This window comes from Schistocerca nitens, chromosome 8 (assembly GCF_023898315.1).
Source record: "Schistocerca nitens isolate TAMUIC-IGC-003100 chromosome 8, iqSchNite1.1, whole genome shotgun sequence".
In the NCBI taxonomy this organism is placed as follows: domain Eukaryota; kingdom Metazoa; phylum Arthropoda; class Insecta; order Orthoptera; family Acrididae; genus Schistocerca; species Schistocerca nitens.
In genome coordinates, this window is record NC_064621.1 from 207,888,084 (window position 1) to 208,032,262 (window position 144,179).

Sequence of the window (144,179 nt, forward strand, 5' to 3'; positions counted from 1 at the left end):
TGGTGACCGTTATAGACATTGCATATCACTACAGTTGTAATTATTGACGCGCACGATGACGATACACTCAAAATTGCATTTACATCACACCACTCTTTCCAGGTACAAAAAAAGGCTCTGAGCACTATGGGACTTAACATCTGAGATCATCAGTCACCTAGAACCTAGAACTACTTAAACCTAACAAACCTAAGGACATCACACACATCCATGCCCGAGGCAGGATTCGAACCTGTGACCGTATCAGCAGGGCGATTCCCGACTGAAGCGCCTAGAGCCACTCGGCCACTTTCATGAAACTTCACTTTTTCGTCAGGGACCATATTCTCGCTGTCTCTGTTTTGATGGTCTTAGGGAAGAACAGCCGATCTTATTTCCTCTACAACGAAGCAATGAGAAAGTACATTACAGGCCCTTAAAATTGCTACACCACGAAGATGACGTGCTACGGACGCGAAATTTAACCGACAGGAAGAAGATGCTGTGATATGGAAATGATTAGCTTTTCAGAGCATTCACACAAGGTTGGTGCCGGTGGCGACACCTACAACCTGCTGACATGAGGAAACTTTCCAACCGATTACTCATACACAAACAGCAGTTGACCGGCGTTGCCTGGTGAAACGTTGTTGTGATGCATCGTGTAAGGAGGAGAAATGCGTACCATCACGTTTCCGACTTTGATGAAGGTCGGATTTGTAGCCTATCGCGATTGCGGTTTATCGGATAGTGACATTGCTTCCCGCGTTTGTCTACATCCAATGACTATTAGCAGAATATGGAATCGGTGGGTTCAGGAGGGTAATACGGAACGCCGAGCTGGATCCCAACGGCCTCGTATCATGAGCAGTCGAGATGATAGGCATCTTATCCACATGGCTGTAACGGATCGTGCAGCCACGTCTCGATCCCTGAGTCAACAGATGGGGACGTTTGCAAGACAACAACCAGCTGCACGGACAGGTCGACGACATTTGCAGCAGCATGGACTATCAGCTCGGAGACCATGGCTGCGGTTACCCTTGACGCTGCATCACAGACAGGAGCGCCTTCTATGGTGTACTCAACGACGAACCTGGGTGCACGAATGCAAAAACGTCATTTTTTCGGATGAATCCAGGTTCTGTTTACAGCATCATGATGGTAACATCCGTGTTTGGCGACATCGGGGTGAACGCACATTGGAAGCGTGTATTCGTCATCGCCATACTGGCGTATCACCCGGCGTGATGATACGGGGAGCCATTGGTTACACGTCTCGGTCACCTCTTGTTCGCACTGACGGCGCTTTGAACAGTGGACGTTACATTTCAGATGTGTTACGACCCGTGCTCTACCCTTCATTCGATCCCTGCGAAACCCTACTTTTCAGCAGGATAATGCACGGCTCCATGTTGCAGGTTCTGTACGGGCCTTTCTGGACACAGAAAATGATCGACTGCTGCCCTGACCAGCACATTCTCCAGATCTCTCACCAACTGAAAACGTCTGGTCAATGGTGGCCGAGCAACTGGCTCGTCACAATACGCCCGTCACTACTCCTGATGAACTGTGGTATCGTGTTGAAGCTGCATGGGCAGCTGTACCTGTACACGCCATGCATGCTCTGTTTGACTCAATGCCCAGGCGTATGAAGGCCGTTATTACGGCGAGAGTTGGTTGTTCTGGGTACTCATTTCTCAGGATCTATGCACCGAAATTGCGTGAAAATGTAATCACATGTCAGTTTTAGTATAATATATTTCTCCAATACCCGTTTATCATCAGCACTTAGTCTTGGTGTAGCAATTTTAATGGCCAGTAGTGTAGATACCTATGAATTCATTCTTGTCATTGATATGCAACATAAAAATATTCTTTGTCATTTACCGTTTAGCGATGATACTACACTCCATTCTAGTGCAAAATTGAGCGCCATAACGTAAAAATATGGGGGACACTACAGACGCACACAATAGCCAAGCATCTGAAGGTCTCTCCGTAGCTTCATGTGTTGTGCGCTATTTTCCGAGAAAAGATGTATGTCCCGTTATTTTTTGAGTTGAAGGTCGTTTCGGGAACGACGTCCCTGAATATGCTGCATATCTGACATTTTCCACAATTACGAGAGGATAACGAAAGTCTCATTTTTCAACGGAAATGATCACAAACGCATTAGTACCTTCCCGTAGGAGTATTTTTTAACAATGACCTGCCTCAATGATCGATTGCGATTGCACCACTGGCGTCCATTATAACCGGATCATTCGTTACGTGATTATTTTGAAGCAGTTTTGTGGTAATTCCGGGTACTGCAGTGTAGAGGTCTACATCTACATCTACTTTTATACTCCGCGAGCCACCCAACGGTGTGTGGCGGAGAGCACTTTACGTGCCACTGTAATTACCTCCCTTTCCTGTTCCACTCGCGTATTGTTCGCAGGAAGAACGACTGCCGGAAAGCCTCCGTGCGCGCTCTAATCTTTCTAATTTTACATTCGTGATCTCCTCGGGAGGTGTAAGTAGGGGGAAGCAATATATTCGATACCTCATCCGGAAACGCACCCTCTCGAAACCTGGACAGCAAGCTACACCGCGATGCAGAGCGCCTCTCTTGCAGAGTCTGCCACTTGACTCGCTAAACATCTCCGTAACGCTTTCATACTTACCAAATAACCCTGTGACGAAACGCGCCGCTCTTCTTTGGATCTTCTCTATCTCCTTCGCCAACCCGACCTGGTACGGATCCCACACTGATGAGCAATACTCAAGTATAGGTCTAACGAGAGATTTGTAAGCCACCTCCTTTGTTGATGGACTACATTTTCTAAGGACTCTCCCAATGAATCTCAACCTGACACCCGCCTTACCAACAATTAATTTCATATGGTCATTCCACTTCAAATCGTTACGCACGCATACTCCCAGATATTTTACAGAAGTAATTGCTACCAGTGTTTGTTCCGCTATCATATAATCATACAATAAAGGATCCTTCTTTCTATGTATTCGCAATACATTACATTTGTCTATGTTAAGGGACAGTTGCCACTCCCTGCACCAAGTGCCTATCCGCTGCAGATCTTCCTGCATTTCGCTGCAATTTTCTAATGCTGCAACTTCTCTGTATACTACAGCATCATCTGCGAAAAGCCGCATGGAACTTCCGACACTATCTATTAGGTGATTTATATATATTCTGAAAAGCAATGGTCCCATAACACTCCCCTGTGGCACGCCAGAGGTTACTTTAACGTCTGTAGACGTCTATCCATTGAGAACACCACGCTGTGTTTTGTTTGCTAAAAACTCTTCAATCCAGCCACACAGCTGCTCTGATATTCCGTAGGCTCTTACTTTATCAGGCGACAGTGCGGAGCTGTATTGAACGCCTTCCGGAAGTCAAGGAAAATGGCATCTACCTGGGAGCCTGTATCTAATATTTTTTGGGTCTCATGAACAAATAAAGCGAGTTGGGTCTCACACGATCGCTGTTTCCAGAATCCATGTTTATTCCTACAGAGTAGATTCTGGGTTTCCAAAAACGACATGATACGTGAGGAAAAAACATGTTCTAAAATCGATGTCAGAGATGTAGGCCTATAGTTTTGCGCATCTGCTCGACGACCCTTCTTGAAGACTGGGACTACCTGTACCCTTTTGCAATCATTTGGAACCTTTCGTTCCTCTAGAGACTTGCGGTACACGGCTGTTAGAAGAGGGGCAAGTTCTTTCACGTACTCTGTGTAGAATCGAATTGGTATCCCGTCAGGTCCAGTGGACTCTCCTCTGTTGAGTGATTTCCGTTGCTTTTCTATTCCTTGGACACATTTGTCTATGTTAAGCGTCAGTTTCCACTCCCTGCACCAAGTGCCTATCCGCTGCAGATCTTCCTGCATTTCGCTGTAATTTCCTAATGCTGCAACGTCTCTGTATACTACAGCATCATCCGCGGAAAGCGGCGTGGAACTTCTGACACTACTAGGCCATTTATATATATTGTGAGGAGCTACCCGTGCCGGGAAAACCGTACGTGAAGGCCGCCGCAGTCCTCTGGCGACGGTCAACGAACGACAGAGTGCGTTGTCTGGCATCGATCCCCGGGCGCCGGAGGACAACCGATACACTCAGCTGCCACAGCCGGGCCGCCGCCGCTGCCGAGCTCTAACACCAGCCACGTCCGCCGAGATAGCATCTCTGCCTGCCAGAGATGCCGCGTACATACCGGGCATTTTCTTTTCTTTCTCCTGATGCATGTAAAGCGATAAAGTAACTCAGCTGTCACAATATCATCCAAATATCTTTGTTTATAGAACTTATGAATGTGGTAAAGATATTGTGTTTCATTTAGCAGGATAGATCGGAATACAATACCGCTATAAAACGTTATGAGCAAGCTGTATCTCCATTTACAGTAACTGAAGTATAGGCGGATGAACTTCTCTTGGAAATGAGACACCTGAAGATTGTCTCTCAAATACAGGGGAAATACAGGATATGATTTGGGAATATTTGCATTTAAGGATATGTGAAATAACTGGTGTGACAGATTTATTAGATGAAAGAGTTCAGCAGAACTGTACTTGAAGAAATAATGTGAGAAAATATTGTGCCTCATTTGTCCAACACAGCAGATTTGAAACCGAATTTCTCAGCAGTTTCTGGATCGTTTTAATACACTACTGGCCATTAAAATTGCTACACCAAGAAGAAATGCAGATTATAAACGGGTATTCATAGGACAAATATATTGCACTAGAACTGACATGTGATTACATTTTCACGCAATTTGGGTGCATAGATCCTGAGAAATCAGTACACAGAACAACCAACTCTGGCCGTAATAACGGCTTTGATACGCCTGGGCATTGAGTCAAAAAGAGCTTGGATGACGTGTACAGGTACAGCTGCCCATGCAGCTTCAACACGATACCACAGTTCATCAAGAGTAGTGACTGGCGTATTGTTACGAGCAAGTTGCTCGGCCACCATTGACCAGACGTTATCAATTGGTGAGAGATACGGAGAATGTGCTGGCCAGGGCAGTAGTCGAACATTTTCTGTATCCAGAAAGGCCCGCACAGGACCTGCAACATGCGGTCGTGCATTATCCTGCTGAAATGTAGGATTTCGCAGCAATCGAATGAAGGGTAGAGACACGGGTCGTAACACATCTGAAATGTAACGTCCACTGGTCAAAGTGCCGTCAATGCGAACAAGAGGTGAGCGAGACGTGTAACCAATGGCAGCCCATACCATCACGCCGGGTGATACGCCAGTATGGCGATAACGAATACACGAGTCAGGGATCGAGACGTGGTTGCACGATCCGTTACAGCGTTACAGCCTTACAGCCATGCGGACAAGATGCCTGTCATCTCGACTGCTAGTGATACGAGGCCGTTGGGATCCAGCACGGCGTTCTGTATTACCCTCCTGAACCCACCGATTCCATATTCTGCTAACAGGCATTGTACCTCGACCAACGCGGGCAGCAATGTCGCGATACGATAAACCGCAATCGCGATACGCTACAATCCGACCTTTATCAAAGTCGGAAACGTGATGGTACGCATTTCTCCTCCTTACACGAGGCATCACAACAGCGTTTCACCAGGCAATGCCGGTCAACTGCTGTTTGTGTATGAGAAATCGGTTGGAAACTTTCCTCATGTCAGCACGTTGTAGGTGTCGCCACCGGCGCCAATTTTGTGTGAATGGTCTGAAAAGCTAATCATTTCCATATCACAGCATCTTCTTCCTGTCGGTTAAATTTCGCGTCTGTAGCACGTCATCTTCGTGGTGTAGCAATTTTAATGGGAAGTAGTGTAACAATCCATCTTCATTTGTGTGCTAGTTTGTTACAGTAGTTTGGACGCGAGGAACGTTAGACCAGCAATGAGTCGGTGCGTTCTTCACAAACCTGTCGTCCTATGAATACTTACGTGGCGTTTTCCGGAAAACGAGATAGGTTGTTGTGGTCTGTAAAACTGCAGGAATTTAGCGTTAACCACAGTTTGTAATCTGATTACTTTACGACTGTAAAACATTGAAGCATCTATGTATCGAGCTCTGAGGATGCTATAGCTCTTCCGTCCAGCTTATAAACCGGTATTTTGAGCCAGTCGCGCATGCCTGCAAGGATAAACGCTGTGGAACAAATGCCATAAGTGCGGCAGAGATATATGTTACCTTGACGTCCTCTGTGAAGAATGTTGTGAGTCAAAATCTGCTGTACAGAGGAGTAGCACCGTTGTCTATGAGGGTTAACTATTGCCAACGTCGTATCCACACGTTGTGGAGGTTTAATCATCACAACAATTAAGTAAAACACTCGCCAAAACAGTGATACGGATGTTAAAATCTAGATTTCCTCCTATTCTACAGCGTGGCCTGTCGGAATACAATTCTCAGCCACGGCAAATTTATCAGGCTGTAGCAGAAGGATATAGCGTCGATTCTGTACTCAAAGCGCTTGAACCGTACGTAAAGTACGTCCCACACATGATAAACTGAAATTTCAGGGAATGGTATACACGCCTGTCTTCCGTACAGGCATGTAATACCTTATAGAGCCAAGGAACTTGGCTGTCTTTGGTACTGGTGGAAAAATAACCTTGACATTCTGTTTAGCGAGAGTACAACCTATTTCAGAAGATATATTCCCTATGAACAGTAGGCCATGGATTTCAGGCATTTCTTTTCAGCTTTTTGAGGTGGGACGCCCACCTTCGGTTAGAACGGAAAAGCCTTGGATTCTATAGTGCACAGCCATTGTCTTCAAAAACTTTGAGAGGTATACGAGATATTCTTGTTGGTTACCGAGCGAGGGATTAAACAACAAATGACAAAAACTATCCAAATCTGCTGAAAAAACTAGGTTCAAAAGTCCATGAGAAGACTCTAGGCATAATAAAGTAGTAACACGTTTTACGCCGGTATAATGTACCTGACTACGAAGTTACATTGGTATGCTAAAAACAAGAGATCAGAAGTAGGAACTATTGGAAGATCTAAGACTTTTAGTACATTTTCTTCTGTTCCCACATCTAAATAAAACTGTATCCACGGGATACTTTAAGTCCAATGAAGTTATTATGGTGGCCGTATACGCGTAAACTGCAGAAATTGCACGTTGGCACATTAAGAGTTGAATCGCGCTCACTGGAAAACTGATCGACAAACTGCACCACAGAAGACCATGATATTTTACCAGAGTGCTGATAAACTTTCTCCTTACTCTGCGCTACCATCTGGGATTTTCAACTACTTTTATTGCCATCGAAAAACAAGGGAATTCCAGCAGCGGCGTTCACCTAGATTTGATTTAATCAACATGTGCCTTGACTATGTCCATTGGTGCCGGGACAGTATCTTAGAAGATGTAAAGTATTTCAAGTTTAAATATCGACACTTCATCATGTCTGAAAATTATCTGGTAAAGGTACACTTAATACTGTAGTACGATGTTATGGGATTGCAGGCGGCTGGTGCTGACGTCTTGCCACGATATTTCGGCTGACAACCAGGCAGCGACCTTCAGAGGTGTTTTTCAGCCACAATAGCATGGCTAGACATCGACGTCCACCAGCTGGAACGACGAAACCCTGTGGAATATACATTCCGCTGCGAAAACCACCATATTCACAAATACAGTAATACAATTCAGGGAAAACAAAAAAGAAAAAAGAGCGCCACGAAGGAATTTTCCGAATGGGACGAAAATCGGTACATGTGATGCACATTTGCAGACAAAAAATGATTACAGTTAAGGAAAGAAATTGAATGTTTTATTCAAGAGGTAGAGATTAACGAGTTGAGCTAGTGAATAACGCGTTGCTTATCTTCTGGCTGTGGTGCAAATAGTTATTTGGCTTGACATTGATTGATAGAGTTTCTGCATGTCCTTATCACGGATATCCTGCCGAATTCTGAGCAGTTCGCACGTCGTTAGACTGTCAAAACCCGAGAACGTTGGAGAACCCTCCGCTTAATGCCCCAAATGTTCTCAATTGGGGAGACTTCCGGCGATCTTGCCGGTCAAGGTAGGGTTTGGCAAGCCACGAAGGCAAACGGTAGAAAACTCTCTCCGGGTACTGGATGGGCATAGGGTGTTATCTTGCTGAAATGTACGCCCAGGATGGATTGCCATGAAGGGCAACAGCACGGCGTATAATATAGTCGACGTACGGCTGTGTTGTAAGGGTGCCGCGAATGACAACCAAAGGGGTCCTGTTACCAAAAGATATGGCACCTCAGACCACCATCCCTGTTTGTAGAACTGTATAACAGACGACAGTCTGGTTGGCATCCCAATGCTGTCCGGGTCGTTTCCAGACATGTCTTCGTCCTGGAAACTCATTGACTGGAGCTGAATTGTCTTTAGTGATGGATCCCCCTTCGAACTGAGCGCAGATGACCAACTCTATCCATCTGTGCCAAGCCTAATAACTGCCCGCATAAAGTCCCGAGGTGGACGAACGCTTTGACAACACATCTACATTACATCTACCGATTTGCGTCCCATGCGGATAACTCCCTCGTGGTGCGTTTTTCTTCCTTTTTTTTTTAACTGAATTTTTTTGAGTGTAGTTGTGCTTTCACATGGATAGCCCACAATTCGCAAAGCGCCAGGGCATGCTAGTACTCGCGCGATGCAAATTCTTAGTTTTGTAAACCCTCGTCGACAGTTTTGTAAAGGCCTCGTCGCTACTGCTGTGCTGGCTGAATTGCTACTAGTGTTACGGTAGGCCGAGTTTGTGAGTTCGTGAAACGGCGTCTACTGCAATACAATTTCTCCCTGCACAGCTACGCTCTAGGGTCAGATAACAGGATAGGAGAACGAACCAAGAATAAATCCGAAAGTATGATAGGAGCTGAAAAGTTTGTGGCACAAATGTGGCGTGGGACAACGGGGGCCATAATATGACGTTGGTCCTTTGTTGCTAGGTCGTCATATCAGAGATATGGAGGTCAACTTAGTTTTTTTTATATGAGATGCTATAGTTTGGTACTTATTTGCTGATAGCAGCTATCGAGACGAATCCAATGATGTGTAACAGCCAGCTCTTTGAAGGTAATCGAAGGTCAAAAAGGTGGCAAGAACTTCCATTTTCAGAAGGTGTTCGAAGAGATGACCACTGGTATCAATGCAGTGCTTCAATCTCATTATCATGGATTGAATGGTATTCCTTATCACTTCGAAGCACATGCTCTGACAATTATCTCTCGTATATCGTGCAAATAGTAAATATTCGCCGAATACGGCGTATCCATCTAATGTGCTATTGACATGTAAATTCCATTCGACGGTTTCGCAACACAACTCTAATAGGAACGGCAAGACTAGTATCGTCGAATCAAGCGAATGTGAATGATGTATTCCTTCGAAGAACAAGTCGATGTGCTTCTCATTTACGGAGAATGCTAACTAAATTCAGCGATAGCAAGATAGTTAAACGCTGAAAGATATCCTCAACATATTAAACCTACACGTCGTATATTTAAATATGTGTATGATAAACTGAGAACAACTGGATCTTTAACGCATCGGAAACATATCCGGCAAAGGAAAGCTACTAACGAGGAAACGGAAATCGGTACTCTTGTCACTGTGGTTCGAGATCCTTGTGTTAGTTCGTGTCAAATAACAAGGGAATCTGGCATGAGCAAAAGTAGCATTGTTCGTGTTCTGCATCGCCATAAATATCATCCTTACCATATCAGTCTCCACCAAGAATTAACTGGTACGGATTGTATGTGTCGCACTAAATTCTGACGATGGGCTCAACTTCAGATTCAGAGGGATGACACATTTATTAATTTGATTTTATTTACTGACGAGGCTACATTCACGTAACGTGGAAATGTTAATTTGCATGACATGCATTACTGGACAACTGAAAAATCCATGTTGACTGCGGCAAGTTGCACACCAAAAACCGTGGTCGGTGAATGTATGTTGAGGGGTTCTGGAGGACAGAATTATAGGCCCCTATTTCATCGAGGAAAATCTTAATGGTAGGAAGTACACCACATTCCTGCAAGAAACATTAGCTTTGTTGTTGGAAGAAATACATTTAGGAACAAGGAACATAATGTGGTATCAACACGATGGGTGTCCGTCACATTTTTCGCTAATGACTAGAAATGAGTTGCAGAGACAATTCCCAAATCGTTGGATTGGGCGCGGAGGAGATGTGTCATGGCCGGCTTGTTCGCCGGATTTGGCGACTCTGGATTTGTTCTTGTGGGGGATTCGTTAAAGACATTGTTTATAAAGACACTCCAACTACACCTGAAGATATGCGAGAGAGAATTATCAGAGCATGTGCTTCGATAAGTGTCAATGTGATAAGGAATACCACTCAGTCCATGATAAGAAGATTGCAGCACTCCATTGATAACAAAAGTCATCACTTCGAACACCTTCTGTAAATGGACGTACATGCCACCTTTGTGACCTTCGTTTGCCTTCAAAGACCTTACTGTTGCACACCATTGGATTCGTCTCGATAGCCGCTATCAGAAAATAAGTACCAAACTATAGCATCCCCTTTAAAAAAAAACAAAGTTGACCATATCTCTGAAGCGACCCCAACTGGCAAGAAAAAACCAATGTCATATTATGGTCCCCGTTGTCCCATGCAATATTTGTCCTACAAACTTTTCAGCGTCTTTCATACTTTCGGATTTATCCTTGGTGGCAAGAGTTAGTGACTCACCCTGTATAGCCAAGTCGGTGAGAGCTGCTCTTCTACCTTCCGAGTAGGCTTCTGTACGTTGTCGTCCGGTCACTGCTGGTGGATTGTACTCGGCTGGCAATTGGCCGAGGAGAAGTAGACATCTACAGCCTTAGCGCCGCCCGTGGCGCTGGTGGAACTCGCGCAAGTGGCGAGTGTCTGTAGCACTGGCATCAGTTCGCAGCTTAAATGCGCTTTTGGTGCTTTTGCCTTGGCTGTGTCTTGTTCGGACGACACAGCACTTACTCCATCCTTAAATCATTTATGCCTCGTTACCGAACGCTGTGTGTTTTAATTTCGATTTGCATAGTCAAAGCATCTATCGGACACAATACAGAGTATCCATTTCTTACATCAAAAGCTCGTGTATTATGTGGCAGTCCTACCTACGATAGTTCATTCGCGACTAAGGACGAATGTCCAGAACGTGACTGGAGTGTATACCACGTCTGAATAAGTTAACGTTAAAATTATCAGTACTCCTATCTCTAGTATTTTCTAAGTAATTGCAGCAGAGAATTTGACGTTTGAATGGTCATAATAATAGCTTTAAACGTACAGATGATAGAAACCATGAAATACGACTGAAAGCCTTGACATAAAATTCAGTTTCTGTTACTAATAGCCCGCATCTCGTGGTCGTGCGGTAGCGTTCTCGCTTCCCACGCCCGGGTTCCCGGGTTCGATTCCCGGCGGGGTCAGGGATTTTCTCTGCCTCGTGATGGCTGGGTTTGGTGTGCTGTCCTTAGGTTAGTTAGGTTTAAGTAGTTCTAAGTTCTAGGGGACTTATGACCACAGCAGTTGAGTCCCATAGTGCTCAGAGCCATTTTTTTGTTACTAATATAACCAATTTATTCTTCATATCAAAAAATTAAGCTCATAACAATTGGCCAAACTGTCTCAATGCAAGCATTTAATAAATTATTGCTGCAATAGCTCAAATGTCATTGCTATCTGTTGTAGAATGAGAGCTACGAACCTACTAATCACCACTTCCTTAGCTTCTGCTGGGGTTTCACGCATTAATATCATTATGTAATTCTTTAAGTAGAACTCATTAGGAATTATATCCGCAGCTGAGCTGGTCATGGGACAAACACTCGTGGCCAAATAGTACTGGTGAAAGTTGTCATCAGTTCGCCAGAAACCAGGAACACTGCATTCTGTCGCTGGTGGCGTGTAAAACTACCGTAGGCTGCCACAGGATACCGTAAGTAAGCGTAGACTAAGGTAGTTTTCCGAGTAGCTTTGGCTAGTTAAAGCCATACCTGCATTACCTGTGCGTTACTTCATAACCTCTTTGATTATGCGATCAGTATCTGATTACGTTCCCCTAAAATCTGGAAGCGGTAAACAGTCTACAAACTGAGTGAGGATATGTAAAGGGCCAGGTAAATTACAGGAGATTTTGGTTCAACATAGTTATCAACGTTTCTGTTGCATAAAAGGAAAGAATATTTACAGCAAAACGGAAATTATCAATGTTTAACCCAGATTTTATTCGCAAACTGTTAATTTATACGGTAAAATAGAGGGATGCTATAGTAAAAAATAAATAAAACTATACAGATTTATCATATAGCTTCAGAAAACTCAATTTCCTCAGCAAAAAGGTGAATGGTTTAAAAAAACTGTAAAACAAAAATATATGAAGTATCGCTTCGATACTGTGTTGAACTTATGTAAAACATGCGCGAGGGGCAAATGTATTTTTCAGTGGGTTACATGGAGCACTAGTGACATGCACATCCATAAGGAAGACTAGCTATGAAAGAAAACATAATGGATAAGTAATAATATTTTTGAACATGAGCTGTAGTTGGTATGGAGGATTTTTTTGTAAATGGAACGGACGGCAAAGTAGTGAGGTAAGAGTAACCTTCTTACTCAGGTTTAGTTACAGCCGTTGCGTGGACCATTGGCGTCCGGGCCGGCCAGTGTGGACGAGCGTTTCTAGGCGCTTCAGTCTGGAACCGCGCGACCGCTACGGTCGCAGGTTCGAATCCTGCCTCGGGCATGGATGTGTGTGATGTCCTTAGGTTAGCTAGGTTTAAGTAAGTCTAAGTTCTAGAGGACTTATGACCTTAGATGTTAAGTCCAATAGTGCTCAGAGCCATTTGAACCATTGGCGTCCGGGCAATAGGTGGCTGTATAGGGGTAGTATGTACTGTCATTATGTAATTGCGGCTTAGAGGCTGCTTCGTACAGCACTTCTAAAACTCCATATAGTAGATGTTTATAAATTGCCTCACACAGATCCAATCACATGTACAGATTCGGAATTTTATGCCTCACTGGGTAGTCAGAAGAAACCAAATAGGTCTATCTTCAAAATTGCCTTAATAGCGACATATATTCGAAACAAAAGTTTTCATCCCTCACTCCACACATAAGGGCGTGATACAGAGGATGAAAATTTGAAAAAAATTTTGCTATTAATGCAATTTTGAAGATAGACCTATTTGATTTCTCGGCCAAAAATAAAAAAATATGTGATTCACCATTTTTGGAAATTTAACCCCTATGGTAGTGAAATTGTGAGTAAAAGTTTTTTTAAATAAATTCTTATTAAAGAACTATTGATGTATTATTTATCTACAAATAATGGTGTTTGATGTTTTTGGTTGCAACTAAAAAATACTGTTTCATTGTTTTTGGAAATTTTTATCCCAAATGGGGTGAAATAGGGTCTCTAATGTTTGATGAAATATATAATTATGACAGCATTTTTGAAGCTAAATCGATGAAAATTTGTGTTTGTGTTCTCTGTTTAAACAAAAGAGTAAGTATTTCACTGTTTTTGGAAATTCAGCCTCTAAGGTGATCAAATAGCGAGTGAAATGTTTTATGAAATTGTTTCATTTTCAGAGCATTTTAAAAGCTAACTATATGACTTCTAGGTTAGAAGTAAAACAATATGTGCTTCAGTAATTTTGGAAGCTCCACTCCTAAGTGAGTGGAATAGAAAATGAAAATTTTTAAGAAAATAGTTCGTTATATTGCCAATTTTTTGAAGTCAAATCTATGAAAGATTAATATTTCACTTCTCAGTTAGATATAAAGAAATGTGAGTTTCAGAATGAAAGATTCTATGGAAATATCACTACAAGAAGGCGAAAGGAATGATTAACAAAAACTTAGGACTTCACCTACACAATATCACCGCAAGAACGCAAAAGGAACGATTAACAAAAACCTAGGAGTTCAGCTAAAAGAAACTCTCTTTGGTCAGAAGTACACTCAGAGAAGACTATGCTTCTAAAGCCTTCATTAGTGTAAAGAGTTTAGAAAGTGATGAAGTTCGTGAACTATATAAAAACTGGATCAATGTAAAACAAGAAACGTCTGTGTAGACTATACATTCTAGGTGATCAAAGCAGCGGGGACAAAAGTTCAAATGTGTGTGAAACCTTATGGGACTTAACTGCTAATGTCATCAGTCCCTAAGCTTACACACTACTTAACCTAAATTATCCTAAGGATAAACACAAACACCCACGCCCGAGGGAGGACTCGAACCTCCGCCGGGACCAGCCGCCAGCGGAGACACAAATGGTTCAAATGGCTCTGAGCACTATGGGACTCAACTGCTGTGGTCATAAGTCCCCTAGAACTTAGAACTACTTAAACCTAACTAACCTAAGGACAGCACACAACACCCAGCCATCACGAGGCAGAGAAAATCCCTGACCCCGCCGGGAATCGAACCCGGGAACCCGGGCGTGGGAAGCGAGAACGCTACCGCACGACCACGAGATGCGGGCCAGCGGAGACACATTACGCCTTACTAGACCGAAGCAAATTTACACCCTCCTTACGGTAACAATGCTAAAAAGTGGTGTTAATTTCATGGATATGATCAGTTGCCCTCTTTGCAACAATCCAGTACAAAATTTTGGGGTAACGGCGATCTTGTAACCTATATAAAATCAACGAAAAATCAGTCTTGATCGCGATGGTTATTTTATTAAAACGACCGGTTTCGGCCCAGGCTTACGCCATCTTCAGACAGCAGAAAGCAGTTTCAGCGACTGAGGTCAACAGACTATTTTATAGAATGAGATTTTCAGTCTGCAGCGGAGTGTGCGCTGATACGAAACTTCCTGGCAGATCAAAACTGAGGGCCGGACCGAGACTCGAACTCGCGACCTTTACCTTTCGCGGGCAAGTGCTCTACCATCTGAGCTACCCAAGCACGACTCACGCCCCGTCCTCACAGCTTTCCTTCTGCCAATACATCGTCTCCTACCTTCCAAACTCTCCTGCGAACAATGCAGAATTAGCACTCCTGAAAGAAAGGATATTGTGAAGACAAGGCTTAGCCCCGGCCTAAGGGATGTTCCCAGAATGAAATATTGACTCTGTAGCGGAGTGTGCTGATATGAAACTTCCTGGCAGATTAAAACTGTGTGCCGGACCGAGACTCGAACTCGGGACTTTTGCCTTTCGCGGGCTAGTGCTCTACCATCTGAGCCCAAGCACAACTCACGCCTCGTCCTCACAGCTTTACTTCTGCCAGTACCTCGTCTCCTACCTACCTCTCCTGGGAACCTTGCAGAAGTAGTACTCCTACAAGAAAGGATATTCCGAAGACATGGCTTTGCCACAGCCTGGGGGATGTTTCAAGAATGAGAGCTTCACTCTGCAGCGGATATGAAACATCAGCCTGTCTGTGGCTAATCCATGTCTCCGCAATATCCTTTCTATTAGGAGTGCTAGTTCTGCAAGGTTCGCAGAAGAGCTTCTGTGAAGTTTGGAAAGTAGGATACGTGGTACTGGCAGAAGTAAAGCTGTGAGGCCGGGCCTGAGTCGTGCTTGGGTAGCTCAGATGGTAGAGTACTTGCCCCCGAAAGGCATAGGTCCCGAGTTAGAATCTCGGTCCGGCACACAGTTTTAATCTGCCAGTAAGTTTCACACTATTTTATACATCGACAACTTTAGCTGATGGTGCTGTCTGAAGATGACCTAAGCCTAGGCCGAAACCGGTCATTTTAATAAAATAACCACTGCGTTCAAGACTGATTTTTCACTGATTTTAAATCCAGCGCAATGTGGTAGACGAAGAAGTGTAAAGTAACTTGTCGCTGGCTGACGATGCTTAACCTAGCTTCAACAGACAGCCGGCCGGGGTGGCCGATCGGTTCTTGGCGCTAAGGTCTGGAACCGCGCGACCGCTACGGTCGCAGGTTCGAATCCTGCCTCGGGCATGGATGTGTGTGATGTCCTTAGGTTAGTTAGGTTTAAGTAGTTCGAAGTTCTAGGCGACTGATGACCTCAGAAGTTAAGTCGCATAGTGCTCAGAGTCATTTGAACGATTTCAACACACGCACACACACACACGCACACACGCACGCACACACACACACACACACACACACTCTTCAGTAGTTACTCTTCTATTAGGATGTAACATTTTTCTTTCCTCAATGAACCTGACGATATTACAAGATGGAAACAGAATTGACCAGTAAGTAAAAGATGTGGCTGTTTGCTGCGGCCACACCGGTCTCTCAGAAGGGCGGGAAGACTGCCGACAGTTTTCCGGAAGCTTTGTGCAGTTACCAGAGGGGGAGAATGTTTTCTCTCCGACCGTCCGGAAAAGAAAGAAGCGACCGACGACGCGCCGGCCGCGATGTGTGTTTCCCTTTCGGGGCGCAATCCCGCGACCGGCCGTGTTATCACGGCGAATAAAATATGCACGCGCCGCGGCCGGTGCGCGGCGTGCGTTTGTTTATCCCGGCGGCTGTCTCCGCGGCATCGGCGATTTATGTGCGAGCATAAAACATGGGCAAGGGAGGAGCGGATTTATGCTGCCGTCGCCTGGCCGGCTACTCTCCGCGCTGGTGCTCTTCTGCCTCGGCCAGATTACTGCGGGCCGCCCGCCTTCCTTTCGCGGCGAGCCGCAATCTTAATGCGAGAATCTATAAATATTTCTGCCGCGCCGGAGTATTTTATGGCCCGCTCAAGCCGAGACCTGCTGGTCCTTTTAATATCGTCTGCGAACAGGAGTGGGAGGTGGAGGGTGAAGGGGACGAAGAGACAACTGCGGCCCAAGTATTCGGCGATAAGGGCGCACTGTTCGGCCGACCGTTGTGGCCGAGCGGTCCTAGGCGCTACAGTCTCGAACCACGCGACCGCTGCGGTCGCAGGTTCGAATCCTGCCTCGGGCATGGATGTGTGTGCCGTCCTTAGGTTAGTTAGGTTTAAGTCTTTCGAAGTTCTAGGGGACTGATGACTTTAGCAGATATGTGCCATAGTTCTCAGAGCCATTTGAACCATACTGTTCGACAACGAGGAAGTAGTGGATGGCGGTGGTATCACGTACACCAGATTTGTAAAACGACAGTGCACTTGCGTAGCTGTTATCTGTACTCAGATGGTTCGTGTGAAAAGGTGTCCGACGTGATTATGGCCGCACGACGAAAATTAACATACTTTGAACTCGGAATGGTAGAACCAGAAGCATGCAACATTCCATTTCAGAAATCGTTAAGGAATTCAGTATTCTGAGACCTACAGTGTCAAGACTGTCTGGAGAATGCCAGTTCGAGACTATACCTGTCATCGCGGACGATGGCTTGTATCCTTCACTTAACGATCGAGAGCAGCGGGGTTTGCGTAGAGTTGTCAGTACTAACAGACAAGCAGCTCTGAGAGAAATAACCGCAGAAATCTATGTGGGACCCACGACGAACGTGTGCGTTAGGACAGTGCGGCGAAATTTGGCGTTAATAAACAGAGGACCGACGCGAATGCCTTTGCAAACACCGTGACATCACCTGTCCTGGGCTCGTGACAATATCGGTTGCATCCAAGGCAACTGGAATACCGTGACCTGTTCAAATGAGTCTCGATTTCAACTGGTAAGTGCTGATGGTAAGGTTCGACTGCAGCGCCACCTCCACTAAGCCATAGACCTAAGTTAGAATTATATATTAATACCTTCAGCTGCTGACGGGCGTTGATATACCAGGTGATCAAAAAGTCAGTATAAATTTGAAAACTGAATAAATCACGGAATAATGTACACTCCTGGAAATTGAAATAAGAACACCGTGAATTCATTGTCCCAGGAAGGGGAAACTTTATTGACACATTCCTGGGGTCAGATACATCACATGATCACACTGACAGAACCACAGGCACATAGACACAGGCAACAGAGCATGCACAATGTCGGCACCAGTACAGTGTATATCCACCTTTCGCAGCAATGCAGGCTGCTATTCTCCCATGGAGACGATCGTAGAGATGCTGGATGTAGTCCTGTGGAACGGCTTGCCATGCCATTTCCACCTGGCGCCTCAGTTGGACCAGCGTTCGTGCTGGACGTGCAGACCGCGTGAGACGACGCTTCATCCAGTCCCAAACATGCTCAATGGGGGACAGATCCGGAGATCTTGCTGGCCAGGGTAGTTGACTTACACCTTCTAGAGCACGTTGGGTGGCACGGGATACATGCGGACGTGCATTGTCCTGTTGGAACAGCAAGTTCCCTTGCCGGTCTAGGAATGGTAGAACGATGGGTTCGATGACGGTTTGGATGTACCGTGCACTATTCAGTGTCCCCTCGACGATCACCAGTGGTGTACGGCCAGTGTAGGAGATCGCTCCCCACACCATGATGCCGGGTGTTGGCCCTGTGTGCCTCGGTCGTATGCAGTCCTGATTGTGGCGCTCACCTGCACGGTGCCAAACACGCATACGACCATCATTGGCAGCAAGGCAGAAGCGACTCTCATCGCTGAAGACGACACGTCTCCATTCGTCCCTCCATTCACGCCTGTCGCGACACCACTGGAGGCGGGCTGCACGATGTTGGGGCGTGAGCGGAAGACGGCCTAACGGTGTGCGGGACCGTAGCCCAGCTTCATGGAGACGGTTGCGAATGGTCCTCGCCTATACCCCAGGAGCAACAGTGTCCCTAATTTGCTGGGAAGTGGCGGTGCGGTCCCCTACGGCACTGCGTAGGATCCTACGGTCTTGGCGTGCATCCGTGCGTCCCAGGTCCCAGGTCCCAGGTCGACGGGCACGTGCACCTTCCGCCGACCACTGGCGACAACATCGATGTACTGTGGAGACCTCACGCCCCACGTGTTGAGCAATTCGGCGGTACGTCCACCCGGCCTCCCGCATGCCCACTATACGCCCTCGCTCAAAGTCCGTCAACTGCACATACGGTTCACATCCACGCTGTCGCGGCATGCTACCAGTATTAAAGACTGCGATGGAGCTCCGTATGCCACGGCAAACTGGCTGACACTGACGGCGGCGGTGCACAAATGCTGCGCAGCTAGCGCCATTCGACGGCCAACACCGCGGTTCCTGGTGTGTCCGCTGTGCTGTGCGTGTGATCATTGCTTGTACAGCCCTCTCGCAGTGTCCGGAGCAAGTATGGTGGGTCTGACACACCGGTGTCAATGTGTTCTTTTTTCCATTTCCAGGAGTGTAGATAGAGAGGTGCAAATTGACACACATGCTTGGAATGACATGGTGTTTTATTAGAACCAAAGAAATACAAACGTTCAAAAAAAGTACGACAGATGGCGCTTCATCTGATCAGAATAGCAATAATTATCATAACAAAGTAAGACAAAGCAAAGATGATGTTCTTTACAGGTAATGCTCAATATGTCCACCATCATTCCTAAACAATAGCTGTAGTCGAGGAATAAAGTTGTGAACAGCACTGTAATGCATGTCCGGAGTTATGGTGAGGCATTGGCGTCGGATGTTGTCTTTCAACATCCCTAGAGATGTCGGTCGATCACGATACACTTGCGACTTCAGGTAACCCCAAAGCCAATAATCGCACGGACTGAGGTCTGGGGACCTGGCAGGCCAAGCATTACGAAAGTGGCGGCTGAGCACACGATCGTCACAAAACGAAACGCGCAAGAGATCTTTCACGCGTCTAGCAATAATTTGGTTTTTTTTTCTAATAAAACCCCATGTCATTCCAAGCATGTGTGTCAATTTTTACCTCTCTATCTACATTATTCCGAGGTTTATTAAGGTTTCAAATTTATACTGACTTTTTGATCACCCGGTATATCTACGGGGACAGGTGAAAATGTGTGTCCCTAGCGGGTCTCGAACCCGGGATCTCCTGCTGACATGGCAGACGCTCTATCCATCTGAGCCACTGAGAGCACAGAGGATAGTGCGACTGCAGGGACTATCTCGCCTCCCGCGAGACCCACATTCTCACCTTATATGTCCCCACACTACATTCGTAGTGTCCCTACCCAACACACTCATTACTCGTGGAAGACATTCTTACCAAGTCTCGTAAGAGTTCGGGTAATATGTGTGCATCCGCACAGAAGAAGAATGTCATGGCCGGTATTGCCAGAACTATATACTTATATGGATGGCGGTAGTATCACGTACACAAGACGGACATGACTGAAAGAACAGACACCATATTCATATAAGTATATAGACCTAAATTGTCAACAAGGCACTGTGCAAGCTTTTGGTGGCTACACAATGTTCTGGACTGTGTTTGCATGGAACTGAACCAATCATTGACTGGAAATGGTTATGTTAGGATACCTGAAAACCATTAGCACCCATTCATGGACTTAATGTTCTTAAACAAAATTTTTGTGAATGACAGTGCGTCAGGTCACCGAGCCTCAACTGTTTGCGTATTGTTTGAAGAACATTCTGAATACTTCGAGCAAATGATTTGGCGACCGAGATCGCTCGGCGTGAATCCCATAGGACATTTAAGGGACGCAAATGAGATGTCATGTCATGTAAAACATCCTGCACCGGCAACACGTTCGCTACTATGGACGGCTATGGCTGAATATTTTTGCAGTGGATCTCAAGCGACGTGTTGAGTCCATGCCCCGTCGAGTTGCTGCATTACGCTGGGCAACAGGTCCAACACTATATTAGGTGATATACCCTGACTTTTGTCACCCCAGTGTAAGTCATGTGATTCTGACAAGGGAAACTCCTCACCACATCCCTTCAGATTTAAAGATAATATGGCCCAGTGGATAGCCCGTCAAAATTTGAACGCAGATCAAGCTTGAAAACAGGATGAAGGTGTTCTGAACTGTGAAAAAATATGCAAAATAGAAACACTGAACGATCCAAGCTCAAGATCAACTACATCGAGCGATTCGGAAGAAGCCACGGCGTCGGTGTTAAATGGTCACGCGTGTTGAGCCAAAAGATATTATTTGTTTGGACATTTTCATATTATACAGACAAAATGGTTCAAATGGCTCTGAGGACTATGGGACTTAAGTTCTGAGGTCATCAGTCCCCTAGAACTTGGAACTACTTAAACCTAACTAACCTAAGGACATCACACACATCCATGCCCGAGGCAGGATTCGATCCTGCGACCGTAGCGGTCGCGCGGTTCCAGACTGTAGCGCCTAGGACCGCTCGGCCACCCCGGCCGGAACAATCTATTTTTTTCCCACAAAATTATGAACTGTCCGTCAGATCATTGACGTGTCTGTTCTCTTTCTGTAATCTTGGCAGTACTGTAGAATAAGAGTCATGCGGTATGAATATATTACTGTCGCAAGTGAATATGATGAACATTTAGAGCAGGCGAGATGACGCAAAGACCTTTCACAGAAATGAAAACAATAAATGGACAGGTATGAACAATATTACAATAAAGGAATTCAAGAGTCAAAACTTCCGAAAAGAAACGCAGGAGTCATAACATTTAGTATTTGTGTAGAACAAATAGGAGGGACGTAATTCTGGAGGCTCATCGTCTTGTAATCACGGGATCCCACTGTCGAGACCGGTGAAAACACACAAGATCTCGGTAAACAATGAAATTCATTATAGATCCCTTCCTTAACCCTCGCTCTTGCAAACTGACGTTACACCACGACACAGACACAAATCTGAACAGAGCGAACAGACACATCTATGACCGGACGGACATTCCTAATTAAAAAAAAAAAAAATGGACCAGAAGGAGGTTGGAACACGGATCTCCCGCTTTGCAGCCCACCACCATGACCACATAACCATAACGCTGCGGCGCCTTCCGAATTGCTCGATGTAGTACATCTCGAAGTTGGACTGTTCGCTGTTTCTATTTTGACTCTTTTCTTTCAATATTCAGTACATCTTCTTCCTGTTTTCATGCTTAAACTGTGTTCAGCTAATGACAGGCTCTCCACTGGGCTATCTCATTACTAAATCCAAGGGTGGTGCGACGTGGAAATTACATAAGGAAATTAGACGCCAAAAGGAGCAGACGTGGTTTGCTATTTGGTTAGCAGAACAACTTATGCTGTCCGAAGAAATGAGGATTGAAAATGCTGAATCTCAATGGAAAAGACGAATATATTAACACATTGAAGACCAAGCCCGAACACAGCTCGGGCCGCGACCGTGTTACAAAGATCGCGCCCGAGTACAGGTCGGGCTGCGATTTTCTCGACGTACGAACCACCAGTCGCTCTGAAACTGTACTCATTTCACATAACAACAGTTTATGGACGTCTCGCAACCCGCCTCTTGACTGTGCCTTGTTTTGTCCATTTCTATAGTTATTTCGAGAGAAACAGTGAACGTAATAGCTACTGCTATTAATATCTGAGCCAATATGATCACTGGCGTAATTTTTTACGTGTACTCGATAGGTTCCCCAGTTCTCTGTAATTCTGCTACAAATACGTCACGTTTGTTGAGTGAGCAAGTAATTTGGAAGCTCAGTAACTCGCCTCGCATTTTCGTCTTGAGAAAATAATTATACTTTCTGTCATTGTGATCTATCGAAGATCTAGAGTAAATGTGAAAAATAAATCTTGAAGCTTGGCTCTTTGTAGTATGTATTATTCTTTAATGTATAAATCATAATGTGGATTTCCGAGAAAATCGCAAGAGAAGTTTCACGCTTATATTATGTAATTGATGTATCTGTGCGAAGGGTTTGGCAGTAATAAGTCATTGTGATCAAGTGGTTATCTTTCGTGCGTTGTAAGATGGTCAGGGCGAGGCCAAGGTTCGACTCCTGCAAGTAATTATTTTTTAATGTATATTTTTTCATCAATGATCACATTATTAACTTACATGAAATCTGAGATGTAATACAACGAAAAAAACACGCACATTTTCATGAAGTTGTAGAGAATTTCATATGTCATTTGACTATTTACTATTTTTAACGAGGCACACTCTTGGAAAGCCCAAGTCAGATCTCTATAAATAATGATGCGAATGACGTTATTCACTAATATAGTAAGTCGCAATGTGCAGGACCACAACAGTAACGTACAATTACTCATCGGGTGTACGTTCGACATCACACGTTGCAGGATGGTATTTGTCATACAGACATGGAAAAAATACATTGAAACGCATCTATTACATGGAATGAATACTGTTTTCCCTCATTTACAAGGAATGTTCAGAATTTATAAGAGAAAACACACCTCGTTGACTTTTTTTTAAAATTTCTCTCTCTTCCGATAGTATAGATTAAAAAGTTTGAGCGGGAGCCGACTCCCACAAGTTCGTTTCACGAAGCTCGAACGCTAACCTCTCGTCCACCATGCACTGTAACATCTGGCACCTACGCACATACAGATAAGCTACAAAATGACGCGTAAATCTTCTCTTGCGTATTTCTCGTGATTGCCAGAATAGTGCACATTATTACTTACATATTATGATGTTTTAATGGCTAATAACGGTGTACAAAGGTAGAAGTAAATCTGTGATCCCAACGTCGTGCCTCTCCTTGTTGCTAGATAGAGTTTCGATAAGGAAGCCATGTTCGGAAATGTGCTGTTGGGATGTAAAATAAACCTGAAGAGGGGAGAATTTTAAAACCCCACTCTTCAAGGTACTCACGCAACATAGGTCTTCCACAGATTATGATACGCTTTCGTACAGAGATTATTTATCTTAGCAATTTGGCTCATGAATTACTTATATTGATTTTACAATTGTTAAGATAAATAGCCTCTGTACAAAAGCATATCATAATCTGTGGAAGACCCAAAATGTTCTCTCTGTGGACTACCTGTAAGAAGATCTTTGTAATTGTTTTGTTTATATAAGATATTTTCGATGTGTAAAGTGTACAACAAGTTGCGTGTGATGTTAAGTGTGTGTGAGACTCTACACAAATGGACCATTAGAAAAATTCTTCTAAATTTTAGCCGCGAACCTCACAAAAAAAATTGATACCCAACTAAAAAATCGCGTGTTTCTTATGTATTACAGTAAAAGTCAACAAAATGAAGCAGACTGACACACACTGACAATATCAAAAAAAATGGCTTAATACACAAAAAAAAAAACGCACTTGAAAATGGGAATTATTTCTCGAAACGTCGTGCGAATAGTAAAATACAGCAAAATCGTGACTGGTAGCAGAAGATTTACTTATTTATAAACAAACCCATTGTTTCTACAGTCGCAGGCTTTCAAAAACCATTCATAATGGATCAAATCACATTATAAACTGTAATGTAATTGAAGAAAAGAATTATAAGCGGATGTAGAAATGCGCGTCGCGATAGGAGATCGGAAATGTGTGACCATGCAGCGAAACTTGTAGGAAAATCGATGTAAGTACAGGGGCTTTATTCATATGATCGTCTACCAGCCGGAAAGCATTAGGTTATGTATGCATTTATGCATGTATTTATGTATATATGTATGTATAATGAAGACATGCATTCATGCATGAAAGAATGGTTTGAAAGTGCTTCTAGCGTGTCTGCAATGTTGCAACTGCAACGGAATTGCGTGTTACTCCGGAAAAATGTATAGGAAGTACCAGGTTGCTGTCGCCCCGTCCGTCACTGTGATTTGCGAAGCATAAGCGCGGGCGCCACAGCACGATGAGGAATTTGAAAGTCTGTTTCTCGCTTGGACGCACGGCTGTTGGAAATGCCGAAAGGGGTGAGTGGGCACCCTATCGCAGCTGTGACGTAATGGGGCCGACGGCTGATGGGAAGAAAATGGGAGCGGTTCCGCTTTAACTCGGCTGAGGCAGGATTTGGGGTGGAAAGCTCTTACCGGCAGGAATGGGACGAGGTCTGGCGGTAGCGAATCCAGGGCGTAGAGGCGTGTGCGGGCGGTTTAATTCCCTCGAGCAAGTGGCGACAAGGGGTGGCATCCAGAGAGCACAAGAGTCTAAAAGTGCCATTTCTTTAGGTAACTGATTCGATGAATCTGAGATCATTTCCTAGTTCAAGAATGAAATATAATAAGAAATACCTCAAACGACTCATCGGTATACACTCAATCTCAGTATCACACACTCAAAAGAAGGAAACGTTTGTGGGTCCACATTGACACAAAATACTTTATTTATTTATTTCCGTTATCAAATAAGTTTCAGCGAAAATATCGCCATCATCAGTGGATTTTTCTTTATTCGAAAACATTAAAAATTAGCAACGTTATAAACATTACAAACCATTTTTCATGGGCAATGTTTGGTTCCAAATACCGTATTCTATCAATAGTTTTCTACACTACTGGACATTAAAACTGCTACAACACGAAGATGACGTGCTACAGACGCGAAATTTAACCGACAGGAAGAAGATGCTGTGATATGTAAATGATTAGCTTTTCAGAGCATTCACACAAGGTTGGCGTCGATGGCGACATCTACAACGTGCTGACATGAGGAGAGTTTCCAACCGATTTCTCATACACAAACAACAGTTGACCGGCGTTACCTGGTGAAACGTGTAAGGAGGAGAAATGCGTACCGTCACGTTTCCGTCTTTGATAAATGTCGGATTGTAGCCTATCGCGATTGCGGTTTATCGTATCCCGACATTGCTGCTCGCGTTGGTCGAGATCCAATGACTGTTAGCAGAATATGGAATCGGTGAGTTCAGGAGGGTAATACGGAACCCCGTCCTGGATCCCAACGGCCTCGTATCACTAGCAGTCGAGATGACAGGCGTCTTATCCGCATGGCTATAAAAGATCGTGCAGCCACGTCTTGATCCCTGACTCAAGATATGGGGACGTATGAAAGACAACAACCATCTGCACCAACAGTTCGACGACGTTTGCAGCAGCATGGACTATCAGCTCGGAGACCATGACTGCGGTTACCCTTGACACTGCATCAGAGACACGAGCGCCTTCGATGGTGTACTCAATGACGAACCTGAGTGCACGAATGGCAAAACGTCATTTTTTCGGATGAATGCAGGTTCTGTTTACAGCATCATGATGGTCGCATCCGTGTTTGGCGACATCGCGGGGAACGCTCATTGGAAGCGTGTATTCGTCATCGCCATAATGGTGTATCACCCGGCGTGATGGTATGGTGTGCCACTGGTTACACGTCTCGGCCACCTCTTGTTCGCATTGACGGCACTTTGAACAGTGGACGTTACATTTCAGATGTGTTACGACCCGTGGCTCTACCCTTCATTCGATCCTTGCGAAACCATACATTTCAGCAGGATAATGCACGACCGCATGTTGCAGGTCCTGTACGGGCCTTTCTGGATACAGAAAATGTTAAACTGCTGCCCTGGCCAGCACATTATCCAGATCTCTCACTACCTGAAAACGTCTGGTCGATGGTGACCTAGCAACTGGCTCGTCACAATACGCCAGTCACTACTTTTGATGAACTGTGGTATCGTGTTGAAGCTGCATGGGCAGCTGTACCTTCACACGCCATCCAAGCTCTGTTTGACTCAATGCCCAGTCGTATTAAGGACGTTACTACGGCCAGAGGTGGTTATTCTGGGTACTGATTTCTCAGGATCTATGCACCCAAATTGCGTGAAAATGTAATGACATGTCAGTTCTAGTATAATATATTTGTCCAATGAATACCCGTTTATCATCTGAATTTCTTCTTGGTGTAGCAATTTTAATGGCCAGTAGTGTAATTCCTTGTTTGCTTTAAGTCACAGCAAGGTTTCTACCTTCGTTGTCGTTATTTCCAGCATATTTTCTGTGTTTCTGTTGCCGTTACTTCTGCTTACAGCATGTCATCTGCAACTGAGTCCGCGTGCTTAGCTGGGTGGTAACGTGCTTGCCTCCCATGCAAGCGGGCCCAGGCTCGATTCCCGGCCGGGTTGGAGAATTTTCCCGCTCGGGGACTGGGTGTTGTGTTGTTCTCATCGTCATTTCATCCTCATCAACGGCGCGCAAGTCGCCCAATGTGGCGTCGACTGAAGTAAGACTTGCACTTGGCGGCCGAACTTCCCCGGATAGGGCCTCCCGGCCAGTGATGCCATACGCTCATTGCATTTCATTTGCAACTGAATGAGGGGCAGTTATCAACAAATCTGAAAAAGTGAACCTACATACTATTTGGAATTGTGGTAGTGCTGTAGATAGCTGGCCGATGTGACCGAGCGGTTCTAGGCGCTTCCGTCCGGAACCGCGCTGCTGCTAGGGTCGCAGGTTCGAATCCTGCCTCGGGCATGGATGTATGTGATGTCCTTAGGTTAGCTAGGTTTAAGTAGTTATAAGTACCCGTGGTCTAGGGGTAACGTGTCTGATTCATAATCAAAACGTCTTCGGTCCCGGGTTCGATCCCCGCCACTGCCTAAATTTTGATAAATAATCGGCATTGGCGGCCGAAGACTTCCGGCATAAGATGTCAGCCTCATTCTGCCAACGTCAAAGAGGGTGGAGGAGCGGATAGAAGTTCACGGCACTCTCTTGCCCTAGGGGTGGGAAATTGCCCCTAAAGGTGGAATAATCAGCAATGATCAACGACATGAGGATGCTGAACTCAATGGAAACCACTGCATTAAAGACACGTAACGTGTATCCACAGGACATGTGGCCTGTAATTGAAGAAGTGTCATGACGATCTCTCCATTGGCAAAAGATTCCGGAATAGTCCCCCATTCGGATCTCCGGGAGGGGACTGCCAAAGGGGAGGTTACCATGAGAAAAAGATTGAATAATCAACGAAAGGATAACGTTCTACGAGTCGGGGCGTGGAATATCAGAAGCTTGAACGTGGTAGGGAAACTAGAAAATCTGAAAAGGGAAATGCAAAGGCTCAATCTAGATATAGTAGGAGTCAGTGAAGTGAAGTGGAAGGAAGACAAGGATTTCTGGTCAGATGAGTATCGGGTAATATCAACAGCAGCAGAAAATGGTATAACTGGTGTAGGATTCGTTATGAATAGGAAGATAGGGCAGAGGGTGTGTTACTGTGAACAGTTCAGTGACCGAGTTGTTCTAATCAGAATCGACAGCAGACCAACACCGGCAACGATAGTTCAGGTATACATGCCGACGTCGCAAGCTGAATATGAACAGATAGAGAAAGTGTATGAGGATATTGAAAGGGTAATGCAGTATGTAAAGGGGGACGAAAATCTAATAATCATGGGCGACTGGAATGCAGTTGTAGGGGAAGGAGTAGAAGAAAAGGTTACAGGAGAATATGGGCTTGGGACGAGGAGTGAAAGAGGAGAAAGAGTAATTGAGTTCTGTAACAAGTTTCAGCTAGTAATAGCGAATACCCTGTTCAAGAATCACAAGAGGAGGAGGTGTACTTGGAAAAGGCCGGGAGATAGGGGAAGATTTCAATTAGATTACATCATGGTCAGACAGAGATTCCGAAATCAGAAACTGGATTGTAAGGCCTACCCAGGAGCAGATATACACTCAGATCACAGTATAGTAGTGATGAAGAGTAGGCTGAAGTTCAAGACATTAGTCAGAAAGAATCAATACGCAAAGAAGTGGGATACGGAAGTACTAAGGAATGACGAGATTCGTTTGAAGTTCTCTAACGCTATAGATACAGCAATAAGGAATAGCGCAGTAGGCAGTACAGCTGAAGAGGATTGGACATCTCTAAAAAGGGCCATCACAGAAGTTGGGAAGGAAAACATAGGTACAGCGAAGTTAGCTGCGAAGAAACCATGGGTAACAGAAGTAATACTTCAGTTGATTGATGAAAGGAGGAAGTACAAACATGTTCCGGGAAAATCAGGAATACAGAAATACAAGTCGCTGAGGAATGAAATAATTAGGAAGTGCAGGGAAGCTAAGACGAAATGGCTGCAGGAAAAATGTGAAGACATCGAAAAAGATATGATTGTCGGAAGGACAGACTCAGCATACAGGAAAGTCAAAACAACCTTTGGTGACATTAAAAGCAACGGTGGTAACATTAAGAGTGCAACGGGAATTCCACTGTTAAATGCAGAGGAGAGAGCAGATAGATGGCAGGAATACATTTAAAGCCCCTATGAGGGTGAAGATTTGTCTGATGTGATAGAAGAAGAAACAGGAGTCGATTTAGAAGAGATAGGGAATCCAGTATTAGAAACGGAATTTGAAAGAGCTTTTGGAGGACACGGTCAAATAAGGCAGAAGGGATAGATAACATTCCATCAGAATTTCTAAAATCATTGGGGAAAGTGGCAACAAAACGACTATTCACGTTGGTGTGTAGAATATATGAGTCTGGCGACATACCATCTGACTTTCGGAAAAGCATCATCCACACAATTCCGATGACGGCAAGAGCTGACAAGTGCGAGAATTATCGCACAATCAGCTTAACAGTTCATGCATCGAAGCTGCTTACAAGAATAATATACAGAAGAATGGAAAAGAAAATTGAGAATGCGCTAGGTGACGATTAGTTTGGCTTTAGGAAAAGTAAAGGGACGAGAGAGGCAATTCTGACGTTACGGCTAATAATGGAAGCAACGCTAAAGAAAAATCAAGACACTTTCATAGCATTTGTCGACCTGGAAAAAGCGTTCGACAATATAAAATGGTGCAAGCTGTTCGAGACTCTGAAAAAAGTATGGGTAAGCTATAGGGAGAGACGGGACATATACAATATGTACAACAACCAAGAGGGAATAATAAGAGTGGACGATCAAGAACGAAGTGCTCGTATTAAGAAGGGTGTAAGACAAGGCTGTAGCCTTTCGCCCCTACTCTTCAATCTGTACATCGAAGAAGCAATGATGGAAATAATAGAAAGGTTCAGGAGTGGAATTAAAATAGAAGGTGAAAGGATATCAATGATACGATTCGCTGATGACATTGCTATCCTGAGTGAAAGTGAAAAAGAATTAAATGATCTGCTGAACGGAATGAACAGTCTAATGAGTACACAGTATGGTTTGAGAGTAAATCGGAGAAAGACGAAGGTAATGAGAAGTAGTAGAAATGAGAACAGAGAGAAACTTAACATCAAGATTGATGGTCACGAAGTCAATGAAGTTAAGGAATTCTGCCACCTAGGCAGTAAAGTAACCAACGACGGACGGAGCAAGGAGGACATCAAAAGCAGACTCGCTATGGCAAAAAAGGCATTTCTGGCCAAGAGAAGTCTACTAATATCAAATACCGGCCTTAATTTGAGGAAGAAATTTCTGAGGATGTACGTCTGGAGTACGGCATTGTATGGTAGTGAAACATGGACTGTGGGAAAACCGGAACAGAAGAGAATCGAAGCATTTGAGATGTGGTGCTATAGACGAATGTTGAAAACTAGGTGGACTGATAAGGTAAGGAATGAGGAGGTTCTACGCAGAATCGGAGAGGAAAGGAATATGTGGAAAACACTGATAAGGAGAAGGGACAGGATGATAGGACATCTGCTAAGACATGAGGGAATGACTTCCATGGTACTAGAGGGAGCTGTAGAGGGCAAAAACTGTAGAGGAAGACAGAGATTGGAATACGTCAAGCAAATGATTGAGGAGGTAGGTTGCAAGTGCTTCTCTGAGATGAAGAGGTTAGCACAGGAAAGGAATTCGTGGCGGGCCGCATCAAACCAGTCAGTAGACCGTTGACCAAAAAAAAAAAAAAAGTTTAGGGGACTGATGAGCTCAGGTGCTCATAGTGCTTAGAGCCAATTGAACCATTTTTTTGTTAGGGATATAGTCTTGGAGTTCAATAGCTTGTTACATAATTTGCCATGTACTGACGTTCGTTGGTCGGCTTGGAGTTACTTTTAAACACAGAAAAACATACCTTTACCCCTTGGTCGTAATTAAAAATACGGCATCTTCTTGTTTGTGTGTGTTGCGAGTGGATTTTGAAAATTGTAGCAGGAGTTGTGGTGACTTCTGTTCCTTATTTTTGTTTCTGTGTGTAATAGGGGTGCCGGCCGAAGTGGCCGTGCGGTTCTAGGCGCTGCAGTTTGGAACCGCGAGACCGCTATGGTCGCAGGTTCGAATCCTGCCTCGGGCATGGATGTGTGTGGTGTCCTTAGGTTACTTAGGTTTAACTAGTTCTAAGTTCTAGGGGACTAATAACCTGAGAAGTTGAGTCCCATAGTGCTCAGAGCCATTTTTTTGTGATAGGGGAGTGATTGTGTGAGTGCGTTTATGTGTTGTTACCGTCCTGTGCCTTGTGTAGCCGCTCGGTACTAGCCGAGCGGTTTGGGCAGCTGCAGTCATGGACTGTGCGGCTGGTCCCGGCGGAGGTTCGAGTCCTCCCTCGGGCATGGGTGTATGTGTTTCTCCTTAGGATAATTTAGGTTAAGTAGTGTGTAAGCTTAGGGACTGATAACCTTAGCAGTTAAGTCCCACAGGATTTCACACACATTTGAACATTTTGCCTTGGGTGAGTTCTCTTAAAGCCGTAAAGAATGTGTTGTTTCAACGGTTTGTGTGTTCATTTATTACTTTTTTCTCTGCCATTGTAGCCATTTTTATGTAATAACTGTCTTCTGTTGTTAGTTTTTGCGGTTCAGGATGTATAGATCAGTTTTGATATTAATGTGGTGTTGGCGTTTTATTCATTAGCTGTTCTGCGGATGTTGAGCGTGTGCTGCACTGTTCAGAGCTCTCATCTTCTCTGTGTACCTTCTTCGGAAGTTCCTGCTTGTTTGTCCTATTTATTGAGCTTCACAGGAGTTGCGTGTGAGTTGCAGTGCTGAATTTGTCTCAGATTCTTTCACCTGTATCTCTAAGGCAGATTTCTTTGATACGTAAACAATAACGATATTTCAAAAAATGGGTCAAATGGTTCTGAGCACTATGGGACTTAAGATCTGTGGTCATCAGTCCCCTAGAACTTAGAACTACTTAAACCTAACTAACCTAAGGACATCACACACATCCATGCCCGAGGCAGGATTCGAACCTGCGACCGTAGCAGTCGCGCGGTTCCGGACTGCGCGCCTAGAACCGCTAGACCACCGCGGCCGGCTAACGATATTTCGTCAGTATATCCAAAGTTCGTAGTTTCATATTATTTGAATATTAATGACAACTTTTTGACTCAACGATATGGAATTACATTCTGCTTTCATCCGAAAAGAGCACGCGATTTCACGCCTCAATGCTCTATGGGCGGGTGTCAACGGAACGCAGGTTATTGGTCGTCGAGCAAATAGACGGTGCCCAGTTACCGCGCCTCAGCGAGCCTTGCAGTCTTGTTAAATGTGGCTACAATTGCATCTGCTGTTTGACGTGGTCACTTCTTGTCTGTTGCCCAATTTAGCGGTCATCTGCTGCTGTAGTCGGTCATGGCTGACCACCTCGTCTCCTTCGGGCAGCCTATGATTCGGATGGCTCTCCATGCACGTTAAACAATGTGAGCATAGCCAAACTTCTCCTCACAGTTTCCCGATGATTCTTCCACGTGCAGAGTTATTCTAATGTTGTCTCCAGGCCATGCGGTAATGAAGAGTGTGCCGTAACTGCTCACTGATTGACACACGCTGCCTTTTTTCGTTCCTTCAAGTGCCCAGTGTTGCAGGGCCACCCCCATTTGGAGGCACAGTCATGCTGACGTCATGTGAGGTAGAGTTTCCTAAGCAAGATTTTTTTTTAATTTCTTCATTTTGGCTTTGGTTTACAAGCATCATCAGCCAACAATGGTAATAAAGTGCCAAAAAAAACATAACTGTAGAAAAGCACAATACAACAGAACTAAGAAGTTGGCACTCAAACACACTCGTTAAGTACAGTAAAAGCGCAATTAGAAAAAAACCGAACAGCCGGCAGCTGTGATAACAATGACACTGGAGCAGAATTACAAACAGCACTATACGACAACATTTTGACAAATATCCATATGCTCTTAAGGCAAAAGACAAAACGTGAAAGGACATACACCGTACACCACACAGTAAATACAACAATATCTGAAGAACAAAATTGCAGACAACATCACACAACAATGTGAGAAAAGTAGCATACAGACAGACGTACTTAATGTAAAAGAAAAACCCAAAATGATACACATAATACAACCAAGGTACGTACATTAGAGCCAGTAGAACAGTGACACAAAATGCACAAGAGAGCAATAATAAAATTTAAATCACAAATAGAGGTCTGTACCCAAAGTAAGACACAAATTTACGCACCCGATTACGAACACGGCAGATGCCATGCGGAAAGGAAGACCTCGGCAACTCATAAATTAAATTTGGATGGCGGTGGGTTTCAGATAGTCTGTGAGCAAGTTATATTTATCAAAACGGTGGAGTAAAACAGAAACGCTGGTGGGGAGGGGGTAACCTCTCGCAACCAATTTCTTATATAAGACTGACTGTGCAGTCGCGTACATGGAACATGCCAATATGATGTCGTAAAGATTCGCCACTGCCGTTGAGTCCTTATCGCACTGTCCAGAAGTGATAATCTTCAACCTATATAGGTGCGCGGAGAAACATCCGTGTCGTAGACGCATGCGAATAATGGAATTCACATGACGTCTACGAATATGAGAAGAGACATTCGATTATGTGGCCTCCATGTGGCTGCCCTTAAGAGACAGGCTATTCAAAGCTCCAAGTGTGATAAGCAGCCTTCCGTATCGTCGATATGAGATCCGTATAAGGGGTCGGCGTTGGGCGTAACTGTCCTTCCGTAATAATTCTGTTTGTAAGGAGGTCAACAGTTTCTTTACGGAGAATGTCATTGTTGCCTTTGATCCAGATTAATTGGACGGCAATGCCCAACGTCTGAACGTCTCTTAAGGTCGCCAAGGTGCCCAGAACATTTATGGTGGTCTGTCTGTCAAATGCGGGTTGTTGTAATTTCTGCAGCACACTTTGACAGTCGGTAAGTATCAGGACGAAAATGAAAGTCTGGGCATCATTGTGAATGGCTTCCCGTATGACCATTAACTCCGTTGTGTAGATAGGAGTTTCAGGTGGATGCGCAAACAGTTGGTACCCGCCACTAGAAGGGCTAAAGAAAGCGCATCCCACAAGTGCCTCAGATTTAGAGCTGTCCGTATAGATGTGAGCGAACTGTGGTCATTGTATGATGAGAAAATGCTCCAGGTTGCGAGTGATGTTGGTCTCCGTACGGAAACCGGTCGGCAGATATGACACTGGGGCTGGGGTGAGGAATAGACTAAAAACGAAAACAGGGGTGTCCAGTAGAACGAGTGGAAAGATATGGCGCCATTTCTAGTAGCTGTGAAACAGTAAAGGAGTTCTGGTCATTCGTCGTCTCCAAAACTGAACCACCGTCTTAAGTGAGACACACTCAAATATCGAAGATCGACTGAAATGAAAAATATCAGAAACCATCTGCCATCTTATAGACGTCATTGATGATGCTTCCAGTAGCAGAACATTGGTGGGCATTGATTTCGTGGTACCGAGGACATGCTGTGCACGATTGGGAGAGTATCAACATGTTCCCACACTTTCATTCAGTTCCTCGCAGTTGTTAATGTGTTATGTCACTTTACATATCTCGTCCTCATATTTTGCGAAACCGTCTACGTTGCTGGTAAATATGTTCTGTGGTGTTAGATATATTCTGTATCCTTCGTGGTTTGTTTAGGTTCAGATCACGACTAAACTGGTTGAATACCAATGTTCCGTAACACAGGGGCTCTATCAAAGTGTGGGGTTAACTCTTACAAAACAAACGTGGTGCCACAGCGTCACTCTGGCCCAACAGAAGCGGGCGTACCCAGGGCGTCCCAAGCTCTTCTATGTATGGAGTTCTAAATTTTATGTAAGAGCAATGCTGTTTTCGTGCTCGCCACATAGCTCGTGCTCACATGGTGTGTGGAAGTGAGCTGTACTTAAACCACATTAGGTATTTGCATCCGGATTGCTGGACACTATGTCCAGCACGTCACGACTTAACGTTGTAGAGAAGGCTTTAACAACCCGCATAAGTACAAGTAAGGTTTTAACGTCTATTACTTTATTTGTAATACCAACATATGTCATTTGCCAGCAATGTTTGCACTTTGTGTGCTTGAAAATGACACAATGTCAAAATTCCATTCACAATAAATATTTTTGACAGCTACAAGAGGGATAGTTATATTCAGCTTCCCTAATTCATTTATAACAAATGAGGGGGTGTAGCCTCTGAAAAGAGTACAGCTAATTTCCTTTCCCAACCCTCTACATCGCAAACTTGTGCTCGGTCGCTGTTGGCCATGTCGGTGACAGAACGTTAAACGCTAACCTTTCATACTTCGGTGAGGATGTGGTTCATTTGTAAATAGCCGAACAGTCTTGCACCTTTACAGGGAGGAAAGCTTCTAGTGGAAGGCGATCATGCTCGTTTTGGTGGACTTACCTGTTTTACAGCAAACACTTTAGCCCAAGTTGTTGTCAGTTCGATTTTATACCTGATTTTCGGTGAAAACATTTCGTGCCTTCTTAGGAGAGGAGTTGCATCTTGCAGTTCCTTGCATGAGAGCTTTGTCACGCCGGTGGCAGATTTGTAAGGAGAATGCCATTCACTTTCGAAGCAGCTCAAGGTAGTCTCTGGTTGGTTTGTCGTTACCTGTACCACAACATACTGACAAGTACGTACATTTGAAGAATTTTCAGAATTCGAACTTAAATTCTGGACAGTTTTATTCAGGGCGCGTGATGTATCCTAGAGAGCGACAAAATTTCGTGTCAGTACACACAATTATTTGTGTTCTTTTTATCTTTATAATTCTTTTCCTTGATATATGCCAAAGAATGATTTTCTGACGGGAGCATGACAATTGCTGGTGATAAGAAAAATCAAGTAGATACATAATGCAATAAACGAGTCTATAATAACCGCTCTCCATGATATGACTCTTTGCTCTTTATGAGGAACTCTTTCAGAAAATATCGTTGTTGCGAGATTGAATTGTGTTCCCTTTCAGCGTTATCGCTGTCTCATTGGAGCTTTAGAACCCTGTGGATTGCAGAGTAAATCTCTGCAGCGTAATTTATATTAATGAAGTAGCAATCATTACACGAATTAATTTCTGTTTCTTCGTTGACGGCTACGCGACGCCATTGTAGAAACATACACTTCCACCAGGCCGTATGAGGAAATACTTCGTTTTAAGCACTACTAATTTCGAGTGCTGCTCATTCTTAACTGCGTACACAACAGATGTGCATAGGACATCCTCGTCAAACAGAAATTGCGTACCGTGCATGGTTGTGGACATTGACGATTGTGCTGTTATTTTCATTATTATTGTCAAGTGACTCATACAGGACCAGACGATGTACATGAAAAAGAATTTGAGAAATTCCTTTCAGCCCTTCATTATGCCTATATTACTTCCATTTACTAAAAATGGGTTGTTTCCTTATCCTCAAACGAAACAGTTTCTGGTTGGCAAACCGTCAAGGTGAATTTTCTGCCTAAAATGATATCCTTCTTGTATTTAATTTTGTGTTACCTCATCATCTTTCAAATATTTGTTTATAGTCTCAATTTCTGATTTAGAAGTTTCGTAGACTTCCACAACTTGGTTGTTTGTTCCGTTCCTTCAATATGCACACAGAATTGTAGACTGCAATCTATAATTTTCGAATAAATTAGGTATATTTTTGAATTTCATTATTTGCGCGTAGATAATGTTTCTTATTCGTTGTATTTCGACCTAATATTTGTGTGATTACCTTTGGGTTGCTTCAGTGATCCTTCTTCTAGGGGAAGACATAATGTCTGCACAACGATACAATAGCCGTTGGGAAATGATAACTAATTCTTTATTGTAGTCATAGTTGCCATTTACGATTAGGGGTTTTGGCTGTTATTTTCAGCTTGGTTAAAGTGAAAACGTCAGCTTTGTAGCCTAGTATGAATGCCTAGTGATGAAGAGTAGGCTGAAGTTTAAGACATTAGTCAGGAAGAATCAATACGCAAAGAAGTGGGATACGGAAGTACTAAGGAATGACGAGATACGTTTGAAGTTCTCTAACGCTATAGATACAGCAGTAAGGAATAGCGCAGTAGGCAGTACAGCTGAAGAGGAAAGGACATCTCTAAAAAGGGCCATCACAGAAGTTGGGAAGGAAAACATAGGTACAAAGAAGGTAGCTGCGAAGAAACCAGTTGATTGATGAAAGGAGGAAGTACAAACATGTTCCGGGAAAATCAGGAATACAGAAATACAAGTCGCTGGGGAATGAAATAAATAGGAAGTGCAGGGAAGCTAAGACGAAATGGCTGCAGGAAAATGTGAAGACATCGAAAAAGATATGATTGTCGGAAGGACAGGCTCAGCATACAGGAAAGTCAAAACAACCTTTGGTGACATTAAAAGCAACGGTGGTAACATTAAGAGTGCATCGCGAATTCCACTTTTAAATGCAGAGGATAGAGCAGATAGGTGGAAAGAATACATTGAAAGCCTCTATGAGGGTGAAGATTAGTCTGACGTAATAGAAGAAGAAACAGGAGTCGATTTAGAAGAGATAGGGGATCCAGTATTAGAATCGGAATTTAAAAGAGCTATGGAGGACTTACGGTCAAATAAGGCAGAAGGGATAGATAACATTCCATCAGAATTTCTAAAATCATTGGGGGAAGTGGCAACAAAACGACTATTCACGTTGGTGTGTAGAATATATGAGTCTGGCGACATACCATCTGACTTTCGGAAAAGCATCATCCACACAATTCCGATGACGGCAAGAGCTGACAAGTGCGAGAATTATCGCACAATCAGCTTAACAGTTCATGCATCGAAGCTGCTTACAAGAATAATATACAGAAGAATGGAAAAGGAAATTGAGAATGCGCTAGGTGACGATCAGTTTGGCTTTAGGAAAAGTAAAGGGACGAGAGAGGCAATTCTGATGTTACGGCTAATAATGGAAGCAAGGCTAAAGAAAAATCAAGACACTTTCATAGCATTAGTCGACCTGGAAAGAGCGTTCGACAATATAAAATGGTGCAAGCTGTTCGAGATTCTGAAAAAATTAGGGGTAAGCTGTAGGGAGAGACGGGTCATATACAATATGTACAACAACCAAGAGGGAATAATAAGAGTGGACGATCAAGAAGGAAGTGCTCGTATTAAGAAGGGTGTAAGACAAGGCTGTAGCGTTTCGCCCCTACTCTTCAATCTGTACATCGAAGAAGCAATGATGGAAATAAAAGAAAGATTCAGGAGTGGAATTAAAATACAAGGTGAAAGGATATCAATGATACGATTCACTGATGACATTGCTATCCTGAGTGAAAGTGAAGAAGAATTAAATGATCTGCTGAACGGAATGAACAGTCTAATGAGTACACAGTATGGTTTGAGAGTAAATCGGAGAAAGACGAAGGTAATGAGAAGCAGTAGGAATGAGAACAGCGAGAAACTTAACATCAGGATTGATGGTCACGAAGTCAATGAAGTTAAGGAATTCTGCTACCTAGGCAGTAAAATAACCAATGACGGACGGAGCAAGGAGGACATCAAAAGCAGACTCGCTATGGCAAAAAAGGCATTTCTGGCCAAGAGAAGTCTACTAATATCAAATACCGGCCTTAATTTGAAGAAGAAATTTCTGAGGATGTACGTCTGGAGTACAGCATTGTATGGTAGTGAAACATGGACTGTGGGAAACCCGGAACAGAAGAGAATCGAAGCATTTGAGATGTGGTGCTGTAGACGAATGTTGAAAATTAGGTGGACTGATAAGGTAAGGAATGAGGAGGTTCTGCGCAGAATCGGAGAGGAAAGGAATATGTGGCAAACACTGATAAGGAGAAGGGACAGGATGATAGGGCATCTGCTAAGACATGAGGGAATGACTTCGATGGTACTAGAGGGAGCTGTAGAGGGCAAAAACTGTAGAGGAAGACAGAGATTGGAATACGTCAAGCAAATAATTGAGGACGTAGGTTGCAAGTGCTACTCTGAGATGAAGAGGTTAGCACAGGAAAGGAATTCGTGGCGGGCCGCATCGAACCAGTCAGTAGACTGATGACACAAAAAAAAAAAAAAAAAAAAAAAAAAAATGAATGCCACAAAATTAAAGTAGTTTAGTTTGACGCTGAAGCTATACACAGTAATAGTTAAAAATGTCTGAATAGTCGAAAATTTTATGTACCCTTTTTCACCACATTTATTACTGTGAACTAGATTAAATGTACACACATACTCCGCAAGCTACGAATGGTGCCTGACGGAGGGCACCTGTCATCACTACTTCTCGTTTCCTTTCCTGTTCTACTCACAAATAGGGCGAGGGGAAAACGACTGTCTTTACGCCTCCGTAAGAGCCCTAATTTCTGTTACATTCGCGTCCTTAGCAGAAATGTGCATTGGTGGCAGTATAATAGTTCTCCAGTCAGCTACAAATGCCACTTCTACAAATTTTAACAAGAGTGTTCCGCGAAAAGAATGTCATCTTGTCTCCACTGATTCCCATCTGAGTTCACAAAGCATGTCGGTAAGACTTGCGTGCTGATCGAACCTGTTGGTAACAAATCTAGCTGCACTCCTCTGAATTACTTTGATGTTTTCGTTTAAGCTGACATTCTGGATATCCCAAAAACTCGTACTCAAGAATGGGTGACCTTAGTGGTCTAAACGCGGTCTTCTTTATCGATTAGCTACAGTTTCTTAAAATTCTCTCGATAAACCGAAGTCGACCAATTCGCCTTCCCTATTACTGCTCTTACGTGCTCATTTCATCTCACATCGGTATGCAACGCTACTCATAGTCATTTAATTGACTTTGCAGTATGAAATAGCACACGACTATACCTTTCGCTGCTTCCTACGTGCTCTCTCCATTGTTGAGGCTGTACTGCTAGCCAAATGCTGAGACCTGTGATGAGAAACAGTGTTCCGGCCGCTTTAAAATGCTTCTCATCCGATTTTAAGAAAATTATTCGCAGAAAAAAAACTGATTTTTGCGCATCTTACACACGATTTATTTTCGCTCGAGAGGACTGAATTTCTTTTCGTTGTACATCATAGCTTATTGCGCTGCATAAAATTAAGTGGAACGTTGCACGAGATTTTAAAGAGTTTGTAGAGGTAAAAATGCAATGCATGAACTTTGCGTGTGGTTGGTCCTAGCTTATACATTGCAGTAGATGAAATTTAGAAAAATGTATAGGAATTTTAATTACAAGCTGAGAGGAAATGATGTGTCATATGGTTGTCGAGTTATAGATTTATATAGCGGGCGCGCGAAACGTGCCCATTCCCTTCCTAGCGAATCCGGAATTATGTGGTCATATCAATCGGCATATTTCATAAACGGTTCAAGATATCTAAACGAGGTTCTTTTGCAAATGCTAGCACTCAAATAGTCACTTACGTTGTGCGATAAATACTCGAAACATACTAATGCGGTATCAAACATTGTGCGAATGTTTATCCTACTCATCTCCAGTAACTTACATTTTTCTACATGAAGGACAAGCTGCAATTCATCACTCCATCTAAAAATGTATTTTAAGTCCCTCAACAAAGACACCTTCCCGTGCAGCACTTCATCATCAGCAAACAGCCGTACATTGCTCTTAAGAGTTGTCTATTACACTTTCCTGGGGAACTCCCGACGATACCCTTCTCTATGATGAACTCTCGCCATTGAGGACAACATACTGGGTTATAACGCTTAATAAACCACTTACCTATTCTGTACCCTCGTAGCTTCGTTAACACTCAGCTGTGGGGCTCTGTGTGCTGAGATTTCTGGGAATCTAGGAATATGGAATCTGCGTGCTGCCCTTCATCCGTGGTTCGTGGATGTCATGTGAAAAGAGAGCAAGGTGAATTTTGCACAAGCAATGCTTTTCTGTGTCAAGGAAATCTATTCGAACTGAGAATATATTCCAGAATTCTGCAGCAAACCAATGTTACGGATATAGGTAATCCTGCGAGTCCGTCTTTTACGCATCTTATGTACAGGTGTCACCAGCGCTTTTCTCCTTTCGCTTGGGAATTCACGCTGTTACAAAAATGGTTCGAATGGCTCTGAGCACTATAGGACTTAACATCTGAGGTCATCAGTCCCCTAAACTCAGAACTACTTAAACCTAACTAACCTAAGGACATCACACGCATCCATGCCCAAGGCTGGATTCGAACCTGCGACTGTAGACGGAAGCGCCTGGAATCGCTCGGCCACAACGGTCGGCGTCACGCTGTTACAACATAAGTAAGAAGGCAATGCCTTGCAATACGCCTTGTGAAACTGAATTGGGATTCCATGATGACCTGTCGACTTACTAGTTTCAAAATTTTCAGTTACTTCTCTACGTCGGGGAAGCCTGGTCTCAACAGGGGGACCTGTGCTATGGTCAAACGACAGTACGTTTGTATGATACTCCTCTGTGAACAATTTCTTGAACGCAAAATTTAAAACAACAGCTTTTCTATTCATAGCCTTTATAGCTGTATTGAAGCCTTCGACGCACGTTGCAATTTTACGTAGATTTTTCTTGGATTTACGGCAAGGTCTTTCGCTATGTGAAGCGGGTGGTAGTCGTTGTATGCTTTGTGCATCCATCTTTCTCAGACACAAGAGCCTCTACTAATTTTTTTCTGGGATCATTTGCGTGTTTTCTTTTGAATCTAAAATACAAAAGTCTTGAACATTGCTGCTTGGTTCAGTGACCGTTTATAAATTAAAATTGAAACAAATGAGCCCTCGGTCACAATTTTTTATTCTTATTTACCAGATTTCAACATTTCTAACAGGGTCTTCATCAGAATTTAGACATTTAAAGTCGTCTATAACATAATTACAAATTTATGGGAAGAAAAAAAATTTTTTGTATATAAAAGTGTAAGCACTGACTAACAATATAAGACAGAGACAGTACCTACATGTCACGTACAAAATAAATAACACACCAGAAGGGCTTTAGTCACAAAATGTGTGAAGGCGAGCCTCTAAGGGCTGTTCATACCTGTACAGACACAGGTTGCAACGGATTGAGGCGCCCGCGTTAACAAGTGCGGCAGGTGAACATGACATTTTCCGAAATTTCTTTTCAAGCTACGGTGGATCTTTTCCATCCGCTTTCTCGGAACGTACTTCTCCAGAGCGCGATTTACAATCAGTTTTAACTTTGCTCATAATTCCTCTACGTCCATCACATTCGAACTAAATGATGTCGATTCATTGCCCAAATGGGATGCTAACAACTGCTTATCTGCACTTTCTAGCAGTACACTCTCGTACCATTCTCGATGAATTTATTAGTTTTAGTAACCATCGTCGCTATGACACAGACGGCTCTTTTTAAGATAATCCAGTCCCAAAAGACACTCTTGTTTAATTAAAGTGGTGAAGTATCTCAGTTTTGTGTATTTTGAGCCGGCATATTAGTTGAAATTTACAAACGAGGAAGCATAAGTCCTGGGCATACCCAGGAGGCGCAGGTGCCTGGACTCAGCGCACTATTTCTCCAGGCAACGAATTACGGTACAACGCATGTGTCGAAAATATCAAATACATGTCCTTTTTTACGATAAAGTCGCGAAAGCATTTTACAGTACTGTAGCCGGTTTTGACCAGTCGGTGATAGTCAACGGAAACAAAAGGAAAGACAAAGGATCATAATCTATGGAAGCTTGTCGGGTACCTATTTATGCAATAATAAAACAACAACAAAATTACACCTAAAAGGGCATGTTGTGAGTGTTCATGCAATGTTCGCATTCCTCTGGTACCATAACTAAAAAGAACACTAAGCAGAGGTCGAGGTTTGTGAGCAGAGTGAAATTTCTTTGTCTGTTCATAAACTCTGATGGGTGAAAACAATACGACCATAGCCCACCGCTAGATTTAATCTCGCATGGGCGTTTTGCAGGCACGTACATGATATTTTATAAACGCAACAGAGAGTAGTAGTTCAGGCAACAAAGAAAAAAATAGGCGGGGGGGGGGGGGGGGGGAATAATTGTGTAGTCGAGAATTTTTTCCACAATACTTGGAGAGGATATCATGAACGAAACAGTAAAAATTCCTGAAAGGGTGGTGTTAGCTTTGTGTGGGGGGAGGGCGAGGGGGGGGGGGGGGAAGGGGGATGGTTTTAAAGGTAACATTTTTATGTATTTCTCGGTTAACTCGAAAACTGTAGCTTCTATCCAAAATGTTTTGTCGGTACAAAATTAAAGTACATTAAATTTCCTACAAGAAAGGCCTTATTCATTTTTGTCTCGAGGACTGATAACTTCCGGGATCAGGAGATGGAAAAATCGCTGATTATTAAAATTATTGTTCTAACAGTATGAAACGAATGTTTATCTTAAAATGAATTGGGTTAAAAATATTACATTTGCGTACCACGTCAAGTGCGCCTTATTAGTGGTCAAATTGTGTTCCGTGAGTGTGTAACATGGTGGAGAGAGGAGAGGTGTGTGGGTAGAAGTGCGAGGAAAGGTAGGTCACCAGATTGTGCTCAGGCACTTCTCTCTTTCATAGGTCTGCAAACTGACGGTCTAGTGGGTGATTCTCCACTTTATCTACCCCAAAACATCACAATAAGTAACTACAGAGTGTTCCACGAAGTTACACGAGCACTACACAGCGGCTTACGAATCACTGGCGACGCAGTGTGTAGACACGCTCGCAGAGTATTTAATTTGCACAAAATGCGTTAACACTCTACTTAATGCAGATCTACTAATAACACTAACACAGGTAACGAATATGGACAGAATCTACGTAAATCTCTGTACACAGTTCTAGACGGCTAGAGGATAAACTGATTCTTAGTCGTCCTATACAGCAGCCGTAGTGGTCCTGCGGTAAAGGCAACTTCCCCACCATGTGCGCTGTTCACATTTCAGTTTACAGACAGACTAAACCTCCCCAGAATTTCCTGCCCAGTTCTCTTATGTGTGTAGACAACGTCATTTCACTGAGTTCGTATTTATAGAGCGGAGTTCTCTTCAGTTTATTGGGTACTTATTTGCAGTTCGTAAGGGAGCTATCATGTAAAATACGTTCTGACGTGTTTAATTTGTTGGTTTTATGTTGTCAGTAACATACATAGAAAGGATTGGTAAATGTTCTGACGTGTTTAATTTGTTGGTGTGATGTTGTCAGTAACATACGTAGATAGGTTTGGTAAATGTGGCACCTTGGTGCAGTCTGTCGTTTACAGCTTATTGTAAACCCGTGTAATAGTGTTACAGTCACTCCGTAGTGAATCAATGAATGGCCAAAAAGTTTCTACATTTGTCTCATCATCAAATGCTTTACTAGTAGATTGTATAAATCTTTTCCATTCTGGAACTGCTGGCACTTGAAGTGTGGGCTACAATGAGTGGAACCAGTTACCACACATCCACTGTATATCTTCCAGGATAAGGATGTCCAATGTGATGCCACCTGAACATGTTCCAATAGATTTTTGTTTATAATAATAGATTTTTGTTGATGAAGATAGATTTGATAGTAATTTGACTAATTTAGTTTAACTGATGTTGGCTCTGAGGTGCGTACACATCGCCCCTCAAGTCTAGAAAAGTAATCTGTTTGACTTATGTTGAAATATCTGCTTTTGTTCTGTAACACCTAGGTGACCTCTTCTATTTCAATGGGGAAAAGTTAAGCCTCTGTTCTTCTTCAGATTTTGGGAGAGCTGAGGCTGAGATGATGCATTTCATACCCCTCATGCTGTAAAAAGTATTCCAGACAGTGATAGAGAAGGCTACGAAATCGATATTGGCGAATGCTTATTGACAGCGTGTTACACTTGGAAAAGGCTCTTCACTGTGGTAGACAGTTGGAAGTTCCTGCTGTTGAGCTTCTTTACAAAACAACTTCAAATAATAGACTGACTTTTCTCGTTCTGAGAATACTGAAGGACGATCTGTTTTAATTGTAAAAAAAAATTCAAGAGGCCAAGATCGCATAAAATATTTCTTTATTTAAGGCAACCGGTTTCAACAGACCAAGGTGTCATCTTCAGGTCATAAAATCTTTCGTTGTAAAACATGTTCATTTTACAATGAATCTCACGCGCAGGATGTCAAGTGGATGAAAATCAGCGCATTATAAAAGGTCTGTCATCCCTAAAATATTTAAAAACGTAAGGCATATTATGCAAAAAAAAAAAAAACTGAAAACAACTCCACTATACAAAGACTAGCTTACTAGGCGCTTCAGTCCGGAACCGCGCTGCTTCTACGGTCGCAGGTTCGAATCCTGCCTCGGGCATGGATGTGTGTGATATCCTTACGATAGTTAGGTTTAAATAGTTCTACGTTCTAGGGGACTGATGACCTCAGATGTTAAGCCCCATAGTGCTCAGAGCAATTAGATCGATTTGAAGTTATTTTGTGTACTCACATATGACTAATGGACAGGAAACATTGGAGTGTTACGGTCTCTCTGTAAACAGAATGCTGAGCAGCGGACATGCAGGGAAAGTTCCCTTTCCCAGAAGAACGTTGCAACCGCTGTACAGCATCACTCAAAATCAATTTCCGTCTAGCAGTGTAGAACAAGGTGCACAAATTTATGTAGATTCTGTCCATATCATTACCTCCGTTGGTGTCATTAGTAACCGCAATCTTCATTGCACGTAGTGCTAACGCATTTTTTGAAGACTAGACACTCTCCGAGCATGTCTGCCCCTGCTTCTCTAAGGTTTCATAAGCCGCTGTGTGGAGCCCGTATGTCTTTGAACACGGTCCACTAACTGGTCAACGTTATTGTGATACAATACTCCTTCTCCATGTTCGTCGTTTCTCAAGGGCATTCTGTTCTTTCACTTTTGTGGGCGATAATGCGCGACCGCATCGAATAGCACGTAGTTGCTTCCTGTGACGTCGTGGAGTAGATAGAGTGGGGAATCGTCTTTTCGGGCTTCAGTTTGTAGACCTATGAAGGAGGGACGTGCATGAACACAATTCGGCGACCAACCTTCCCTCGCATTTCTACCTCACACCTCCCCCTTCAGCGTGTTACATCCCAGGAACACAATTTAACACCTAATACAGCTGTATTCCACCTAGATGTGGTATATACTGTAAGTAGGCTGTTCAGGTTTTTATATTGGTAACGCTATGTATGAAAATCACTGACTGTGCTGTGTGCAGTCTGTGGCTGGTTTGCATTGTTGGATATTTGCTATTGTAGTGTTGGGCAGTTGGATGTGAACAGCGCGTAGCGTTGTACAGTTGGAGGTGAGCCGGCAGCAGTGGTGGATGTGGGGAGAGAGATAGCAGAGTTTTGAGAGCGGACGATCTGGACGTGTGTCCGTAAGAAAAAGGAAATTTGTAAGACTGGTTGTCATGAAATGATGTCTATATTATGACTTTCGAACACTATTAAGGTAAATACATTGTTTGTTCTCTATCAAAACCTTTCATTTGCTAACTATGCCTATCAGTAGTCAGTGCCTTCAGTAGTTAGAATCTTTCATTTAGCTGGCAGTATTGGCGCTCGCTGTATGGCAGTAGTTCGAGTAACGAAGATTTTTGTGAGGTAAGTGATTCATGAAAGGTATAGGTTATTGTTAGCCTGGGCTATTCTTTTTCAGGGATTATTGAAAGTCAGATTGCGTTGCGCTAAAAATATTGTGTGTCAGTTAAGTGATGATCAGAATAAGTAATGAGAGAACTGTTTGAGTACGTTGAGTGGTGCTCGGCTGCTTGAAAATCAAGTAACGTAAGAGGTTTACCAGCACAGTCATTTATAAATTTTCCTAAGGGGATGTTTCAACACATTTAATATTTGTTTTTTAAGGCTTCATTTAAACATAAACATTAATTTTATAACATTAGAACAACAAATTTACTAACCTGCGGTTTTTCCATCCTCTATATCCATAAATTATTAAACCAGAGAAAATATGAGCAGGACATTTTTTGTTGGAAAAATAACGTAGTATAATTTTTTTCTTGATAATATTTTCTATAGAAGCTGTAGTTTTCGAGTTATCCGAGAAAAACCTAAAAAATGTGACATTTAGACCTATTTAACCCCCACCCCCACCTCCCTCACACACACACACACACAAAAGATCTCACGCTCCAGCGGATAGGATTTTTACTATTTTGTTCTTGACACTCCCAAATAATATTAAAAAATTTGTGACTACACGATTCTTCCCCCTAACCGACCTTTATTGCTCTTCGTTGAGCGGGGTAGAGTGAGGGAGCGTTCTAACTTCAGTTCGGGCAGCAAATCTGGAAATATGCTGGCATAAACTACTTTCACGAAGGGCAGGTTGTTACTGTGTCTGGGAATGAGCATCTCGGAGACGAAGAAGCTGGTCGACTGTTCGCTTATTAATGTCGTGATCATTATGAAAAGACGTTAAAGGACGATGAAATCACGATTAGGTGACAAGGTGTTGCACTACCATGCGTCATTAAAGATATGGAGGACGGAGGCTTGCACTCTCTCTATAGCTAGATGGGCGGCAATCTGTGGCAGATATGACGGCAGAATGCAGTGCTGCTGCAGCGCAAGTGATTCGGAACACACTGTTCAAGTCAAATTGTTAAACATCGGCATCTGGACCAATGACCCTTACTGGTATCGTCAGGGCCGGCTGTTGTGGCCGAGCGGTTCTAGGCGCTTCAGTCCGGAACCGCGCTGCTGCTACGGTCGCAGTTTCGAATCCTGCATCGGACATGGATGTGTGTGATCTCTTGAGGTTAGTTAGGTTTAAGTAGTTGTAAGTCTAGGGGACTGGTGACCTCAGACTTTAAGCCCCATAGTACTTAGAGCAATTTGTACCATTTTTTCATATCGTCAGTTACGATTGCAGTGGGCAAAGTATCATCGAGTCTAGGCCGTGGGCCAATGAAAACATGTTGCTGGGTCGGACGAACTACGCTCCTTGTTCCAGCAAGTCGATTGTCGCGTTCGCATACGCCGTCATTCTGACGAACGGCTGCTTGGAGCAAGCAACGCGGCACAGTCGCAGGTCGTTGGGGCCGTTTAATGCTATGTGGGACATTCATCTGTGTTTCAGCGGGGCCTGTGGTAGTAAACTAAGGCACAATGACAGTAATGTACAACGTGTTCACTATTGTAGACAATGTGCACCTCTTCATTCTTGATGATATTCCGGACGGAAATGATATCTACCATCAGATAAATGTTTGTGTCACAAAGATTCGTGCTACAGTATTCTGTGGACATTGATAGTGAACTTACGTTGATGCCCTGACCACCGAATTCGCCTGATCTGAACGTGAGTGAATGTATCTTGGACGCTATCCCACAAGCCAACCGCCAGTAATTTACGGGAATTGCCTGATCTGTACGTAGACAGCTGATGCCACATATCTCCGGAATCCTAAGGGGAGTTGTCGAATCCATGACACGGAAAATCGCTGCTGTGTTGCGTTCCAAAGCTGAACCAATACATAAAGCGCTCCGTCTTCAGGCCACAAGTGGCCCATCGGGACCATCCGACCGCCGTGTCATCCTCAGGTGAGAATACGAAACCGGCCGAAGTGGCCGAGCGGTTCTAGATGCTTCAGTCTGGAACCGCGCGACTGCTACGGTCGCAGGTTCGAATCCTGCCTCGGGCATGGATGTGTGTGATGTCCGTAGGTTAGTTTTTTTTTTTTTTGGTCATCAGTCTACTGACTGGATTGATGCGGCCCGCCACGAATTCCTTTCCTGTGCTAACCATCTCAGAGTAGCACTTCGAACCTACGTCCTCAATTATTTGCTTGACGTATTCCAATCTCTGTCTTCCTCTACAGTTTTTACCCTCTACAGCTCCCTCTAGTACCGTGGAAGTCATTCCCTCATGTCTTAGCAGATGTCCTATCATCCTGTCCCTTCTCCTTATCAGTGTTTTCCACATATTGCTTTCCTCTCCGATTCTGCGTAGAACCTCCTCATTCCTCACCTTATTAGTCCACCTAATTTTCAACATTCGTCTATAGCACCACATGTCAAATGCTTCGATTCTCTTCTGTTCCGGTTTTCCCACAGTCCATGTTTCACTACCATACAATGCTGTACTCCAGACGTACATCCTCACAAGTGTCTACCTCAAATTAAGGCCGGTATTTGATATTAGTAGACTTCTCTTGGCCAGAAATGCCTTTTTTGCCACAGCGAGTCTGCTTTTGATGTCTTCCTTGCTCCGTCCGTCATTATTTATTTTACTGCCTAGGTGGCAGAATTCCTTAACTTCATTGACTTCGTGACCATCAATCCTGATGTTAAGTTTCTCGCTGTTCTCATTTCTACTACTTCTCATTACCTTCGTCTTTCTCCGATTTACTCTCAAACCATACTGTGTACTCATTAGACTGTTCATTCCGTTCAGCAGATCATTTAATTCTTCTTCACTTTCACTCAGGATACCAATGTCATCAGCGAATCGTATCATTGATATCCTTTCACCTTGTATTTTAATTCCACTCCTGAACCTTTCTCTTATTTCCATCATTGCTTCCTCGATGTACAGATTGAAGAGTAGGGGCGAAAGGCTACAGCCTTGTCTTACACCCTTCTTAATACGAGCACTTCGTTCTTGATCGTTCACTCTTATTATTCCCTCTTGGTTGTTGTACATATTGTATATGACCCGTCTCCCCCTATAGCTTACCCCTACATTTTTCAGAATCTCGAACAGCTTGCACCATTTTATATTGTCGAACGCTTTTTCCAGGTCGACAAATGCTATGAAAGTGTCTTGATTTTTCTTTAGCCTTGCTTCCATTATTAGCCGTAACGTCAGAATTGCCTCTCTCGTCCCTTTACTTTTCCTAAAGCCAAACTGATCGTCACTAGCGCATTTTCAATTTTCTTTTCCATTCTTCTGTATATTATTCTTGTAAGCAGCTTCGATGCATGAGCTGTTAAGCTAATTGTGTGATAATTCTCGCACTTGTCAGCTCTTGTCGTTTTCCGAAAGTCAGATGGTATGTCGCCATACTCATATATTCTACACACCAACGTGAATAGTCGTTTTGTTGCCACTTTCCCCAATGATTTTAGAAATTCTGATGGAATGTTATCTATCCCTTCTGCCTTATTTGACCGTGTCCTCCAAAAGCTCTTTCAAATTCCGTTTCTAATACTGGATTCCCTATCTCTTCTAAATCGACTCCTGTTTCTTCTTCTATCACATCAGACAAATCTTCACCCTCATAGGGGCTTTAAATGTATTCCTGCCATCTATCTGCTCTCTCCTCTGCATTTAACAGTGGAATTCCCGTTGCACTCTTAATGTTACCACCGTTGCTTTTAATGTCACCAAAGGTTGTTTTGACTTTCCTGTATGCTGAGTCTGTCCTTCCGACAATCATATCTTTTTCGATGTCTTCACATTTTTCCTGCAGCCATTTCGTCTTAGCTTCCCTGCACTTCCTAATTATTTCATTCCTCAGCGACTTGTATTTCTGTATTCCTGATTTTCCCGGAACATGTTTGTACTTCCTCCTTTCATCAATCAACTGAAGTATTACTTCTGTTACCCATGGTTTCTTCGCAGCTAACTTCGCTGTACCTATGTTTTCCTTCCCAACTTCTGTGATGGCCCTTTTTAGAGATGTCCAATCCTCTTCAGCTGTACTGCCTACTGCGCTATTCCTTATTGCTGTATCTATAGCGTTAGAGAACTTCAAACGTATCTCGTCATTCCTTAGTACTTCCATATCCCACTGAATTCATAGCTATTCATGTAGTTTCCCTGGTCATTATATTGCTATTAACAGGGTGTGTGATCACTACGGACGGCAGTACGTGCTCTGAAGCGTGCTTACATTCTGGCAACAAGGTTGATGAGGAGTTCTTGTGATAGGGCATTCAATTTATTCACCAGTGCGCTTGACAACTGCTGAATGAACTTTGGTGGATGTGGACGTGCTGCAATTCGTCTCCCCAAAGGATTCCACAAGCGCTCTTTGGGGTCAGAGTAGAGCAACGGGTACGCCAGTCTCTTCTTCTTTTGCTTGAGCCTTTGTGCAGCAGATTTCACGGGGTCGGCATGGTTATGGTCGGGTTTGGCATGGTTAATTTAAGTGGTGGCCTGATGCCCTTCCTGCAGCCACCTCTTTGCAGACAACACAAACACCCAGTACGTGAGAAGAGAAAGTCTCCGACGCAGCTGGGAATCGAACCCGGGCCATCTTGGCATGACAGCCGGTCACACTGACCAACCAACTATGGGGGCGGACAACGGGTAGGCCCAAATGAAGATGGTATCTGTTCTTTCGGACATTAAATCAACACCGTAAGCTGTCGACAGGCGTTGATATACATCAACGGGGACAGTTGAAAATGTGTGCCATGACCGGGACTCTAACCCGGGATCTCCTGCTTACATGGCAGACGCTCTATCCATCTGAGCCACCGAGGGCACAGAAGAGGTGCGGCTGCGGAGATTTATCTCTTGCACGCTCCCCGTGAGACCCACATTCCCAACTTAATGTCCACACACTACATTCGTAGTGCCCCTGCCCATTACGCTCATTACTCGCTGCGAACAATCTTACCGAGTCCCGTATGAGTTCGGGCAATGCGTGTGCATCCAGCACACATTTTCAATTGTCCCCGTTGATGTATATCAACGTCAGCTTAGGGTGTTGATTTAATTATCATTTCATTCTAAGAGAGCTGCATGGTCACTAATGGTATCTGTTCTTTCGGACATGTCCGAAAGAACAGATACCATCTTCATATAGTGAGGCTAACCGGCCATTGACCTTCTTCTGTGCAGAATGCACACACATTGCCCGAACTCTTACGGGACTTTGTAAGATTGTCTGCCGGGAGTAATGAGTGAATGGGTAGGGGCACTATAAATGTAGTGTGTGGATCTCGCGGGAGGCGTGCGCGAGATAGTAGTCGCAATATCCTCTGTGCCTTCAGTGGCTCAGATGGATAGAACGTGTGCCATGTAAGCCGGAGATCCCGGGTTCGAGTCCCGATCGGGGCACACATTTTCAGCTATCCCCGTTGATGTATATCAATGTCTGTTGACAGGGTGTTCATTTAATTGTCATTTCAACGATTGGGCCAGTCTAAGCGTATTTGCCGTAAATTCTCTCATTCAAAGAGTTTCCTCAACATGCGATGTTCAATGCGGTCGCCCATTCCCATCCATAAACGTGGCGTCAGTCGAATGCACGGCTGGAAAGATGCGCATGGGCAGAGTCTAGAGAGTCGCGATAATGTTGACCAGTTTGTGTACCGTGGTCGAATATTTGGAGATCTCTACAGCCATGCAACATTATGCCTCCCCACGCCAAAGCACCTGCAACACCAAAACGATCACGTTTGACAGTGCTGGACGTACCCTGGCGAGAGCCGGGAACACGTAATGCAACCAGGGACATAATCGAACACTGTCGGTTCCGAGGTCCAAATATTTAGGTGCACAGGGGCGTAATGTTGCATGGGTGTAATGACCTCCAAATCTTTGAGCAGGTAAACTAACCGGTCAGCGTTACTGAGAAATGGTAGTCAAGGGAAGGCAGGATTCGGTTATGATTGTGGACGGGGCCGTAATCAGTTACTATTGGTTCCCTTTTACAGTTACACACATTTATTTTTAAATCAGTAATTCCAGACTCAACAATAAATAAAAGAAGTTCCTCACGTTATTAATGAAGGATTAAACCACTGTGTAAATAAGTGTTTTCAGTGCGTTACAATACAGCAAATCACCATAAAATACAGATACAGATAATCTTAAAAAAAAAAAAAAAAGCCGTTGTAATCACGGCTAAAGGCTTTACACGCCAAAAATGGCAATAAATTAAGAATGTTTAAGAACTCGCTGCAAATACAACTTACAGGTATTGAAATACTAAAAAGTAAGTGGCCACAAACACAGCAGCACGTATCCGACGCCAGGAATGGCTTACTGCTAGAATACAAATACACAATTTTTTTTTAAGCAAATGACCACAATCACGGCTGAAGAGCTTACATGCCAGGAACGGCAATTATATAAAAAATTTAGAAACCTGCTGTATAACAGCAAATACAAGCAAAGATTAATTAATAGAAACAAGCAACTGACTACCAAACGGGTGAAATAAGATGACGGTAACCTTGTAACAGAACCCTTACACTGCTAGATTTATACCAGAAGTATTAACTAGACGTATATAACCTTTAATGTAGGCATTACAAGGTATGGTAATAAATAATAGAATAATAAAACAAAAGGACCAGTCACAAACGGTGCTCCAGGAATCGACCTCTGAGAAGTACCGGCAACGACACTTTCGCGAGCGATGCGACAGGCAGCCGAGAGTTGCATTCACTTCAGAAGATGGTAACTCACACTGGTGGCAGTCTAACGAATGACTAATGATAATCTTGCTGAAGCTACCTGACGTCCAACAAACCAAATGCAAGAATGGAACAACACGCCAAAGCTGGAACCGGCGGACTGCATTACGCCCCCAGAATACCGTACTTAGAGCGCCAGGAACGAGAAAGGAATCACTACCACCACAGTAGAAGAATCACAAACAGCCTACAATCAAGAAAGCTGTCAAAACTACACGCCTTACCGGACAGCAGCGGCAAGGCGAGGAAACGTACATCACCGTTACATACACTAACCCCCAGGCAAGGTAACTGGGGCTTTAGCAACGACCAGGAATGAAAAATACCGCTTGTTGAACTTAACAAATTGTAACAAGCTGAACGCAGAAAATAGTAATAAGAAGTCGAGGAAAGCTAATCAGTTCCGCTTTTCCCAAGCACTCAGCTCGCTGCTCTTCGCCTCGGCGACACGACGAACAGCAAAACGTACCCAAGTCACTGGAGAATAGCGAGATCGGCCGGCCGGAGTGGCCGTGCGGTTCTAGGCGCTACAGTCTGGAACCGCGAGACAGCTACGGTCGCAGGTTCGAACCGTGCCTCGGGCATGGATGTGTGTGATGTCCTTAGGTTAGTTAGGTTTAAGTAGTTCTAAGTTCTAGGGGACTGATGACCTCAGAAAAAAATGGTTCAAATGGCTCTGAGCACTATGGGACTTAACATCTTTGGTCATCAGTCCCTTAGAACTTAGAACTACTTAAACCTAACTAACCTAAGGACATCACACACATCCAAGCCCGAGGCAGGATTCGAACCTGCAACCGTAGCAGTCGCGCGGTTCCGGACTGAGCGCCTAGAACCGCGAGACCACCGCGGCCGGCTGATGATGACCTCAGAAGTTGAGTCCCATAGTGCTCAGAGCCATTTGAACCAATAGCGAGATCTCACAGTGGTGGAGGTTTTAATTGAAATGCACTCATCTTAAAGACTGCAGGATCTGGTTTACGACGAGGTCGTGCACCCTCGTGACAACAGCCCTTCCATCTGGCAGTCCAAGCGTGCCGCCAGCGGTCCAGGCGTGTTCGCGCACTGTGCGCACCTGGCTCCTCTTGAGTCCCTGACAGAACTAGCCCATTCACACGACCCGGAAAAACAACGACGTCGCCCTAAAGATAGGGCAACAGTTACTACATATCGATAACCGCCGCTGCTACCACTGGCGGACAGGCAACGCTTGCGAAACGAGTGGCGCCAGTCAAGATGGGAAGAAGACAAACCACCACAACCATGCCAACTGAAGGATACAGTCTGGCCTCCAACAGAGGGCGGAAACCTACGAACAGCACCAACGCGAGCCGCAGCACGGCTCAGTTACAGTAACGTTACACTCCTTCCCCACGTGCGTCTTTTCAGAGATGCATTCGGCCCTGACTTCGTTTTTGTGGGCGGAAATGCGCGACCACATTGAATAGCGAAGATGGAAGAGCTCTCGGATCTACAGATTATTCGGCGAGTGGACTGGCCTACCAGTTTCCCCGATTTCGGGTCGAGCACATGTTGATCGTCGGGGGAAATTATTACAGCACGTCCAAGTGCGCCAACGGCCATCAAGCAATTGCCAACAGTGCTAGTGGATGAATGGCACGCCCCACTATAAAAACTCCTTACCAGACATTTGGCCTGTGTTGGAGCACGTTGCATGCATCCATTGCCATCCGCCGTTACCACACACCTTATTAAGAACCATACCCTGGCTGTTGAAATGTCCAGAAAATTATCATGTATCGCAGTCACTTCACTGTAATTATTGTCTTTGTATGAAAGTATTATTTCTATTTCTCTCATTGCGTATTTCCTTCAGTTACCTTCTGTGCTAAACTGTAGCAGCTCCTCTTTATTTTTGGTTTAAGTGTCATCGAGCTACGTTAACTGCGACACATCACGCGAAAGTTTCCCTCACCAGTGCGCTAAATTGGAATATTCTTGGATACATGTTGTCTGCGACAACTAGCTCTGATGCAGCTAGTGTCAAGTGAGTTTAGCGTGTCAGAATATTGGAACAGATGTGAGGGGCGGAAAGAAGATGAGATGGTGCCATCTGCCAAATTAGGGGCTGCCGGCGTTCTTGTGGCCTGACGTCAGCTGCCGGCCTCGCTTCTTGTCGCACTTCTGCCCCCCACTCTCCCTGACACTCCCACCCTAACGACCAGCCCACTGCTGGCTTCATCCACATCTCTCGAAGACAAGAGAACCGCTGTCAGGTTTTTTTTTTTTTTTTTTTTTTTCCAGCCAGAGTGCCTCCATCTTCAGCAAACGCGAAGTCCAGCCAGCAGCGCAGCACAGTGGACCGTATCTCTACGTCGTACTGGCAAACAGCGTCGTACTACGACGAGGAATGACGTTTCACCCGAGACATATTATTACCGCCAAGTCATTACCCCACTTCGATGAGAAAAATCTACGAGAGAAAACTTCAGATTTGTAGAGCCTGTTTTATATTCACATACAGTTCAAATGGTTCAAATGGCTCTGAGCAATATGGTACTTAACATCGGAGGTCATCAGTCTCCTAGACATAGAACTACGTAAACCTAACTAACCTACAGACATCACACATCCATGCCCGAAGCAGGATTCGAACGGTAGACCATAGCACCAGTGCTGTTCCAGACTGAAGCGCCTATAATAGCTCGGCCACAAAGGCTGAGGCATTCATTGGGGTGATGACAGATTGATCTAATTAGATATTTTTGTGACAGAAGCGTAATTCCCGACGAGAAGTTAACACTCCTATCCACACTGCCAGAAAAAATGCTCAAGGACAAGGTCAGAGCATATGACGACAAATATACACCAAATGAAACACACACGGCACAGTAATAGGTGCCCAAACTATCTCTTCAGTACACAGTGCAGTCCCCTCTGGCAAAACAGGCGTGTATTCTCGCATGCAAACAATCAGAAAGGTGCCGAATGACATTGTGCGATAAATTGTCCCAAACATCTTGCGCCTTTTGTTACAACTTGGCAATGGTTCCTCAGGCCCTGGAGAACGAATAAGCTCCCCTTTCATCACATTCCATATGTGTTCAACTTTGGAGAGCTCTCGTGATCGTTCTGGCCAGGCAGTAGTTGTACGCCACTAAGAGCACGTCAGGTCCCAGCAGCCGTTTGTGCACGTGAATGTCACCACTGGAAAATCACATAACTTCCCTTTCGAAGAAATGATAGTAGCATGTGTTAACTACCTGTTGACCATAGGGGTCACTGCTTACTTTTAGCCTGTAGAAACACCAAATCTGATCACGAGTTGCCGATGGCTTCCTACAGCATGAAGCCTGGGACGGGACCTGTGCGTTATGGACGAAAGCACTGTAGAATATGCCGCTCACTAGTTCTACGCCTTACACGTGTATGTCCATCACTCGCATATGGAGAGAAATTACTCACGTCAGCCAAGACAGAAAACAGTCGTTCCACTCTCTAATCAACTCTTTCAGGACACCAGAGTAGCCATGCTTGGCAGTATCGTTGTGTGGGGGTAGCCATGCCAGAGGCACACGTGATATTAATTCTGCTGCAGGCAGACGGTTCCCAATGGTCTCTGATGACACAACAGGAACAATATGTGCCCAGGTTTCGTCCCTTGATGATAAACATTTGGCCACCATTGCTGACATAACGTGTTGAGCTTATTATAGATGCGTCCAGCGCCTGGTCTATAGGTACGGGAATCTTCCACAAACCACTATTAATAGAAACTACACGCCACCGATGCATTGCGCCCAACTCTTGCTGCACTACCTCAATACGTCCATCCAGCTTCCCGCGGGCTTACAGTGCGATCTCTTTCAAATGGCTGACGCTGTTCAACCGGAGCACGTAATCGTTATTGGGGCGTGATTGCACCTTAGCATGAACGTTGCAAACTCTGTTCATCACTAAACCGACGACAGTTACTGCCTGCTGAGCTAAAATAGCGAGTGGACAAACAGACCTCCTGAGCGCCACCTGAACGCTGATGAGCGTGACAAGTGAACCAGTGACACTACAACTCCCCACTATACTCATATTATGCACTACTGCCACTGAAAACAGTCATTGAGGGTGTTACATTTTTGCCCAGCAGTGCATAAGACAGCTAGTTCAGTGATTTAGGCCGCAGAATTCGGCTTCATATTGTCTACGTACTTGCAGCGTCCACCCTAATCAGTTCCATAATGCGTAACTCGTTAAACAAATATATCACATTGTGTTGTGCGTAATACATTAAACTCCCATTTAGGAGGTCCGGAGATCTAGCCATCATTATTTGGATTTTCCATGGTGCAATTGCAACGATTACTGGGATGTTTCCTTCCAAATGGCGCCATCGACTTTTTCCTCGCCGAGTTCGCGCAAAATAACGTAGCACCGGTGCAGAAACTCATTCTCGTCGCAAGTTCCATCCCCCCGCTCCGAAGCAGTGCGCGCCTCAGTCGACAGACGGACACTTCGAGTTATTGTTAGTGCTACTTCTTCGCATCTGTAGTGGTAAGCAATTTCGGATGTGTAAGTAGTTTGCCGTATTTTGGATGTCTAGTGACAACCGTTAGATTTTGAAATCTGAAGGGCTCCTTCATCTTCAAAGAACCGCCTTGATATAGAAAAGAACCTCCTTTGCGTCGATTAGCGCTGAGTAGGATGACAAACCTGAGAGTAACCAACGCGTTATCTGCTTTCTGTGCCACAAAAGGCAGAACTCGGCAGTGGTTTTTTACTACAACTGCCAGGAGACTTATTTTTCTACACCAGGGACGTACTGAGGACTGCTCACTCCGATGTCATAAAACTTCTTGGACGTGACCACCTCGCCCATTCTCTTCCATCGGACATCCGCGCTTGCACTTACATGGTACGCTCGAGAGACGTCACCGGTTACCGAATTCGGCTGCGGGTACTTGGCCCCTATAATTTCGTAATACAAAACGATCGATAAGTTACGCACATGAAAATATGAGTTGCACTGAATTCGCTCGACCAGCCGCCGCAAGATAGCACTACAGGTATTACTTACAACAAACGAAGTTACAGAGGTAACGGCTTCAGATCTCATGACCTCTCTAGTACTGCGCAGCTCATTGCTCAGTAAACATGTCTTTCCCAAAGTGCAACGACTTCCGATTGTCCAACAGCATTCTGTCGACTGTTGTAGATGCATTCAGTAGGAAATATCCAGTTACTGCAGTGGCGAAGACACAACGATAGCAAGATTAATCGCCCATATCCGGTTATGAGGATCAGTTGTTGACATAAAATAACCAGGAGACAGTTCATTTTGATATACTCTAAACCTGATGAAATGACGAATGTTATGCTGCGTTCGCCTTCAAGAAGTTTGAGGAGGCTGTCTGTCCAGCCTCATGTTTCGCAGCGTAGTGCTCAGAAATCACCACAGAAGTTAAAATGTCGTGGTGTGTAGGAACTGAAGGCACCGGATAAAGAAATGCATCTAATGTACTGCATGGTTTCCGTCACTTCTTGCAGTCGGAGAACCGGATCGTGGTTTCTTCGCTGATAATGCACGGTTTCACCTTGGTTAACCGAAAATCCACATGTCTTTCATTAAAACACCATGCTTTGTCCGCAAATTGGAGTGTAGTGTGCCGAATCACGTCGTCGCATAGTGAACCCTGTTTTCTTTGAATGGTCAATGAACACTGTGTATCATCCCACCCTCTTTTCATTGTGTCGATAATTTTCCGTATGGGTTTTCGTACTTTCGGATGAACGGCTAGTTTTTTCGTGCTAATAGCAATGAAATGCGCTACGTAGACCAAAACTGATGAAATTAGTTCTTTGCGGAGTTTTGCTTCCCAGTACAAACACGCTCCCAGCGTATGCTATACACGTGCCTTGTTAAAAAAATCGTATCAGTATTGCCAGGTGTAAAACAATGCTATGGAGAAAGACATTACAGCCAGCTACGTAGCTATATTGTGGCACCGATCATAATGATAATTTCCTGTTATGATCTGATTTTAAAGGTTAAATGCTCAAAGTATTTTCTAGAAATTAAATCCATCTTTTTTTCAAATGGTCCAAATGGCTCTGTACACTGTAGGACTTAACATCTGAGGTCATCAGTCCCCTATTAGAACTACTTAAACCTAAGGACATCACACACAACCATGCCCGAGGCAGGATTCGAACCTGCGACATTAGCAGCAACGCGGTTCCGGACTGAAGCGCCTAGAACCTCTCAGCCACAGCGGCCGGCGCGTCTTTTTTCCATTAAAGCTATTGTCTCACTGTTAATGAGCAAAGATATTATTACTGATAAAGGCTAGAGCTTTGTAATTTACTCTCAAATCCATATTGTAATCTGTCTGTCTGTGAAGTAATGTCATTCAAATATTACGCTAAACTGAAACTATTTCCTACCGTTATCTTGTTGTGTGAAGCCCGTAAATAAATAACGTTTTCAAGTTTAACGCAATGGGCGCCTGTGCGCCATTGCGGCAGACGAAAGCGGATGACCAAAAGAATCTCTCTACCAGGTTCTTATATTATTACTTTCTTTACGTGGAGGGGATGAAATGAAGGAACATAGTTTCATTTAGTACACATATTGCGGAAAGACACTTACACACCTCCGTAAGAAAAACGTTCGAACCTTTTCGCTTCTAGAACAAAATTAAAAGCCTCCTTCTTTTACGTTAGAGACATAGTTCATTATCAAGGACTTTCTAGAATATGGCTTCTTTGTACTACATGTGTTGATAACAAAAATATGTTAATTTATCCATACGCAACATTAACTAAATTTCAGCGTTCTATCTTTTTCTGCAACTATATATTTACTTACAACGGTGGTCAGTCGATGTTTTTAGATAAACGCGCCGTTTTTCTCTTTTCTTTCGTTCTTACACTTCTTTCATTGTACACAGAATTTTTCCAGGTGACTTTTGTGTAGCAAGACCTCATTACTTAGTTTATTTTTCCTCTTGGTGCTGCTGTGTGCAACTTTTAGACTACCCTGTAGGTAGGTTTATTGTTACTGTACCGGGTAATGACGCCCGCGATAAAGGGCCATTTTAACACTTTGCAAGATCCTGCTTCGAACAGGAGCGTTGTGGCAGCAAAAATGGTTCAAATGGTTCAAATGGCTCTGAGCACTATGGGACTCAACTGCTGAGGTCATAAATCCCCTAGAACTTAGAACTACTTAAACCTAACTAACCTAAGGACAACACACACATCCATGCCCGAGGCAGGATTCGAACCTGCGACCGTAGCGGTCGCGCGGTTCCAGACTGTAGCGCCAGAACCGCTCGGCCACCAGCGGCCGGCCAAAAAAATGGTTCAAATGGCTCTGAGCACTATGGGACTTAACTTCTGAGGTCATCAGTCCCCTAGAACTTAGAACTACTTAAACCTAACTTACCTAAGGACATCACACACATCCATGCCCGAGGCAGGACTCGAAACTGCGACCGTAGCGGTCGCGCGGTTCCAGACTGTAGCGCCTAGAACCGCTCGGCCACCCCGGCCGGCGTTGTGGCAGCAAGCTAGGTGTTTCAAGGCAACTTCAACGTCACTGTCTGGTTTGTCCTGAAAGGTTTCCAACAACTGTGTTTGCAATGTAGAGCATAAATTTAGCATTTAGAGTAACGACATGCTGTCCCTCACTCTGTAAACTCTACCTCTTTATTTCTTTATTAACGATAACTGTTTCTCTTTCTCAGTTTCTTGCCTATGACCAGAAATGCGTATAAGCAAGAGAATACTTTTTAATAAGCACCTACCGAAAGTGTCAGTGCATGTATTAAGACACTGACTTCAGTTTTGCGAAGATGAAATTTGGTCTTACCTGCTATATTGAACTAAGGCATTTCAAGCAAATACCGGGATGATTCCATCACAAAATCTGCGGTCGACCACCTGTCGTATTTTCTCCTCGTCGTGGTTTCAGCGTGCTTCAACGACTTTCCGCAGATACTGCTAAGGCCTTGTCAAAGAGGACGGAACAGTGGACAGAGTCTCAGGTCAACCTCTTGCCCTTTAAATGGGAAACTGCCCCCAACAGGCCGAAGACTCAGCAGTGAACAAGGCATGAAGATGCAGAAGCCAGTGGAAACTACTGCAATTGAAAACGGGTCTTGATGATAGCTCCATTGGCAAAAGATTCTGTGTTGGTCCCCCTTTCGGGAGGGGACTGCCAATGGGGAGGTGGTCGTGAGAAGAAAGATGGAATAACCAGCGACAGAATGATACGAGTCGGAACATTAAATGTCAGACCTTTGAATGTAATAGGAAAGCTAGGAAGTCTGAAAAGGGAAATACAGTGGCTCAATCTAGGTATAGCGGAGATCAGTGAAATGAAATGGAAAGAAAATTACAATTTCTGATCAGACGAATGTGGAGTAATAACAAAATCGATAGAAAATGGTAAATGGGAGTGGGATTCGTTATGTATAGGAAAGTAGGGTAGAGAGTTAGTTACTATGAACAGTTCAGTGATTGGGTTGTGCTCATCAGAAGCGACAATAAACCTAAGCAAAAACAATAGTTTTGATCTATTGCAGATGTGAAATGCAGGAGATGGACAAATAGAGGAAGTATATGATGATGTTTAACAGGTAACTGAGTTTGTAAAGTGAGATGATAATCTAATAATCCTTGGGGGACTGTAATGCGGTAATAGGGGAAGAAATAGAAGAATGGGTCTCGGGCTTGGCCGTAGGAATGAGAGAGGAGGAAGAAAAATAGAGTTCTTCATTAAATCCCAATTAGCAATAGTGAATACAGTGTTCAAAAATCACAAAAGGAGGAGCTACACCTGGAAAAGGCTTGGATACATGGGAAGATTCCAGCTGGATTATATCATGGTCAGACAGAGAGTCTGAAATAAGATATTGGATTGTAAGGCGATTCCAGAATCAGATATAAACAGTTAAGTCATGTTGAAGAGTAGACTTGAAGTTTAAGACAATCATGCGGAAGACTCAGCATGAAAAGCAGTGGATATTGAACTACCGAAAAATGATCAGGTGCACTTAAAGTTCACTAAGATTATGATTATGATTATGATTATGATTATGAACAGTAGAACAGCTACTTAGCTGCAAAGGAATGTACGTTTCTGAAAAGGGCAATCAGAGATGTTACGCACACAAACATAACTCCTGAGAAGGTAACTGCGAATAAATCTTGTGTAACAGAAGAAATACGACAGTTTCTAGAACAAAGAGGAGATAAAAAAATGTTCAAAGACAGGCAGGAATACAGCAGTATAAATCACTTGAAAACGAAAATAAGAGAAAGTACAGTGAAGGCGCGGCTAAATTAGTGCAGGAGAAATGTGGAGAAATCGAAATTGTTATCAGAAAAACTGTTCAGCATATGTAATCAAAAGTGTAAGGAATAGGATAGTGTCCTTAGGGACTGACTTTAGAATCATACATAGGAAAGCGCACTGGACGAGCCATAAGCAGTTTCTGGCATTTTCTACTCTTTTTGTGACATCCGCGGTTGTGTTTTGTGAAGCGTTTGTAAATACACATACTTAAGTGATTTATAATATATTAAAACTATTTGGAGGATATTGTTAATAATTAGTTACAGAATTTTAAGGTGAGTAAAACTCTGTATAATTTCAAATTAATTACACAACGTGTTGATTGTTAAGACATACTTCGTTGGTCATAGACCATGTTCTACTCTTCCATGGTCGAATACTGAGGTCATTTAATGTATTAACGATTCTACCTATCTTCAAATTTGTGTTAGTTGCCAATAGCTCGTATTTCAAAATACTTTTCAAATTTGTAAATGATTTATGATAACGTTTCTTCTTAATTTGATTTCACTCACTGATTATTGGCGTGTAACAGAATAATAATGTAACACCCAGAATATTAAACAAAAATCGACATTATTTTATCCATTGCAACACTTTAAAATTGAGTAGAATGTTTGTTCCCAGGTATACACTTCATATATGACCATATTACACCCTGGAACAGTTCTTCACATTTCGAAAAATCTTACTTTTACGGGATAATGTTTGTAATTTCAGAAAAAGACGGCAGCAGACATAAAACATTGCTACCATTTCAAAACGGAAAAAGATAATACATTAAACTTCTGTTAGAGGGCTGAGAAGAGACGACAGTCTGAAATGTTTTCCACAGTGCAATACTCTCCCCTGCAGAATATGGATTAAGAGTAAACCGAAGAAAGACAAAAGATGTGAAGATTGGCATAAATGAGATTAACGATAAACTTAGCATCAGCATTGGGGACCACGAAGTAGATGAAGTGGAGGAGTTTTGCTACCTTGGAACCAAAATAACAAACGACGGACGAAGAAAGGGGGACATTAAAGGTAGACTAACACATGCAGAGAAGGCATTCCTGGCCAAAAGAAGTCTACTAGTATCAAATATCGAGCTTAATTTGAGGAGGACGTTTCTGAGAATGAATGGATCACAGCATTGCGTGGTAGTGAATCGCGGATTGTGGGAAAATCGGAAAAGTAGAGAATCGAAGCGTTTGAGATGTGACGTTTTAGATGAACGTTGAAATTTAGGTGGACTGATGAGAAATGAGAAACTTATACACAGGATCAGCCAAGAAAATATATGTAAACCACTGACAAGAAGACGGAACAGAATAACACGACATGTGTCATGAGGGAATAACTTATATGGTACTAAAAGGAGCTGTAGAGGTTAAAATCTGCAGTGGACGACTGAGACTGGAATAAATAAAAAAAAATTGAGGACCTAAGGTTCAAGTGCTAATCTGAGATGAAGGGATAGGCACAATAGAACAACTTGTGACGGTTCGCATCGAACCAGTCAGAAGAATAATGATTAAGAACAATCGGCGCTATAATGATACCCTATGTCTCCTCCGCTTCTACAGGGTGAACATTAACAAAACCGACACTCTGCAGGGACGGATTCCTGACTGTAAATCGTGGGAAAAGGTCCCATGAACATGCGTGCGGAAATGCATCGTTGCCACGGTAGATGGCGCGGATGAATGGGAGTTTCTCTGACCATCTACCGAGTGTTACTTGCGTGTTGCGGCATGTGTGGTTGACGCAGCATACACTAAGCAACAGCCGAGACGGTGTTTGTGCACGGCTGAGCAGATGGAAACAGTCAAGAGACAGCACAGTCCTCCAAATCTGGTGTACACACAGTCCGCCGCCTCCCCGCACCTTCGTCTGTCTCAGAGGACACATGATCACATAAAAAGCCTGGAAATGGTATGTGATGTGAGGGCTCTTGTTTTGGTATAGCCGTGCAGCCCCTCGACCGTTTCCGTCATCTTGGCTGTGCACAGACATCATTCCGGCTTGTTCCCAACATGAATACCGGACAATTCTGCTATTTACAGCTCTCTGCGTCACTCACGCAACCTGCAACACACAAGGAACACGTGACACACGGTCAAAAAATGGTTCAAATGGCTCTGAGCACTATGGGACTTAACATCTGAGGTCATCAGTCCCCTAGACATACAACTACACTACTGGCCATTAAAATTCCTACACCACGAAGATGAATTGCTACAGACGCGAAATTTAAACGACAGGAAGAAGATGCTGTGATTTGCAAATGAATAGCTTTTCAGAGCATTCACACAAGGTTGGCGCCGGTGGCGACACTTACAACGTGCTGACATTAGGACAGTTTCCAACCGATTTCTCATACACAAATAGCAGTTGACCGGCGTTGCCTGGTGAAACGTTGTTGTGATGCCTCGTGTAAGGAGGAGAAATGCGAACCATCAGGTTTCCGACTTTGATAACGGTCGGATTGTAGCCTATCGCGATTGCGGTTTATCGTATCGCGACATTGCTGCTCGCGATCCAATGACTGTTAGCAGAATAAGGAATCGGTGGGTTCAGGAGGGTAATACAGAACACTAGCAGTCGAGATGACAGGTATCTTATCCGCATGGCTGTAAAGGATCGTGCAGCCACGTCTTGATCCCTGAGTCAAGAGATAGGGACGTTTGCAACACAACAACAATCTGTACGAACAGTTCGAAGACGTTTGCAGCAGCACGGACTATCAGCTCGGAGACCATGGTTGCGGTTACACTTGACGCTGCATCACAGACAGGAGCGCCTGCGATGGTGTATTCAACGACGAACCTGGGTGCACGAATGGCAAAACGTCATTTCTTCGGACGAAACCAGGTTCTGTTTACAGCATCATGATGGTCGCATCCGTGTTTGGCGACATCGCGGTTTACGCACATTGGAAGCGTGTATTCGTCATCGCCATACAGGCGTATCACCCGGCGTGATGGTATGGGGTGCCATTGGTTACACGTCTCGGTCACCTCTTGTTCGCATTGACGGCACTTTGAACAGTGGACGCCACATTTCAGATGTGTTACGACCCGTGCTGTACCCTTCATTCGATCCCTGCGAAACTCTACATTTCAGCAGGATAATGCACGACTGCATGTTGCAGGTCCTGTACGGGCCTTTCTGGATACAGAAAATGTTCGACTGCTGCCCTGGCCTGCACATTCTCCAAATCTCTCAACAATTGAAAACGTCTGGTGTCCGAGCAACTGGCTCGTCACAATACGCCAGTCACTACTCTTGATGAACTGTTGTATCGTGTTGAAGTTGCATGGGCAGCTGTACCTGCACACGCCATCCAAGCTCTGTTTGATTCAATGCCCACGCGTATCAAGGTCGTTATTACGCACATAGGTGGTTGTTCTGGGTACTAATTTCTCAGGATCTATGCACCCAAATTGCGTGAAAATGTAATGACATGTCAGTTCTAGTATAATATATTTGTCCAATGAATACCTGTTTATCAGCATTTCTTCTTGGTGTAGCAATTTTAATGGGCAGTAGTGTACTTAAAGCTAGCTAACCTAAGGAGAGCATAAGGGAGAGCATAAGGGAACTATTGACAGGAATGGGGGAAAGAAATACAGTAGAAGAAGAATGGGTAGCTTTGAGGGATGAAGTAGTGAAGGCAGCAGAGGATCAAGTAGGTAAAAAGACGAGGGCTAGTAGAAATCCTTGGGTAACAGAAGAAATATTGAATTTAATTGATGAAAGAAGAAAATATAAAAATGCAGTAAATGAAGCAGGCAAAAAGGAATACAAACGTCTCAAAAATGAGATCGACAGGAAGTGCAAAATGGCTAAGCAGGGGTGGCTAGAGGACAAATGTAAGGATGTAGAGGCTTATCTCACTAGGGGTAAGATAGATACTGCCTACAGGAAAATTAAAGAGACCTTTGGAGATAAGAGAACCACTTGTATGAACATAAAGAGCTCAGATGGAAACCCAGTTCTAAGCAAAGAAGAGAAAGCAGAAAGGTGGAAGGAGTATATAGAGGGTCTATACAAGGGCGATGTACTTGAGGACAATATTATGGAAATGGAAGAGGATGTAGATGAAGATGAAATGGGAGATACGATACTGCGTGAAGAGTTTGACAGAGCACTGAAAGACCTGAGTCGAAACAAGGCCCCCGGAGTAGACAACATTCCATTGGAACTACTGACTGCCTTGGGAGAGCCAGTCCTGACTAAACTGTACCATCTGGTGAGCAAGATGTATGAAACAGGCGAAATACCCTCAGACTTCAAGAAGAATATAATAATTCCAATCCCAAAGAAAGCAGGTGTTGACAGATGCGAGAATTACCGAACAATCAGTTTAATAAGCCACAGCTGCAAAATACTAACACGAATTCTTTACAGACGAATGGAAAAACTAGTAGAAGCCGACCTCGGGGAAGATCAGTTTGGATTCCGTAGAAATACTGGAACGCGTGAGGCAATACTGACCTTACGACTTATCTTAGAAGAAAGATTAAGGAAAGGCAAACCTACGTTTCTAGCATTTGTAGACTTAGAGAAAGCTTTTGAGAATGTTGACTGGAATACTCTCTTTCAAATTCTAAAGGTGGCAGGGGTAAAATACAGGGAGCGAAAGGCTATGTTCAATTTGTACAGAAACCAGATGGCAGTTATAAGAGTCGAGGGACATGAAAGGGAAGCAGTGGTTGGGAAGGGAGTAAGACAGGGTTGTAGCCTCTCCCCGATGTTATTCAATCTGTATATTGAGCAAGCAGTAAAGGAAACAAAAGAAAAATTTGGAGTAGGTATTAAAATTCATGGAGAAGAAGTAAAAACTTTGAGGTTCGCCGATGACATTGTAATTCTGTCAGAGACAGCAAAGGACTTGGAAGAGCAGTTGAACGGAATGGACAGTGTCTTGAAAGGAGGATATAAGATGAACATCAACAAAAACAAAACGAGGATAATGGAATGTAGTCAAATTAAATCGAGTGATGCTGATGGGATTAGATTAGGAAATGAGACACTTAAAGTAGTAAAGGAGTTTTGCTATTTAGGGAGTAAAATAACTGATGATGGTCGAAGTAGAGAGGATATAAAATGTAGACTGGCAATGGCAAGGAAAGCGTTTCTGAAGAAGAGAAATTTGTTAACATCGAGTATAGATTTAAGTGTCAGGAAGTCTTTTCTGAAAGTATTTGTATGGAGTGTAGCCATGTATGGAAGTGAAACATGGACGATAAATAGTTTGGACAAGAAGAGAATAGAAGCTTTTGAAATGTGGTGCTACAGAAGAATGCTGAAGATTAGATGGGTAGATCACATAACTAATGAGGAGGTACTGAATAGGATTGGGGAGAAGAGAAGTTTGTGGCACAACTTGACCAGAAGAAGGGATCGGTTGGTAGGACATGTTCTGAGGCATCAAGGGATCACCAATTTAGTATTGGAGGGCAGCGTGGAGGGTAAAAATCGTAGGGGGAGACCAAGAGATGCATACACTAAGCAGATTCAGAAGGATGTAGGTTGCAGTAGGTACTGGGAGATGAAGAAGCTTGCACAGGATAGAGTAGCATGGAGAGCTGCATCAAACCAGTCTCAGGACTGAAGACCACAACAACAACAACAACCTAAGGACATCACACACATCCATGCCCGAGGTAGGATCCGAACATGCGACCGTAGCACCAGCTCGGGGCCGGACTGAAGCGCCTAGAACAGCGGTCGGCGACGCATGGTAAGAGGTCCTTATATTCGTCACTGGACTCGCATTCGGGAGGACGACGGTTCATTCCCGTCTCCAGCCATCCTGATTTAGGTTTTCCGTGATTTCCCTAAATCGTTTCAGGCAAATGCCGGGATGGTTCCTTTGAAAGGGCACGGCCGATTTCCTTCCCAATCCTTCCCTAACCCGAGCTTGCGCTCCGTCTCTGATGACCTCGTTGTCGACGGGTTCCTGACACATGTTCATAGAATCTTTTTTCCTCCATTTCCAGTCAGCAATCCGTTCTTGCTGCTTGTAAGTTTTATTAATGTTCACCCTGTGTTCCTCCCTCATCGCCTCCTGTGTCCTAGGGATGTTCAGCTTCGCTGGGGGCAGTGCTGTCTATGTTCTGGCTCAACACTGTATAGTGTCTGTCTCTTTTCATAGTATTATGTTGACAAATCCTATACAATTATCATAAGTTCTTCTGGATAAAAAATAAGTAAATGGAAATCTCGTCATCATCATCATCATCAGCCAATTCAATCATTAGATGATGTGGCCTCTTCGAGTCGTCGATTCAGGTAGGCTTTCAGAAGTCTTCTCCAAGTGGGACGGTCTTGGGCAGTTCTCTGCCAGGTGTTACCAGCGATCTTCTTGATGTCTTTGTCCCATCCGTCTGGTGGTCTTCCTCTAGGCCTCCGGTGCTCTCTCGGACTCCAATCCAGTACTAGCTTCGTCTATCTGTTGTCTTTTCTTCTTGCGACGTGGCCAGCCCACTGCCATTTCAAGGAACCTACTCTCTCTAAGATGTCATTAACGTTCGTCACAGATCGGATGTCATCTGCCCTTTTCCTGTCCTTTCTTGTATAGCCCAGCATTGATCTCTCCATGGCTCTCTGTGCTGTCCTAAGTTTCCCTTTTGTAAATGAGTTCAGTGTCCATGTCTCGCAGCCATACGTCATCACAGGAAGAATGCATTGATCAAATACTGCTTTCTTCAGATTTACTGGCATTTTTTATCTGAATACTTTTGAATTCTTCCCAAATGCTTGCCAACCAAGCTTGATGCGTCGATAGATTTCTGGCCCTATGTCTCCCTTCATATTTATAATCTGGCCAAGGTAGACATATTCACTGACCTAGTAGACTGTCCTTGACTTTCACATCTCCAGCTGGGACCCATTTGTTGGATATTACTTTTGTTTTGGAAAGGTTCATGTTCAAGCCAACCATGTTCATGAAAATCTAGTTTGGTAAATTTCTATCGCTGAATGGTTTATCGGTACCTCCTTGTGATGATTCAAACCATTTGAGTGTCTTTTCGAGTACACTGCTAGCGCTTTGTTCTGCATACAGCGCTGTCACAGACCGCCAATGCCAAATGTTTCCGGTCGACGATACACCAGCACGGTACGGCGGACAGAAGCCAGTGGGTCGAGGTGCCGACACTAGTGTATAAAATAAGACATTGTCGGCGAGGCCGCAGCTTCTGGCGGAGAGCGCCATCGACCGCGCCAGAGTGGTTGCCCTCTAGTATTTCTCGGGTCTTCCGGCCCGGCGCGGCCCAGCACGTATCGCGGCCACTGGCTGCTATTGACGGCTGGCCGCCCTTTCAGTGGCCGTGGACCTCCCGGACGATCGAGTTTCCAAAGAGGCGCTGCCTTGACTCTTCCACCCTCCACAAACCCCCTCCCGACCCCTCCAACCTAGCCGCAGTTCGGGTTACGGCCGGAGCCGCACAAACAAGTGCCGAATATTCCACCCGCCTGTGTCTGCGCGATAACCTCCCGTTATTTGTACTCCCACCGAGGAAAATATTCTTTTTCCTCCTGTCTGGCTCCGGCACAGCGGTGCGACTCGGGGCAAAAAGATAGTTTTCTCTCTCTCTCACTCTCTCCTTCCTTCCCAATAATCCCCTTCCTTGGTCACAACATACAGACGGAGGCAGCAGATAAGGCATGAAGGTCTGCAAGGTCCTGTCGTGGCGTCACCTACATTCTTATTTGCAGATCGCCGGAATTCGGTTCAGCGTTTTCCTCGTGCTGCCGTAGAGGGAAGGTAGGATTTCTTTGTCCCTGAATTCTATTTGGCCCCGAACGAGTCTGAAATACCTATATACGTGTCTGTCGATGCCATGTACGCTTCTCAGCCTCCAGAATAAACAGCAAGACATGGAACGCAAGCAGCAACTGATACTCGCTTAGTGTGACTGCGTCAAACCAATTCCATTTCATTGGTATCCATCCATTATTGCACATGCAGCAGCATTTCGATGTTTATTCTTCTAATTGACCGAACGGTGTTCATCCATCTGATGGACCCATGGAAACGTAATGTTTATCGATTTTAATTCCATATGCTACACCTATGCTGACTCGACACAATGATGGCACACTTAAATCCCACACCGATGCTGTGACTCGAACACAGGATCTCCAGCTTACGAAGGAGAGATAAGGAGAGATGCTACCATAACACACGGAGGCCGATATTCTCTGTACAGCTGCATGGTAGATCAGTTAATTCATAATACGTATATTAGTTGTCATGTGATGTACTGTAGATGCCTTATGGGCTAATCTCGTTACTGAAACTGCCAGGTACATCTGATGTTCAGAGTACGTTGATTGAACAAGTACTGTATGTAGGCAGCACACAGCACTTATGTTGATATACACAGTGTGTCCCATTTCCATTAGCATTGTGGCTATGAAAAATGAAAGTCATGGATTATGTTCACAAACTCAATGCATTTATTCAAAATAGTCTCCTCGTGAATCAGTACAGAGCTGAACTTATTTTAAATGTTTTTGAAACAGTCATTGTAGTCCATTTTTTGGAACTGCATTTAGCATTGGCGTAGAATTTCCTTGGATGTCCGTAACTGCGTCATAACAGTGTCCTTTCATTGACAACTTCACTTTGGGGAACAATTAGAAGTCGGCTGTGGCGAAATCAGATGACTATGATCGGTAATTCAGGACTTCGATCCACCTGCTGGCTAAAAGCTGGCGCATGATCTGTGCATTGTAGGCTGGGGCGTTGTTGTGGAGGGACTGCCAGGAACTTTAAGCTCGCTGTTCCACTCGAATTCGACGAATTCTCGCCCACAAACGATGGAGGACTGACAAAACTTGATGTTTTCTCGCTGTTCCACCGCCATTTTCCGACGAGTGTCAGACGCGTTCTGCTACTTTTACGGCCAGGAAGCCTGTTGCAGCAATGCTAGTGGTTTGACTTTCTACATGGCTGTTGTTGAAACTTCGAGGATTGTAACACTCTGTAGACGGTCGAATAATTAAAGCAATTAAGTCAGTTAAAGGTAGGAGTTTTACAGTAATGAAGTTAGTTAAAATATGAAGGAATATTGGGAGCCAGAAGCCGTATTTGTGCCTTTGTCCCGCAGGTACGCAGGGTCGGCATGGGTAGTCGGATTTGGCAATGTTAGATTAAGGTGTGGCCGGATGCCCTTCCTGCCGCCAGCCCGCACCCGGCAGGACGGAATCAGTGTACCCCAACTGTCTGCGACTAGTGTAATCTATGAAATAATGCGAATTTGTTCAGATGTCTGCGAGCCATGTAACTGAGGCGGGACGTGGGGACCAGCCCGGTATTCACCTAGGTGTATGTGGAAAACCGCCTAAAAACCACATCCAGGCTGGCCGGCACACCGACGGTCGTCGTTAATCCGCCGGGTGGATTCGATCCAGGGCCAACGCGCCTACCCGAGTCCACGAAGCAGCGCATTAGCGCTCTCGGTTAACTTGGCGGGTCAACACGAACGAGAACACTGGGCCAATGCAGGATGCGACAAGAAGCAGTTCGCCTCACACCACTATGTCAACATCGAGGGCTGTAATCTGGTCAGTTATGCCAACCGAGCAACACCAGAATCTTCCACCGATCTACTGGGAGGGAAAAAATGCAAAGATAAGCGACAGGAAGCCGTATTTAAGGAGATGCTGGAGTGACACACAGCTTGTGTATCGTCAGATGTCGTCAGCCTGTAATTGGAGTCATGGCCTGGGGTGCTTTGTGGTAAAGCACAGTCGCCATCGTCCTGGGACGCTGCCCCCACGAACACCATGACCTGGGCCAGAGGCGGGGACCCTGGCACACCGACTCTCAGGCACCCATCACTAGGGATGGTCCTTGACACAGGTCACTGGACTGTCCCACGTCCACCGCCGTCACGCACCCCAGCCGCGATCCCAAATGAGGCCCGCAGCGAGTGGTTTCAGCCACTGCGGTACGACCCACCGAGGCCATGGCGGCACTGTCGAGGCAGCTGATCCCATTTACAACAGCGCAACTACAGTCGCAGCAGGGGGCGCACGTGTTAGTAGGTACCGGCCACTTTCGCCGCCGAGGGAGAAAACCTCGCCAGAGTGCCAACAACTAATATACTGCAGTTGATCAATAAATGTTGTTATTCTGTCTGTGGACACGCCCTCGCCATCCTGTCCTCACGCCAATCAGAGAACCCATCTTCGAATGCCGGTAGGGGAATTGGAGTCATGTGCCTCTTTACAACTGCAGCTCCCCATGAGATAACGTTGCAGTTTGGAATTTCACACGAGCAGTCCTAACAGAACTGCGATACACACAAAGTGTTGCCAAGTGGACATCCATTCACCAAACATGGATACAAGTAAACACACAGGTCCAGTCGCCATTTAGTTAGTTACATAGTGAATAATGAGTCGTCTGCACTCGCTGCCAAAGGCGAGACAAACTGGACATTATTAGATGTTAATCATCGTTCGGTGGGTCTAGATCTATACCAATGTTTAAGAGCAAATCAGTGCAACTAAACTTTGATCTATATTTCCACGTACAAACTCCATACTCCAGTTAAGTACTGTACATTTCTAATAATATTAGGGGCGATCAAAAAGTTTCCGTTTGTGGGCGTTGCTGAAGCATATGTGCAACTTGGCGTGACTCCGAAGCAGATTGGGACGCCCGCTAAACCCGCTGGGCAGAACAGGTGATTAGGATTGTGGAAAGGGCTAAATAAGGTGTCGGTCAGTTTCACTTCAAAATTGTAATTTATTGTAATTTAATAACACCTTTAGACCAAAACGGCACATAGCCGAACCTTTACAACTGCGTGTTTCAAAATCTGATTCCTTCACGGCTAAAGGCCTCCAAACAAGAAATCGTAAAAGCAACAAGGTAAATTTCAAGTGACTGAAGACATGCAATTAAAATTGCAAATAAAATAAATAGAAAATATATATATATATATATATATATATATATATAATCACAGCTAGGCGGAAAGCCTCAGAGCAAAAGTGGATAGAACAAACATATACACGGTGCAATACAAAGGGCTGAAGGCCACAATTAAATTTCAAAAGTTTAAAAATATATTACCATAATCTTTTAAGGCAGAAGGTCGCAATGTTTTTCGCTTAAGGGGAAATTTTGAGAATAAGGCTTTAAGCGGCTGAAGGCCGACAGTTGCTTTTCCAAAAATTCAAAAATACCTTAACCTTTAAGTTTTCAGTGGCCGAACGCACACTAAATGAAAAGAAAAACTGTTATGGACATGATTATCACAATGAAATATGTATGAAGCTGTCAAAACTACACACCATGTTGGACAGCGACAACAGGCGAGGAAAGGACACTATCTGAAATTACGTTAGTGGCCAGGGCAGGAAACTGGAATACTAACGGCCACAAGGCAGAAAATTCCTCTGGTGCACTTGAATTGTAGCGAACCAATATGTTGATCCCACCGCACTGCGGCTTGATTTCACCACTACAAACACTCGGTGTTGCTCACAGGAAACGTTTCCCAACAGTGAACCACAGAAACTAACGACACAACTTGAACGGACGTGGCTTGGGTACTTAAAGACACCACTCAACTTTGACGTCCTGGGTCGGTGAGCCGCGAAGCTCGTAGCGATCGGACAGCCCCATACACACTCCGACACTGCACAGGGACCGCCAGCGAACCCAGCCGACCGCTCCGCACAAAGATATTCTGCCTGGTCCGCACCAACCGACCGAGTACCCTCAGAGTGCCGACAACATCTAAAATAGTCGTCAGTGGAAATAACGCCAACTACACACACAACCTGATAAATACTTGTACGAAGACCTGAACGATACCCAACAGTAACTAAGGACGCACGAAGACAAATCGGGAGTCGATGCATACACACACAGCCGACTCATGAACGATCGGCGAGCCAAAACGCGTCGTCCGGTAGTACGACCGACCGACGATCCACAAAGACCGTGGCCCGGCTCAAGTGATGCGTGGCGGCAATGGTCGGGCGAGCCATGCCGGCGCAGACCTCACAGCTCCATCCCAACTGCGCTAGTGCCGCATTGCAACTCCCCGACTGTCAGGTCCGGACTGCGCTCCAGACGCGTTCCAACTGACTGGCAGCACGAACTAGCGAGCCGAACTGAAAACAACCGGGGAGTAATAGCAGTCGAGCAAAGATACTACGAGAGGGGATATATTGATACGCGCTGCTAGCGCCGTTCACGGTCAGGCAAAGCAGCAACTCAGTGATACCAGTAATTTAAATTAACGTAGTGAGGTGGAAGTACGTTAAAAACAGGGTGTAAAATACATGATGGCGGGAACACGAGCCACCCACGGAACACAGGTATATGAGTATCTACCTTTAGGAATAGGATTAATATGGCATTCGTGTCTTTCCAACATGGTGCGTCGGTGGGTGGTGGTGGTGGTGGTGGTGGTGGCGGCGGTAACTTCCTGTGGGACCAAACTGCTGAGGTCATCGGTCCCTAGGCTCACACACTACTTAACCAACCTAAAACTAACTTACTCTAAGGACAACACATGCACACCCATGCCCGAGGGAGGACTCTAACCTCCGACAGACGTAGCCGCGCGAACTGTGACAGAGGCGCCTCAGAGCGCGCGGCTGCGTCTGTGGGATGATTGCCTCAATGCTCAACGCTCTTTTGCCTGATTGACATACGGATTCTGGACTGTATGGCCTTTGACCAGAAACTTTTTGATCGCCCCTTACAAATCATTGTAAATTGTTTCTAATCTGTGTCGCCATCTACTTTAGCTATAGCAGTTGCCTAACACTATTTGACCTATTGGTAAGGCTGTATACATGCCGCATGCAATCAAGCCACCTCAGTGGTAAAGGGTTCCCTCCCTGAACCAGTTATATCTTTGAACCGAAATTCATTTAGTGAATGCAACAGGAGAAAATAAATTTGTGATACAGCTTGTCTAAATAATGGGTTGGTTGGTAGCAGACGTCCTGAGACATCAAGGTGTCATCAGTTTGGTAATGGAAGGAGACCAATGATTGAGGACAGCTGTAAGGTGGCAAGATTTTGCCACCATACATTCAATATTCTTTTAGATGTATATTTATATTACATCACTGTTTACGATGTGTAGTCATGCTATTAAACATTTCATTGGCTGATAACTGGCTAGCACCACGTACTACAATACCTGTAGTACTACGAGTGTCGAGGAGTTAATTAGAGTAGCGACAGAAATAGCGAAGTTGGCCACACATTCCGCTATTGGCGAAAGAGGGGTTGGTGGTGGTGATTGTGATGGAGGAGACCAGACAGCGAGGTCATCGGTCTCATCGGATTAGGGAAGGACTGGGAAGGAAATCGGCCGTGCCCGTTTCAGAGGAACCATCCCGGCATTTGCCTGGAGCGATTTAGGGAAATCACGGAAAACCTAAATCAGGATGGCCGGACGCGGGATGGAACCGTCGTCCTCCCGAATGCGAGTCCAGTGTGCTAACCACTGCGCCGGCTCGCTCGGTGAAAGAGGGATTGGAAAGAGACTTGTGTTCTGCAGGGATCATCATTTACTGCACTGAGAGAGAGCAGAGTGTGGAGGTGGGAGTGTTACAAGCCGATGGGTAATATGTTGTAAAAATTCAAATGCATAAAATCTAATGATGAGAGCATAGCTCTCACTAAATGCGGTTTTAGCGATCTTTGCTTTTGAAACTTTCCCTGGTTACCATACATCGCAGATCGCCCACAGACAGACCATGTCATGGATACTTCCCTATAAAATGATTGGTTTGATGTGCTAAACAGAAGTGAAACCGCAACACAAAACTTCGAATTATGGAAATCCCTAGATGTGGGTTGTCAACAGCCGGGTCATCTTAATCGTTTGCAGCCGTAAGAATTCCATTGTGGAGACAACATTAGACATTCTCACATTAACAAGATGTATATTACATACAGCGCTGGTGTTTCCATAAAACATTAAGCAGGAACAAACGGATGTAGGCTGAAGTAGTTGCGAAGAGATGAAGAGACTTTCGTGGAGATCTGCATCAAACCAGTCGTCAGGCAGTAGAACTGAACAATCGATGATGCGTATTGTCGGATTCGTAACAAGTTGTTCTGGAAAGCAAGGACCAGGTCAGCGACCCGAGTGGAGCGGCCTCCGTCTCGTGAACAAATAGGGCGTCTGGTTTCAGCTGAGAGAGCTTTTCCGCTCCGGCGCTGAGGGGTGTGGGAGACGCCGCTCCCCGCAGTTTTGGCCGCGTCTACGTCCGCGTCTCCGTCTCCGGCGCCGCCACGAGCAGGGCGCCCGCGGCCTCATTACGGCTTATCGCGAGTCGCCGCCAGACGGACGCCGGATGATGGATGACTACTCCTGCGGCGGGCGCGTCGCCATGGCGACCTGTGACGTCACGCTCCTTGGTCTGCGTCTCGGCGCTGCCGCCTCAGCCTCCGAGAGACGGCAGCCAGAGGCAGGCCAATTACCGCAGACTGCTCCGGCTGCGCTAAAGTTCTCCCTCCACGGGGCGCTGTACAGGGAGGCGAGTGCTAGGTGCCACGTATATACGCTATATTCCGTACGCTCTATTCTGTATTGCCTTTCTGATACTGGATATTGAAACCTCTTTTTTTGGGTGGAAAGAGGGTAGGGTGATTGAGGGGGGGGGAGGGGGGAGGTGCATTAGGCTTCTGAATGATTTGATACGGCTTGCCACGAATCCCTCTCCTTTGCCAAACTCTTAATCACCGAGTAGCACTTCCAACAGCGTCCCCAATTATTTGTTGGGTGTGTTCCATTCTCTGTATTCTCCTACAAACATTATCGTCTGCAGCTATACTACCCTCCACGAAGTTTGGAAACACCTAGTCATTATAGACAATGGAAAGAAAATACAGTATAAAATGCATTTTGCTGTTTTCAAAATGTTTGTTAAGCTCAAATAATACACAGGAAGATGCAGAAATTAAATTTTCGATTTCTCAAAATAGCCACCCTTTGCTTTCATCACTGCCTTGCTCACTCTCGGCTTGCGCTGCGTCAGTTTTACCAAGGTTTCAGTTGCAATTAATCTCCATTCTTGCTGCAGGACCTCCCACAATTGCGACCCACTCATGATTTGCCGTTTTAGGATCTTCCGGTCCAATTCATCCCATAGCAGCTCGATTGGGTTACAATCAGGGGATTGGGGCGGCCATTCCATGTTTTTCAATATTTTACGAACCTCAAGAGACTTCACATAGTTCTGACACAAGCGAGACGTATGTTTCGGTTCGTTGTCTTTCTGCAAGACAAATCCTTTCCCAATCAGACGCAAACCAAATGCCTTAGCTTGTCGCTGGAGAATGGCATGATAATCCTTTTGGTTCATTCTTCCATTTATTTTCACCAAATCTCCGACTTTATTCCCTCCACAGGATCCCCACATCATCACAGAACTCCCTCCGTACTTTACAGTTGGAATTACGCACTGAGGATTCAAGCGTTCATGGGGTAAACGGCGTACAAATTGATGGCGTTTTCTTCCAAATATCGAACTTGGATTCATCAGTGAATAAGACTCTTTCCCAATACCCCGCTGTCTAATGTTGGTGTCTTAGCCCACTGAAGCCTTTCCGTCTTGTTAACAGGCGCAACAGTGGTTCCCTTGTTGCTACATAACCTCGGAGGTTGTTGTCTGCCAGGCGTCGTCTCACTGTTGACTCACTCACCGGTATATCCCTCGTTGCGCTTAGTTCAGCAGTCAGTTCACTGGTCACTACCAAATATACCAAATACTTTTCCCGGCGTTCTGGTAGTTTACTGGGTCCTTAACGAGGACGATCTCCGTAGGAGCCTGTTTCTCGATGCCTGTGTGTGGTTTTGACAACTCCGCTGATAGAAATCATCAGTTTCTTTGCTACTTGTCGGGCACTATTGCCTTCTTGGTGCACAGCGATTATCATTACCCGTGATTCATGAGGAATCTGGCACTTTGGGGCCATTTTGAATTACTTTCGCGGAGTGTTAAACCTTTATGCAAACGCAGCTACAATTGAACATAAATGTAAACAATGTACCTCTACATAGCCATGCGGTCTACTCGCGCCACCTAGCGTGTTTAGTAGAACTGCTTGGACAGGTAACGTCGGTTTACATAAAACGGAGCAATATTAGTATGTTCCAGAATGTATGTATATGTACAATCATTAGGTGTACGATACTGTACGTGTCATTAGTAACAGTTATTTGAGCTTGCTATTCCGTATTCTAAACAATAACTCACATAGATCACTTACATCTTGCTCCGTTGTAATAAGCAGCATGGTGTTTGGCTCTGAGCACTATGGGACGTAACATCTATGGTCATCAGTCCCCTAGAACTTAGAACTACTTAAACCTAACTAACCGAAGGACAGCACACAACACCCAGCCATCACGAGGCAGAGAAAATCCCTGACCCCGCCGGGAATCGAACCCGGGAACCCGGGAACCCGGGCGTGGGAAGCGAGAACGCTACCGCACGACCACGAGATGCGGGCAGCATGGTGTTTCCAAACTTATGGAGGGCAGTGTACCTCCAGTATCATGCTAGCTATTATAATGAAAAATTGGTCAAAGACGTTGCAATTTGTTGGCAGCTGACAGCTGTGTAGCGTGTTAGAAATATGGTCTCCGATTTTCAGAGTTTAATTCGCTGCAAATGATGTAAAAACCATTTTGTTATAACCATTGCTGAATGCCACGCGCACTTTTGTACACGACTCTGTCCTCGTTTGAGAAATTTTAGTATTTCCTGCCATCAGAGACGACATTTATAGAGTAAGAAAGGCTATGATGCGATTACTTACGATTTACCAAAGAAATACCCACATGGTGCAACACAAAACATAAACTAAAGGTTCAGTCTCTTCGCTTAGAAGAGACGCTCATAGACAACATTTTGCTCATCTATTATAGTACAAATTTCCTTATGCTATGCGTCTGTTGTTCAATGATGCTAACACTGCGTAAGTAGGCTGTTTATGTTTTTGTATGTTGGCAGCGCTCTGTAGCGCTCTGTATTAATAACACTGACAGCGCTGTGTGCACTCTGTAAGAGAAAATGGTTCAAATGGCTCTGAGCACTATGGGACTCAACTGCTGAGGTCATAAGTCCCCTAGAACTTAGAACTACTTAAACCTAACTAACCTAAGGACAACACACACATCCATGCCCGAGGCAGGATTCGAACCTGCGACCGTAGCGGTCGCGCGGTTCCAGACTGTAGCGCCAGAACCGCTCGGCCACCAGCGGCCGGCACTCTGTAAGAGACTCTGTGGCTGGTCGCATAAGCAGTTGAAGGTGAAAAGCCAGCAGTGATGGAATCTGGGAGTGAATAATCAGCAGTGATGGAGCTTAGGGTGTAATAATTAGCAGTGTTGGAGGTTTCGAGTATTAGCACGAGTGGACGGTCTGAATGTATATCCGTCACTGAGATTTATTACTAATGATTATATAATTTTTGAACTGGTTGTCACATTCTTAAGGTAAATACACTGTTTGCTCCTCAACAAAATCTTTCCTTTGCTAACCACGTGTCTATTAGTAGTTAGAGCCTTCAGTAGCTAGAATCTTTTATTTAGCTGGCTGTATTGGCGCTTGCTGTATGGCAGTAGTTCCTGTAGCGAAGATTTTTGTAAGTAAATAAATTATACACAACTGCAACCAGTCACTTTTTTCATTAGTAATGCTTTATTACATTAACCGGTTTTCGAACCCTTTCAGGTTCATCTTCAGATGATTTCGGGAGAATCCGGGAAGCTACATCATTATTGGTAGTAGCATAATGCTGGGTGCTGGTTTGCGACAGTATAGGCGGCTTTTTTCGTGTCTGTCTGCATCCATTTTGAAGTCCAGAACACTTTCACACAAGCTATATTAGTTCACACTTTAACAGTGACACTTCACCAGCATCCAGCATGCGCTTTACAATTGCTGCTTATAACAAAGATCTTGACAGAGAGATATGGCATAAGCCTACTTTGTACAGAGATGAAATTTGTTGTTCTTTACATGTGTTAAAGTCGATATAAGGGCAAGTTTTTTCATCAGAATGGTGATAATATGAGAGCACTAGAGAAACTAATAATAAATTACTACAAGAATAAATTTCGGTGATCTGTTATGTTATTTCTATTTGTATGTTACAGGCAGTTTTTTTTTATATTAAACATGAACAAAATTCTTTAGCTGTTGACTAATTTTATTCTAATATTAGAGTGATCTGGGATATTGGTAAAGGCAGCTTATGTTTGTTCCAGCTAGAATTAATATGTATAAAGTACTGATTTATGTTAACAATGGAGGGCTTTAACATTTAGAGATATGGTACATGTCTTATCTCTAAATGTTAAAGCCCTCCATTGCTAACATAAATCAGTACTTTATACATATTAATTCTAGCTGGAACAAACATAAGCTGCCTTTACCAATATCCCAGATCACTCTAATATTAGAATAAAATTAGTCAACAGCTAAAGAATTTTGTTCATGTTTAATATAAAAAAAAACTGCCTGTAACATACAAATAGAAATAACATAACAGATCACCGAAATTTATTCTTGTAGTAATTTATTATTAGTTTCTCTAGTGCTCTCATATTATCACCATTCTGATGAAAAAACTTGCCCTTATATCGACTTTAACACATGTAAAGAACAACAAATTTCATCTCTGTAAAAAGTAGGCTTATGCCATATCTCTCTGTCAAGATCTTTGTTATAAGCAACAGTTGTAAAGCGCATGCTGGATGCTGGTGAAGTGTCACTGTTAAAGTGTGAACTAATATAGCTTGTGTGAAAGTGTTCTGGACTTCAAAATGGATGCAGACAGATACGAAAAAAGCCGCCTATACTGTCGCAAACCAGCACCCAGCATTATGCTACTACCAATAATGATGTAGCTTCCCGGATTCTCCCGAAATCACCTGAAGATGAACCTGAAAGGGTTCGAAAACCGGTTAATGTAATAAAGCATTACTAATGAAAAAAGTGACTGGTTGCAGTTGTGTATAATTTATTTACATTAATATACAGTCACGGTTCTAAAATATCCGTAATGGATAAGCATAATTTTTGTAAGTGCCTTATGAAATTTATAAGTTATTCTTAGGATTTCTCCTAATTCAGGGCCATTATTTTTCATTAATTATTTGAAGTCAGGTTATCATTTTTGAGCAGTCAGATTGCGTTGCGGTAGAATATTGTGGGTTACTGTTGAGATGATAAGGACAAGCTAAGAGACAGTACGTTTAGTTTCACTCAGCAGTTTAAGAACATTAAAGTTCAAAATGGCTCTGAGCACTATGGGATTCAACAGCTGAGGTCATCGGTCCCCTAGAACTTACAACTACTTAAACCTAACTAACCTAAGGACATCACACACATCCATGCCCGAGGCAAGATTCGAATCTGCGACCGTAGCGAAGAACATTAAGAAGTTTCACCCAGCAGTTTGAGTAAAATCTTTAAATAAAGAAGTTTCAACTGGTAGAATCGGGATTCATGAGATAAGGATTTGAGCACGTTGCTCATTACTGAAGAAGATTGGCGACTGTGTATTCCCAGTTCTGAAATGTCAGTGAAGGATATTGCCAAAAGGGCTTGCCATAAGCAACACACTAGAAGAACAGTGCTACGTGAAGACCAAAAAGACAAAATGTATGGCGAACATTAAGATACTTATTTCTGCCATGTACTAATAAAATCATTTTCCTGTGTCTCCTGCAACTTTCAGTTTGCAGTGTATAAGGAACAATTTCTACTGAACCATTGTAGATAGAAAGGTAAAATTTGATACAGATCTTATACTCGTAAATACCATAATACAGCTTAAGTAACATAAAATTTTTCATAGTACATTATTATCGAATTTATTAAAGTTTTTGTGACATGAAAGCTGCTATTTATCATACACATAAATTTTAAAAAACTGTTACTAGTATTCTAATACTGCTATTCAAAAATTGATACATAGATTTGTTTCTCTAACTACTAAGAACAACCATCCTCTTTTGAAAATGGTAAGTATAGTAATCTTCGAGAAAATGTTCCTCGTGTGATACTATGCGTTCTGAAACTATCCGGCATCTGCCTGATCAAATTTTTCGACAAATGTTGAAAAAATCCATGATATAGCCATTAATATAATGACATAGTTGGCTCTCTCGAATAGTAGAAGTTACTATGTCTAAGAAACTATCAGCCACGACTGCGGTGAACATATGGATGCAATGTTGTGGCGATTTGTGTATATGGTAATTTTAACTTTTACTTTTGACATGCCAACACATCATTCAAATGGTTCAAATGGCTCTGAGCACTATGGGACTCAACTGCTGTGGTTATCAGTCCCCTAGAACTTAAAACTACTTAAACCTAACTAACCTAAGGACATCACACACATCCATGCCCGAGGCAGGATTCGAACCTGCGACCGTAGCAGTCCCACGGTTCCGGACTGCTCGCCTAGAACCGCGAGACCACCGCGGCCGGCAACACATCATTCACGTCATACGTTGTGCATCTCGAGATTTAATGGAAAGATTTTGCGTGCATCTGGCACAAGATGTTTATAAAAACCTGTATGAAGATCTGATGATGGTAACATAGTTTTACCGAAACCGGTCATACAAAGTACAATGTTTATTGCGATCTTGGCTAACAAGTTTTTCTACTCCTAAGAAATTAAATACAGATCGCCCTGTCGTACTCAGTATGAGTAAACTAATCGTTACTCTCTCTCTCTCTCTCTCTCTCTCTGCTCTTTTTCATTCTTTTCTTTATACAAGATTTCGATATGTTACGTTTTCAGTCGTGGATGAAAATATTTGTAAGTCTTGACGTCGCATATATTTCGCACACTCGTCGTAACGGCTAAAATGTACACTAACAATCATCAATGTTCCTGCGTATGCAAATAACTCTAAGTAAAGGTACTAGATTAGCTTGAAACAATTTACTTATGTTGTCAACGCACACGTTTAGCTCAAAAATACGGGTGGTTTGTATAAAACTGTAATAGTTAATGCCCGATAAATAAATACTGTTGCAGACACAGACACGATATAATCACCCATGTAGTTGCGTTATTATGCTCAATGTTACATAAATTCTTCGTTGAACACTGACCTTTTATACTGTTAATTGTGATCTGAATAATATTTATGACAGTGAAAACAAGATTTTTACCAGTCAGCGAATTATTATAAGCAAATATGAACCTCAAATAATTATTTATTATATTTATCGTGTGTATTCAATGAAAACTTTTCTGCAAAAAAATTTTCTTTTCCTGATAGCAAGATACAATTTTCCTTTTTTCTTCTTGTAGGTGAAGTCCTGAAAATCATGTGATTAATTATATTTCCCGTAACGGCTGTCAATGCGCCATTATGAGAAAAGAATGGCAGATGGCCAGGATAAAACTTGAATTCTAGAGATAATTAATTATTTCCACTTAATTATATTCACATTGAGGGAGAGGTGTGGAATGAGAATAAAAGGACACATACTTTTTGTACACATATTGTGAAAAAAGTTACGTACAGTTAACGAAATCAGTGTTCTCGCTTCCCACGCCCGGGTTCCCGGGTTCGATTCCCGGCGGGGTCAGGGATTTTCTCTGCCTCGTGATGGCTGGGTGTTGTGTGCTGTCCTTAGGTTAGTTAGGTTTAAGTAGTTCTAAGTTCTACGGGACTGATGACCATAGATGTTAAGTCCTATAGTGGTCAGAGCCATTTGAACCATTTTTTAATTAACGAAATCGTGCCTTCAGCAGCAACGTCGGACAAAAGCATCTAATAGGTCCGAGAACTAAAGCAAGAGTGATCATATTATTCATCCAAGCCTTTATCCCACAACTGTACAGAAATTCCATGACCTGATATACTCGTAGTCTTTGTTATTCTTAATATTTGTAACACAGAAATATGCGATGGTTGGAACTTAAATAGTAGCAACTATTTATTCACAACCAATACTGTCCTTCATAGTAGTCATCAGCGTTGTGTAGAACCCGTTACCAGCGATGTGGAAGGCGTAGGTCGTAGGTTGTGTTCCAAGAATGAACAAAGCACTATGGGACTTAACTTCTAAGGTCATTAGTCCCCTAGAACTTAGAACTTCTTAAATCTAAGTAACCTAAGGACATCACACACATCCAGGCCCGAGGCAGGATTCGAAACTGCGACCGTAGCGGCCGCGCGGTTCCAGACTGTAGCGCCTAGAACCGCTCGGCCAAGAGTGAACAGCATAGAGACATATGTGATGACACTTTCTGCAGGACCTGACCATCATTTGCAAGACGACGCTCAAGCAAGTACAGTGCAAGCTGTTACTGATTTGTTTGACTGATGGGGCTGCTAAGTGCTATGCGACCTACTGCACTCCCCTGAATTATGCGCTCGTGAGTTTAACTAAAGAAAACACTTCACGGCATTCGCTTCAGAACTGCTACAAATTCGTCGGCAATAGACGGCGCCGCTCGAACTATCAACACAACTGGCATTGTAAAGAGTAACCTACGACATCCACATCGCTGGCAACTGGTTGTACACAATGCTGGTGACTGCTTTGAAGGTCAGTAAAACTTTGAAATACGTATCTATTTTGTACGAGCTGTAAATAAATAGTTGCCACTATTAAAGTTCCAACCCTCGTATAAAACGTGTTTCTGTTATTTATAAGCAAATTTCACATTTATCAATAATAATGCGAAACTATTGCCTTTGATAATGATGAAGAACGTTCTGCTGAGCACAAGACAACAACGAGTTCATGTTTACTAACGAAAATTGTTCTTGCATCAAAATTAATGACTTTGGCTAACAAAAGCGCAGAATTTAAGTGATCAACTAATTTTATTACTTATAAAATGCAATTAATATTCTGTAAGGATGTGAAATACACTATGTATTGACATTGAATGCTGTGCGATTCTAATTATGTGCAAAACAAACAACCAAACAAAAAAAAACAAAAAAAGAGATGACGTCGGCTCCTAGTTTCCGTAGTCGGCTTTTGTGGCCGAGCGGTTCTAGGCGCTTCAGTCCGGAACCGCGCTGCTGCTACGGTCGCAGGTTCGAATACTGCCTCGGGCATGGATGTGTGTTATGTCCTTAGGTTGGTTAGGTTTAAGTAGTTCTAAGTCTAGGGGACTGATAACCTCAACTCCCATAGTGCTCATAACCATTTGAACCATTTTTCCTAGTTTCCGTCTTACACATTCATTCATGTTTCTCCCACTACCAATGCTACAAATGCTACCAACTAACCCTACAATTTACTATGTCATTTATGTATATGGTAAAGCGCAACTGAGTCATTGGTACTTGAGTGAATGACCTTGCCTGTGTTTACATGTTTCGATTCGGATCGCTCCTGGACTGTTTTGACGACATTCACTTTACTCTGGCCTGGACTTATGGCTAACAATTCACTTCGCGAACTCCGCCTTATCGACATAGAAGGCGCCTCTTTGTTCCACTCGTCTCTGCGTCTCTGGCAGTGCTAGTGTATCCTACCTACGATGAGTAAAACGGAATAGTCTTAACGGAGAGAAAACTTCCATATACAAAAGTAACTTTTAATGCACCTTAAGGAGTGATATAGAATCATTATTTTTCACAGAATTTGGTAAATGACATAGTATATAACATTCAGAGGTCGAAGAACTGATCAGTTAATGTTGCAGTCTTATGTAGAGACGTCACAACGCTAGACAATTTTAGCGACATGGTGGGAGACCTGGACAGGACATATGCTTGGTGCACGGGTTGACAGTTATACCAAAGTAAAGTGTTGTGCATAAATTCCCAAAAATCTCTATTGTTGTTTGATTACACGACTGCCGAAAAGTTGCTGGAAGCATTATTATCCATTAATCATCATAGAGGATGCATACACAGTGATTTAAAGAGGAACAATCGAATAAAATTAATCGCAGAAAACGCACATGCCAGGTTGAGATTCATTGGAAGCACCCTCAGAAAGTGTGGTCAGCCTACGATGGAGGTAGCCTACAGTACAGTTATGCAACTGTTTCTTAAGCATTTATTTTAAAATTAATTCGATGAATCCGAAAACCTTGACATCAGCTGTATTAGGTATAAATCTTCTACCTAATAACGACATATAAAAATTTGTGCTAGAACCTAGATTTCCCGTTGGTCCTGAGCGGTGGCCCTACCCATATTTTTTGTGATAACGTTGTATTTCATTATCAAACAATATAAAACTGAATACAACCAACCTGAGGATACCCTTCTATTAGTACAACATAAGAACGAAGTCACTCGGAAACATCAAGAAATAAATGCTGTCTGGTCCCAAATCTCCATAGCTGGCAGATGGATACGTCTTCTCGTAATATAGTCTTTTTCAACGGTCCATTTCGAGATTCAAATCAGTATCCACCAGACGCAACTTCTCTTACCCGGTACTGCCCACCTGCAGGGGCGGGGGGAAATGGGAGAGGGGGACAGAGGATCTTTGAATACACTGTTTAAGTAGTAAACAGAAGTCTAATATCTGGAATTGCAGAGCAATTGATCATGTTGTTGCTATGGGACAGTCCAAAATCGACCGTATCATCTTCATCTTTGCCTAGGTGCGGTGTGTCGTCTTCCAAAGCCTTGGCTTTGCTCCGCCGCAATTGGTCCGTTTGCTTTTAAATTTCGGAGGGCGTTGCGTTCTGGGGAGAGACCTGCTGACGACGAGAGTATCGAGTGCTGCTGCCGGAGTGAGACGGGGAGTTTAGTTTCCGGTTGTGTGGCAGCGCAATGTTGCGGGAAAAGTGGTATAACTTCCTGTGAACGCATCTCATTTCTACGAGCGTGTGTACTCTGGACGGCGGCAGTCGTTCTGGACGGGCTGTGTGATGAGGAAGCTCGGCTTGGCAACTGTTGACGCGGCGCGTCCGCGTTGCTATGGCGGGACTGGGACGATTGACATAACTCGAGTTGGTGATGGTTGCAACCTGTCGCCGAATGCTTGTCTGCCTTCTGGACTAACGGTGAGAATTTCTTGACTTGATTTCGCAATTTTAGTAGGCTCTGGCGTGCCCGAAATCCCGATTCAATGATCTGCTGTTATACTGTCAAGTGCAACAATCACTAGAAAAGTTTTAACTCTCTGTGCCTTAATAACTGAACCTAAAATATTATCTGTGGTTGAAATTTTATTCTGACCCAAGTGCAATAACGATCTTGTATTTTACAATTTGTTGAGTGGTATTATTATTTAGTACTAGCCGTCACATTTACTAAGTCGAAGATTTACGAAGGCCAGTGGGGGTCATTAACAGTTCCTAGATAGGCGTTATATTTTGAACCATGTGCTTCAATGTTTAGTAATTTTTATGTGTTATAGAGAGTTGCTGTCATGCCCTATGTGGCCGATTCGTCACGTTGGTGAAGTTTCTAGTTGTTCTGCTGGTCTGTGCCATATTGCTAAAGCAGGCAGTCCTAGCACAGCTGATTGTGAATTTTTCCTAGTGGTGAGGAGCACGGGCTGGTTTTAAGTGCTAACTCACAAACTTCAACCATTTTCAAATATTTATTACTACTGATATTCAGGCCCTTCAGGCCGAGTGGCGACGTCACCACCCCTTTTTGGTTATTAATTTTATCTTGTTACCTTGTTTCATTAAAAAAAACCTTTGGTATTTGAATTTGTCTTTTGGTCTTTACTGTTCCTTTGGACGAAGTAAATTAGCTGTTGGTTTTGCATTCTTGTAGCATTATCAAAACAGCATTTATGGTTATATTTGATTGGCCGTTCTGGCAGAATGATTAAAGTCATTCCTTTCAGTAACTTATTACATTGGTCAATAATTAATCAAAAGTGTTGGGTCCTTCAGACCGTGATTATCTCCTTATGTTGAATCTTAAGGTTGATCTCACTCCCTGCAGCCTTTGAGCTCTGCTTACCTTACGTTTTGGTTAAGTTTTCCCATACCACGACGTATCACAAAAGTCAAGCACATCTTTGAGAATGCGCCACGAAAGGGAGTACACAGGATGTCGTTCGATCCAGTTCATCGCAACTGCTTTTGATTGAGGAAATTAGGTATTAATAAGACGAAGGAGCATTGCGGGCGCTATAGTGTAATGGGGCGGTACTCTAAGTATAAGGCATCCGTCTTCTGAATTATAAGTCACACATTCGCAAAAGATCCACATTCCAGGTGGCTTCCATCCATGTCCATCGCAGGACACCGCATGCACATTGGTGAGTCAGCTAGAGCAATGTTGTGCAATCTACGTCTTGTCGGAAAACTTTGTTGACCACTAGGTATCAGGTGACGCGGCTCTCTCGTCAAATACACTCCTGGAAATGGAAAAAAGAACACATTGACACCGGTGTGTCAGACCCACCATACTTGCTCCGGACACTGCGAGAGGGCTGTACAAGCAATGATCACACGCACGGCACAGCGGACACACCAGGAACCGCGGTGTTGGCCGTCGAATGGCGCTAGCTGCGCAGCATATGTACACCGCCGCCGTCATTGTCAGCCAGTTTGCCGTGGCATACGGAGCTCCATCGCAGTCTTTAACACTGGTAGCATGCCGCGACAGCGTGGACGTGAACCGTATGTGCAGTTGACGGACTTTGAGCGAGGGCGTATAGTGGGCATGCGGGAGGCCGGGTGGACGTACCGCCGAATTGCTCAACACGTGGGGTGTGAGGTCTCCACAGTACATCGATGTTGTCGCCAGCCGTCGGCGGAAGGTGCACGTGCCCGTCGACCTGGGACCGGACCGCAGCGACGCACGGATGCACGCCAAGACCGTAGGATCCTACGCAGTGCCGTAGGGGACCGCACCGCCACTTCCCAGCAAATTAGGGACACTGTTGCTCCTGGGGTATCGGCGAGGACCATTCGCAACTGTCTCCATGAAGCTGGGCTACGGTCCCGCACACCGTTAGGCCGTCTTCCGCTCACGCCCCAACATCGTGCAGCCCGCCTCCAGTGGTGTCGCGACAGGCGTGAATGGAGGGACGAATGGAGACGTGTCGTCTTCAGCGATGAGAGTCGCTTCTGCCTTGGTGCCAATGATGGTCGTATGCGTGTTTGGCGCCGTGCAGGTGAGCGCCAGGACTGCATACGACCGAGGCACACAGGGCCAACACCCGGCATCATGGTGTGGGGAGCGATCTCCTACACTGGCCGTACACCACTGGTGATCGTCGAGGGGACACTGAATAGTGCACGGTACATCCAAACCGTCATCGAATCCATCGTTCTACCATTCCTAGACCGGCAAGGGAACTTGCTGTTCCAACAGGACAATGCACGTCCGCATGTATCCCGTGCCACCCAACGTGCTCTAGAAGGTGTAAGTCAACTACCCTGGCCAGCAAGATCTCCGGATCTGTCCCCCATTGAGCATGTTTGGGACTGGATGAAGCGTCGTCTCACGCGGTCTGCACGTCCAGCACGAACGCTGGTCCAACTGAGGCGCCAGGTGGAAATGGCATGGCAAGCCGTTCCACAGGACTACATCCAGCATCTCTACGATCGTCTCCATGGGAGAATAGCAGCCTGCATTGCTGCGAAAGGTGGATATACACTGTACTAGTGCCGACATTGTGCCTGCTCTGTTGCCTGTGTCTATGTGCCTGTGGTTCTGTCAGTGTGATCATGTGATGTATCTGACCCCAGGAATGTGTCAATAAAGTTTCCCCTTCCTGGGACAATGAATTCACGGTGTTCTTATTTCAATTTCCAGGAGTGTATTTTTGGCGAATCGCTCGCCACACCGCAGGCCACGCCACTGCCGGGTAGCGTCTTTCAACCACATTCCCAGGGTGATTTGTCATCAATAGGCCGCACACATCTTGCTATGTAGGTGCCTTGGTACGAGCAAGATTCGCGTGCATTATAGCTATAATCGAGGAAGAATGTTTTGACGTGTGGGGGCGCAGTTTTGGTGTGCGCGATAGCAACAGGCGGCAGACAATACGGAGGCGCCAGTTCATCTGTGAGGGGACCTGTGAAGTTGCGTCTCGACCGTGGTGTTGATGTAAAGGCCGCCGCACGCGCTCGAACGTTGGTCAGTCCCAGTCCTCCGCTGCGAGGGGAGAGATTGAGGGCATCATATAGTATCCTAAAGACAAATGGTCTCCTGAATCCGCTGTAAGATCACTGGAGTCATCGGTAGGATCTGCGCCAAATGTGGGTTCCGGGACGCCATGTGGCTGTTAATGAAGGCGACCCTTCGTACGAGGGCAGTTCAATAAGTAATGCAACACATTTTTTTTCTGAAACAGGGGTTGTTTTAATCAGCATTGAAATACACCAGGTTATTCCCCAATCTTTTAGCTACACAACACTATTTTTCAACGTAATCTCCATTTAATGCTACGGCCTTACGCCACCTTGAAATGAGGGCCTGTATGCCTGCACGGTACCATTCCACTGGTCGATGTCGGAGCCAACGTCGTACTGCATCAATAACTTCTTCATCATCCGCGTAGTGCGTCCCACGGATTGAGTCCTTCATTGGGCCAAACATATGGAAATCCGACGGTGCGAGATCGGGGCTGTAGGGTGCATGAGGAAGAACAGTCCACTGAAGATTTGTGAGCTCCTCTCGGGTGCGAAGACTTGTGTGAGGTCTTGCGTTGTCATGAAGAAGGAGAAGTTCGTTCTGATTTTTGTGCCTACGAACACGCTGAAGTCGATTCTTCAATTTCTGAAGAGTAGCACAATACACTTCAGAGTTGATCGTTAGACCATGGGGAAGGACATCGAACAGAATAACCCCTTCAGCGTCCCAGAAGACTGTAACCATGACTTTACCAGCTGAGGGTATGGCTTTAAACTTTTTCTTGGTAGGGGAGTGGGTGTGGCGCCACTCCATTGATTGCCGTTTTGTTTCAGGTTCGAAGTGATGAACCCATGTTTCATCGCCTGTAACAATCTTTGACAAGAAATTGTCACCCTCAGCCACATGACGAGCAAGCAATTCCGCACAGATGGTTCTCCTTTGCTCTTTACGGTGTTCGGTTAGACAACGAGGGACCCAGCGGGAACAAACCTTTGAATATCCCAACTGGTGAACAATTGTGACAGCACTACCAACAGAGATGTCAAGTTGAGCACTGAGTTGTTTGATGGTGGTCCGTCGATCATCTCGAACGAGTGTGTTCGCACGCTCCGCCATTGCAGGAGTCACAGCTGTGCACGGCTGGCCCGCACGCGGGAGATCAGACAGTCTTGCTTGACCTTGCGGCGATGATGACACACGCTTTGCCCAACGACACACCGTGCTTTTGTCCACTGCCAGATCACCGTAGACGTTCTGCAAGCGCCTATGAATATCTGAGATGCCCTGGTTTTCCGCCAAAAGAAACTCGATCACTGCCCGTTGTTTGCAACGCACATCCGTTACAGACGCCATTTTAACAGCTCCGTACAGCGCTGCCACCTGTCGGAAGTCAATGAAACTATACGAGACGAAGCGGGAATGTTTGAAAATATTCCATAAGAAATTTCCGGTTTTTTCAACCAAAATTGGCCGAGAAAAAAAATGTGTTGCATTACTTATTGAACTGCCCTCGTACCATATCTAAAGATCGGAGCAGGTGACATCCAACACCCACGCAGTGAGCTTGTAAAAGGCGTTTATAGTTCAGCGCTATCTTACGGTGCACGTCTTTCATAAATATGATGCCCGAACACCGAAGTGTATGCATCGTCTGCAGCGGGTCCACACTCGCTTTTCGGAGCCCTCTATCGATTCTGTGGCACGTGACCTGACCACGATCACGTTGCTGCGTGCCAAATCCCCAGGGTGCCCGACCCATCCTATCGTCATCTGGATCTTCTCTTCAGAACGAGCGAAAAATACCAGATCATTCGCATGAGCTCGGCACTGGAAACTGTGTGCCTTCACCCTGATCTCCAGAAGCTGTTATTTTAGCCCATATAGAAGCGGCTCTGGCGCTATTGCATAGAGGATCATTGACAGTGGACACCCCTGCTGGACCGCGCATAATTAATTACCATCCTCGACGAGGTGCCATGGAGAATACGCATGACTACGCAAGTGAAGGCGGCAAGGAAGGCCATATGATTCCCCACGACAGACAGGAAAGGATGACTCGCTTTATCAGATCACTTCGGCTATTCGTGCATGCTTGGGTAGTAGTATACCTAATACACCTGACACCACGGAATTTGCACTCAGTGATTTAATTCGTAATATTTCGCACAGCTGTGGTTCGTCAACAATGTCTGTTCCTTCAGACACGCGTGTAAGTATTAGAAGTCTAGTCGATCATTCTCCCTTTTAAGTAATGTTGTGAGCACCAGGTGATGAATTTAGTGGACGACGATGTAAGGATGTAGATTGTGTGACATATGGAAGTTTGGGTCGGCTCGGAGAGTGTGCGTGGATGGTCTACTTGGTTGCGACTGCTCGCTATAAACAGAAGATACGGATTCTCATGCCAGTCCGACACATCTTGCGGATCGCCGTCCGTATCTAATGGGCGTAAATCAAGAGTCATTTTATGTATGTAAAATATGGGGTTAGATTCTCGCTTACTCAGAAGTTAAGTTTAAAATGTAGTTTCTTCATGTTTTTACTAAAAATAGTCATTACCATCTTTGTGAAGAGACATTTTAATGCAAAATTTGTACACTACGTAATTTAGAACAAAAAACACACAACGATACACTAAAATCACTATTCCGTCTCTAGTGAACTCCCAGCCTGCTCTTCTCACAATCCTTTAACGCCCTAGGGTTCCCCTGAAATTTTGATATTGTGAAAGCCAAAACGATACCTGAAGCGATAAAACCAACCTGAACTAGCCGATAAACGTGCTGGATCGTCCTCTTCTTTCGATAAATCTCCATACAAGCTATTAGCTTTATCTTGGATAGCAGCTCCAGAGAGAGGCATATACTGTTGGTTGTGATACCCAACCCAATATCTTAACTTTTTTTTTTTTTTTCAATCTTTCCATCGTCTCAGGGGGACATTTGGTCACTCTAGCCACACTTAAGTTAGCTGAAGTGTTAGCAGTTTTTTGAATTGCTTCCGCACTGTCACGAACAGTTCTCACAGTGGATTCACAAAGCACACTGAATGTCAACAATACGCTCAACTTTCCTCACAACGATTCTAAACTTCTATCTTTGTTTCTAATGAATACGGCCTTTGCACACTCTCCCTCCTCCACGTTCATGCTTTCTTTCTTTTTCCCCGACGTTTTACGTAAAGACCCTGTGAAGTGCAATTTCACAGTTCTACTGACATGAACTGATGGTTCACGTCTCGACAAAAACGACAGAAGATGCGTGTTGAGATGCGCTAATTCAGTACTGGCAACACTGGACTTACAACTAAAATCCCATGCATGCAAAAATGCAGATAACGAATCCGTATATAATGGGATCCACCTGCATGTTACTATTGAGTAGAAGACCTGTATCTAACACGGCTGCCCTCAAGTATTTCGTACAGTTTTGGGTCGTCAACAGTGTCTATCCTTTCAGACATACATGTGAGTATTTAAGGATTCTTCTCAGACTGGCTGCGCTAGTGCTATAGGTGTAGCGTCTCTGACCAGTAGGAAAAATGTTTTGAATAGCGGATTCTGACCCAGCGACGGCTTCAACCCTGTACTTCCGAAGGTGGTTTTACATTTTTTGTTTTTATCCTGTAAAGAACGGAGTGTTGCGTTCCATCTACGAGGAAGGCAGTGACATACCCGGTCCATTGATAAACACCCGTCAGCGACAGTGCAGAACGGTTTAATGCCTTCCCTAGATCAAAGAATACGGCATCAACTTGGGCGCCCTTGCCCACATTGCTCTTGAGCTAAGATTCACAATATCTCCGTTTGCTGAATTCATGTATATTCAAACGAACCTATACGATTCCAGAGACCTTTCCAAGTTGAAGAGTCTTTGATGTATATATGCAGACTGAAGCGACGAATGAAAATTTGTACCGCTGCTCGGATCCGAAGCCCGGTCTCCTGATCGCTAGCAGATTCGCTGATCACTACGGAACCCTGGTGCAGTGGCTTTGCGCAACAACACGGACAACCTTAACATGCCTGCCTCCTCAACCCGAATTCCCTTTAGCGCCTCAGCCCATTTCGCATTCCCCCTAAACTCACACTGCAGTGCCTATTGCGCAGGAAACCGGGTTTGAAACCTGGCCTGGGTACAAATTTCCATTCATCGTTTCAGTCTGAAAGCCAGGATCCCCCGTTTCGTTCGATGCTGAGGTACTATTCTAACAAACTTAGAGAGACTCTGCAATGCTCTTGGAATGTAGGGGGAATACGAAGTGTGCTGAGGCCTGAATGGGAATTTGTATTGGGGACAGAGGCATACTAGGGTAATCCGTGCAGCTGTGCAAAGCCACTGCGCCAGGGTGAAGCAGTGGTTACCGTATCTGCCTGCTTAGCAGGAGATCCACGTTTGAATCCTGACCTTAGTGTAAATTTTCATTCGTCGCTTCAGTCTGCATACATCGACCATGGATATTTGTTCTCCTGAACGACCATAATATGTGAGCATAAAATGTGTCCCATAGTCCGGAAGTATATTTAGTGTACAATTATGTGTATTTGTCTGTCGATGCTTTTGGAAAACTGGAAAGACTGACACTTCTTCCAGTCGACTGGTATTCATTTTCGTTACAGCTACCTACTGCTATGACGCTGCTTTACTGGCAGCAAGTTCTTTCGCATAATCTGTATAGGAATCGCAGGTATCTCACCAAGTCCGGATGAATTTCCACTATTGAGTGGTTTTTAATGGATTTCCCGTTCCCCGACCACTTATCTCAATACTTGTCATTCAGGCTTTTACGCTATGATCGGAAGGAAGAATCGTATGATCATCTTTCGCCGTGAAATAAATTCGGGAGAATTAGTACTGGCATTCATAGAACAAAAAAGCTGCAGTAGTAATCATTGCATTAGTATCAAGAAGGACCCATTAATGTATTAGGTAGTGGGTTGCTTATGTATCATGTATTGAAGAATAAAGAATTCTTTTAAAAAAATCTGGAATATGGAGACAGCAATTCGGCCTTCTGTCTGTCATCTGCCATTTCAGTGTTAGAAGGATCGCTAAGTGACTGAATAGATTATTTTGACGCTTTTACTAGCTTTCCGTAAGGTACCACCTAAACTTGTTATGATTTTTGGTCGCATTGGTTAGCTAAATTTTACTGGTTGTGGCTGCTATGGAGCGTATCACGGCTTCTCAGAACGCTTCTAAGAGCACGTTCTTGTATGCGCCCGTTTGTGCGACATCTCCTCACTCATCACTATCCTTTAACACGGACACCAGATAGGAAAGGACAAAAATATTGCTCATGGAAGGGTAGTGCCTCTTATCGCATCGACAGTGGAGATCGCGAACATAAACAAAAAAAGTTAGCAGCAGTAAATTCTTATGCGAGAAAACGCAGCGTGTTAATGCTTTAACAATCTTGATCTATTAATGCAACGATTATTGTTCCCCGAAGAAAGGTTCATATATTTGCCTATTCTACTATGTACACCACTTAAACTACTATTATTCCACGAACTTCTTTGTGTGAGAGATGTGGTGTAGTCCTATGGACTAGCGCCAATCCCTTGTCAGACTCCCCCTCCTCTGACGTGCATTAGGATTTGCGGGTCTAATTTGAATCTTCTGGTTCTCCTGTTGTCCTTGGTTTCGCTGTCTCCAATTACGGTCGCTTTACCGTTCGTTATTTCTCCTGTCCCAGATTCCTTGTCTAGATTGACGCTGTTCCCTGACGTTCTGGTTTCCGTGTCTCTGGTTTCCATAACTTTGAATAGCGTAACCTTGATTTCCGTAACCCTGGTTTCCTAATTGACAAGTGCGATTATGCGATCTGTTGTCGTCTTCCCTTGCTGGCCAGTGGTATTTGTTATTTTGCGCCTTCTTCCTGTCCTTTGCGTCTTGTTTATCAAAGACTACTTCGAGTTCGCGCAATAGACTCTTGAATGCTTCTATGTCAGATCCACACTTCCCGACAAGTGTCTGTTGATACCTAAATGGCAATTTGGAAAAGCAAAATTTGATGATTTCTCCATTGCTATATGGACTATCTAAAAACTGATTCTTCTTGAGTAAATCGTCAAATAATTTGGTGGCGCTCCTATGCCCGGACACTTCCAGTTCAGGACAAAATATTATTTCCTCTTTAATCCTGTCTTGCGTTTCCTTTGACCAGTAGGTCCACAGAAATGCACCAACAAATTCCTCATAAGTCCGACACGTCTCTGCCACACCCCGCATCTTTTCCACGGCTTGGCCTTCGATGTGTCCACACATGAATTCTAATTTTGCCTGGGTTGGCCACGATGACGGTAATGAATTTGTAAACTGCATCACCCAGCTCTTCGGATGCATCGACCCTCCCTTATCTTTGAACTTCTGGAATTTTAGTATCGACAGGAAGTGATTCTGATCAAAATCCTGTGCGATCCTCGCACTGGTGTTGTCACTCGTTTCCGATACTTGCACGTCTGCTGAGTGTCCTGATCTACACTCCTGGAAATGGAAAAAAGAACACATTGACACCGGTGTGTCAGACCCACCATACTTGCTCCGGACACTGCGAGAGGGCTGTACAAGCAATGATCACACGCACGGCACAGCGGACACACCAGGAACCGCGGTGTTGGCCGTCGAATGGCGCTAGCTGCGCAGCATTTGTGCACCGCCGCCGTCAGTGTCAGCCAGTTTGCCGTGGCATACGGAGCTCCATCGCAGTCTTTAACACTGGTAGCATGCCGCGACAGCGTGGACGTGAACCGTATGTGCAGTTGACGGACTTTGAGCGAGGGCGTATAGTGGGCATGCGGGAGGCCGGGTGGACGTACCGCCGAATTGCTCAACACGTGGGGCGTGAGGTCTCCACAGTACATCGATGTTGTCGCCAGTGGTCGGCGGAAGGTGCACGTGCCCGTCGACCTGGGACCGGACCGCAGCGACGCACGGATGCACGCCAAGACCGTAGGATCCTACGCAGTGCCGTAGGGGACCGCACCGCCACTTCCCAGCAAATTAGGGACACTGTTGCTCCTGGGGTATCGGCGAGGACCATTCGCAACCGTCTCCATGAAGCTGGGCTACGGTCCCGCACACCGTTAGGCCGTCTTCCGCTCACGCCCCAACATCGTGCAGCCCGCCTCCAGTGGTGTCGCGACAGGCGTGAATGGAGGGACGAATGGAGACGTGTCGTCTTCAGCGATGAGAGTCGCTTCTGCCTTGGTGCCAATGATGGTCGTATGCGTGTTTGGCGCCGTGCAGGTGAGCGCCACAATCAGGACTGCATACGACCGAGGCACACAGGGCCAACACCCGGCATCATGGTGTGGGGAGCGATCTCCTACACTGGCCGTACACCACTGGTGATCGTCGAGGGGACACTGAATAGTGCACGGTACATCCAAACCGTCATCGAACCCATCGTTCTACCATTCCTAGACCGGCAAGGGAACTTGCTGTTCCAACAGGACAATGCACGTCCGCATGTATCCCGTGCCACCCAACGTGCTCTAGAAGGTGTAAGTCAACTACCCTGGCCAGCAAGATCTCCGGATCTGTCCCCCATTGAGCATGTTTGGGACTGGATGAAGCGTCGTCTCACGCGGTCTGCACGTCCAGCACGAACGCTGGTCCAACTGAGGCGCCAGGTGGAAATGGCATGGCAAGCCGTTCCACAGGACTACATCCAGCAGCTCTACGATCGTCTCCATGGGAGAATAGCAGCCTGCATTGCTGCGAAAGGTGGATATACACTGTACTAGTGCCGACATTGTGCATGCTCTGTTGCCTGTGTCTATGTGCCTGTGGTTCTGTCAGTGTGATCATGTGATGTATCTGACCCCAGGAATGTGTCAATAAAGTTTCCCCTTCCTGGGACAATGAATTCACGGTGTTCTTATTTCAATTTCCGGGAGTGTATCTTGCTGATAACTGTGATGTGTTACCTCTGTATCACAGTGGAAGTGGCACTCAGAATTCACTCTCCTAAGTGGGCTACAATTATTGGAGCTATTACTAGGTGTTTCTGCGTGTGCATTGTTAGTTCCGCATTCTGTCACTGGGCTACAGCACGGCGGGCTTTTCCTCGGAGACACAATTCTGTGTACTCCATCATTGGTATCCGAACGCGCAGTGCTCGTGTGCCCGTTTCGCTCTAGTTTTGCTATCCGACTCTCTACTTCTTTCATTCGTTTCGTGATGTTCGTAACCGCAATATTACCTTGGGTTTTTAAGAACGCTAGGGATTTTGAGTGGGCTTGTGACGCACGTCGCAAGCGACCTGCGAGTTGAGAAGTTACTTTTGCGATTTTCATTGCCCCTGTTGCTGCCGTTCTGACTAGGCCTGCTACTTTTTGTGCTACCATTGACATTTGTTTTGCTTCTCCACATTCTTTCTTTATTGTTAGTAATTCCTCACGAATATCCCCTATTTGTGAAATTATTGCCTCTGTGTCCTTCTTACGCTGTTTCTCATCTTCTTCCTTCTCCTTCTTACGTTGTTCGTCAGCTTCTTCCTTCTCCTTCTTACGTTGTTTCTCATCTTCTTCCTTCTTCTTCTTACGTTGTTTCTCATCTTCTTCCTTCTCCTTCTTACGCTGTTCGTCAGCTTCTTCTTTCATTGATCGTAGGAAGATCCGTATTGGGTTTACGTCACCTTTTTGATCCTGTTCAAACATGGGCGATGTAACTCTGGACACCTGGGCGCTAGAGCTCTGACGTGACCGAGCTGGCTCCTGCCTGCTCTCGTTCGTTTGATTATCTGCTACCGTCTCGACCTGTGTGCCTGTCTCTGTTTCATCCTCTACCTCACTTTCATAATCACGGCCGCGACGCTGCTCTAAGATCGCGTCCAAATCACCTTCCTCATCAATAACCCTGGCGTCCTGTTCTGCTAAAAATGTGCCCATCTCATCTGCGAACCTATCCCCGTCAGTAAACTGCCCCTTATCCATTATGCTATCCTCTTTCGTTTTAGCTTCGCTCAATAATAGTCGTGCCTTACTTCTCGTGATCATTCATGAAAAACAAATTTATCTAAAAATGCACAATAAAAATAATCTACTCCCAATATTTTTACACGTAAACATAAAATTTCAACAACGTCGTCCCAACGCTATAATTACATGCACGATTTGTTGTGGTACAGAAACCGCACACAAACCCGACAAAGTGTGATGTGGTACGGACACCACATAAAAGAAACACAAAAAACAATGAACAAACAAAAATATATACTTAAAACAAAACTGTAATCATGCGCCGCTACTTAAAAACTAATCGCGGAACTACAAGAAAAAGAACTTGGGTATTAATTATTTAAAAAAATAGAGAAAAAAAATTTGAATGTTCCTACTAAGAATACTGTTTCCTTATCAGTGATTCACTGGAAAGATCCGAGGCTAAGGGTCGCCATTTTATGCGAGGTGCCGGGGCTAGCAGTGTATTTATCACTAAATTCTTCTAGAATCTACATATGTAAATGATGGTCTAAGCCCCCCCCCCCTATTCTACCTCCGACTTTTGCTGTTGCACATGGATTAAAAAGATACGCGAAATGACTGGAATCAACCCTGCAAGTGGAGCAGAAAAGAGTTTGGCACCTGCAATAATTTAATTTGATAAATAAGTTAAATAAAGGAAGGTTTCATTAACGTAGTGAGAAATGATAGGCTTGCTCTACCGATTAACAGAATGAAAGTTCTGTCCAAAATAACAATATGATTTATTAAGACTAAACACAAAATAATAAACAAAAACACATGAAACATTTACAATACACCAAATTGGCTCAAATTGGATACTCAAACAAACGCTATGAAGGTGAAGTTGTCCCTAAACTAGATTGTGACGTTTATGACGAAGTGGTATGTGGAGCCAATTCCTTGCCACTCAAATCTTAAGAGAGATGCACAGCTAACCCAACATTAATTGCTTCTACATTAGTGAGAACTCAGACAATGAACACCCAAAATAGAACAAAGTTAGAAAAGACGAACAGGCGCGCTCTGCTGAGCTCTGATTATCGCCTAGCAAAAATGCCTGCTTTGCCGGTGCTGCGGACGTACATTATCAAGCTGTCTTTCTAGCTGCAAGGACACGATCTGGCGTACTGGAAGCGATGGCTGGTTGCTTCGACGTCCCCGTCGTGGTGATGATAATGTCGCGAGTATAGCCCGAAACAAATTGTCCTGGTCTGGTTGTTCCAGACTAAAGACTTCCTATCAATACAAACGAGCCTCTGAGGGAGACGAAGAAGGCTCGCCATACAATCACTGATGGTACAGTGATTGATTTTCACAAGCGAAGTCACACAGTAACTCCGATACATTCAACTTTAGCCAAAACTGCCCAAGACACAACATAGGCCGCTTGTACGCAGAACGCTCAATTGCCAACTGTACTCGGAAAGTTACGTTGAAGTCGAAACTTCAGCAACTTCGTTAAACAGTTACAATCAAATAAAAGTATATTAGACAGCCAACGGAACGCAGGCTGTCTAGAGCAGCGAGAGCTCAGTCTTGTAACCTACTCCGACCGAAAGGCGAGAGCCGACTACCACAAGAGCACCCGTACAGGCCGAACACAGAACATTCCCGCCCCCACGACAGTGGCCGTGGTTAAACGTTCCAATCAGCAACTCGAAAACCGGCGGAAAATTCCACTCTATTGCCGGAGCACTACCATTCCACCAATGGAGATTCTTGGCGCCAATTTCTGCGCCGATTTTGCTACGTCACGTAGCTATGCCCTGAGCAAGCCAATCACAGTTACGATTTTGCAGAAAGCGCGGGAATTTGCCCACCACAACTACCTGGGTACACAAGTCATTCCCACGCCTCGCTGGTAGCCCGCCAGAAAGTGTTTTCGCTAAGTTTCTGCGAAGTAACGGAACCTCTAGCCCAGCCGCTACTTCAGGCCCCTCCGAGCGTGTCTGCCGCTATTCTACAATGTCGGCGTCTGGAAAGCATTCACTCGACTCCCTCACACCCGTCGGCTTACCCTTTCAAGATCAGCAGAGCCCGCCTGTCACCGGACCACCCGGGTGCCGAGAGACGCTGCATGGGAAGCCCGCGTGTGAAGGAATAGCAACTTTTCACTGCGTGTAATTAGAGAGGAAAATCGTAAGATAGAAATATGAGAGGGGGCTCATGCCACCTCTCGAGCTATAGAATGGAATTACGACAATGAAAACTTCTGCTGGACTGGGACTCGAACCAAGATTTCCAGCTTATTGCGAACGGTGGCAATACCATTAGGCTATCTGAGCATGACTCAATGCCAGACACAAACTTCCAAATGTCGTCAACCATTTGTCTGCAGCCGGTACTCGTACGTCCATCATCGAATGAGGTGGCGCAGTGGTTAGCACACTGGACTCGCTTTCTGGAGGATAACGGTTCAAACTTGGGTCTGGCGATTCTGATTTAGGTTTTCCTTGATTTCCATAAATCACTTCAGGTAAATTCTGGGACGGTTCCTATGAACGGGCACGGCCGACTCTCTTCCCCACCCTTCCCTAATCTGATGGGACCAATGACCTCTCTGTTTGGTCGCCTCCCACGAATCAACAAACCAACGAGCCATACCTCCATTATGTACATTCCCGAACAGAGGGGACATTTTACTTGAAAGCCACTTGAGCGCAGTCGGCGGATAAATATTCCTTCGGACATGAATCGTATCTATCTGCCGTAACCGGACGAGTGACTTTCTAGTAAAACGTTCCACCTGTATGGCAGTACACATAACTGTTGTAGGAGCATAGGTTGTAGACGCATGGTTAACATATGAATCTATGGGTCTGTCTGTGCGTCGTTCTCAGGTAGCCAAATCGTTAGGCAACCACGGGAAATCCGGTTAAGAGTCTCGGTCCGACACAAATTTTCACTATCGGCATTCCATTCTACAGCTGATTGTTCTCCATAGTCGCAATTTCGAATACATTTAATGTATTTCATAATTGCTGTCGTTGTCACAGTGCCTGTTCCTTTGGACAAGTGTGCATGTCCAAAGGAACTTTGCATCGTAATTCATAACACAGGAACTGCAATATCGTACAACGGTTCTTTGTTGGTCCTAGCAGCAATGATCGACTCACAAATGTCAGAGGTGATTGCACAATGCTTCTGAATTTTATCCATTTGCGCTCCACATCTTCGCCTTCGGAACTGAATATCTGATGTTGACTACTCACTCTGTAATATGTTTCCTGTCATTCTTGCTTATCAAAAACATTTTTCTGTGTTTATTAACATTCCTTTTATCACCTATGGTCACTTATTTCCTCCCCTGCATTAACTGATCCCAAAGCGTCCCCATTACTTTTATATCTTGAATGGTAGTGAAAAGTAACGTACAATCCGACCATTCTTTCTCCGGGCGGTGGGAGAAAATGTTTAAAAGCCAAGACTTAGCTAATGGTTGATCCTAACATTTCTGGAACCACGCCTGCGTGTAAACCGACCTGACAAAGACCGCCGCAACTCAAGACACGAGAATTTTTTATCGCCCGCTTTATTTGCACGGAAGCGTTTGATGCTGAAAATAGGAACAGATTCAGCGCTTCCCAAGAAGTGGGACTCTCCCCAGATCAAAGACTCCACTTCGGAACTGTTAGCGGCTCCTGTACGGACACCAAACAGCAACTCCTGTTCTAGTACGTGGACGCGCAGAAACAAATAAACATAGTACTTCTCAATAATCATTCCATAAATTTTCTTACAGTTAGTCATATGCAACGTCTCTCTCTAAATCAAACTATTTACTGCTAGATGCTAAACTAAAAATGTAACATTATGTGTTCGGTAGTCGCCATAATGTACAACGTGGTTGCAGTACAGTTACAAGGTTTATAATTTAACCGGCAGCCAGCCACAAGTAGGGTTTAAAAATGTTTGTTAGTCATGTGACGCTGGCTCACCTTTTGCAATAGTGAAGCGTGTTTGCTGCCATAAAATATTAAGTGGTGTGTATTATAACATTTTACAGGGAATTAAACAGTCCTTACAAGGTGCATGTGCATAAATGTGTTAACTTTACAACGCAAAACAAAAACCCGGAAAGAATTCCTCACACAGAAACACGCACCACGCATGTTTTTTGCCATATTTCCTGCTCTATCAACTTAATATTATTTCATATACCTTCCTGTGACAACCTAGTAGGTCCATTTCGATACCACTGAGCTGTGTCATTGAACTGGTGCTTGTTGGCCGCATGTGAAATGGGTTTGCACATCCACGATGTCCTTAGAGGACGGTTGAATCGTCTGGGGGGGGGGGGGGGGGAGGAAGGGAAGTGTCAGCAGTTGAAATTTAATACTCCTAAAACTTCTTAGTACTCTCTCTGCTCATGTAACAAAATATATTTTTCTCTCTTCATCGTCACAGTCATCATTTATTGCGGTAATGGTCATTTACGCCTACAGCAAAAAAACAAAAGAAAAAAGCCCACTACAGATGGGGGAAAAACAGCACACTACAAAACACCTGTGGACCTACCTGCAATACCATGGAAGGTAAATGGGAAAGGAGGCCGTCCTCTACCAGCGGTTTCAAAAGTCACACGTTGGCCGAATATTGTGGAAGAAGATGCTACATCATGAGCACAATACATTACAAAAAGTGCAATAAAAAAAAAGAAGTCAGTCGGTGATAATGGAGAGGATACCTGAGCCGTGCGCTCTCCCAACTATGCGTTTTCGTGAACTTCGCTGTCTATCTGCGTCTGGTTTCCCGCCCTCGTCGCCTTTACGTCGTAGTTCTTCTTCCTTCTACGTGTCGCAACAGTGATGTGTATCGATATTTGCGCCGTGTACCTTCTTTGGTTTGGTGCATATAGTTTCCGGCAAGGGGGTCTGGGGGGAGTCGGTCGGTTGTTGCGGACGAGGGAAGTTATCTTCACGCAGTGCAGTCGGCTGGGGCCGCTGGTGGTCCCTGCGCAGTATCGGAGCCTGTGTAGAGCTGTCAGATCGCTACGAGCTTCGTGATTCACCGACTGAGGACGTCAAAGTTGAGTAGTGGTTTCAACTACACAATCCACGTCTATTCATGTTGTGGTGGTTCGCTTCGGTGGTTTGCTGTTGGAGAGATTTTCCGGTGGGCAATACCGAGTGGTTCTACTGCTGAGATTTAGCCGCCATGCGGCGCAATTAACTATTTTGGTCGACTACGATTTGAGTGCACAAGTGGAATTTTCTGTCTTGTGGCCGTTAATGTTCTGGTTACCTGCCCTGGGTACTGGCGTAAATTCAGGCAGCGTTCTTTTAAGCGAGTTAACTATTACCGTGTTTCAAATTCAAGTGTACCAGTGGAATTTTCTGCCTAGTGGCTGTTAGTGTTCCGGTTACCTGCCCTGGCCACTAACGTAATTTCAAGCAGCGTCCTTTCCTCACCTGTTGTCGCTGTCCAACATGGTGTGTAATTTTGACAGGTAATTATTGAAATTTAATTGTGGCCCTCAGCTATTCCTGTTGCACCTTGTATTTTTTGCCTTTTGGGTTTTAATTATTTTGTTGCTATCTTAATTGAATTTTTTACTTTTTTTATTTCTTGTTGGCCTTCTCCCTTCAAAGATCTATGGTAATGTATTCAGAAATTTTGGAAATTAATTCTGGCCCTCAGCCATTTGTATTGCACTTTGCGTATGTTGTTTTTGAATTATTTTATTGCTATCTTAATTGGATTTTATGTTGTTAATATTTCTTGTTGGAGGCCTTCAGCCGTGAAAGAGTTGCTAAATTACAACAAATGACAATTAGAAGGAAAAACTGACTTCAACCCTTGGCCCTTTCCACAATCTTATTACCTGTTCTGCCCAGCGGGTTCAGCGGGCGTTTCAATACCTACTGCAGATGATAGTCCTTCGTTGCCGGTCTCTAGTTTCGTCTTTCACTGCTGTCGGCTCCACTAGTTTAAGGATTGTTAACACTCGATCATTTCATTGTTTCACGGACGTCCCATGGAGCGCTTGCAGTATGAGAATGGAGGACTCGGTTAGGAACGGCTCCATCAGCTGGGAACATGTGGCCAAACCACTGTAGCATCTTCAGCAATAGTATTCGGCCAATTTACCTTCCGTGGTATTATAGGCAGGTCCACAGATCCTTTCGAAGGGAGGGAAGCGTAGTTTCTCTTTTTCGAAACTGACAACAAACATAATATTAGGCTAATACTGCACAGATGCACTCAAGACATATTTATGGAAACAACAATGGAAAAAAAAATCACGTGAACCAGACTTATTCAGAATGCGCAACTACACAGTATAATAGTTTTTTAACACAACAGATACGATTCTTGCACGTGGTTCAAATGACTCTGAGCACTGTGGGACTTAACATCTATGGTCATCAGTCCCCTAGAACTTAGAACTACTTAAACCTAGCTAACCTAAGGACATCACACAACACCCAGTCATCACGAGGCAGAGAAAATCCCTGACCCCGCCGGGAATCGAACCCGGGAACCCGGGCGCGGGAAGTGAGAACGCTACCGCACGACCACGAGCTGCGGACATTCATTGCACGTGCACGTGTGTGCTGGAGAGCTTGAAGATAATAACGAGGAGTGACGTAGCCGCGGCGCCAAATTGGAACGTCTTGCAACCTTCCCATCTCCCTCTCGCCACCTCCTTCTCTCTCTCTCTCTCTCTCTCTCTCTCTTTCTGGCGCAGGCTGTGGGCGCTGGAAAGCTGAGCGCCATTGTCTTCTGGGTGGGCGAGCCAGCGCGCAATTTGTGTTCAATGGGCGGCAGGCAGGCGCGGCTACGGTGCGCTCCAGCGACCAGCGCGGCTCTATGCGGCCAGGTCGCGCCCTTCCTCTACTCTCTACCCCACCCCTCTTCCCGTCCCCTCCCCCCCACCCACCATCGCCAGTGCCCATAACCTGCCACGCCCAGATCCTGCCGCTCTACAGCGTTATCTGGCTGCTGGGACGACAAACACTAATTCGAACAGTAACAACGTTTATGTTGTATTCTCCAACAGTTTATTGAACGTAACTTCTTCTACAATACAATAGCTGGCTGTACAATAGATGTAGACGTCCGTTGCTCTAGCCGGAGATGTGGTTCCTCTCGGCCGGCTGGCGGTGCAGTACAGCGGCTTCGGTGATATCTTCTCGGAGACTCTGCTATAGCGGTTGCCATTAGCAGCGGACGAACACTGGTCTGCCTTCGACCGGCCGGGCCTATATAGTGAGTTGGAGCCAATAGGATGCAAGGAAAGGTTCCTATTAACCGACTGGAATCCTCGGCGTGTTTACCTGGTGTCTTCGTCTGTTTGGCTGTTCGTTCGTTTCCCTCATAGCGTGGCTGTTATGCGGTGCTGCATTCCATTTAGGGGAACCCGATGGCAGACAGTACAGTGTACCTTCGAAAGCAAGTACCATTTCATGACGGATCGACCCGATCTTCTGTATAGTAACTACTTTTCTTCCGATCTTTGGTGAAGGCTAAGCTCTGCGGGCTATCGTTACCGTCATTCGATGTCGATTTTGAGCTGCGCCTTTATCGATAACTGCCGCTCTAGTGTAATGTCTTTGGCCCGTTGCCTGGTAACTATGGCTCGGTCATCCCGCTAGGAGGCAACGATGAGATGCTTCGCGATGGTGAAAGCTCGCTCACGAGCTACAGTATGCTGTTGTTGGTTGAGCATCGATTGCAGTACTGCCACTAGTGATAGTTTGCTGACGGCTCTGTGTAACGACCGACGGACTGGCTTCAGCAGTTGGTCCATTTGGAGTATCTACGCGAACGAGTTGATCGATCCACACTGTTGGAAAAGGATGTCTGCTTCCTGCTTGGGCAGCTGCTAGTTGCGATTTGGAGTCGAGTCCCTGGATACGCTCACCAGCCTGGCACACGGGAAGCTTGTGGTGGTTTTAATGTCATCCGAGAACTACTTGGAAACTACGGTGAGCATCTGCTTTACAGCCATCGAGTGCCGGGGAAGGCAGTTCTGGAAAATCTCTGTGTTCTGACGTAAGGTTCCCCATCCTGGTTATCGAAACACATTACGCTACAATACTGTGTGGTCCCGACACTTGTGGATGCATTGTTACCCTCTGTTATCGTACTAAGTAAGCGTGTTACTTCTTGTTCACTTTTCATAAAGTTCTGCTTCACGCTATGCAGCAGGCAAGCGGTATACTGGCTAATGGACATTGTCTGTATGTAATCAATTTTAATGGTAATTTCCAAGAATGATTGCCTATCGAAGTTGGAGATGATTGCTTATCGAAGTTGGAGGGGTCCAAACGATACATATCGAACGTACGATGCTAAATCGATTATGGAAGTCTCCTGGCTCGCGTTATGAGTATGTTTCAAGTTGTCACTACAGCAACGAAATAAGAAAAGCGTTAGAGAAGCACTTCTAAATTCAAAGGAGACGACTTACCTTACTCGTCGTCTGTGTTATCGTCTTGTGACAGTCCGCGTGATGTATAAGCGACAGGGGCAATTCCTTTTTTCCCTTTACCAGGGTAAACTCTGCCAATATCGCGCAGGAATATCGGCAGAGCTTCGTATGTGTCGACTTTTCCCTGCAAACGTAAGTTGTGGAAGTATAGGTACTGGAACAAGTACAGTTCGTCCCTCTGCCCTGGACGCCCTTTTCTTTTTATGGTAGAATTGACAGACTTCCACAGCCGTTCTATATTCTGTGTGTGGACACTGGCGTCATCCAAAGAGACGAACTCCACTGAGTGGTTCACGAATTCGTGGTCGAACCCTTCAGCTTTCAGAGTCTGGTAAGACTGAAACCCATCTGCGATGACTTCTGTTCCAGTCAGTATGAAGTATTTTACGAGACCCATTAAAGTCACCTTGTCTCGGGAGAATACACTCACAACGCAACGGAACACTTGCAGACTCTCTTTCTATCCCACCGAAAACCTAAATATGATCTACTTCACTTTTAGAAGGTCGTTCTCTCTGGTTCTTTCGTCTTGCAATATGAGATTCGTCTACTTCTACTACTTTATTCGGTCCAACAATTGCCACACTGTCATTTGTCACTACCACTTCTCGGCAAAACCCGAAATAGTCACACACGGTATTTGCCGATAACTCAGTTACTGATGCCGTGGCTTGCAACGTTTAATCTCAAATCCAGCACCACACAAGAATTACGCTCGTCTAAATCGATAATTTGGAGGACTCGAACCACGTATTTTTCCTGATGCTGGTTCGCTTTCGGCAAAGTCGGCAATGAAATTGCGACGGAATCTCGGTGTCCACACTACTCTTACGACGTTTTACAGACTTCGCGGCACCACAGTCAGGCATAAGTCCATATTTGCAGCAAAAAGTCAAACATTTTTCTACTCTGGATATGCATGGAATTAGAGTTTTTCATGTCAGACAATCCGCAGAAGAAACGTGAGAAGCAGCAGACATCACACTCGCTATCAACAGAAACCATGTGGGTTTCCCAATCAAATCACAAATAATTACGGCGGGAATGTAATGTACACGAACTGAAGAAACAACGGAAAACTAATAAAAATGACGATCACAAAAAATTGATCATAACGCAATCCACGAGACTTCCATAATCGATTTACTATAGGACGTTCGATATGTATCGTTTGGACCCCTCCAAGTTCGATAGGCAATCATTCTTGGAAATTACTATTTTATTTATGTTTACAATGTATATAAAACTGGGTGACGCTGGTGGCACTGAGAGAAGTACTGCTCACGTTTACTATTACTTGGCTTTCGATCTGTTCTGTGCCACTTCGCCGATAAGTGGTGTTTGTATTTCGGTTCTTGTGGCCTCTCACGCTGATGGCAGTTTGGTGATTGCTCTTTGGCTTATTCTTTATTTCTTGTTTGACTGTTTGAAGACTAAGTATTTGATTTTATTTGTGCATTTTAAATTCATGATTAACTCTGTGTGCTTGTCGAAGCAATATTTAAAAATCTTAAAGACTTTGGTATGTTTCGGACCTTCACATTGTGAGGAATTTAAAATCTTACACGATAGCCCAGTAGATCACCTTGTTTGCTAATGGTTGAGCTGTTTCCTAAGTTTTGGTAACTCATTTGGAACGTAGTTAACCACCTTTGCTTTGCTAATTTAATCTGACTGCTGTCATGGCTAGTTGCCAAATGCTGTTTTTAAATTTTCCCATCTTGGTCCGACTATATCGGGCTACTTGTAACTCTTTATTCTGTTGTTTTTAGGGTGGTTGAATTTGCAATTGTTTTTGACATTTTATTCCTTCCATTACCATTAACCTGAATGTTAGCCAGAGCGAAAAAGTTAGTATCGTATAATCTGCTTTTCTAAATTGTCCGCCAGGAGAAGCATTCAGAGAACTTAAACTTCTTATTGTTTTTTACGTTTGATCTTATTGTTACATAAACTTATTGAAACTGTTTCAACCTATTAGATCCAGCACCTCGCCGTTCACCATCTTAACTCCATACCATTTCAGATTTCATTCCTCCTTTCCTTCACTGATGGTTCCTTCTGGTTTCTGTCTAGAACAAACAAAAAAATCTACGTTAGTATGACACAGGAACATTTTATGTGGTCAATAAATGTGACCACCTGGTGGCATTATGGCGCTGCACCCTGGTGCCCAGGTTGTCAGTTCTATGGCTTTCTTCATTTATAGCAGAAGTCACCGGATGACATACCACACCTCCTCCAGAAGTAAGGCAGTAGCAGTTGCGCCATCGAGGAATCCGAAGGGTGGTACTAAGCGAGTTCTCCAAACGACAGCTGTGTATGCAAAAACTGGACCCAATATTATTCTCTACAGAACAACTCAAAAGCCCTGTGGAAGTGTGGACGTCGGAATTTGCATCCACTTTTACATACATACTGCGCAACCCGTCATACGGTGCATGGAGTCATCCCTTTCCTTTTCCACTCGCAGATGGAGCAAGGAAAAAACGACTCTCTATATGCCTCTGCACGGGACCTACTTCCTTGACGTGTCTTCGTGGTCCTTGGGCGAAATGTACGTTAACAGTAGTAGAATCGTTATACAGCCAAGTGCAAGTGCCGATTGTCTGATTTTTCTCAATAGTATTTCGCGAAAATAACGTCTCCTTTCCTCCAGAAACTTCCATTTAAGTTCACACAGCATTTCCTTAATAATCGTAGATCGAACCTCCCGGTAACTAACCCAGCAGCACGCCTTTGAATTACTTCGATGTCTTCCTTTAATAGTGCCTGGTGGGATCCCATACACTCGAGCAGTACTCAAAATTGGATCGCTTTAGTTTTCTAACCGCGGTCTCCTTTACGGAGGACCTGTGCTCTCTCCAATAACACGAAGTCAACAATTCGCCTTCCTTAATGCCGATGTTATGTGTACGTTCCGTTCATACAGCTTTGCAACGTTACGCCTAGATATGTAATCTACGTGACTGTGTCAGCCAGCACACTACGAATTCTGCGTCAGAATATTGTGAGATTGACTTTCGTAGTCATATAATTGATTTTAGCAGCAAGTTTCATCAGGACACACATTTCGCTACGAATACAGTTACAAAATCAGGCTGTACACCTCACCAATGCTGTCGCAGTGCATTATACAGATAACTCGCTGAGACGATTGGCCAGCACGAGGCAGTTGGTTGCAGTGCTCTGAATCGCTGCCACGGTAGATGGCGCTGACGAATGATAGTTCCTCTTACCAGACGCCGTGTGTTTCTTGTGTGTTGCAGGCTACGTGACTGACGGAACGTGCTGTAAGCAGCGGAATGGTCTGATATTCACATCGCGAATAAGCCGAGGTTGTCTTTGTGTACGGCCAAGCACATGGAAACGATAGACAGACAGCAGAGCTATACCAAAACATGTACCCTCACAGACACCAATCGCTTCACACAACATTTCAAACCCTTTTTGGGCCTTTGTGTAATCATAGGTCCTTTCGGACAGACGAACGTGCAGAGAGGCGGCGGACTGCGTATACACAGACACACACACACACACACACACACACACACACACACACACACACACACCAGATATGGAGAACCGTGCTGCCTCTTGAGCGTTTCCATCTGTTTGGCCGTACACAAACACCAACTGGGCTTGTTCCCGACATGAATACCGGAGCATTCTGCTGCCTACAGTACGCTGCGTCAATCAAACAGCCTGCAACGCACAAGTAACAAGCGGCAAGTGGTCAGAGGAGCTTTCATTTGTCAGCGTCGCCTACCGTGGCAGCGATGCGTTCCCTGACACATGTTCAAAGGACCTTTTTATCCTCGGTTTCCACTCAAGAATCCCTCCCTGCAGTTTGTCGGTTTTATTAATGTTCATTCTGTACATATAGGAATGGATGTTGGTGTATCAGTTTGAGGTTAATAAATTTCCACACCGTTTGACCGATCGCCATGAAATTTGCCACATACTCGTATTTTTTCTTGGAGAATGTTTTTATTCTGTCCATTTTGTTGTAATTCCCAGAGAGGTGGAGATGAAAAAGAAGCTTAGTGCACCGAACGTGAATACCCAGACTATATTAATCCAGTAGTTGCGAATGAGAGCACTTCGCGACTTGCAACAAACTTTACACATAATTTCAAACATTTACGAAACTTTTTCTTGACGACATCCCCCACAAAATTTTGAAAGCATAAAAGTTTGTCGCTTAAAACATTTTCCCTTTTCATGCAGTAAATCTGCCGCATCGGGCCTGTAGTTTTTATTTATTACTTCATCACTACTAACACCATTCACAACCCATTTTGCAGATATTTTCCACATAATTATACTTCTGAATGTAGCTGCAAAATTGTATCACTGTGCGACACACAGTTCAGGAGACATAATGTAGATTCGTGAGAACCTGGTATTCCTAAAACCGGGTGCAAGTTGTCCACACTATACTCATCCACCCTTTGATAATGAGAGCAATGAGCGACTTCTAAAAACATTAAATATTATTTCAAACTTTTTACGAGGCCTGTTCAGAAAGTAAGCTCCGATTGATTGCCAAATTGAAACCACAGTGAACATCAGAAATGTTTTACTTGTAACAATTAGCTACACCTTTCAGCTACTTCTCTACGTAGTCGCCGTTCTGACTTAGACTTTTGTCATAGCGTTGTACCAACTTTTCAATAGCCTCATCATAGAAGGCAGCCGCCAGTGCTTTCCGCCAATTCTCCACGCTGGCCTACACCTCTTTGTCTGTGTCAAAATGTTGTCTTCAAAGACAGCGGTTCATGTGACCAGAGATGAAACTCAGGGGGAGACAATTGCGGACTGTATTGTGGGTAATCTCACATTTCCATTTGAAAACGATGCAGGAGCATCTTCATTGCCCCTGCAGAATGCGGCTGAGAATTGTCTTGAAGAAGAAACAGCACGACAGTTATGTAATGTTAGCTACATAGCTTCAGGCGCAATTTCTCACCAGGCCCTCGTACTTGGCGGCAGACACTATTTTCTAGACATCTTTACGCACTCACTGCGAGCTCAGAAATGAGAAGAGCGACGTGATGCTAACTGGGGTTATACTAGAGACACTACCCAACACATCTGTGCAAAGCTTTATCGGATTTTCACAGTCGTTTCCATTTCGCGACCGATCGGAGCTTACTTTCTGAACGCCCCTCGTATGAACTTTTTATCGCTCACGTGCTTAATGTATATAAATTAAGCACATCAACTTATTTGTAAAGCAAGCAGAATTTTGAAGCTGCTTTACATATGCGAGCTTGATGCTTTGAACAATCAGGGGTTCACATGTTACTTAATACTTGGAAACAAGCACTGTGGGGTTAAAAATCATCTACATGCCACAGAAGTGGGAATGAAAAGCGGTGGCACTGAAGCATAACTGAGCAGCACCTGGAACAATTTGAACGAAATTAGTTATGTAGATGCCTTATTATTTGTGCAAAAATGCTGTGGAAGTAAGATTCGCCACTATCACTAGAAGTGCAGATGTGCGTTATAGGAAGTAACGTAAAAGTCCTCAGTATGTAAAGTATGAAGCCAACCTGTTGGCCATATGGTTTGCATACTGAAAATTTATTTACTGCAGCTGCTGTAAACCGTGTATAAGACAGTGACGTAAAAAGATTTAAAAACGTCATTTTGGTATTTGTTTCCTGAACATAGTTGACTTGGAATACCCTTAAAAATATCAAGCGGATTTCGTCCCTTACTCGTGTTGTTCAGTGTGTCAGGCATCCCTTGAAAGTGAGCACTCTAAAGAACCAATAACTTTGTCAGTGTTTTCCAGGATCTAAGATCAAGCCACACGAATGAATACCACACATGATTCAAACATTCTCTATGGAGTCATATAGTTTAAAACAGTAGAGAAACACACATACATGTTTACAACGTAAGTTACATATGCATATTTTCAACATCTGCTAAGTTCTTGGATCGATTTCAGCCAAACATATTACTATGTGGAAAGAAATACTGCGGTCATAAAAAGCAACAACCTTGAGAGTTGGAGGTCGACAGATAGAGGGGGGTTGAGAAGATATATCACTGTGCGACACACAGTTCAGGAGACATAATGTCGTAAACACTTAGATTCGTGAGAACCTGGTATTCCTAAAACCGAGCGCAAGTTGTCCACACTATACTCATCCACTCTTTGATAATGAGAGCAATGAGCGACTTCTAAAAACTTTAAATATTATTTCAAACTTTTTATGAACTTTTTATCCCTCACGTGCTTAATGTATATATATTAAGCACATCAACTTATTTGTAAAGCAAGCAGAATTTTGAAGCTGCTTTACATATGCGAGCTTGATGCTTTGAACAATCAGGGGACAGAGAGAGTAGTGAGGTGGACAGTGAGAGAAGGAAGGGTAAGATGTACAGAGAGAGAGGAGTGGGGAGGGGATGGACAGAGAGAGAGGAGTGGGGAGGGGATGGACAGAGGGAGAGGAATGGGGAGGGGATGGACAGAGAGAGGAGTGGGGAGGATATGGAGAGAGGAGGAGGAGGAGGAGGAGATGGGCAGAGAGAGGAGATGGACAGAGAGAGGAGGGGTAGGGTATGGGCAGAGGTAGTACAAGAAGATGGACAGAGGAGGGGGAGGGGATGGACAGAGGAAGTACGAGGAGATGGACAGAGAGAGAAGGAAGGCAGACAGAGAGAGGGGGGAGGAGATCGGCAGAGAGAGAGGATGAATGCAGGCAGAGATAGGGGGAGGAGGACATGGGTAGGGAGAAAAGTGGGAGGAGATGACAGAGGAAGGAGGAGGTGGGGATTGACAGAGGACTGAGGGGGAGGAGACAGACAGAGAGAAGAGAGTGGATGAGGTGGGCTAATAGAAGATTGGAATAAATAAATATCCTGGCGACGCCCAGTTTCTCAGCTAGTCCAGTATGAATTGTTAAATTTTTATGTCATTTGGTGGTACACAGGCTGCGAAATTTAGTACACTGAGTTGCCACCTCTGTCATCAATCCGTCTCTAGACCACCTGATCAACAAGCAAAGTCAACGCGTACGACAGACAGGGCTACGTTATTCCATGTCGCTTTAGCTCAGTGCCAAAGTTCGTCTTTCATAGTGGCCCGCGAGTGCCAGTGTGTCAGAATCTGGGTAAACAACGAACTGATGATGTTTACGCTGACAGATCTGGGGAACAAGCTGCGCAGGACGTCGAGAACTCTTTCTAGCCAGGTGGGTCAAGACAGAAAGGGCAACGGGGACCTCGACGAAGGGGTGCAGACGCCGTCCTTAATGTGTTACAAGTCTAACACCTGGCCAAATTACCGTCTATGGGAGGTGACTGAGGTAACTGTGTTGTGTACCCTATGGTACACGTATACCACAACCACTTGTGCTGGACCCTTGTGATGAGTAGAGAAAGGCTTCCTCCGACTACGTGGTCCAGTGTACCGCCAAGTCGTGGGCAAAAGAGGTGGCAGGCGAAGATATCAGAATTCTCATCTCTCCAACTGCATCGAGAACGAAGGCGACGACATCGATGTACGTCTGTGATTATTTCATAAATATGTAGCCTTCCCCATTTTTAAACAACTGTGTATTCTTAATTTTGTGGATGGGTCCCGTACATCAGTTACTGTCGCTTCAGCCTCCATTTCGTAACTGATAGCGTACGTGTAAAAAGCCATGGGTTAAAACTCTTGCACTGCTAGCATCATATTACTGGACCTATGTATAAGTTTGTTGATGAGCAATGAAGAACTTCATTGGTGTTTATCCCACTAATGAAAATACTGCCTGCGCACGGGAAACTTCTAATGATGCATAAACGCGATTGATGTGCTGTAAGCTTTTCAGCATTTCCTACAATCGACAGTTGCATGTTTTGGGTACATGGCTGATTTATTGCAGTAATACAATAAATATCGTTCTCCAGTATTATCGAGCATATGATTCTATTAAAGCATTGCCGATATCGAGATCACTAATATCCTGCTATCCAACGGAAAAGAAAACTCTTGTCTGCTTTCCAATGGCGCCAATATTTTACAATCCTCACACAATCGATTCAGTATATATAGTATGCTTCCAGTAAATTAAAAGAGCGACTTCACTGACTATTGGGAAGAAGAATTCCACAGCAGAGTGTACCACAGCTTTACGTCTTGTGTGCACTTATTCTCACTGATGATCTTCTTCGCTATATTCGCGGGACAAATAATTATTACAACAGTAATCTTGATATAGTAGTTAAATACTGTAGCTCATGACAATTCATTGTCAGTTGCACCAACAGGCTTCTCGGCTGTTATGTACGATGGTGTTGCTGTACTGGCCACGCGCTTCTAGGCGCTGCAGTCCGGGTCAGCGTTGCTGCTACGGTCGCAGGTTCGAATCCTGCCTCGGGCATGGATGTGTGTGATGTCCTTAGGTTAGTTAGGTTTAAGTAGTTCTAGGTTCTAGGGGACTGATGACCTCAGATGTTAAGTCCCATAGTGCTCAGAGCCATTTGAACCATTTTTTGTTGCTGTACGGTACTACACTCATGCTCATAAATTAAGGATAATTGCAGAATATGGTGCCACACAACGTGGCACTACACAAAACTGGCGCTAATAGCATAGGCACGTAGGGAACACAGATGACACAGATTTGCAAGTGCACGGTATTGGTGATAAGTTGAGAAAAGCGTCCCGAATAACACATGTGCAACAAAACGCCACTGTTTCCTGCGAATGCACCCCTATATCAATATGGGATATGATCACCATGCACACGTACACAGGCCACACAACGGGTTGGCATTCTCTGGATCAGATGGTCGAGCAGCTGCTAGGGTATAGCCTCCCATTCTTGCACCAGTGCCTGTCGTAGCTGTTGAAGTGTCATTCATAGGGGTTTGAAGAAGTGCAGCGATACGTCGACCGAGAGCATTCCAGACGTGGTCGATGGGGGTTTAGGTCTGGATAACAGGTAGGCCACTCCATTCACCAGGTATCTTCTCTTTCAAGGTACTCCTCCACGATGGCAGCTCGGTGGGGCCGTGTGTTGTCATCCATCAGGAGGAAGGTGGGACCCACTGCACCCCTGTAAAGGCGGACATACTGGTGCAAAATGACGTACCGATACATCTGACCTGTTACAGTTCCTCTGTCAAAGACATGCAGGGATGTACGTGCACCACCACCCCACACCATCAAACCACAATCATACAGGTACTTTTCAAGGACATTAAGGGCTTGGTATCGAGTTCCTGGTACACGCCAAATGAAAACCCGGCGAGAGTCATCTTTCAGACTAAACCTGGACTCGTCCGTGAACATAACCTTGGACCACTGTTCCAATGACCATTTACTGTGTTCTTGACACCAGGCTTTACGGGTTCTCCTGTTACCAGGAGTCAGTGGAATGCACCTTTCAGGTCTCTGGGCGAATAAACCGTGTCTGTTCAGTCGTATGTAGACTGTGTGTCTGGAGATAACAGTTGCAGTGGCAAGGTCCCGAGCAAGGCTACCTGCAGTACTCCGTGGCCATCTGCGGGCACTGATGGTGAGACATCGTTCTTCTTGTGGTGTTGTACACTGAGGACGTCCAGTACTGTAGCGCCTGGACACGTTTCCTGTCTGCTGGAATTGTTGCCATGATCTTGAGATCACACTTTGCGCACACAGAGGGCCCGAATATCGTACATAGTCACAGTTGGTTGTTCTCTTGATTGAAGCAACACCTTTCTAGGAATTAGTAACGAAAGTATCCACTGCAACGAAAATATTGACATGGCACAGTGTCCACTGAGGACTGTTTTCCTTGAAGACATGACTACATTGATTTCAGTTAACTCCAAAACACAGCACATGTGTAAATTACAGGTTCAATGGTACTGTGTCTCTTTAAGGCCAGAAGAAAGAGAGTTGGGCAGAAAAAGGTTTTACGCTGGAACACAGTATGCAGCGCTATAAAGCAGCATTATTATTGAGATATTTAACTTTTGTTCCCTTTAACGACTGTCTTCTGTTATTTCTTCGTTATGTATGGTCAGTTTCCCTGTACTGTGAACGTTATAAACTAAACGTGGGAAATGAATTTATTGTAATAGAACCCTATTCTGAAGCATTTTAAAAAAACTGTAGCATCGATACAGAAGACACAATAGCAATGTTACGGACTTTTTTTATTATATCGACTCAGTGAAACTGAGCTGCGGAAGAAAATCTGTGCACTGTAGAAGGTCTCTGACAACAGCAGCGGGCCGTAAAAAGATCTGGTGTAGTTGCGAGTCAGGAAGAACACATATCTGTGTGAACCTGGTGCGGTGAATGTTTGTGCAGCAGTTCCTTGTAGTTTCTAGAGGCACTGCAGGTTCCGAGGGCCACTGTGCATGCTTCAAGAGGAGTAAAAGAAAGAGTACTGTTTGGTCACAGCAAACATAAGGAATATTCGCTCCTGGAGACGAGGCATTAGAAGTGTTGCCGCACAGCTACGACTTCGCTTTTGCAGCGTTTAAAAACGTAGAACCGAACTACTTCACGCCCTTAGCTTCGTAAAAAACTTGCCATTGTTTTAAGCGATCTGGACACTAAATTTTAATGTGAGCTTTAATAACAATCTCATAATTGTCATTACTGCAAGTCATTATTATCTGAACATGATCCACGTCCTATCGTCTTATGATCTGAGAGTCACATTAAGAATGAAAAATTTGATTATATTGAAGACAATAAATTTTCCAGAAAGTGAAACCAAATGGTTTGTTGAATTGAAAATTTGGTAGGTTTATATACTCACGAATCTGGCATTGTCAGGCTATTCATTTTGCCAATTTTCTATTAGAAAACAAAAAAATGAAATGTGTTTGTAGTCTAATAACGGAAAAATTTCGTTTAAATGTATTCGTGAAAACACCTTTGAAGGTATGAAACAGTCTTACGAAGAAATATGCATAACGTACAGATGTAAAGTTGCTTTGGGTGTTTACAACTCGATTTTCTAAACGCCTCTATGGCAACGCTTCTTCATAGCTCTATACGCAAATATTGTTTCCACGACAGCCGTTCGTGTTTCGCAGTTGGAAGCCGTTAAAACTGCTGCCAGGTGTCAGGAATTGCTTTAAGTTGATCGGTCTGTAGGAGTGTCTCAGTATTAAAGAATAAATAAAGTAAAACTTCGTGCAAGATGCGGCTTTTTTTATACATCTCAGTGTTCATGGCGTATGTCTCTTGAACAATGTGTCGTACAATAATATATTTATGTAGATACGTTCAGCAGCATACTATCTGCAAGAAATGTTGTGAATAGAGTCAGTGGCAAAGACTTAATAAATTTAAACGTCATGCATTATGAGGCAGTTCTTTTACGCAACTTATTGTTTATGACGTGGTACTTCATGAACTACGATAGGTGGTTCTTACCCCCACAGAGATTGTTACCTGACAGAAAGAGACATGTGTACGAAGTTTGGTTCAAATCGGTGAACTGGTATAGGACGAGATGTGGAACATACACACATAAATACATCCATTTTTGTAATACGTGTGGATGTCTTGGCTGTCGTACTCTGGCTTTGTCATGAAATTTTGCTGTCGCCTTGAAATCATTAACGTTTAAACGAAGTAATATTGAGGGTGAATTTTAAGTAGTGGAAAATTTGTCACTCAAAATCCATAACAGTAGAGATCATAGCGAGTTCGGCCGAACTTTGGGATGGGGCCTCCCGGCGAACAATGCCATACGCTCATAGCGACGTTGCTCTACGTTATTGTTAACGCGTCGTGCTCTGCTGTCATCCCACCACTTTTCATTTTGTCATTATTTTATGGAATTCTAAAGTTTTGAACATCAACTTTGACTTAACTAAATATTTTGTGATTCCTTCAATACAAAAATTTACTCCTGCACAAGTAGTGACCGGCGTCAACAACATCCTGTTACTAATTGTTAAACTTAAGTATGGTCACAATCAGTTGATTTCAGAAATAAATTGTCGGCTTTAGAACTGGTGACTCGATTGTTTCATTCCATAATTGGAATTTCAATCAAACGCAAATTTTAGTTAATGATAAATCCGGCTAACGATTCTAAGCCGATATTTGTAATTACATTTCCGTGCATTCAGTCTTTATTAAGACTGTGTTTTCAGTTGCGTTGTTGGTGATTAGTCGTACACTTTTCACATCTTTCTACATCTACATCTACACCTACATCTACATCCATACTCCGCAAGCCACCTGACGGTGTGTGACGGAAGGTACCTTGAGTACCTCTATCGGTTCTCCCTTCTATTCCAGTCTCGTATTGATCGTGGAAAGAAGGATTGTCGGTATGCTTCTGTGTGGGCTTTAATCTATCTGATTTTATCCTCATGGTCTCTTCAGGAGATATACGTAGGAGGGAGCAATATACTGCTTGACTCTTCGGTGAAGGTATATTCTCGAAACTTTAACAAAAGCCCGTACCGAGCTACTGAGCGTCTCTCCTGCAGAGTCTTCCACTGGAGTTTATCTATCATCTCCGTAACGCTTTCGCGATTACTAAATGACCCTGTAACGAAGCGCGCTGCTCTCCGTTGGATCTTCTCTATATCTTGTATCAACCCTATCTGGTACGGATCCCACACTGCTGAGCAGGATTCAAGCAGTGGGCGAACAAGCGTACTGTAACCTACTTCCTTTGTTTTCGGATCGCATTTCCTTAAGATTCTTCCAATGAATCTCACTCTGGCATCTGCTTTACCAACGATCAACTTTATATGATCATTCCATTTTAAATCACTCCTAATGCGTACTCCCAGATAATTTATGGAATTAACTGCTTCCAGTTGCTGACCTGCTATTTTGTAGCTAAATGATAAGGGATCTATCTTTCTATGTAATCGCAGCACATTACTTTTGTCTACATTGAGATTCAATTGCCATTCCCTGCACCATGCGTCAATTCGCCGCAAATCCTCCAGCATTTCAGTACAATTTTCCATTGTTACAACCTCTCGATACACCACAGCATCATCTGCAAAAAGTCTAAGTGAACTTCCGATGTCATCCACAAGGTCATTTATGTATATTGTGAATAGCAGCGATTCTATGACACTCCCCTGCGGCACACCTGAAATCACTCTTACTTCGGAAGACCTCTCTCCATTGAGAATGACATGTTGCGTTCTGTTATCTAGGAACTCTTCAATCCAATCACACAATTGGTCTTATAGTCCCTATGCTCTTACTTTGTTCATTAAACGACTGTGGGGAACTGTATCGAACGCCTTGCGGAAGTCAAGAAACACGGCATCTATCTGTGAACCCGTGTCTATGGCCCTCTGAGTCTCGTGGACGAATAGCGCGAGCTGGGTTTCACACGAAACCCATGCTGATTCCTACAGAGTAGATTTCTAGTCTCCAGAAAAGTCATTACACTCGAACATTATATGTGTTCCAAAATTCTACAACTGATCGACATTAGAGATATAGGTCTATAGTTCAGCATATCTGTTCGACGTCCCTTCTTGAAAACGGAGATGACCTGTGCCCTTTTCCAATCCTTTGGAACGCTACGCTCTTCTAGAGACCTACGGTACATCGCTGCAAGAAGGGGGCAAGTTCCTTGGCGTGCTCTGTGTAAAATCGAACTGGTATCCCATCAGATCCAGCGGTCTTTCCTCTTTTGAGCGATTTTAGTTGTTTCTCTACCCCTCTGTCGTCTATTTCGATATCTACCATTTTGTCGTCTGTGCGATAATCCAGAGAAGGAACTACAGTGCAGTCTTCCTCTGTGAAACAGCTTTGGAAAAAGTCATTTAGTATTTCGGCCTTTCGTCTGTCATCCTCTGTTTCAGTACTATTTTGGTCACAGAGTGTCTGGACATTTTGTTTTGATCCACCTACCGCTTTCACATAAGATCATAATTTCTTAGTATTTTCTGCCAAGTCAGTACATAGAACTTCACTTTAGAATTCATTGAACGCCTCTCGCATAGCCCTCCTCACACTACATTTCGCTTCGCGTAATTTTTTCTTTGTCTGCAAGGCTTTTGCTATGTTTACGTTTGCTGTGAAGTTCCCTTTGCTTCCGCAGCAGTTTTCTAACTCGGTGTTGTACCACGGTGGCTCTTTTCCGTCTCTTACGATCTTGAAACTTCCTGGCCGATTAAAACTGTGTGCCCGACCGAGACTCGAACTCGGACCTTTGCCTTTCACGGGCAAGTGCTCTACCAACTGAGCTACCGAAGCACGACTCACGCCCGGTACTCACAGCTTTACTTCTGCCAGTACCTCGTCTCCTACCTTCCAAACTTTACAGAAGCTCTCCTGTGAACCTTGCAGAACTAGCACTCCTGAAAGAAAGGATATAGAGGAGACGTGGCTTAGCCACAGCCTGGGGGATGTTTCCAGAATGAGATTTTCACTCTGCAGCGGAGTGTGCGCTGATATGAAACTTCCTGGCAGATTAAAACTGTGTGCCCGACCGAGACTCGAACTCGGACCTTTGCCTTTCACGGGCAAGTGCTCTACCAACTGAGCTACCGAAGCACGACTCACGCCCGGAAACATCCCCCAGGCTGTGGCTAAGCCATGTCTCCTCTATATCCTTTCTTTCAGGAGTGCTAGTTCTGCAAGGTTCGCAGGAGAGCTTCTGTGAAGTTTGGATGGTAGGAGACGAGGTACTGTGCAGAAGTAAAGCTGTGAGTACCGGGCGTGAGTCGTGCTTCGGTAGCTCTGTTGGTAGAGCACTTGCCCGTGAAAGGCAAAGGTCCGAGTTCGAGTCACGGTCGGGCACACAGTTTTAATCTGCCAGGAAGTTTCATATCAGCGCACACTTCGCTGCAGAGTGAAAATCTCATTTTGGAAACATCCCACAGGCTGTGGCTAAGCCATGTATCCTCTATATCCTTTCATTCAGGAGTGCTAGTTCTGCAAGGTTCGCAGGAGAGCTACTGTAAAGTTTGGAAGGTAGGAGACGAGGTACTGGCAGAAGTAAAGCTGTGAGTACCGGCCGTGAGTCGTGCTTCGGTAGCTCAGTTGGTAGAGCACTTGCCCGCGAAAGGCAAAGGTCCCGAGTTCGAGTCTCGGTCGGGCACACAGTTTTAATCTGCCAGGAAGTTTCATATCAGCGCACACTCCGCTGCATAGTGAAAATCTCATTCTTACGATCTTGTTTGGCCCATACTCATCTAACGCATATTGTACGATGGTTTTGAACTTTGTCCACTGATCCTCAACACTATCTGTACTTGAGACAAAACTTTTGTGTTGAGCCGTCAGGTACTCTGTAAACTGCTTTTTGTCACTTTTGCTAAACAGAAAAATCTTCCTACCTTTTTTAATATTTCTATTTACGGCTGAAATAATCGATGCAGTAACCGCGTTATGAACGCTGATTCCCTGTTCTGCGTTAACTGTTTCAAATAGTTCGGGTCTGTTTGTCACCAGAAGGTCTAATATGTTATCGCCACGAGTCGGTTCTCTGATTAACTGCTCAAGGTAGTTTTCAGATAAAGCGCTTAAAAAAATGTCGCTGGATTCTTTGTCCCTGCCACCCGTTATGAACGTTTGAGTCTCCCAGTCTATATCCGGCAAATTAAAATCTCCACCCAGAACTATAACATGGTGGGGAAATCTACTCGAAATATTTTCCAAATTATCCTTCAGGTGCTCAGCCACAACAGCTGCTGAGCCAGGGAGCCTATAGAGACATCCAATTACCATCTGAGCCTGCTTTAACCGTGATCTTCACTCAAATTATTTCACATTTCGGATCTCCGTCAATTTCCTTCGATACTATTGCACTTCTTATCGCTATAAACACGCCTCCCTCTTCACTGTCCAGCCTGTATCTGCGGTATACATTCCAATCTGAGTTTAGGATTTCATTGCTGTTTACGTCTGGTTTCAGCCAACTTTCTGTCCCTAGTACTATATGGGCATTGTGACCGTTTATTAATGAGAGCAGTTCTGGGACCTTTCTATAGAAGCTCCTGCAGTTTACTATTAGCACAATAATATTGTTATTCCCTGTTACATTTTGCCTACTTCTACCTTGCCGCGTCTCAGGAGGCGTCTTGTCGGGCCTAGGGAGGGAATTCTCTAACCTAAAAAACCCACAGTGCACTCCACATGTACTCCGCTACCCTTGTAGCCGCTTCCGGCGTGTAGTGCACGCCTGACCTATTCAGGGGGACCCTACTTGTCTCCACCCGATAGTGGAGGTCGAGAAATTTGCACCCCAGATCTCCGCAGAATCGTCTGAGCCTCTGGTTTAAGCCTTCTACTCGGCTCCAAACCAGAGGACCGCGATCGGTTCTGGGAACGATACTACAAATAGTTAGCTCAGATTCCATCCCGCGAGCGAGGCTTTCCGCCTTCACCAATTCCGCCAACCGCCTGTACGAACTGAGGATGACCTCTGAACCCAGACGGCAGGAGTCATTGGTGCCGACATGAGCAACAATTTGCAGTCGGGTGCACCCAGTGCTCTCTATCGCCGCCGGCAGGGCCTCCTCCACATCTCGGATGAGACCCCCCGGCAAGCAGACAGAGTGAACACTGGCCTTCTTCCCCGACCTTTCCGCTATTTCCCTAAGGGGCTCCATCACCCGCCTAACGTTGGAGCTCCCAATAACTAATTTGTCGGAGAAGTATCAATTCCGAAGGCAGTAGTGTCAGTGTCGTGGTAACTGCCGAGGAATAGTCCGACTACAGGGACTTAGCGCTGGCACGCCTCCCGTGAGATCCACACTATATTCATAGTGCCCCTGCTCATTATACCCATTACTCGCGGCTTTACTGCCGATTCCCGTAAGAGTTCGGGCACTGTTTGTGCATCCGCACAAAAGAAGATGGTCAAATGGCCGGTGAGCCTTAACTATTTACTAACATGTCTGAAAGAACAGATATCATCTTCATATATACATTTAATTAAAGTGCAAGACGACGAAATTACTCTACATTACCCTTTTACAGTACTTATTCTAATTATAAAATATGTTAAAGCAATAAATCAATAAATTTAAGAGTTTCTGTGAAGATTATCTTTTCAGCGTAGTACAAGCAGCTGCCGAAAAGAAATTTCATTAACAACTTTTGAAAACATTACTGGAAATTAACAGCGATGTGATAGATAATTAAAATACCCTTCAGTCTTGTTTGTACGTGTTATTAAAAAATAAAAACCGCACGTCAAAATAACCGGTTTCGATTGTATCAGAAATCATCTTCAGACCACGTCTTATCAAGTACCGGCAAGTGTCTGGGAACACCACTGATCGTCTCTGCTCACCACCTGATGAGACATTCTCTGAAGATGATTTTTGATAAAACCGACACCGATTATCATTTTGACGTGTGATTTTTCATTTTTTAGTAACTCAGCTCACCTCCTAGTGAGACATGGTCTGAAAATGATTTTCGATAAAACTGAATCCCTGCTATCAAAACTGATTAGCATTTTCATTATAAATTTCATTAATTCACGTCTTCTACGTGACATTTAATGCACTCTGCTTGGTTGTTAAATGCAACTGTAACCACATAGTTAACTCTTTTCCGTACGATACGGATGTTAACTGCTTCACGATTTAGTAGATTTTATTTTTGGTCTTAGTTTTAAATTCATGCTTTTCGGTATTTTTTTGTGAAAAGAGGAATGTTGGTAAAGACAAAGAACATTAATGAGTTACCGTCACTTATATTAGGCAAAGGACAGGATAGAGTGGTATAGATTCAACTTGGACAACGTCATATTTAGAAATACCACATACCCGTACCATAGTTGGTTTCTTCATAGTTATATAACGCAGTCGGTATGCTGTGAATTGATGGGAAAGTGTTCTTACATGCAGTACGACCCCTTTGCGTTTTAGATTACTTTTCCTCTAATACTACTGAATGTAGGTAATTTGTTAAAAACGTGGAAAATCGTTTTTTTCTTTTTTTTTTCTTTTTCAACGTCTATAAGTCAATAACTACCGTGACGCCTGTATGGAATGACTGTTACCTCTGCTCATTTTCATGGAAGACTGTTGTTTCAGGGATTGAATGCTGTCCAGATGTCGATAAATAATTATGTGAGTTTGTATGAAATATAATCGGTTCGCTCATAAGTTCATACCGTTATTCTATGAGTTTAGTAAACACAACAGAATGACATAACAGAGACTTTATTCACCAGTAATATATAATATTTACAACGGTTTGCTAACGCTCTGATAACTTTTCGATTCCTCAACTGTAGAAATCACCTGGTGTTTCAGGCGAAGAAGTCGTCGAACCATGTTCGGAGCGCATTTACATCCTGCAAGAAAGTTCCTTGAAGATTGTTCGATAGAGACCAGAAATGGTGAAAATCTGAAGGCGCAAGATTAGTTCAGTAAGGTGGGTGCGGAATGACTTCGCAACGGAACTCCTGTATAGAGTTTTTTGGCAATCTACCAGAATTCAGACGGGTGTTACCGTGGAGAAGCATTAGCTCACGCAATCTTCCTGGCCATTCTTGCCGGCCGCGGTGGCCAAGCGGTTTTACGCGCGTCAGTCCGGAATCGCGCGACTGCTACGGTCGCAGGTTCGAATCCTGCCTCGGGCATGGATGTGTGTGATGTCCTTAGGTTAGTTAGGTTTAAGTAGTTCTAAGTCCTAGGGGACTGATGACCTCAGATGTTAAGTCCCATACTGCTCAGAGCCATTTTTTTTTTTTTTTTTTTTGCCATTGTTCTCGGACTGCGCCTGCAAGACGCCTCAGTTGTTGACAATAAATCCCAGCACTGATGGCTACACATCGGGGGCAAGCAGTTCGTAGTACGTCACACCGTCACTGTCCACCGGATGCATAATATTACCTTTTGTGGACGCGCTCGGGTCGTTGTACGGGCAGCTGCTGCTTTGTTTGGGTTCAACCATTCCTTTCTTTTCCTTATGGCAACATGAAGACACGGTATCTTGTCATCATTAACGATACAGGAAAGGGATGGTCGGTGTTGTTTACGAGCAAGTTGATGACGAGCAAGCAGAGATGCACATATGGCTACCCGCTGATTTTTGTGGTGTTGGATTAGAGCATACACCTGATTTTTGAACTTTCCCCAATGCATGCAAACGTCGCACGAGGGTGGAATGATCACAGTTGATCACATTTGCCAGTTCTCGAGTACACTCACGTGTATCATAGTGGATTGACCCGTTTAAACAATCTTCATTAAATATGTAAGGTCTTCCTGAAGATGGAGAGCCACTAATGTCGAAAAGATCCTCCAAACGAGAAAACGATTTTCTTGTCGTGCTCTGTTCCTTGGTGTTATCCTCTTTCACGGCGAAAATGTCTCTGTCTGCCTCTCCTCCTGTCACCCATATATTGATCTCAAACAGGAGATATGTCAAAACGTTCAGAGTTCTCTACTTGGCACTCCCTTTTCTAGCCCCCAAGCTCCACTCACTATCTCCAAATGACGAAATCACAATATGGAATCTCTGACAGCAACAATGAATTACAAATAAGAAATGAAAATTCATAAATAAACCCATTGTAACCAGAATACCAATTTGCAAAACAAAAATCCTACAAACTCATGCACCAATGTTGTTGTGGCCTTCAGTTCAGAGACTGCTTCGATGCAGCTCTACATGCTACTCTATCCTGTGCAAGCTTCTTCATCTCACAGTACCTACTGCAACCTACATCCTTCTTAATCTGTTTAGTGTATTCATCTCTTGGCCTCACTCTGCGATTTTTACCTTCCACGCTGCCCTCCAATACTAAATTGGTGATCCCTTGATGCCTCAGATTATGCCCCACCAACCGATCCCATCTCCCAGTCAAGTTGTCCCACAAATTTCTCTTCTCTCTAATTCTATTCAGTACCTCCTCATTAGTTATGTGATCTACCCATCTATTCTTCAGTAGCACAACATTTTGAAAGCTTCTATACTCTTCTTACTATTTATCGTCCACGTTCAACTTCCATACATGGCTACACTCCATACAAATATTTTCAGAAACGACTTCCTGACACTTAAATCTATATTCGAAAAAATGGTTCAAATGGCTCTGAGCACTATGGGACTTAACTTCCGAGGTCATCAGTCCCCTAGAACTTAGAACTACTTAAGCCTAAGTAACCTAAGGACATCACACACATCCATGCCCGAGGCAGGATTCGAACCTGCGACCGTAGCGGTCGCGCGGTTCCAGACTGTAGCGCCTTGAACCGCTCGGCCACACCGGCCAGCTCGCTCCCTGTGCTTTACCCCTGCTACCTTCAGAATTTGAAAGAGAGTATTCCAATCAACATTGTCAAAAGCTTTCTCTAAATCTACAAATGCTAGAAACGTAGGTTTGCCTTTCCTTAATCTAGCTTCTACAATAAGCCGTAGGGTCAGTATTGCCTCACGTGTTCCAACATTTCTACGGAATCCAGACTGATCTTCCCCAAGGTCGGCTTCTACTAGTTTTTCCATTCGTCTGTAAAGAATTCGCGTTAGTATTTTGCAGCCGTGACTTATTAAACTGATAGTTCGATAATTTTCACATCTGTCAACACCTGCTTTCTTTGGGATTGTAATTATTATATTCTTCCTGAAGTCTGAAGGTATTTCGCCTGTCTCATACATCTTGCTCACCAGATGGTAGAGTTCTGTCAGGACTGGCTCTCCCAAGGCCGTCAGTAGTTCTAATGGAATGTTGTCTACTCCCGGGGCCTTGTTTCGACTCAGGTCTTTCAGTGCTCTGTCAAACTCTTCACGCAGTATCATATCTCCCATTTCATCTTCATCTACATCGTCTTCCATTTCCATAATATTGTCCTCAAGTGCATCGCCCTTGTATAGATCCTCTATATACTCCTTCCACCTTTCTGCTTTCCCTTCTTTGCTTAGAACCGGGTTTCCATCTGAGCTCTTGATATTCGTGCAAGTCGTTCTCTTTTCTCCAAATGTCTCTTTAATTTTCCTGTAGGCTATATCTATCTTACCTCTAGTGATATAAGCCTCTACATGCTTACATTTATCCTCTAGCCATCTCTGCTTAGCCATTTTGCATTTCCTGTCGATCTCATTTTTGAGACGTTTGTATTCCTTTTTGCCTGTTTCATTTACTGCATTTTTATATTTTCTCCTTTCATCAATTAAATTCAATATTTATTGTGTTACCCAAGGATTTCTACAAGCCCTCGTCTTTTTACCTACTTGACTCTCTGCTCTGCTGCCTTCACTACTTCATCCCTGAAAGCTACCCATTCTTCTTCTACTGTATTTCTTTCCCCCATTCCTTTCAATTGTTCCCTTATGCTCTCCCTGAAACTCTGTACAACCTCTGGTTTAGTCATTTTATCCAGGTCCCATCTCCTTAAATTCCCACCTTTTTGTAGTTTCTTCAGTTTTAATCTACAGTTCATAACCAATATATTGTGGTCAGAGTCCACATCTGCCCCTAGAAATGTCTTACAATTTCCGGTTCCTAAGTCTCTGTCTTACCATTACATAATCTATCTGAAACCTGTCAATATCTCCAGGGTTCTTCCATGTATACAACCTTCTTTGATGATTCTTGAACCAAGTCTTAGCTATGATTAAGTTGTACTCTGTGCAAAATTCTACCAGGCGGCATCCTCTTTCATTTCTTACCCCCAATCCATATTCACCTACTACGTTTCCTTCTCTCCCTTTTCCTACTGCCGAATTCCAGTCACCCATGACTATTAAATTTTCGTCTCCCTTCACCATCTGAATAATGTCTTTTATCTCATCATACATTTCACCAATCCCTTCGTCATCTTCGGAGCTAGTTAGCACATAAATTTGTCTTACTGTGGTAGGCGTGGGCTTCGTATCTATCTTGGCCACAATAATGCGTTCACTATGGTGTTTGTAGTAGCTTACCCGCATTCCTATTTTCCTATTCATTATTAAACCTACTCCTGCATTACCCCTATTTGATTTTGTGTTTATAACCCTGTAGTCACTTGATCAGATGTCTTGTTCCTCCAGCCACCGAACTTCACTAATTCCCACCATATCTAACTTTAATCTATCCATTTCCATTTTTAAGGGATCTGACACTCCACGCTCCGATTCGTAGAACGTCAGTTTTCTTTCTCCTGATAACAACGTCCTCATTAGTAGTCCCCGCCCGGAGATCCGAATGGGGGACTATTTTACCTCCGGAATATTTTACCCAAGAGGACGCCATCGTTATTTAACCATACAGTAAAGCAGCATGCCCTCTGGAAAAATTACGGCTGTAGTTTCCCCTTGCTTTCAGCCGTTCTCAGTAACAGCACAGCAAGGCCGTTTTGGTTAGTGTTACAAGGCCAGATCAGTCAGTCATCCAGACTGTTGTCCCTGCAACTACTGAAAAGGTTGCTGCCCCTCTTCAGGAACCACACGTTTGTCTGGCCACTCAACAGTACCCCTCTGTTGTGGTTGCACCTACGGTACGGCTATCTGTATCGCTGAGGCATGAAAGCCTCCACACCAGACTAATATATAATATGGCTGCCACACAAGGTGCACAGAAACCATTTGCGACAGGCAGCAGATACAATCAGAATACGGCTCGTGGCAGTACTACCAGCTGCGCTCGCTATCTTCCTTACAGATTACATCTTCTGTACATGAGCGGTTCCATTTCCAAGACACACAACATAACGGATGTGTGGCTGAATTTAAAAGTCGTCGGAAAAGTAAACAGCTGGAAGATTTCAATTAACTGTAAGTGATTTGCAACTAAATGGAAACTGAGAGCAAGGAAAAAAAAAAAAACACCGCCAACGTATTAGCATTGGCCAAATACCGACAGAAACGATGACATCGCTCTGCTATGTCGTGGGCCTCATTTAAGAAAAGTCGTCCAACCTCTCCGCAGCTTTTGAGTGCGCCCGTAATGTGTAGAACGACGCGTTTAACACGATTCGAGGACAGCCACACCCTGCTTAATGCATCGCGTCGGATGAATTACGAACGCCTCGAAGTCAGGTCTATAATTAGAACCGTTTCGTATGCCGAGAAAGCCTAATTGTAGGGAAAATTGCGGTATCATGTTAACGTAGACATTCTCAATGAGCCTGTGTGGAAAACAAGACCGTAAATTTTCTATTTGTGAAATAACTTCGTAACAGACGACATGGTTACGGAAAATTTGCGACGACTTCGTTCGTGTCTACCGGTTTCCGAGTAATCGTGAATCACCCAACGGTCGCTTGGACTACACTGACCTCTAGGACAGAAGTCTCCCGTAAAGTGTGCAAAGCCATGTAAACTGCAAATGATGTGCTCCAGGTTGATCGGTGATATTTCTGTATTTGAGATATAATTACGTCTTTCCACATGCTGCGGGTAATATGAAATTTTCTCGGTCGGAAGCACCCACGAGATGCGCTCTTTTAAGCGCTGATTTGAATGGAAAGATGGCTGGTTTTCATCAAGTTCTCATCAGTTTCATGGTTTCCAACTTCACGATTTATCTCAATCTTGTTAGGTCTTCCTAGATGTATCCGTTATTAGGTTTCTTTGCTAGCAAATGCTGATTTGACAAGTCGCATGTTGCCTATCCTCTCTATGTGCTTTGAGGTATTTATAATCTCTACTTTCATTTGATTGTACTTCTGGTTACTGCCACACTGATCCGTTTTGTTATGTAGGACACTACTTAGTAACTTTTTTTATTAGCTTCTCCATGTTTAGAGAGCACCGCTGCTCCGCAACCAAATTCATGAACAACTGTTGTAGTTGCTAAACATTCTTTATTTTAGTCCAACCGGATAAGGTTTTTATATTGCAGCTATTTTGTAGCAGAATCTCAAACTGACGTTGTAAATGCACTAGAACGTTGTACATCATGATATAATAACTAAATACTTCACACAACAGGAATATAGAAGTTTCGATATTGAAAAAGACGGCAAGCGGGCAGTGCACACTAACAAGGGAAACTGCCCCCGAACTCCCTTCAGATTTAGTGGTAGGACGGCCCAGTGGATAACCCGTCAAAAACTGAACACAGCATGAAAACAGGAAGATGGTGTACTGAACTGTGAAAAAAAAGCAAAATAGAAACACTGAACGGCCCAAGAACAAGAAGTACAATAAAGAGCAGTACGGATCGTCAATGGATAAGTGGTCATGGTGTTGGAATGCCAAGTCGGTAGTCGGCACGGTAGCTCAACGTGCTCGATCAGACAGCTGATTGGTCTGTGTAATACAAATCTGAGTGAAGGGATCAACAACGAAGTTCGCCGGATGTCATGTGGTGACGTCCGCTACGACCAAATACAACGAAAAAAAAAAAAAAGTGGCTGAGCCGTGTTCAAAACACCGTCTTGCCGTTTACCTGTCTCTCCGGTCATTGAAATGTTTGTTCTCTTTCTGTAGTCTTGGCAGTTGTCACACTATACATTGGTTATAGAATATGAGTCACGTGGTAAGAATACGTTGCTGTTACTAGTAAATGTGATGAATAGTGAGAGCAGGTGAGATACCACACAGACGTCTCACAGAAATGAAAACAACATATAAACCGGTGTGAACTACGTTCCCGCAAAGGAATTCAAGAGTCAAGATTTCCAAAACAGAACGCAACTTCATAAACGTTAAAAACATATGTTTTGACAGAGCACAGAGAAACTGTGCGAATGTGAAACTGTTGCGTTCATTTGTTGCTGCTTACATGACAAACTATTATGTTTTTGTCATTTCCTTGGGAGTGATCACATTCATACGAACACCTATATCGGACAAGGAGGCATATCTCGATCACTTACCAGTCCTACAAATTAGGTGAGTCGATAAGAGATTCCTGTCATATGACACTCGTACTGTCACTAATTCTGTGTATGACACACCGGACGTTTTTACCGATGGAGGATTCGGTTGACCTGTCACCTTGTCATCAAAAGTTTGCGGTTCCCATTCGAAACCCACTTCCTTTCGGCTGCTAATAGAGTAATTGTCTAGAATCAGTGTCATTATAGGTCCCTACCTTACACCTCGCTGTTGGAAACGGACGTTACACCACGACACAGACACAAATTTGAATACAGAAAACAGCGAATAAGAAAACATTTTCACGAAGGAGGTTTCAAGACGGCTCGCCTGCTGAGCAGTCCAAGATCGTAACTACTCAACCAAGTGGTCTACTCGGTTCCTTTATACTGCACTTCCTGTTCTTGAACCATTCATTGCTTTTATTTTGCTTTTTTTTTTCACAGTCCAATACACCTTCTTCCTGTTTTCTTGGTCTGCGTTCAGTTTTTGACGGTCTGTCCACTCACCCCTCTTACCACAAAATCTGAGGGATGGTGCGATCAGGAGTTTCCCTTCTAAAGAAAGCCAGTTTCCAGAATACATGCTGCCCCGTTATCAATTCCTTCCTGTAAAGGCACTTCATAGCTGCCTTTAGATGTTAATTAAGATGTTCTCAATCTTGCAAGAAGTACACGTTGTATTCATGAAATGCAGCGTCCTCTAAATTTCTTTGTGTTCTAACTTTTGCCGTTCACATTAGAGGATGCAATTTGACTTAGAGCTGGACGCCCATCCACTGCAACTACACTCCTGGAAATTGAAATAAGAACACCGTGAATTCATTGTCCCAGGAAGGGGAAACTTTATTGACACATTCCTGGGGTCAGATACATCACATGATCACACTGACAGAACCACAGGCACATAGACACAGGCAACAGAGCATGCACAATGTCGGCACTAGTACAGTGTATATCCACCTTTCGCAGCAATGCAGGCTGCTATTCTCCCATGGAGACGATCGTAGAGATGCTGGATGTAGTCTTGTGGAACGGCTTGCCATGCCATTTCCACCTGGCGCCTCAGTTGGACCAGCGTTCGTGCTGGACGTGCAGACCGCGTGAGACGACGCTTCATCCAGTCCCAAACATGCTCAATGGGGGACAGATCCGGAGATCTTGCTGGCCAGGGTAGTTGACTTACACCTTCTAGAGCACGTTGGGTGGCACGGGATACATGCGGACGTGCATGGTCCTGTTGGAACAGCAAGTTCCCTTGCCGGTCTAGGAATGGTAGAACGATGGGTTCGATGACGGTTTGGATGTACCGTGCACTATTCAGTGTCCCCTCGACGATCACCAGTGGTGTACGGCCAGTGTAGGAGATCGCTCTCCACACCATGATGCCGGGTGTTGGCCCTGTGTGCCTCGGTCGTATGCAGTCCTGATTGTGGCGCTCACCTGCACGGCGCCAAACACGCATACGACCATCATTGGCACCAAGGCAGAAGCGACTCTCATCGCTGAAGACGACACGTCTCCATTCGTCCCTCCATTCACGCCTGTCGCGACACCACTGGAGGCGGGCTGCACGATGTTGGGGCGTGAGCGGAAGACGGCCTAACGGTGTGCGGGACCGTAGCCCAGCTTCATGGAGACGGTTGCGAATGGTCCTCGCCGATACCCCAGGAGCAACAGTGTCCCTAATTTGCTGGGAAGTGGCGGTGCGGTCCCCTTCGGCACTGCGTAGGATCCTACGGTCTTGGCGTGCATCCGTGCGTCGCTGCGGTCCGGTCCCAGGTCGACGGGCACGTGCACCTTCCGCCGACCACTGGCGACAACATCGATGTACTGTGGAGACCTCACGCCCCACGTGTTGAGCAATTCGGCGGTACGTCCACCCGGCCTCCCGCATGCCCACTATACGCCCTCGCTCAAAGTCCGTCAACTGCACATACGGTTCACGTCCACGCTGTCGCGGCATGCTACCAGTGTTAAAGACTGCGATGGAGCTCCGTATGCCACGGCAAACTGGCTGACACTGACGGCGGCGGTGCACAAATGCTGCGCAGCTAGCGCCATTCGACGGCCAACACCGCGGTTCCTGGTGTGTCCGCTGTGCCGTGCGTGTGATCATTGCTTGTACAGCCCTCTCGCAGTGTCCGGAGCAAGTATGGTGGGTCTGACACACCGGTGTCAATGTGTTCTTTTTTCCATTTCCAGGAGTGTATTTTATAATTTATTAAAACTAACCAACTGCCGTTAGCTTCTATGAGTGTTTCCATTCTGTAAATAATTCGTGTAAATACGAGGGACATTCAATAAGTACTGCAACACATTTTTTTCGGCAAATTTCGATTGAAAAACATTTGGAATTTGTTGTGGGATATCGTGGAATATTTCCCTTTTCAACCCCTATTGTTTCTTGAATTTCCGATGGATTGAGGTGCTATAGCCTACGTAGCCTTCAGAATGACGTCTGTAATGGAAGTGCGTTCCAATTAGATGGCTGTCATTAAGTTTCTTTTGACGAAAAACCAGAGCGTCGCAGCTACTCTTAGGCGCTTGCAGAATTTCTATGGAGACCTGGCAGTGAACAAAAGAACTGTGAGCCGTTGGGCGAGGTGTCTGCAATGATCGCAACAAGGTCGCACAAACCTGTCCAACCTCCCGCGTGCCGGTCGGTCGAACACAGCAGTGACTCCTGCAATGTTGGTACGACTTCAGGGTGTTCGTCACCACAAAAATGCAAACGAAATTCTTCTTCTCGATGACAGCGCAAGGCCACACACAAGTCTCTGCACCCGCTTGGAACTCCCGAAACTTCGTTGACATTTTCTTCCTCCTCCACAGAACAATCCGGATCCTGAGCCTTCCGGCTTCCATCTGTTTGGCCCAATGATAGATCCACTCTGCAGGAAGTAGTATATGGATGACTGGCAGACGTTGGCTCCGAAGGCGAACAGTAGTACGGTACCATGCGGGCAGCGCGACCGCTACGGTCGCAGGTTCGAATCCTGCCTAGGGCATGGATGTGTGTGATGTCCTTAGGTTAGTTAGGTTCAAGTAGTTCTAAGTTCTAGGGGACTGATGACCTCAGAAGTTAAGTCCCATAGTGCTCAGACCCATTTGAACCATTTTGAACCATGCGGACATATTGACCCTCCCAGTATGCTGGTGTAAGGCCGTCGCATTCAGCGCAGATGGTGTTGAAAAATAGGGTTTGGTAGCCAAATGATTGGGGAACAACGTGGTGTATTGGAATCCTGAATATAATCAACCTGCTTTCAGAAAAAAGTGTTGCGTTACTCATTGAACACTCCTCCTATTTTTCAGATGTGAGTCATTAATATGTCTGCACCTGTCTTCTTTGGATTTGGAATTATTACATTATTCGCATATATCTTACGCACCATGTGGAATAGTTTTGTCATGGCTGGCTCTCCCAAGGATATCAATTATTCTGAAAAATGGTTCAAATGGCTCTGAGCACTATGGGACTTAACAGCTGAGGTCATCAGTCCCCTAGAGCTTAGAACTACTTAAACCTAACTAACCTAAGGACATCACACACAACCATGCCCAAGGCAGGATTCGAACCTGCGACCGTATCAGTCTCGCGGTTCCGGACTGAAGCGCCTAGAACCGCACGGCCACCGCGGCCGGCAATTATTCTAAAGAAATTTCCTGTGTCCTAGAGGAATAATTTGTATTAAATCTTTTTATTTCTTCTTAGACACAGTCACAAACCGTGTTTTTAACAGCGAGCGGTGTCAGCCATACAGTGGCCATCTTCAGAATCCGTATGTCACTTTAACACTTATGGATGGCCAGTTTATAGCGAAATCGGTCATTATTAAAATCATGTACTATGACTCGGTCTAAAACAATTGAAGGGTTTGGTGCAGGACGGGGGCAACTCCAAAATTCACGAAAAACTGTTTATCGTGCATATTTGTGCAGTAAAATTGCCTGCATCTTTGATGCAATTATAAGGTAGATCCGCTGGAAACTGAGGATAATACATGTTATTAAAGCTTTACTCCCTCTTGCATTTGGGGCAATATAGAGGCACCTTTAGGATGTACCTCTCTCTTGTCCTAAGGTGGTTGAGCAATCACTCGGTAGGGAGAAGCACATTCCGACTCTTGTGCATGTTGCTTTGCTTTCTCCAGCTGTTAGTTGAAGAAACGGCGGACGTAAGTGATGTGAGTGAACCATGTGCAGATTCAGACAGTGGATTTAACTCAAGTAATGATACAGGGAGTGAATCTTCGCCGGGAAAATATAAATGTGAGTCATCAAAGAGGTCGAAAGCAATTTAGATATCCAATGAAGTGGGAAAGGAATCTGAGGAAATTGTGACGTGCTAGGGGTGAAGAGTATGCTGGTGTTACTGGAAACGTTTTACCAAGCAGGAGGCCTGCTAAAGACTGCGAACGCAAGGGAAATTGCTTGTCGACACTTACAGATGATGAGAAAAGTTCTATCTTGATTTATTTCTGTGAAATAGAAAATCAAGAGCAACAAAATTCGTATTAACTGGTTTAATATCGGTATATAGCATCGTCAGACGTAGGTCAACAAAAGGGACAAGCATTTGTCGACCTTGCAGTTTCAAGTTAAGGTACGTTTTGGAACGCAACACATTCCGAAATGTATGTCTCTTCACATAATGCTATGCAGAGCAGTGGAGTTTCATACTACATTGGTTCTTTCTAGGTTAGGATGGAACCAAAGGCATTTAAGCTATGCAAGACGGGATTCAGTCTAATACTCTATATGGGATCAGTAAAAAGCATGTAGAGCGCACTGCAACTTACATATCAGCAAACATTACACCTACACAGGACAAAAGATGAAAACATGAAATCACGCCCAATGTCATTCGAGAAACCATTAGCCAACAGATACACTGTCACATTAAAACTTTTCCAAAACTTTCATCCCACTACTGCAGGAAGCAGAGTTAAATGTGAACAAGATGTGTGACATACATTCGGAGAAAAATGAGCGACACAAGAATATTTAGAAGGTAGAGGGTAAAATCTATAAACCTATTGTCTCGCATCATTTCTAATACAGACACTTTCAACAAAACTTTAGTTATGTGTTTGGGAGTCCTCGAACGGACATCTGCAGGACCTGTGACACAATAGCAAATCGAATGAAATGTACTGCATCTGAGGAAGAAAAGATGAAACTTGAAACTGAGGAAGAGTTGGAGATGTTAAACATGTAGGCTTATACATATTGTCAGCCACCTCGTCACTACTTCAGTTTTTATTTACGTGCGTTAATGTTGGCAGACTGGAAATCATTACCCACCGGCTTCCTGAATCAGGTCTTAGTTTTATGCTCTGCGAGTGGTATTTTGGTCTATTCGAGAAGAACACGCGCAGAACAGAGAGTATTTTTCTGCCACAGGAATATAAGAAAATAGCGAAAAAGACGTCACAACAGAAGTTCCATGTAATCAACGTGAACGCTGCTACGTTAAGAGACTTCGTGAGTCATCTTCCTAAAAAACTTTAATAGTGATACCAAAGACAGACTTCTAGTGTCTGGTAATCCAATGTTTCGTTACAGTCACAATAGTAATGAGGTAAAATGTAATGTGTCTGCAACCACACCTATCTTCTGCAAGTTCAGGCTGCTGAAGCAATCTCAGAATATTACCCTCACTGCTCCATGTGAATACCAAGGAAAGCTGCCGTTAAAACTCGCGAAACCAAAAAGACGCGATGGAATTGGCGTAGCAGTACGTTCCATGTTATGACATGTGGCACTACGAAGCACTGAAGTGTACCTTACGTCAGAGATGTGAAGACTGTATTGACTTTCTTACAGGAGACGAAGACAACGCTTACATATTGAGCATTCCACTTTATATGGTGACTATTTTAGTTTTATTTTGTTTGTATATTTGGACTCAAAGAGCAAAATTCTTTGTTATACATTCGCTTTGATATCTTTCACATTGGTGATTAAAATAAAGAGACATTCTCAAATATTTTAACATATTTTGGTGCAAGGCAGATGTAGTTCCATTTTAAATTTGTGTTAATATAAATAATACTAATTAGTCTGAGCCTTCAAATTCTACTTACGAAAGGCCTTAAAATAGGTTCTTCGAAAATATATCTCTCTGAAGTAGTCAAACTGTTCGAAATACGTTAATCAGTTTTATGTCTCTCCTGAAAAAAATGCTGAAATGGAGTTATCCTCCTCTTGCACCAGACCCATCAATTATAAGAATGTGGTTTTGGTCTTACGTTTAAGCAGAGCGAAAACACGACTCCGTATAAGTTACACTATAGGTTTTTTGTATTCGTTTTGCCGGCCGAAGTGGCCGTGCGGTTAAAGGCGCTGCAGTCTGGAACCGCAGGACCACTACGGTCGCAGGTTCGAATCCTGCCTCGGGCATGGATGTTTGTGATGTCCTTAGGTTAGTTAGGTTTAACTAGTTCTAAGTTCTAGGGGACTAATGACCTCAGCAGTTGAGTCCCATAGTGCTCAGAGCCATTTGATTTGTATTCGTTTTAGTAGCCAAACGAAGTATGGGAAATGGACACATGGGGCATCAAACTGACCAGCGTGACGCCCAGTCTTACGAAAAAATATTTAATTGCTTGAAAGTAACAGGAGTAATTAATAATAACCTAATTACAGATTTGAGAGAAAAATTGAAATTTAGCTGCTAGCTGCTGCTAGCTATGCACGAGGGTTATTCGGAAAGTAAGGAACGATCGGTCGCGAAATGGAAACCACAGTGAATATCCGATGAAGTTTTGCACAGGTGTGTTGGGCGGTGTCTCTAGTATGTCCATCGATCGCGTTACGTAGTTATTTTTAGTTCTCAGCACACAGGGAGGACATAAAGATACCTAGAACAGTAGTGTCTCCTGCTAAGTACGAGGGCACGGCGAGAAATTTCGCCTGAAGCTATGCAGCCAACATTACATAACTATCATACGAGGTGTGGCTAGAAAAAAACCGGACTAGTACTGGTGAAACAATAAAACGAATGCAATAAGGCTGAAAGTCGCGTGGCCTGTCACGTGACTCTCGCTCCGCCTACTGCTCGAGTTTCATCTGCCTCCTGCACTCAGTCTGCCCGTGGCGTCTGTTTTAAGTAGTTGACGTTTTGTCTGTGCGTCGAAAAATGTTGAGTGTACAGAAAGAACAGCGTGTTAACATCAAATTTTGTTTCAAACTAGGAAAATCTGCAAGTGAAACGTTTGTAATGTTACAACAAGTGTACGGCGATGATTGTTTATCGCGAACACAAGTGTTTGAGTGGTTTAAACGATTTAAAGATGGCCGCGAAGACACCAGTGATGACACTCGCACTGGCAGACCATTGTCAGCAAAACATGATGCAAACATTGAAAAAATCGGTAAACTTGTTCGACAGCACATGAAAGTTTCATGAAAGTTTCAACATGAACAAAGTGTGTTCAAAAATGGTTCCAAAGTGTCTCACAATTGAACAGAAGGAACGCCGAAGAATGATTTGTTCTGACATCCTGGAAAACATTGAAAGTGATCCCACCTTCTTACAAAATGTTATTACTTGCGATGAATCGTGGTTTTTTACTTACGACCCCGAAACTAAACGCCACTCGATGCATTGGAAACCTCCTGGTTCTCCACGACAAAAAAAGCACGAATGTCAAAATCGAAATTCAAGGCAATGATGATTGTTTTTTTTTTTTGACATCAAAGGGATTGTGCACATTGATTGGGTACCAGAGGGACAAACAGTGAATCAGCATTACTACATTAGCGTCCTGGATACCCTACGTGAGCGAGTACGGAGAAAACGGAACGATTTGTGGAGAAAAAAGTCATGGATCCTTCACCAAGACAATGCCCCAGCTCACAGTGCGTTGTCAGTGAAGACGTTTTTGGCAAAACACAACATTCCCATCTTAGATCATCCACCCTACTCACCTGATTTGGCCCCCTGTGATTTTTTTCTTTTCCCTAAAGTCAAGTCAGCTTTGAAAGGAACTAGATTTGAGACTGTTGAAGCAGTAAAAGAAAAAGCGACGGAAGTAATGTATGGACTTACCGAAAATGATCTGCAGCATTGCTATGAACAGTGGAAAATTCGTATGGAGCGGTGTAGAGACCGAGGAGGAGAGTACATTGAAGGAGATAACATGAAATTGTAAATAATTGTAAATAAATGGTTTTTTCCAGCATCAGTCCGGTTTTTTTCTAGCCGCACCTCGTATTCTTCAAGACATTTCTCAACCGCATTCTGCAGGGGCAATGAAGATGCTGCTGCATCGTTTTCAATTGGAATAAACAGCCCGTAATTGTCTCCCTCTGAATTTCATATCTGCTCACATGAACCGCTGGCTACGAAGAAGACATTTTGACACAGACAACGAGCTGCAGGCCAGCGTAGGGAATTGGCAGAAAGCACTGGCGGCTGCCTTCTATAACTAGAATATTGGAAAGTTGGTACAACGCTACGACAGACGTCTAAAGTCGGATCGGTGACTATGGAGATAAGCAGCTGGAAGTTGTAGCTAACTGTTGCAAATAAAACAGTTTTGATTTTCACGGTGGTTTCCATTTCTCGACCTATCTCCTTACCTTCCGAATAGCCCTCGTAAATGTCAAAAATTTCATCTCTTCAAGGCCTAGGCATTTTACGCATGAAAGATTAATTAGAGTGACATTTAACTATCGAATAGCCTTCCTTTCAACGAAGAACAAAATTTAGGATATTTCAAGATCGTACTAAGGCGCTGGGAAACCAAATGATCTGTTAATAAGGACATGCTTTCCAAACAAAACTTGAAAATTTAAAAAAAAATGTAAAATATCGGTCGAAAACTTTGAAAAACGATTTGTGTAAAATAGATTAGAGAAACATTTGACGTGTCTTTGTATGACGCTCGGAATTGTGTACAGCAAAAGAGGTGCGTCAAATGTTTCTCTATTTCATTTCTTACTTTTAGACAAATCATTTCCCGAAGTATGTGACCAAAATTTTTATAGTTTTTGTTGTTTAAAAATTAGACACAGCGAAAATTACTAAGGCGTACGCCCAGTTCATGTGGTTGATGAGTTCCTAGCTGTGTTCACTTACTCTCGACTTTGCTCATTGCTTTAACAGTTTCCATAGTTGCATTCGTTAATGTTGTCAAAAATGGGGAAAGCACATAGCGAGATATCTGCTACGTAGAGTATATGATTTTCTTAAAAGGTTACTAGGCTGTTACCGGACGTGGTCATCCATCCCCTGTTGACAATTTTCAAAACCGACGCACTTTTCTCAAGTCTTCTAAAATCTGCAAGAATCGAAGTGAAGGACGCTGTATGTGAGTTTCTGATCCATAGCCTCGAAATTTTTTAAATTTGTTACGTCAGAGAGACACTGAAACGTCTGTCTACAGGCAGCGTCTGGTCCCCCTTTTCCAGTTTCTGGAGATTAGAAGAATGATATTAAGGTAGTGGATGGATAAAATATTGGTTTGCTTAGAATCTTAATGAAGAGTTGAACTGCTAGGCGTTTTAACTGCGTATAAATGTTCGAGTGTTAACATTTACGTAAGGTGCTTTCAGAGCGTCATGTTGTAGTCTTCAGCCCGAAGACTGCTTTCCTACAGATTAGACGCTACTCTTTCCTGCGGAACTGTCTTCATTTGTGCATAAGTAATGAAATTCAGATCCACTTTATTCATCTCACTGCATCCGAGAATTGGTCTCCCTCAACATTGTTTACCCCTCAGACTGCCCTCCAATGCCAATGTAACTATCCCTCGATGTTTCAGAATTTTTCTAATTAACCTTTTATTTTATTCAAGATGCGCCAAAGAGCAATTTTCTCCCCGACTCAAATCAATACCTCTGCGATAGTTACCCGAAGCATACATCTAATCTTCAGCATTCTCTTGTAACACCTTATTTCAGAATCTTCTATTTTCTTGTTATCTGTGATGTTTGTTATCCAGTGCTTTACTTCTCGTAATGCTACTCCAGGTAAATACTTTCAGAAAACACACTGAACACCTTAATTTACATGATATTTAATACATAATATTGAAAAGAGAGTAATATGTCATCTTGATACCGCCAGACAAGACTTATATCCTCTTTACTTCTGCATAGTCGGTTATTTTGCTTTTAAAATAGCAAATCGTGTCTACCACAAATTCCGTTTCATTCCCTAATCCAATTTTGTTGACATTTGGTTGGATTCCAATAGCCTTGTTTTGCTTTCATTAATAAAAAATTGGAAATTTGTGGTAAGTTACTATGGGACCAAATTGCAGAGGTCATCGGTCCCTAGGCTTACACACTACTTAAACTAACTTCAACTAACGTACGCTAATGACATCACACACACCCATGCCCGAGGAAGGACTCCAACCCCTGACGGGGGGATCCGCGCGAATCGTGGGAAGACGCCTAAGACCGCACGGCTACCCCGCGCGGCTTTCATTAACGTTCATAACCTATTTTCAAGACAGAGTTTATTCCATTCAGCTGATATTCCACATCTTCTTACCTACTCTGACAGGATTAGCATATTATCGGAGATCAACACCGAAATACCAAAAATTTCCACTAGCAGACTCAATTGGACAAAGATTTCGATGCCATAATTAGACTGAAATTTGGAACTTGTTTATGAGAAAACTCGACGTTGTGCTCAGAACCAGGGAGTCGCAGCCAAACATAGATTAAATACTAAGAATAGATTACAGAAGGTTTCGAAATACCAAAAGCTTCGCATGGCCTATAGGGAAATGGATGAACTTTCGATGAATAACATTCCTGCCTTATTGTATGCACGCTAGATTAGTTTCATATCAAAAATATACACAACACGTGGAGAAATATCTAATGGCGTCATTGAATATTGTGTTATGTGAAACCACTTTTAATTCCTAAACGTAGGACCTTTCATTTAGCAGTATATTTCCTTTTGTTAAGTTTAGAAGACTATTTTGTGAACGTGTAAATTAAGCACCAAATAATCGCCAAACAAGGTTTGAGGCGCTACCTGAAAGAGATGAATTATATCCTACACTTTTATGAATTTAGTAGTTCTCTCTTCACTTTCTTATATTTTGTGCTATCGACTCGATGAGCGTCTATCCGTTAAAAATATGTATTTTATGAGAATCAAAAAATTACGTTTGCTGTTTGGATTTCGGTTTTGAGACTTTTGTTTTCTATATCTATTTCAGAGCGAAATCTCCGAATTACGTATAGAAAATAATTAAAACGAAGGTGGAAACACATCGCCGCCGCCGTTCGCGTTGGTACCAAGAGCATGTTGAGTGGTCCAACGTGAAATGGGGTCACGTTCTCTTCTCGGATGACAGCATATTCAGTCTAAATAGCGATTCTGGATGTGTCCTCATATGGCGAGAGGTGGGAACACGAAATGCATCCAGGAACATCGTCTAACATGATCGTTTTGGAGCTCTAAATGTTGTGGTGTTCGGAGGCATAATGCCGTATGGCTCTACTACCTCCAGATCTTTGAAAACAGTAAGCGTACCAGTCAACTTTATTGTTATGCTGTACTACTCTCCCAGTGCA